The 111,818-nt window shown below is 40.5% G+C and overlaps 2 protein-coding genes across 10 annotated transcripts; one reads left to right on the top strand and one right to left on the bottom strand.

Annotated features, from left to right (window-relative positions):
* Positions 1-4,617: 4,617 nt before the first annotated feature.
* On the top strand, positions 4,618-24,341 carry LOC105928392 (E3 ubiquitin-protein ligase KCMF1). 3 transcript variants are annotated; one of them, XM_012865632.3, is made up of 7 exons: positions 4,618-4,810; positions 8,574-8,741; positions 11,747-11,886; positions 15,079-15,180; positions 16,255-16,435; positions 18,411-18,723; positions 22,575-22,902. In XM_012865632.3, the coding sequence occupies exons 1-7, from the start codon at positions 4,795-4,797 to the stop codon at positions 22,900-22,902; spliced, it is 1,248 nt and encodes a 415-aa protein (XP_012721086.3). In that variant the 5' UTR covers positions 4,618-4,794. The 3 variants fall into 3 exon arrangements, with proteins under 3 accessions (XP_012721086.3, XP_035999899.1, XP_012721087.2); XM_036144006.1 differs by lacking the exon at positions 4,618-4,810 and adding an exon at positions 5,304-5,529 and having other exon boundaries at positions 22,575-24,341; XM_012865633.3 differs by lacking the exon at positions 4,618-4,810 and adding an exon at positions 5,803-5,920 and having other exon boundaries at positions 22,575-24,341.
* An 8,469-nt stretch (positions 24,342-32,810) lies between these two features.
* slc20a2 (solute carrier family 20 member 2) lies at positions 32,811-103,383 on the bottom strand. 7 transcript variants are annotated; one of them, XM_021318066.2, is made up of 12 exons: positions 78,572-78,669; positions 75,716-75,825; positions 62,478-63,023; positions 58,348-58,488; positions 58,081-58,166; positions 57,016-57,112; positions 56,744-56,863; positions 52,997-53,230; positions 50,814-51,444; positions 50,527-50,712; positions 43,746-43,830; positions 32,811-35,958 (listed from the first exon to the last, which is right to left on the bottom strand). In XM_021318066.2, exons 3-12 carry the CDS (start codon positions 62,764-62,766, stop codon positions 35,794-35,796), a joined length of 2,034 nt encoding a protein of 677 aa, XP_021173741.1. In that variant the 5' UTR covers positions 62,767-63,023; positions 75,716-75,825; positions 78,572-78,669; the 3' UTR covers positions 32,811-35,793. The 7 variants fall into 7 exon arrangements, with proteins under 7 accessions (XP_021173741.1, XP_012721048.1, XP_012721043.1 ...); XM_012865594.3 differs by lacking the exons at positions 43,746-43,830; positions 75,716-75,825; positions 78,572-78,669 and adding exons at positions 40,593-40,677; positions 103,062-103,383; XM_012865589.3 differs by lacking the exons at positions 75,716-75,825; positions 78,572-78,669 and adding an exon at positions 103,062-103,382.
* Between the last annotated feature and the right edge of the window lie 8,435 nt (positions 103,384-111,818).

Genomic DNA, 111,818 nt, shown 5'->3' on the forward strand with positions numbered 1-111,818 from the left:
AATAAAAAGGAGACAAAACTAATGATGCGAGACGAAATCCAATCAGATCTAATTCTATTCATCTGTAAAGGCGAAACAAAGCAGACAAATCACCCGTTAGACTTCATCTTCATGCAGAATAGATATCGCTGATTTCTATCATTTGAATGTATTTTTGTTTTTGAAACTTTCACAAAAATAAAATAAAAACAAAACAAAGCATCAAAGATCTGGACGTAAATGCTGTCTCCCGCGATTTAATACAATCAACTAAATTTGCAATAGATTTAAAATGTGCAAGACCACTGATGGCGAAGTTGTGATTAGAATTAAAATACGCATTGGTAAAAAGACAATGACTATAACTAAATCAAAATCAGTAGAAACAAACACTGATGTTCAAGGTTGTTGTGCCAATGGAGATGAATCCCTGCAAGTCTATTGCAGGCTCAGTTATAAACTCTGACCAGCTCTTCAGTCTCAGGTGAAGAAAAGCCCCCCCCCCCCCAAAGCATGATATTTCATGGTGGAAATTATGTGTTCAAGGTGTTGGTCAATGTTTTATATGGTGCATAATGTTTTCTTGTAGGCTAAAAGCTTGAGTCTATGTCCCATGACTGGATGGCTGGCTGGGCGTAAAGCTGGACAGATAGATGACTGGATGCATGGAACTTCTTTGTTTAAGTTTATTTATTATATATTTAATTAGCTTTTGGGATTAATACACAATGTTTGTACTGAATTCAAATAATATGGAGACATTTAACCCTTATCCTATAATGAAAGTATAAAAAGGCTCCTCAGAACTCATAGATGCACGGCCGTTGCTGCATGCCAACACCTAACAGGGTATTTTGCTGACTATCTGATGAATTATTTAACGTTTTTGACAGCCTTAGAGAGACAGTTTGTTCCCATTTCTTTAGTTGAATCTGTGAAAATTTCAAAGAACGACCCAGTTTTAGACAAACGGTATTCAGGCCACACCAAGTTTCTGTCAAAGTGATGTACACGATCAGATGACAGATGATAAAAACCATTTGGGTTGCTGCTAAACTTCGCTTCTCATGACAGACATACTTAATTTGCTGCAGATAGTTTTGCCCGCTTCTTGTTTTGCCCATAAATTTGTCAATTTTGGTATTTTCTAAGCCTCACGCAGCTCACTAGGTGTTCCTGTCAACAGGCTTGTGTCATAATTCACAGGAAATAAAATGAAAAGCTCTCCAGAAAGTTAGCAAAGCATTGATGAGAACCACTTTATTATTACCAAAACCCTGTCTCTAAATCATTCTTTCCCTAAATGCTTGCAAAAAAACCTGTTGTTAAAATGAGATACACATGTGACACGGACGATGTTCTGCATAACCGTATTGCGGTTCCTAGCCTTCAACGACAAAAGATGTCATGGACAAGAAGACGAGGTTATATTCTGAAGCGTGTTCCTACATGAAATACCAACAATAATCACCTTTGCAAACCAAAGATCCGTCCCAATAGTTTCAATCAATTTTCTTTATCAATAGTTGCTTTAAAAGTGATTAATTCTGTGAATGTCCTCTTAAAATGAGGACTGGGACACAGAAATGTCCAAAATAACGTCCTCTATTTTTAGCACCTTGCCTATTATTAGCTGTGGGCTTATAAAGATGCACGATACAGTGTTTCAGGGGGGTCACTGGAGTTCAAGCAGAGACGTCCAAGCCATGTACCCGCGAGAGTATAAATAATTTTCATGACATCACTCTGGCCTCTGAATCGCTGGAAAATCATTTTTGGACAGGACTTCATAAGGGCTCAGTGGAGAGTGAGGAAAGAGGCAGAAATCTGAGTGAATAAGTCTCATCAAATAATTACGCACTTAGTGTAGAGCTCAGGCAGCCTGACTGAAATTATGTACTTTTTTTTTATAATCCTCGCTGGAGCTTTTAATATTTCTTGAAAAAGGAAAGTATTAGAAGGCCTTTTTAAATCCCCTCTGTTGGCCTATTACGGTTGCCAAAATGCTAATAAAACAGCTAATAAAGGAGCGCTAGAGACAGGCGGTGCCGAAACGTTGAATTTTATACAGTTTGGGTGGGTTTTCTACAAATATGTTTCTCTTTAATATGTCTGGTCAAACAAATGATCTTGTCTTGCAACTTGAAAAATATCTGCTCCTCAAAATGAAATCATTGACGGGACATATTATCCCCTAAATCCACTGCTAGCGCAAGATTATGTCTGAGAGGCTTACTTGATTCATACTGGCTTGACAATTGCAAGATTAAACTCACACAGAGAGACACAGTCAGACGTACACGTCTTATTTATTGAAGTGAGAGTTAAAAGATTCATCAATCTTTTTAGCTTTAGTCCGAATGAGGCTGCAGGTCATTCCACTTTATAACAATTAAAAAAAGTCATGAGGAGCATCAAAATCCTGCAAAACCTGTTGAATCCCACAGAAATCTTAGTTTTATTAGTACAAGGAAGCCTCTTTTGTCTGAGATTTGAAACATTCCTAGCAGAACTTAATGCACGGGGGGCTCCAGGGAGGAAGAGGTTGTTACAGTGTTAATCAGAAAGCAGCAGGGACTCTAAAAAGATAGTTTGAGGGTGAACCTGAACCTGAAGACTAATAAACAGTAAGTTTTCCAGAAAGTCTTCTGACGTTATATTTCTGTTTTTTTTTCTGAGCGCGACAACGAGACCAAAGTAAATCCATGGTAGTCCTCAAGAAAGAGCCCCATGTGCTTCCCAGAATCCGTCTGATGTCAGAAACTGGCACTGATGTTCACCCTGAAAGCTGCAGGAGCCTCCGGTGAAGGGGTCCTGTTAGTCTTTCCGTCCACTCAGCAAACTGTCAGGTCTTGGTCGGAGAGCCAGTTCGGTTCTGCACCGCGCCGGCCTGTCCTCGGGTTGGTTTGTGAGGTCTGCGCAGCGAGGAACCGCTGTGCGAAACTTAAACAATCAGACAGAGCTGAGATTGTTGAGGGCAGCAGAAAAAAAAAATCCTGTTTAAACATTTTTCAGGTGTCAGGTGGAGCTTTAATTCATCCCTAAAGCCTTTGTTTAAAACTGCTGCAACAAAACATCAAATCAGAGCAAAGTTTGCGGCGTCTTCAGACAGTTTTAGAAGAGCGAACAATCGACTTGTTTCGGGTGTTTCTAAACCTGAATGAATTATAGATTACTAGCTCTGGTGTTTTAAAGGTGAACTTGAAGTTAAAAGCTTCATTTCAAAGCTAAACTGGATAATCGGAGACAAGGAAGTGATAACACTGTAACACAGAAATGAGAAGGAAAACTGCTATAGTTTTATTTTTACGGAAATACACAGCTGGGTGCTGTGATGTAAAACTCTGTTGTTTCACCTCAGCAAACTGTCTGCTTTGCATATAGGTTCATGCTTTTCTAGATGTTTGCATATTCTCCTCATTACCTGACTGGGATTATTAGAGGTATTCAGTCTTCATAGCATAACCTAAATCACTGCATGTTAGGGTAAATGGTGATCCCTGCAGTGTGTGGGGTTTTCTTCTGTGTCTATGGGATGAACTGGCTATTTTTGCTAATATTTATTCTTGTCTTTCTTCTTCTAAATCCCCCCTGAGCCATGGAAGAATAATTTAATGTAAACAGTATTTTTTTGTAATCTTTTGCTGGGCAAGAAAATCTGGACTGCTTCCTCCAGGTTGGAGGTTAGTCTCTTCAAACAGAGAAGTCCAAGCCTCTTGGTATTTTCTACCAGAGTGATAGACAGATGGAGAGGGAAATTAATTTAATTAAACAGGTTGGGATCTCGTCTGCATTAATGTGAGACGGCAGAGTTTTCCTGGTGAGGTGATTTGTCATCCATGGAAGCTCGGAGTACAACCAGAGCTTCTCTGCGTCTCAAGGAGTCAGCTGAGGTGGTTTAGGCATGACAATGACTGGAAGGGCTCAGCCCCAGAGAGCTACTACTCCTCCACATTAAAAGGTGTATGCTGAGAGGGTTGGAGCATGTGATCAGGATGCCTCAACAGGCTAAGCCTTAGTAACGGGGTGAGAATCTCGACAATAAAAAAGAGAAGGGTACAGAGTAAGGTGTTAAATGAGGAGTGTTGCTGGGGAGTGGAATGACTGCGATTCCCTCCCAATGTTACTCCAATGAACTAATCCCTGTTAAGACAAGTACAATTAAAGTGATAGATTACAATGGTGTTTTTATATTGATATTTATTTTTGTTAAAAAAGTATTTTAATTTAATTTTAGCTTTTTTTTTTCCTTTTTTACAGAATTTTAGCAGCCTTGTAGAATGCCGGATGTATATGTCGATAAACTTTAGCTTGTGTTAATGCAAATTTAGTAATATACGTAATATATATATTATACTGATATATATTTAGTAAATTAAATAAATCAGGCAGTGACAATTTAGAAAAGAACCTAACTATATATATTTAAAATTTGTATATATGTTTATAAAACTATATTTTGAAAATAACTATATATATAAACAATATTTTGAAAATAAATATGGATTTTTCAATATATATATATGTATATGGAATTATATTTTGAAAATTGTCGCTTCATTTAAAAAAAAAAAAAACACCTCAGCACAGGCAACCATGGCACCAAAAGTAAGACGGCAGCGCCCCCGTGTGGTCGGAGCAGCTAGCCAGCGACACAGCAGGAGGCGGAGGGGGGCAGTGAAGCCAAACCGGATCCTTCATGAGGGAAGAGGCCAGGGACAGGCACCCAGCCCCGGCTTCTCTTCTCTTCTCCCATATTATTCTGCATTGCAAGCCTCGGGAGCCCAAGTAAGGGGCCGAGTCAGTGTTCGTAGGATGTCCCGTCATGAAGGTAAGACGCCGCTTCAGCCCAGGCCGGAGGACGGGTCACAATCTGTGCTTAAAAAGGTTGACACAGTGCACCGCCGGCTAACTCCTGCTAGCCGACAAATTCTCAATTTGCAGCTCGTCTTAGCTAACGTCGGCTCGTGTTAGCCGCGTTTGTCCATTGACGTTTTGCGAACGGCGCGTTTTTGTCGCTCTTTAAAACGTCTAAGTGACCGTAACCGCTTTTCTGTTGGCAGTTACTGTTGGAGTAAATATCCAACAAGTCCACTTTATTCTGCGCTGTCACACAGGCGGAAGAGGCTAGTAGAAGTTAGCCGAGTGCTAACTTAGCATGGCAGCTGTGTGGTAATGTAGGTGATCGCTGAGGAGCAAGGGGAGTGCCGAAAATAGGCAACATTAGAGGACAGCGGCTCCCAGATGGCGTTGGGTGGGATGGGAAGCTTGGAAATTATTATTTTTATTTTATTTTTGTGAGTGTGTGTTAGCCGCTTTAGCTTCGCTCCTGGTTAAAGTTGGCCTGCAGATTTCAGCTTCGTTGGCTAACGAGCTGCAAATTAACCACCACCTCGTCCTTGTCGCCAACCTTGTTTGGCTCGGAGTGGTTTGTTGAACCGAAACGTAAACAGACGTATTGATTGCGATATTACTGTCCAGTTTTCTGGAGCACGGTGGGCTGGCTTGTCAGTTAGAGGTTCGGCCAACGGCAGCTGGTCGGTTGCAAAGGTTAGTCCGGCCTGGACGGCCCTCTTGTTTCCATGTTTGTGTTGTTGTGAACTTTGCTGTCAGTTGTCGCCGAGTTATGCGTCTGAGAGATTTAGCCTAGTTGTCCGTGTTAGACTTGGTGATTCCAAGCTCAGGGTTGTCCTTGATTTATTTTTATTTTTTTAAAGCTTCTTGGTTGTGAACGACGTGTTCACATGATTTAAAGGCGGTCTGGTGTCACTCAGGGTTCATACTTTCAGTAGTTTGCATGGGAAGAAAGGAAACAACACGGTACAGTAGTAGCAGTAGTAGTGTTTCCAGGTTTGATTCCCTGCAACTTTTACTCTAAGATGATGATCTGAGCTTCTAAATCTCAGCTGCCTAAACAAGATGTATGACGTTCCAGTTGGAGGTAAAATGCTAACTGTTAAACAATTTATAGACTTGTATAAATGTGCAATTTTATATGTAGACAATTTGTTTCATGTAGCATAAGCCTTTGTAGTATGTGAGGAGGTATTTGGGCAGCCTCGTTGTATGTCAAATCAAGCAATTTCTATTGTTGTAGATTTTATTTTTATAATGGAAAATAATTTTTAAAGTATGGGATTTAAAAAAAAATAGAGATATAAACTATTTGCTTTTTTTTGTTTTTTATAAAACCCAGATCTTGTTGGAGAGAACTGAGAAATGTCCTTGCATATAAAATGAACAGATTGTTTCTCTTATTTAGACACTTAAAAACATTTACTAACAGACTATTTGTTTACAAAATATATGTATATATATCTTCAGGAACATCAAACATTATGTTGATGTACTTGTATGTTATAAATGGAAGTGAAAAAATAATAATAATCGTTCTCTTTATTCTTATAGTCAAACATTGATTTGAAAATTGCAAATAGTCTTTTTTTTTTTTTCTTTTTTTTTTTTGCAGGGGACTGTGAACCTAGTAGCATAATAACCAGTCAGCAGCCATAGACTCACTATGGTAACATGCCTTGTATTAGTGTTTCTGATTTATTTTCTAACTTTTTTCTAACAGTTTGACTTTCTAAATCTCAGCTGCCTGAGCAAACAAACCTCTTTTTATATTTATTATATGTACTTGGTAAAAAAAAAATCCTATTGTGAACATAGTTTTAAAATAGACAATATTTGTTGTTTATGTGCAACTTATCAGTAGGTATGTTAGCTGAGTTGGCTGCAAAAAGCTATTGTATGTCAAACTATTTTCATCTGACAAAGTAATAAGATAACTTACGAATAATACCAAGATCAAGAGATTAGGTTTAAATTAAGACAGTTAAATTTAAAAAAAAAAAATAATTCTGGTCCTATAAACTGTCCTTCAGTTTATATTGAAATGTCAAGGAGCTTGTCACCCAAAAATCACCCAGATATCCTGTTTATTCATTGTTGCAGCTTTTATTTTACACTGAACTGGGGAAAAAAAGTAGAGCTGCAAAATATAAGGAAAACATGCATCACTGATTATTGTTGAAAACCACATTTTTCGGTTTTAACTAAACCATACATTACCCACTCTTCTGTTTATTTAGTTTTTTGTTTCCATCATAGCGATGGATCCTCCGCAACATGAGATTTATCATCTCAGCCACTTCAATGTAAAAGTGACGTATGCATAAAGGACAATATAGGTTTATTGTACTGCCCAAATGTTGTTTTTAATGGTCAAATATTGCATCCATGCGGTCTTTTGTTATTGCCATATCGTACACATTGATTTAGTGGTGACGATTGCTGCTCTGTTTATTGAACTGATCTAATAATAGCTTTACAAAATTAACCTCACAAATGGAAGTTGAGACCTAGTTGACTGATTGCGACTATAAACTTCTTAGAACCACCAGTAGCAGATTTCTTGTCAGAAACGTCCATCCCCGGCATCCATCTTTTCTCTTTTTAAATGAATGAGTTGTTACACATTATAAGTAAAAGTAACCAATTTATGTTAGGAAAGACCTTCCACAATGTCTCTTAATATGTTTAGCAAAAATTGAAAAAAAAAAACAACTAATCTTCTTAGATGTAGCAGTTTTTCAGTTTTTACATGGGATGATTGCATTTACTCACTTAAAGTACCAATAATATTTTTTTAGAGCGACTTCTTTTCTCATTAGTATATGAGGTTTCTTGTTTCAAAAATAAATATCAACATCCAGGAAAAGGAAAAATGAAGAAAATCCTCTTTTTGCAAAACTTTTGTTGTCCTTTATTCTAAAACTTGAAAATAGGAATAAAATGGTGGTTCCTTAAAATTACAACAAAATTCTATATTGTATATTTATCAGTTGTCTTTTTTCCAACAGGTTATGTAACTAAACACATTTTCTTTAACTAGTCAGAGGGGAAAATGGCTTATTGGGTTGTGCCGTTTGCAGACCCCTGGTCTAGACTTTTGGAAATGGGAAATATTTGGTATATTTATCTGGAACACACAAAGGATTCAGGTTTAGCCCTAAAGCACCTTGGAATTGATTTAGATAGAAATCAGATACTTTAATAATCCAATTATAGTCAAAAATAGCTTGGAAAAAGTTAAGCAGATTACAGAAAGATTGATACAGGGTTAGATGGGGTTACACTGATAATTAATAAATAAATAATTAACTCGCTACATTTTTAAATGTTACTTATTCTGAACTGCATCGCTGGTTTATTTTTAGTAAATCGGTGTTCATTCAGGGATGCTAGTTGGAAAAGCCTTCCCCCTCTAATGCATAATGCAGCTTTCAGGTTCAAGAAGTAAGATAATAATGGTTTATGCTTCTTCAACACCATGTTTAAAGCTCGTTATGATGTAGAAAGTGAGCGTCGACTGCGCACATGGTGGGTTTTGACCCAACTGGCGGTGTGGTTTAGATGAGTTATGTGGTGGTATCGGCTGGACAGCATTACGTGACCTTAGCCATTTGTTAAATGAGCGCTGAGCGTTCACGATGCTTATGTTCACTTTGTTCTTCATTTAGTACAAACATAAATGAAAATGAATCAGCGCTGCAGCTAATCTAACCAATATTTCACCTGTTCTCCCTCAGGTGTGAGCTGCGACGCGTGTTTAAAGGGCAACTTCAGAGGACGACGGTACAAGTGCTTAATTTGTTACGACTATGATCTGTGCGCGTCATGCTACGAAAGCGGTGCAACCACGACCAGACACACAACAGAACATCCCATGCAGTGTATATTAACAAGAGTTGACTTTGGTAAGTAAAGCTAATGTTGACTTCAGCCACGTTTTCACAAACTGTATATCAACTATTGCCTAAATACAAAATTGTTAAATTTTAAGCAGCTCATCTGTATTTTTTTTTTTTTTTTAAATAGTAGTTATGTGTTAATGCTGTCCCTTAGGAATAAGGCATTAATATGCATTCATAATCTTCTGTCTCTCTCCTTGAACAAGGATGCGGTCCGTTTTTTTTTTTGGAAAACATTTATTAAGGTGTCAGTGTTGGTCTAGTTGCAGTAATTTTTCTTCTGCCAGGTTCTGAACACAATTCCACGAATAACTGGTATCTGAACCTGGCCTGATTGAGTTTTAGAAGGAACGGACCGCAGCAGAGCGTTGAGGAAAGTCAGGCTAACGGCACCCAATCCTTGGGCTGTCCGGTTCCCTCAAGCTAATAACAGCTAGCGTTAGCTTATGTTGTGCGTAGCTTTACTGTGCCACTGTTGCAGATACAGGAGCTTTACTGACCTTTCTATGTTGCCCTTAAACATCCGTGTCGTACTTTTAGCTTAGCGTGTAGCATCATTAAGCGTTTCGTTTTGCTTGTCTGCCTGGGAAATTTGTCCAAGCAACATTTTTGTGTTTATCGTGTCTATAAAGAGGGTCGCGTGTTTTCTTCTGGCTGTTCTCCACATGTTGGCAGACTTTTAAGACAGCAGCGGCTCATTATTTGGGTCAAGTGTGCAGCTTTATGGAGGAGATAGGCTGAGTGTCTTTGTGCTGCTGCTGGAGGAAGTGGGACAAATTAGGCAGATGAGAATGAGTCGGTTTGTATAGAGTTTAATACAAATCTGCATCTTGGATTAATTATTTTTTTAGTTTCGATTATATCGAAGCATCAATTATTTTGGACAAGCCTGCTCTATACCATCTTTGGTATCACTGTCACTGGCATATAGAAAACACTTATTTAAGATAAATAAACTACGCTTAACCTGGTGGGGCGCTAGTTAAGCCTGGCGGCCACCAGGCCTACAATACAGATGGGAAACCCTGCCATCCATTTATCTGTCCTCTTTCTGTCTGTCCATTTAGCGTAGGTAAATTCTTTGTTCTCCACTTTTTTGTTTTATACTAATTTTGTGTATTTTTTGTGGCAGTTGTGGCCCTTTTATTGAAAGTATGCTGACAGGAAGGGGGCACTGAGAGAGGGGAAGACATGTGGCAAAGGACCGCAGGCCGGAGTAAATCCTGGGTCTGCTCTCCACCGGCACGCCCCGATCAGAATGAAGCTCTAGAATCAGAAACCTGTGTGTGATCCGATATGAAAAGGCAAATTAGACCTGAAATTAACAAATCCAAAATGTTTAATTGACTTGATATGCAGGCTTGCAGCAGTTTTCTCGTCTCTCAGACTCCGGTCCCCGAGGGCCAGTGTCATGTAACTTTTACAAAGCGTTTCCAGCCCAGTGCATCTGAATCAGGCGTTTTAAATGTTCTCCCCAGTATGCAGGCAAAGTCCTGCTAATGACCTAATTACTTGATTGAGGCGTGTTGAAGCAAAATCTAAAAGATGCAGGACGTCAGCCATGAAGAACAGTGCCGTATTCACAGATTCTCAGAGAGCTCCTATCTTGGCCTAAAATTTTTAGGTTAAGAGCAATTCAGATGCTGCTGAGAGCGACTCTGAGGAAGCAGACCACAGACATTTTTATCTTAGTGGGGAGGTGTGGCTGACCCCGTTGCTATGTGTGACGCTGTCTTTTAAGAGCTGTGATTGGTTGATGGTACGAGAAAAAAAACAACACTAATGCAAGGAGAGAAATGAAACTGAATTAACAGATGTCTCTTGTTGATGAAAACTAGTAAAACTTATTGTTTGTCACACAGCATGATAATGTTTTAAGGCATCATATTTAGATCCTCATTATCATTTTTACTCTCCAGTCGTTTTGCTATCTTATCTGTTTGATATTAATGCGCTCTCAGCATTTTACTGGGATTGGCAAAACGACCGGCGTGAAATGGAGAAATAAAATGGAAAACCCAACAGAAGCGCAGCCGTCCAGGTATCTCTGGGTGGAGGAGGAGTGTTGAAAGTTCAATTGGTCCCCGGATCACGGCACAAATAGAGTTTAAAGCGTGTCGCCACAGATCAATGCGCCTTTTACTCTGCTTTTACGCACCAGCCTGGAAAGTGAGCGCTCCCTGCAGCAATCAAAGCGATGAGATGGTAAACTTAGATGACCATTTAGTAAGGTTGCAACTAAGGATTATTTTTGTTGACTAACCTATCGATACATTTTTCGATTAGTCAATTAATCACAATTAGCTTTATGTATGATCTCCATCATCACTTCAGTTGCTTGTAAAAATCTTTTGACTCACCTGTTCTTGTCTGCACACCTTTAAACGCAGATGTATTGCATCTTGTCACTCTCCTTTATTAGCTTTATAATCGATCCTTCGTAAAATATGTTACATTTAACTGAATTAGTTTATTTTTAATATTTCTATCAAAGTGGAATATTTCTTTTACCATAAACATGTTTGTGAAACAAGCTTCTGATGTTCAAGCTTTTAACGTTGCATAATGTTTAAAAAGATTTTAAACTACAGTGTAAAAAGAGGGGAGCATATTAACATGTTTACAGTCAGGCTTGTTCTCTTTAATTGGGCAATATTTCCAGTATCAATATGAAAAACAAGCTACTTATTCATTTCCAAATAAACTCCGGCGCTCTAGTCAGACATTAAAGTTAAATCAAACTAATCTGTCATGTATCTTCACTCTAACCTCAACCATTAATCTTAGTGATAAATGAAACTCTGAAATATATGCTATGCATTTAACCTGGCGGGCCTCTAAAACTAACTAAATTCCCTATATCAGGGTGATAAACATTATGTAATAACTTTGTAACGAAACGATTTTTTTGAATTGTTGAATCACCGATTCACAGATTGTTTTCAGGGACAGACGTAACATGATAATCTCTGACATTCTGGTGTCTGCGGTGTGTCTTTCTTCCCCCTCAGACCTGTACTATGGTGGAGAAGCTTTCTCGGTGGAGCAGCCCCAGGCCTTCACCTGTCCCTACTGCGGCAGGATGGGCTACACAGAGATCTCCCTGCAGGAGCATGTTGCTGCAGAGCACACAGAGACCTCCACAGAAGTGGTGAGTGGGCGCTCAAAGATTACCGCCGTCGTCTATGTGTAACCCTGATTAAATGTCTGGGCCGCGCTTACAGCTGGAAGCGTTTTGTTTTGGGAGCTAGCCTGGCTAAAATAAGTCTGTCGCAGATACATGTTCATTAAGTCTCACTTTTGATTCTAGTTTTGATGCAAACTGTTTACAGGTGGGACCTAAACAAGGGGAAACTCTTTCTGGTTTATTGCTGTGATATAATTATGAGCTTGTTTTTTATTTTAGGGTTTTGAATGCTGGCTCCTATGGGATAAGATGACACTTTAAGTTGTGCATAAATGTGATCGTAAAGCAGGAGAAATAGTCTATTTGTTAGGTCACAATGGAGAAAGGCCTCAGAATGCTGCAACTGTCTGACTTGCAAAGTTTCTTTGTAATTACCTCCTTCTCCCGGTCTCAGGAAGTTTTAGGAAGTAGCCCATGCTGGGAAATGTCTCATACATACAAGCTGGGAAAGAAAAAGTTCTGTATCTGTTGATTATGAGCGATTATTGTCACACATGCAGAGTATTTAGTCATTTTAACATTTACATCTACATGTGGGAAACAGCTGAACTCAGCCAGGGTTAATATACTATCACATTCCTTTATTTCATCATTGTTTTTTTTATCTTCCTTTCCTGGAAACAACAGAACGTTTTTATTATTTTTTTTTTTCACGATGCCTGCATGTGCAGGAGATAGTCATTAAACCATTTACTTGTTTTGTGGTTTTTGCTTAACACGCTAAACAGAGGAACTTATTGTCATGCATGTTGTTAAAGATAGACGGAGACGGAAGATGTGAAAAGCAGAACGCTAGAGACGAGCAAATTAGAAAAACAGTCGCTGGAAATCTTCAGCAGCTTCTTGCGAGTTAAATAAAGAGGTGATGACCTACCTGTTAAAATGGGACAAAACTTTACAATTATCCAGCAATAGCAATGTTTCAACATTGGATTCTTACATTTAGAAGTGCTAACTCTAACACTTCTTATATTGCTGTGGCGGTTTGTCTCAAAGCTGATACAGATTTAAGACAAAATTCCCGTTTGGAGGCTCGTGTTCAGTTTGCCGTTCTTAAAGCAGGTTTTTTAGCAATCCTTCAGAAACTGGCTGGGTTTCTAGAAACAATTTTTCAGTGTTTTATTTTTATTTTTTTTCAAATGTATATATTTCTATGTCTGGACTTTTTTTGCAACTCTGTGGTAACAGAACAGAATTTTAACAAAAAAAAAATACATCTAAAAAAAGTGAACAGCTCAATAACAGCATCCTATTTTTACTCTGATTTTACTCTGAAACTTTTTATTTGATCTGTGGCTGCGTTTTGCACCTTCAGCGCTTTCTCCATGATGTTAGTTCATTCCTGAAATATTGCTCCATCATGATGGCTTGTGTTTGCAAAATGATGAGTAGAAAAGCTGAATGGACCAGGCGATGGCTTGGATGGCATCGGAAGGACTCCCAATACGACACCTTTTTATTAAAGGAGAGCAGATGTGATGTCTTTAATTTACGGCCGTCTAAATAAGCTTTTGTTTTTAAAGACGACTCCCATAATCAGAGCGCGGTGCAGGAAAGCTACAATGAGGTTATAAACGGCCACCAATCACTGCAGTGATGTTCTTTGAGGCCAATTCCTAACCTTTCAAAGATTACAGCAGAAGTTATTTAGGTAGATTTTGTTTTTTAAATTAAAGAAAGGTTTAGAAGTAGTTAATATCTTTGTTGGACGGATTGACAGAGCGTCATCAACATGTGTATTGATTTCTTTTAATAAACATTCAGCGTCGACATGAAGCTTTCCTGAGAGTTTAATTATTGGCTTAAAAGAGTTCTGGTGGGGAGGGAGTCCCAACATGGGGGACCCGTCGCCCTAAAACAGGCACCAGAGATCTCAGGGCGACATGAGGCTTCAAGGCAAAAGACAATATGGATCTATAGAAAGAAAACAAAAAAACTCTAAATGAAACTTTATTTGCACCAAATGCTGCTTTTTATAAACGTAAAGATCTTAATAATGTGTTTCTGAGGTTAAAATGATAAAAGAAGAAAACTTAACTACAATATGTGAACCTTTTTGAGGCGTATTTTTGACTAAAACGGTATTCCTCGCATACATTCACTCTTCGGGTGAATGTATGCGAGGAATGCAGGTGCTCTAAATTAGACACACAGATTTGCAGCATGTTTTGATGGAAGTTAAGTCCTGTTTTCCCATCAGGCGCAGATTATACCGATCAACTCTTTCACTGAGGATGTAGAAAACTGCATTGTTTTCAGGTTGATTTGTGAAGATTTTCTCGCAGGATGTCAGAAACATTTTGGAGTGTCAGCTAGTGTCTCCAGATTCAGGTTGTTTGTATACAACGCTACATTCATGTCAGAAAATTCAGTTTCCATTGACTGAACTGTGACGCGTTGAGGAGGTTTTTGCTGTAGAGGAAAAATAAATGTTTTAACTTTATTGTAGCCAAAGGAACAAGCCTAATTATTTGTTTACTGAAATGCTTGTGCATGTACTGTGTGGACTACAGACGAACAGTTATTTTATCCATGTCAAGATAAAAAAAGTGGTTTAAAATTATTGTTGAACGCAATTTATACAATTTTTAGTTCATAATGTTCCCAAACCCTTGAAACTGAAAGTATTGTCAGGATTGTTTGTCCTGCTTCACAAATTTCATACACAGTTGGTGTTATGAGCGTATCAATAAATCTCAGTTTCATTACACTATATTTGCACTTCATATATTTGGTGTTCAGAAGTTCTATTTTTTTAGAGCAGTATTTTGGTTTGTGAGGCAGTGACGGATGTTTTGTCAAAAGGACTAAAGGTTTTTTAAACTTCTTTTCTTTATCACTTTTATTCAAAGATTCTTTATTGTCACAGCATGTTACTGTGGTGAAATATCTTTTTGGTCACTCTGGCTGAGATTACACATAAGAAAGACAAGCAAACGGGCAAAGAACAAGGGTTACACTTTCTTTTTGTCTTTTTATTGCTTTTGCAATAAATATCACCAAATACGTCCATATCCCTAACTGCTAGCTTGCGTGAGCTTCTTTTTATTAATTTTTTATTTGTCGTGTTCAGAAAAACGTTGCTGAAGTGAATCCAGTTGGTCCTTATGTGTGGTTCGGCTCATATTAGCATGTTTTCCCCTCCCTGTCTTCCAGATATGCCCGATATGTGCAGCGCTGCCAGGTGGCGACCCAAATCATGTGACAGATGACTTTGCTGCTCATCTCACACTTGAACACAGAGCTCCGAGGGACTTGATATCCTTTTTCCATTTAAAGGAAAATGTCCTTTTTAAGAAAGCGAGATGTTTTTGTTTGAACCAGACAATTTACTCTCTAAATCTGACGTTCTTTCTTTTACTTTCTATCACTTTCTAAGCCTCAGGCGGCAGTTTAGCAGCTACCTGTAATATCAGACCCTTTACAGTAAAGCATTGTGACTTGTATCAGATTAAATCAGTGTTCCCTAATATTATTTGGAATTTTAAACTGGTAGCTTTCAAATTTTGGCAGGTGAGTTTTAAATTGCTGAAAATCTGATCATATATGATGATTGTTTAACTACTGGGCCAGAAGGGGACGTGATGCTTAGAAGATAGGACTTGCAGAACATTGGTCTTTATTTTTGCTCATTAGGCATTCATTTTAAAAAGTCACATAACTGCTATGGATATGAATTAACAGTAATTCAACGCTCTCCTATTGGCAAACCATATATTTTCTTGTCCTTTTTGTTCCAAAAGGCCCTTAAAAGAAACTATTTCACCTGCACAATTTTAAGATCCGCGGTCCATATTTTTAAGGAATGATTGTTAAGTGTAAGTGTAATGTTGTTGTGCGGCTTGTAATGAAATCAGTTGGTTTGCTTGTCAGGAAAGAGCTGAAATACTTTGTCTAGAATAGCCTCAGGTCTGACGACATCAGCCTGGTTGTCTATTTATAGGACACTTTGAGCAAGTGCTTCAGAGAAAACAAAAGAGGCAGAAATGCACTGAAATGAAACTCGGAGCCTCAGAAAGCAGAGCGGCTTAGCTTTGGTAGTGCAGCCTAACCGGTGTCCTTTATTTTTTACCTGGTAAGATTAGAGCAGCATTAAAATATGTCTTCAAATCACAGCTTACACAGAAACCCTGACTGCAGGAGACCTTTTTAGTTGTTAAAGTGACAGGTTTAAGGCTGCACTAAGCAAATATATAAGAACTAGCTTCTCAAATGTGAGCATGCTCCTGAATTGAGTTTTTTTTTTTTCTTTGTTTATAATAATGACCATTTAATACGTGTGTCTTTTGTTAAAATAATGAAATATTTTGCTTCCTTAATGGCGAGTGTCACGACGAGTCCAGCGGTGTGCGGCACGTGAGGAGGATGTTTCACCCCGGGCGCGGGTTGGGGGGCCCGCGAGCCCGCAGGTCTAACATGCATTTCACCAGCAGCACCACAGGGGGGCTCTCCACCAGTCAGAGTTCCTCACAGAGCTCTAACTACAGCAGAGAGGCCATGGACCCCATAGCAGGCGAGTGATTTACAGGATGTGCCGGAGACGCGGTACTGCTCAAGCTGCTACGGTCCGAAACGAGACATTTAAAGTTAGACAGGAAATTATTGTAGTTTTTAAACAGATTTTTCAAAAAATGTATTAGGTTCCATCCAGTTTTAAGTAAATGTTTGACATGTAAAGAGCCAACAGGTGATTTTCAATCATATTCCAGTAGGTGCATTTAAGATTGGTACAGAAAGGACCCTCAGATATTAATTTCTTTTTTTTGTTTTTTAAGATTAGTTCATTTTTCTTTCAGATCATCGTGTTATAGAAATGTGAAACAACTAGAGGGAAATATTTGCTTAAACAATAAAACTAGTTTGCTTTGTATAACTTGTTTCTATGTGAAACTCATCAATCCTTAAAGCAGTTTATAAATGGGAGTCTTTTACTGGTCTAAGTTAAAAAAGGTGGCTTTCCTAATATTTATAGGGCTGTGGAAAGTATTTGCCCCTTCTAATGCCAATGTTTTTGTCCTACTGAAATGCTTCAGATCAAACAAGTTCTTCTGTGTGGCAACCTCAGTAAATACAAGCTGCCATTTTTCAAAAGATAATTTCATTTATTTGGGATAATAAAATATCCAAACCAACTCAGCCTTGGTCCAGATGACTGCCATATACTTTAATAAATTGATGTGTTGTCACATAACCTTTTATTAGCTGTTCATGCTCAAAACCCCTTCATTGTGGCTGAATTAAAACAGGTACAGACTAAAACTCAGTTATTGTGGACACTGGATGGCAGCGTTGTCGCCAAGGCTGACCCAACCCTCTATCGGGTTTAGGGGGCAATTACTTTTTCACATAGGCCCAGATTGGTCTGGATAGGTTCCCCCCCCCTCCCCCCTTAATTAAAATAGGTGTTTTAAAAACCGTAATTAATATTTATTCAGGTTATCATTGGCCGATATGAAAAAATCTGCTTTATTTAAAACATTCAAGTGTGCCAAAATGTATAAAACAGAAGAAATCCATGAGGGGAGGCAAATAATTTTTTATTATTTTTTTGTTTCGGCACACAGAAAACTAAATGGACATGATAAATGATTATCATAAATGAGTTTGAGCTCATTTATGATGTGTTAAGGAGAACTAAATCACAGCTTGGTAGTTCAGTGACTTAAAAATAATAGAAAAAAATGCAGCATCATTTAAGCTGAAGAGGAAAGTCCATGTTTGTTTGTCATCACGTCACTGTCGATGGTGAGTAAATGAGCAATTAACACGTCTTTAAAGCCTGATAATTGCTCCGCTTGCATATAAAAAAGACAAAAACAGACATCCTGTTCTTAGTGAAAGATGTGGATTTAGAGTAATAAAATCAAAATGCTGATCCGGACCTTAGCATTTTGACCAATTAATTGGTCCTGTCAACCTCAAGGCAATTACAGAGAATGGGTTCAACAGTAGTAAAAATGTCTCTATTAAAACAGCTTTTTTTTTTATTTGATGAAGGAAAGAAAACAGAGATCTAAAACCCGTTTCAGTGGGCTTTAAAATGTTTGTCCAGAGGGCTGGGAGGAATTGTTGCTGTGGTAATTCCTTGTTTATCCTGTTCCCACTCTTAATTTGCTTCAGCGCTTGGCATTCGCTCCGTCACCCCCAGCTGTGCCATAATGAGCGGCAGTGTTCACTTCCAAACAGAGCCCCAGTGTCCTTTCTAATGACCCGCCGTACCTGCTGAGCTTTGATCCCGCTGCTCTGCCTTTTTAGAGGAAGCAGTCGCTGTATGTTTGTCCGCGCTTTTAGGCACAAACCCTCACAGGCATGTGGTTTCACTTTAGCGCTTTCTTCTTCTGCATGAGTCGCTTAAGGGTCGTGGTGTTTTTTTTTTTGTTTGTTTTTTTTGCAGTCTGGTAATGATCTCTATAGGTCGACAAGGTCTGCTCCTCAAACACAGTCATGTTTTTCTGACTGCGAACCCATTGTGTCTTCGCTTCGTGCAGAGCTCCTGTCCCAGTTGTCGGGGGTGCGGCGCTCGGCGGGCGGCCAGCTGAGCTCGGGTCCGTCGGCCTCGCAGCTCCAGCAGCTTCAGATGCAGCTCCAGTTGGAGCGCCAGCAGGCCCAGGTGGCGCGCCAGCAGCTGGAGACGGCCCGGAACGCCAGCCGAGGGGGAGGCAGAGCCAACGCCATCCTAAACACGAATTCAACCGCTCCCAACCCCACCGCCAACCACGCCAACAACCCCAGCCCCCACCCGGGGCCCACTGAGCCCAACACGCAGCACACCGCACACAGCTCCCAGTTTCTACTCAGCAGGTAGGAGCATCTCTCCGGTGGAGCCTGGAACAGCTTGAAAATGTCATAAACTACTGGGTCCAGGTACTCTCCTGGTTTTAAAGCAGAATACCCATGTTCACGTTTGAGGTTAAACGCCTCAGTCTAAACAGCTGGTGGGCCCACACCAATGATAAGGTGCAGTTAAAGTTGAGCGTTGACATCGTAGGTGGATTTAAAAAAAAAAACACTACAGGCCCAATGACATTCCAGTACTTTGTGTTTTGATCCATTAAAACATTCTTTTTGCAGCTACTGCTGATCTGTAGAATATTTAAAGCAGATTTTAGAGCATCTAAAACATGGATTGAGTGCAATATAGCATTTTATTTTTATACTGTTTCCTCCAAGACGAAATACTTTCTAGGTGAATTTCATCAATATTGACCTCAGGCTTTCAGGTGATCTTTTGAAGTCTTTATTTTTTGGCTGCTTTCTGAAATATTTTTTTTGGTTTATTCTTAGCTCTGATGGTTATTTCTGAGAATGTTATAAATTTGATGAAAGAAAAGGTTTCCTGCCTCAATAAATAAGTAAACCATCTAGAGTCATGTTCTTAAGAAATATTATGAATTTTAACTAAGACGAGACTCTGGACCTGAGATGCATTATCCTTAAGTTGTTTTTCTTTTTTTATCTAATTGCTCTTTGCAAATCACCTTTTAGTGCTAAATGCTTTTGTTTAGCAAACTGTTATCTAATAAATTTAGCAAACAAAGGATAAAATAATGTCATGAGCTGCTGGTAATAAAGTGCCACAGCAACGCCTGAGTAAAATATCCATAAATATCAGAATCAGCTTTATTGACCATGATGCTGTGCACAAAAAATACATTTATCTTCAGTTATAAGCAGTCACACTGTACAGACATTAAATATAATTATATAAACTTTAGAGGAATAAAAAAACGGTAAGTATATTTACAGCCAATTGTTTATTTATAGACACTTTATATACTGTTAAAAGGACAGGTTTATGGGAGTGTACCGTATTTTTTCGGACTGTAAGGTGCACTTAAAATCCTTAACTCTTCTAAAAAACATTGATGGTGCGTCTTATAATCCGGTGCACCTTTATATATGATTACCGTTGTGCTTACTGACTGATTTTATGTGGTACAATGTGCTCAAAAATCAGGTAAAATGTAAGTACAACTTTGGTTAGCAATGAAGCCGCTACGCTCAATGGATATTCGGAGCATTACGGTACACTGTGTCACTACCTGATAGGACCCCTGAGCTGTCTACAAGACTGCCTGACTGTAATGTCTAAACTAGAAGTGCATTCATGTAAAGATACATAGTCTGATGTAGTTCACTCTGCGCGTACTCAGGGCGGACTCTGCACATTCAGGTACGTGTCACACTTTAAAATTTTCAGAGACAAGAAGTCTTTACATTGAACTGTTTTGTATGTGAAAACGAGCTTGATACACTGAGCTTCTCCAAGCAGGCGGTCAGAAGGTAGCCTCGTGAGACCATCCTGATCTCGCGAGGTTTCAAGGTTTCACTCGCAGATCAGTCTGGCTACTCTCCGTTAAAGAAAATTTGGAGCCGTTCACCAAACGAACGTCCAATCAGCGTTGGCTTTGAGGCGGGTTGATGTGTGACGCAACGGGAAGCGCGTCAGTTCAGTCTAAAGAACATGGCGGCTTCAGCCGATGAAACTAGCGTTAGCGTGGCTATCGAGCAAGTTTTATCGGAATTACAGAGTGTTTCTTTGCTGAGCTAACGAGCCTTTACCTGCAGCAGCAAGAGTAGCTTGGCTTGTGGTTGTGTTTGCTCGTAACAGAGCGACGACGAATCTGATTGGTTTATTTGGCCCGTCTATCACCAACATAGGCCAATCAGCTGACCAGTATTTTCGCCCCTTCCCAAAATTACTTCAACGGAAGGTTTCCAGATGGATATGCGGAGCAAATCTATCTGGCGGAGTCAGGTAAGTCAGAAGGACGTGCGTCATCACAGTCCCTCTGTTCTCCCTGACAGGTGGGAGTCTGCTGGAAAAGAAACGGCTCTCGGTGCTCAACTAGCTAATCACACATTTTACCATCTGTTCTGCCGCTTTGTCCCACTGGCAGAAAGTGTGGTAATTGTAGGAATTTGCCACAATAAATGTAGGCAACAGTACGCTCGGCTATGAAGAGTAAAACGTCTGCGGAGAGTCAGTGCGGAGTCCATCAAGCTTACAGTGTGCGCACAATGTGCCCGAGTATGTGGGAGCCTTTAGGCAGACCGCGCCCGGAGTACGCGCTAGCAACAATAAACCTAGTAAGTTAATTCAATATAAAAGTTACGTTTATTTTGGTCTTATGTTAGAAACAGGGCAGTGTAGTCCAACTACTCTGTCCTCCCGGCACAGACAGATAGAGAGCTGTGGACGTGAAGGGGCGGAGTGATATTACACACTTGGGAAGATTATTTAGTGTACCTTTATAATCCGGTGCACCTTTATAGTCCAAAAAATACGGTAAATATGCTTTATTTTGTTTGACACTTAGAATAGCTGACTACTCTGTTCCATGTTTTCATCAGATTGACAGTCTGAAGGGAAGAAACTTCCTCTGGGGGTTGATTTTATCAAATGGTGCGTAAATACGCACATTATGATCGGATTAATTGATTGTGTAAGCATATAAACGGTTCAATCCAATTATTTAATCTGAATAAATTTTGTGCATGTAAACATAACTAGTGTTTAACTCTAGAGGAGCTGCAGAGATCCACCGCTCAGGTGGAAGAATCTCAAATACTGCCTGTCACAAATCTGGCCTTTATTGAGTAGAAAAAAGTTTTTTTATTTTTGTCAAACTTGTTGAACATAGTGCTTTGGTCAGATGAGACCAAAATGAACTTCTTACCCTAAATACAAAGCACTATGTGTCCTTCAAAGCTAACATTGTACGTCACATTTAGCACCCCATCCCCTCTGTGAAATAAGGTGGCGGCAGCATCATGCTGTGGGGAGGATGTTTCATTCCAGGGATGCTGGTCAGACGGCAATCCTGGAGGAAAACCTGTCAGAGGCTGAAAAGACTTTAGACTGGGGACAGATATTTACCTTCCTGCAGGATAACGACCCTAAACATACAGCCAGAGCTACAGTGGAGCGTTTAAAGTGTTGGAATGGCCTAGTCAACACTGTAATTTCGTTAACAGGAGATTTTATTTTTACAGAATTTGAACCAACTGACGCTAAAACTATACCCCTTTAGGAGTTCTGAATAGAGCATATTTACAGATAATTAAGTTTTTTTTTTTATAATAAGTGCAAAATGTAGATATATTTAGGACAGTTTTGGCTTGAACCTTTCTGAGTTGGTGGTTCTTGTAGCAAACGGCATGCTTTAGAGTCTGTATACTCCAGTTAACGATTCAGGTACTAAACAGACTATCTTGATTGATTGTTTCTGCCCTAAAACATGTGATAAATAAATGATAAATTTAGATGTTCACCATACAATCTTACTGAGGTTGAGCCATTTTGCAAATAATGGGTACCTTACCAGGGTCACGCCCCAGCCTGTGGACTTTTGTCTTCCTCTTTTCTCAACCGCATTTCCAGTCAAATACAGGCCACAAGTGACAAAAAAATAAATAAAAATGTTGAGTGAAAGAGCAACCAAAGTAAAACAACAAAAGATCCCGGGAAAGCATGAACATACAGGAAGACTGTAGACTTCTAAAAGATTTTCTGTATTTCAACCAAGCTATCTTCAAAAACCACTCCAGAGTCGTTGCCTAGAAGCTTATGCCTTACGCCTTTTTACTTTGAAGCTTGTTTGAAGACTTTTAAGCGTTTGCTTGATCCGTCGTCTGCTTCCGTCCCGCAGGCTGAGCGAACCCCGGCTGTCTGAGGCCGAGCGGCAGGCGTGCGAGGCCCAGTGGGCCGACAGGAGCCTCTTCGTCACGGAGCTGCTGCTGTCCACGCTGCTGCCCGACGAGGACGCCTCGGCCTCCTCCTCCGAAGACGAGGACGATTGTCACGGCTCGTTGCGGAACTTCGCCGACTTCGAGGCCATGGGCTGCGTCGAGGTCATGACGTTGGACGTGGCGCTGGAGAACCTCAACCTCAAGGAGACGAGCCCCGCCCCGAGGAAGACGAAACCGACGACTAAAACGGCCCCCGCCAAGAAAGAGCCCCCCGCGCCGCCCCTTTGATGACATGGCCCAGTCCCTCCCCACCCTTCAATCACCATTGTGACTAGCTGACTGCTCAGTCGGGCCAACTGCCAATGGATGACAAAAGACTTGCAGTTCTTCTTGGCTTTTTTTTTTTTTTTTTTTTTCGTTTTCGTTTTTGTTTTTCTCAGTGATTGTCATTTCAGCTCTGTCGCTCCCCCAACTCCACCCCATGTTTTACGTTGTGTACATTGAATAAAAGTAGTGACGAGAGAATGTGAAGGCAAGCAAGCAAAGCGTGTCGGGTGCGTGAGAAAAGAAGAGAACTATATAAATATATTATTAAAGAAAAAAAAATTCTATATGAAAGTTGATAATCAGTCCCACATAACCCGCGTTTCCTCTAGCAGAAAGCGTAGTCCGCAGTTTTTTTTTTCCCCAGAGGCAAAAGTCGTCATACACTCACAGAGGGAGAGGAGGCCGACCGTAACCCCCTCCGCTTAATAAAAGAGAAGAAAAAAAAAAGCTGCTGTGTATTTATAGATATAAACTAAAGTGCTTGGATGGTTTACCACAACTTAAGCATGAGCTTAAATCACCATGTGCCCATTTTAAAACTGCACAGTCACCAGACGGGGAGGTCTTTCTCTTGTTGGGACACCTGAGTAACTTTAAACTGTTTCGGTGCCGAGCGCTGCTCCACCACACACACACACACACACACACACTCTCACACACAGACTGTTTGGTTAACCCCTGCGTCAAAAGTCTCAAGCCCCTCCCCTTCGTGTGACGCCACCTGTTTTTTTTTTTTTTTGGGGGGTCATGTGACCTGGCTTTATATCGACTGTGGGCACTTTGGTTTTGAATTTGCATATCCGGTGTCCACTTGTGTACACTACAGATGTTCTGCACAGAAGCGACACAGCTCTGAGGCGAAAAGAGATGAAGCCATCTCTCGGTTGTGACCGTTTTCAGGCCTTTTTCTAACAGAAGGAACACGAGCCCTGGTCTCTTCATACGTTTGTTTTCTCTCTCTCTCTCTCTATCCTCTTTTTGTCTTTTACAGGAGATCAGATGCTTCTTTCTCCAGCTTCCTGTGTTCTGAAATTAATCTCATGAATACAAAGATTTACTCATGCGACTCGGAGGAGAGGATCCTGTAATGCTCTTTCCGTCAACCTCTCCCGAGTCCGTAAAGATCTCTGTATTGCCTCCACTGCTAAACGGAAGAAATGCAATGTATGTTTTTTGGCTTACGGGAAGAGCCAAATGACAGGGTAAACCTTTTTAGTTTGGAGGACAATAAAAATGTTTTTGGATGGAAAAGAACTAACCCAAATCCTGCTGTCTGGTTATTTTGGGGTTGTTTTTATTTTTTTCTCCACTCCCCCCCAGTTGCCAGCTTTCCTGGCGAGCATGTACAGAATAACGGTATTAAAAAAAAAAATAAACACCTACCTTCCAGGTCGAGTTCAGTCTCACGTAGTCTTGTCATCTTCTGATGCACGTCCTCGTTTCCAGCTGCTCTCCCTGCAGTCGCCTCATAAATGATATTAACCATCAATATCTCACCTAATTCAATATGAAAAGTGAAAAATAAAAAGTATTTAACCATCTGTATTTCCTACAAAAAAAAAACAGCAAAGGAGTGCATAAAGAAACTGATGCACTGCACTGCATCCTTTAATGAAAGTAAACAATTTATTTAAATGACTGGAGGCCGGATTGAGTTGAATGAGGAAAATTTGTCTTCTTGCCCTCTGGTTGTTATCCTCTTGATAAGCACAGCTGTGTTATTCCTCACAGGAAGATTCACTGGCAAAGCAAACAAAAGGAGTATTTGGCACGCTTGGTGGGAAATATCAGGAGCGTACACCTCACGAAACGCGGAGCAGCAATCGCCTCATATTTGAACTGGAAAAAAATTCAGCCTGCGGGTAGTGCAGCTCCAAAAAGTTTCTTTCGTAACTCAACTGTGGGAATAAAATACAGTTTTTCTGGTGGCATTTAAATGTTTCAGGATCAAACAAACTTTAATGTCAAAGAGATGCTGAGTAAATATAAGATGCAACATGAAGGAAAGCCGTCTGACAAGACGTAGCCCAAACGAGCTCCAAAAACACATCACTCGCTGATTTAAAGTAACCCAAGAACAGATGAGTTGCTGTCATGGACGTTTTTAAGGCTTTGGCACTCCAGAGAACCACCAACCTATAAAAATTACTCCAAGAGCGCATTGGTTCCACAGCAGGAAGTCGCAAAATAACATCCAAAGAACTGCAGGCCTCAGTTGGGGTCAGTGTTCATGATTCAACAATAAGAAAGAAACTAAACAAAAATGCTTCAAAACCACTGTTGACTGAAAAGAAAATACATGCCCGCCTCACATTTCCCAGAAAAAAACATTTTGATGATCCCTTAGACTTTTGGGAAGACATTTTGTGAGCTGATGAGACAAAGATTAAACTTTTTGAAAGGTGTGTGTTCCCCTCTATATCTGGTGTAAAACTCAGATGCATCCACTCCGGGCTGGGATCTGTACCCGGGACCTTTGTGCTGGAAGGCGCCGGTGCGTACGACACCGTGCGTCCTGTGAAAAGTGCAGGATTTCAGAAGCAACTCCTTACCAGCTGTCAAACATGGAGCTTGTGTGAAGGTCTGCGTCTTCTTCAGCGCCTAGACACCTCGCTGTAGCTGAGAATTCAGACATCTGGCAGAAAAAGAACGTCCGGCTCTCTGTGACCTGAAGATCAACCACGTGGGCAAGTGGTCCACAGCACACCAGCTCGGCTACCTCTAAATGGCTCAAAATAGGGTCACGGGGTGGCCTAACCAAAGTCCAAACATATACAGGACTGTCTCAGAAAATTAGAATATTGTGATAAAGTTCTTTATTTTCTGTAATGCAATTAAAAAACATGAAATGTCATACATTCTGGATTCATTACAAATCAACTGAAATATCGCAAGCCTTTTATTGTTTTAATATCGCTGATTATGGCGTACAGCTGAAGAAAACTCAAAAATCCTATCTCAAAATATTTGAATATTTCCTCAGACCAAGTAAAAAAATAAATAACAGCAAAACAAAATCAAACATTTGAAAATGTCCATTAATGCACTCAGTACTTGGTTGGGAATCCTTTTGCACAGATTACTGCATCAATGCGGTGTGGCATGGAGGCAATCAGCCTGTGGCAGTGCTGAGGTGTTATGGATGCCCAGGATGCTTCAATAGCGGCCTTTAGCTCATTTGCATTGTTGGCTCTGGTGTCTTTCAGCTTCTTCTTCACAATACCCCACAAATTCTCTATGGGGTTCGGGTCAGGGGAATTGGCAGGCCAATCAAGGACAGTAATGCCATGGTCAGTGCACCAGTTACTGTGAGAATCTTATGTCGTCTCTTAACCACTACCATACTTGTGATTTAGTTTACTGAACCAAGCTGAGTGTTTTTCAAGGCTCAGGAAACCCTGCAGTGTTTCGAGTTAATTAGACGATTCAAGTGACTAGTTGAAAAGCCTACTAGTATACTTTTTCACGATATTCTAATATTTTGAGATAGGATATTTGGGTTTCTTAAGCTGTAAGCCATAATCAGCGATATTAAAACAATAAAAGGCTTGCGATATTTCAGTTGATTTGTAATGAATCCAGAATGTATGACATTTCATGTTTTTTAATTGCATTACAGAAATTAAAGAACTTTATCACAATATTCTAATTTTCTGAGACAGTCCTGTATTCAGATGTTGCGCTTTGACCTCAAACACGTCCAGGCTTAAAAAAAGCCTCAATGTGGCTGTAAGTAAAGCAATTCAGCAAAGAAGATTGTGCAAATGTTAAAGACTCATTGTCAGTTTATCACCAACTCTTAATAGCAGTTGTTGCTACCAAGGGTGACAAAACCAGTAATTAGGTTTAGGGACCAATAACCTTTTTCCATAGGCTGCGGTTGGTTTGGATAGATTTTTTTTCCCCCTTTAATAAATGAAATCATTATTTGAAAACTGCAGTTTTTATTTACTCAGGTATTTTTTTAATATTAAAATTAGTTTGCTTTTAAAAAAAATGTGAAGAGGCAAACCCTTCAAACACAGTGATCAGTATTTAGAGCTAACTGGGATTGTAGCATAAACAAAACTCTTTCCCAGCGTATGTTATGGAGAAGACCATGGTCCTGATCGTATTGGTCCACAAAGCAAAGCCAACAAAAAAGTCACTGCTGGCTGTTCACACACTGTCTACAAACATATTAATGGGAAGCTAAGTGGATGGTAAAAAGGTGGCAGAAATTGCCGTACAGGGATAGTTCAACAGCTTTCCCATCCCTGCTAGAAAAAAAAAAAAAAACGGCACCGCCATGTTCCATGCTGGGGGTGGTGTGTTCACCATGATGTTAGACCACGTTCCTGTTTATGTAGCATTTTTCCTCTCATACCAAGATGCTCCAAGTTTGTTGGTTCTCCACGTGACTTGTGGCAACTGCAAGAAACTGCTTCTTTCAATAATTAAAAACTATTGCCCTTCATCTTAAGGCTTGGGATTTGGTTTCATAGCCTAACCCTGCTTTAAACATCTTCTCACCTGTCCAGGAGGCATCCTAACCAGATGCCCGAGCCACCTCAACTGGCTCCTCTCGACGTGGAGGAGCAGTGGCTCTACTCTGAGTCCTCCCCGGATGACTGAGCTCCTCACCCTATCTCTAAGGGAGAGCCCAGACACACTACGGAGAAAACTCATTTCAGCCGCTTGTATCCGGGATCTCGTTCTTTCGGTCACGACCCAAAGCTCGTGACCATAGATGAGGGTAGGAACGTAGATCGACCGGTAAATCGAGAGCTTCGCCTTTTGGCTCAGCTCTCTCTTCACCACAACGGATCGGTACAGCGCCCGCTTCACAGCAGACGCTGCACCAATCCGCCTGTCGATCTCCCGCTCCATCTTCCCCTCATTCGTGAACAAGACCCCAAGATACTTGAACTCCTCCACTAGTAATAGTAATATCATCTTTATTGTCATTGAAACATACATTACAACAAAATTTGTTCTCAGCTTTTAACCCATCACCCTTGGGGAGCAGTGGGCTGCCTATGTGGCGCCCGGGGAGCAATCTGGGGTTAAGGGTCTTGATCAGGGACTCAGAGTGCCGGTACTGGGATCGAACCGGGTACTTGCATCCTTCTCTGAGTGCAAGTGTGCTGCTCTAACCACTCGGCACATCCTCCCCAACCCGGAGGAGGCACTCTACCCTTTTCCGGTTCAAGACCATGGTCTCATATTTGGAGGCACTGATTTTCATCCCGGCCGCTTCGCACTCGACTGCGAACCGCTCCAGTGAGAGCTGTAGATCACGCGCTGGTAAAGCCAATAGGACCACGTCATCCGCGAATAGCAGAGACACAATCCTAAGGCCACCAAAACGGATCCCATCAACACCTTGGCTGTGCCTAGAAATTCTGTCCATAAAAGTCATGGACACAATCGGTGACAAAGGGTAACCTTGGCGGAGTCCAACTCTCACCGGAAACGAGTCCGACTTACTGTCAGCAATGCGGACCAGACTCTGACACCGGTCGTACAGAGACCTGACAGCCCTTATTAAAGGGCCCGGTACTCCATACTCCTGGAGTACCCACCACAGGATCCCTCGGGGGACACGGTCGAATGCCTTCTCCAGATCCACAAAGCACATGTAGACTGGTTGGGCAAACTCCCAAACTTAAGTTTGTTAATAAAGTAAAAAAAAATAAAAAAAATGAGGGGAAAAAAAGTAGTATTAATATGTTTATGAAGCACCAGTGCGTGAAGTCTAACATAAACCGAAAAATTATTTGCTACATGATGGTAAAATGTTTTTACTAAAAAACAAGCCTCTGAGAAAATAGAACCGTCTACAAACATGTTTATCTGGGTTTTAGTTCGTTTTAAGCAGTAATTTAAAATCTTTTGCCACAAACCTCGAGCTCCATAACCGCCTCCCTGATGGGAGCTTTTATATTGTGCAGGAACCACATTTTACAGCCAGCTAAAAGACTTCCCGTTGTCAATTAGGACGACAAACCGCAAATAAATAAATACCTTTTACAAAACAGGAACAGTGTCTTCCACCATTAAGACAGCTTTTCAAAGCCCTGGACAGCAGGGCGGCTGTGGTTTCCATTTTTGTTTTTGGTTACTGATTCAACCCACATAAGTGGGAGCCATTATGTGAGCTGTGTCACTGCTGTGTGCAAGAATTAATCCGCCGTTTTTTTACATTTCTTTCAAGCTTTGTCGGATGGAGAGGAGTCCTAAATTAAACCCAGCAGAGACAGAGACGCTGCTGGGAAAGTAAGAGAACAATCTGTGCCAAGGTCTAAATAAGAGCAGCCTGAAAAGATGTGGCAGATTCATGCAGCCTTTATCCAGGTCGGAGGCTGTAAAACAAAGGCCGATGTCTCAGGTTATGGAAGCATGTTTCCCATGTGCTCAGATTTAAACTGTTTGCTGTTTTCTGACTTCCAGGCAACGAAGTTAGTTACATAATCTTTATTTACTCTTTTTGCCAAGACTAGTGGGCCTTTCAGTGTCTATAGGTGCGCAAAGCTGGTACAGAGACATACCACAAAAAGATCTTGCTGCAAAACTACTGGCTCAAAACCACTGAATGCAAATGTACACAATGTATCGATTGACATTCTGCTAATAAAGCCCACTAAAATGAAGGAAATTTGTGGTTTGTGGTGACGAAATGTGTGAAAAGGTTCAAGGGATACAGGTGATTTTAGGCATTCAATTGAAGTTTTTTTTTTATCTACTCCGCACTTATAGTTTTTGCTGTTCAGACTCATTGGAAACCATATTTTGAGCAAACTAAAGGGTAAAAAAAGAAGAAGCAAAAACAACAAATCTAATCTCTGTATCTCATATAATGTGTAGACCAACCAATTTGACTAATTCATTTTACTTGCACAAGAACCTGGAGAGACAGACACTTGAGTACATCCCTCAGAAAATAAAGACACAACTCTGAAGTTTTTTTTTGTGTATTCTTTGTAATTTTAATTCCCATAATTTAGTTAAAACTTGACATTTTTTTCCACTAAAAATCTTAAATAAAACATTACAGTACGATATATGCAAATCAGAAAAGCTTAAGATTTTCCTTTTTTCTTTTTTTTTTTCGTTGAAGCAGGCTACAGTTTATCCTGAATTTCATTGCATTTTTTTTTCTTCTTCTTCTTAAACCTTTTAAAAAGGACTGGACAGTTGAGAAGCAGTAAACAGTAAGACGACGACACAGAGCTGCAAAGCCTGCAGGCGGGCCAAGGAGCACGTTTTGTGACAAAAACGACCAGAGAAACAGAAGATAGCACGCCATATTCAGATCAAGGTCTGAACTTTTTAACCCCTCTCTTGAATTTATCTGCAAAGACACAGAGAGAGATGGTTCTACACAACCACGAGAGGGCGCTGTTACACCAGTCCAGGGATGAGGTGGCGCCTTCACAACGAACAGCTTGAGTTGCACATTCAGGGAGGAAGAAGAAAATGGCACTTTCTGCGTAGTTTCTGCTTAAAAAACGATTTTAAAGCAACAGAAGCACACTTACTCCCTCAATGGCAATTTAATCAGTTGCTAAAATGATGCCCCTCTTTATGGGGAGGAAAGTGTCAAACTATATAGTCTTAGCGGCTGCATTTATTTAGAAAATGTGTCATTTAAAATGACGGGGCAGCACTGAAAAATCCGTTTTAATTTATAGGATTACATGTTTTTCTGTCTGGCTTTCCAATGTTTTTTTTTTGTTTGTTTTTGTGCACAGATGGGACACCACTGATCATTTGGTTCACAGATTAGATAAATCAATTTATTTGACTTTAGAGTTGCATAAACGACGTGTAATGTTTGCAATGCAAAACTTAAGAACAGTTTTCACTTTTCCTCCCCTAGCTGAGCCATGCGCCCCTTTTGGCCTATCAGGACTAAGAATGCATGAAGAAAGAACCCAAAAGACAGCGAGTTGCACAAGAGGCTTGCACAGCATGGCAATGTTCACTTGAAACACCACAAGATGAGGAACTGTCAGGGTACCGGTGTTGAAGAAAACAGTACATCTTCCACCTTTAAGAACCTTTTGTGCAAAGAGGCGTTATGAACTACGAGCACCCTCCATATTTATTGCCACCCTCAGTTAAAAATGTGTAGAAACTTAAATGGTTTCACTCATTACAGTAGCGTAATACACACTGAAAAATTACATTTCCTAATTTCAGCATATCATCTAGAGTTGGAAAAACACCCAAAAATAAGTAGAAAAAAAAACTAAATTGCCTATGCTTATGTCACATTTCAACATGTAACTAACACATTATTGTTATTTTTTTAGGCTATCTTTGGCCACTTTTCAAAAATGGGAAAGACATGAGACCATGTCATTCAAGAAAAGCAGACATCAGTTGATCTTCACCAGTCTACAGGAAAATAGCTGGCGTTAAGCCATATCTGCAGTCAGAGTAATAATTAAAAATCAAAATTATCTAAACTTTCTTTTTTAAGGTTTAGATCGCTATCGTGTACAGTGGGACTCCAGAAGCTTTCAGTATGAATATATCATACAGCAATAAAAAAAACACATTTGATTGAGGTGCTAATAACTGTAGAGGGCGCTGTAAAAGCAGCTAAGATGAAGGCCAAGCTGGAGACCGAGGAGGGATTTTAATGTCACCTCTGTAAGATAAGAAGCACTCTGTGGGTTGATTACAGTTAGGACTGCTTGTTATTGTCGTTTCCCAGCTAAAAGGTTGTCGGTTCAAATCTCAGCGGAGGCCTTTTATGCGCAGAATGATCGCCACTCAGAATTTCTCAGGCTCTTTTTCGGCGGTCCTAAAACATGCACGCGAGGTAAACTGCCATTAAAAGCAAGCCTTGTACAGGATGCAGTCAATAGATTTAACTTTTAAATCTACCAGCAGTTCTGAAAGGAAGTTAGGATTATTAATACTGACAAAATGTTCCGTTTTGCACAATTATTTTTTTTTGTTTGCACGCGTCAAAGTTACACTGACTTTTTAAAGACAGAGGCAGAGCTTCTTTAAAATGTGCAATTCCCCCACACATGCGTTACACCATGCCAGAAATCAGGAGGAAGTGAACATGCCGGCTCCGTGCAGACCTCTGTGCAGCCCCATCTGCAGCAGGGTCAAAGGTCATGAGCTGCAAGAGAGGTCAGCTGGCCAAAAACGAGGAAATACAGCCTACACACACACCCCCTCACACACACACACGCGCTCATACTTTTTGTTTCAGACCTAATTTCCTTGTGTACAAATATCTAGCTTTCAGCAGAGCGGTCCTCCTTTAGCAGCTCGTTGCCAGAGTCAAAGCGGTAGGGAAACAAAATTACAAAGTGTTTTTCATCTATAGTTCAAAAATAAAAACGGTCATTTCAAACTCTGATCTACTCGCGACCGACACGTCAATCTACCTGTTGGAGGAAGACGCTGGACTCGGAGCGAGAGCGGCACACGAGCACGACTGCGCAAACGGTTCCGCAGCTTTTCCCCCCCCGCTTCAAGCCCACAGCGTCTCCCTCCAAACGTGCGCTGAAGCTCACCCAGGTTAAAACTCAGATATGGTAGAAAAATATATAGTTTTGATGAGATTTCTCTAGTTATTCTTTTTTTCATCACTGAATTGCACTCACACATGTAGTGTTAACACATCGCAGTAGCAGTGTAAAGTGACAGGGATCATGATTAGCACTACTAAAAAAAAAAAAAACACTGGGCTAAAAATGAAAAAATAAAAAGTCATCACGCACACACGTCCTCAACGCTCTCTCTTTCTCTCTAGACACTTCTGGTTATATTCGGTTTTGTTTTACTCGCACTTAAAAATTCATGGTTAATAATAGTTTGTCTTTCATTGGCATCATTAGGCAACAGTTTTCTTTTTTTTCTTTTTTTTTTAAACAGATACTCTACAATAATGGTTACAATGTAAACACCACAGTACAGAATTATTTTTACCGTCTCTGCTCAAAGTAAAACACGTTACAAGGCATGTGGCTACTTAAGCATAGATTTGTTCATGAAGAAAATAAAAAAAAATAAGAACAAGAAACACACCACACACAAAAAAACAAAAAAAAAAACATCCAACAGCTGGCATAGAGTTTGTTCAAACAAAAATAACTTCAGACTTTGTTCATCCGCGGGCCACCGAAGTGACCTCGTTTTAAAAGCTGGTGATGATCAGTTTTATTTATTTTTTTTTCTAAATCGCGTTCGCTTTCCAACAGAATGAGGTCAAAGGGATGGGTCAGGCTTTCTGAAGTGGGGTTCTGTTAACAGATTGCTAGCAGCTAGTATCTTACCTGCAGTAGATGAGTCTCTTGGCATCTTCATTTAAGATAAACGCAAACAAGTCGATCCAGAGGCTGAAGCTTACTGCCCGTTTGACTAAAACCCAATTTAAACCTGACTCCTACCATCTTAAAACCTCAAATGAGATTTTGGCAAACGCAATTATCTAAATAAACGTGAACTGCCGTCATGTTTGGACTTGATGGCTAACTAGTAGAGATGTACTGGGAGAGCTGATACAGGGAGAGGTGGATTTTCAGCTATATTCCTGCCTGGCCTGCTTGGAAACCGGATCTTTCTCCCATCAGCGGACGCGCCGTACTAAGCACTCCCAGGTTGTGCCAACAGAAACACTCTTTAGGGTGTTGAAGTTGTTACTGAGGGAAGTAGACAAAGTTATTGGCTACTTTCAGTATGTTTAAAATGACAGGATGCGCAGAGATTGAGTGAAAATAAAGTGTATGATTGCCTAGAATACATACAATTAAATCAAACTGAGAGTTAAGCCTTTTTTTTTTTGTTGATCCGTTAAAAGAATTCATCAAAGCATTAAAACCTCCCAAGGGTGCATGGGTTCAATGGAAGTAGGGACAAAATTCAAAGTGTTGGCACCAAATATGGGTACGAACTTCCAAGGAAACCTTCTATAGCAGCTAATCTGGATTTATATAAAATGAAGTTTAGAGTTTAAATTTAAAATTGGATTTGCCAATTTCTCAGTCCGCCTTAAAGCAACACTAAAGTTTAGAGGTATCCAAACATCCCCAAGTCTAATCTCCAATATGGCTGCCAGGCATACGAAATGTGACCTGTGCCAGAGTAAAACTGTTCAGCGCTTCTGACAGTTCGCCTCTTATAAACCAGTGGCACACAGCACTGTACAACCACCATTTGTGAAAATGTGCCTTCACTGTTTAAACGGCTTTTATTGCTACTAGTCACCATTGAAACGACGGGCGAATCCTACAGGGTTGTTTTTTTTTTCTTCTGACTTGCTGTAACTTCCAGATCCAAACAGTGACTTCAGAGGCCAGTCGAATGCAGCGGTACGGAAAATTAGGAACCAGAGCGTCATCTCCTGCCGGCTAGAAATCATCACAGCCTCACTTCAGTAGTCCTGGAGCATCTCTTTAAGACGCATGTCTTGTGATATTTAGTGTTATGAGCGGCCTGAAACCCTGCACCAGGCTTTAGGCGGGCCTTCACTCTGACCGTATGGAACCAAACTAAAACCTTTAGCACCTGGCGCGCCGAAGAGGCCTCTGCACTTCCAACACGCTGGGAGGAACTGTGCTGCGTTTTGCTGGAGGCGAGTCCTCTTCCTCCACACTGTTTTTTTTTTCATGTTTTAGTGTTCGATGTGACACAGTTTTATCGTATGAACGCCGGGTTTTGATACGACAGTGACTCAGCTGTATGAAAATAAAGGCATAAGGATAAAGATATGTTTAAGGGGCCTCATCAGTTTGCGCTCCTACGCCTCAGCTCAGCCCGATTCGAGTGTTTTGGCATTTTTCGGCTCTAGAGAGGCATGCTGACTTTGGCATGGACCAACCCATGTTCACCGTGGTTCGTTTCCTCAAACTGAGCTGTTTTCCCAATCAAACCGCAGAAATTATTTATTTTTCCCCCTCTCTCTGACCCACAAGCATGAGGCATACTTTATGATGATGATGATAATGAGATGAAGAGCCTCCCCCCTCCCTCTCTAGAACAATAAAAACAAACCAGGATCCCGCTGCCAAACTTCGTAAAAGGACAGTATTTACAGTACAAATTACATTATAATACATCATTTAAAAAATATGAGATTTATCTCTAAAAACATACAGGAGCTCTCCACCAAAAAAAAAAGAAAATCAAACTCTTTTGTAAATTAGGTTGCTATGGTATCATGTGGAACAAAAAAAAAAAAAAAACCCAAAAAGAAAACAAAGTTGCATGGCCCTCTTTTTTTTTTCTGAGGCGTCCTTTCCTTTTGGCCCCGGTTGTACCTGGCTGGCATGTTTAAAACAGACATGATGGATGGGTTGGTTAACCACACGCACGTCTTTTCTTGTTTTTTTTTTTGTGCCAAAGCAAGCCGAACTACAACAGATCAGACTCGATCAGAACGACAGTATGTACATGTTTTTTTTTTTTTCCTGTTTTCTTTGCTCAGATATTAGATATGTGCTCACTGGTATGTTTTTTTTTTTAATTCTTGATTTTTTTTTTTAATTAAAGGTAAGTTTCCTATTGTATGTACAGCAGACTCAATTGTACATCCCGCCCCCCCCTGGAGAAGAGAATAAATATGAACTGATTGAAACTCAAATGAGTTGAGAGGATTTCTGGACAACAGAGCCAGGCGGCGTGGGAACCAACCCTTCTCACATCCTCCACAGTACAACCAAAGTCCATTTGTAAACCTCTGCAGCTTCCTCCTACTCCTATCCTTCACTTTCCTCGCTCCCGGTCCTGCTCGCCTTCTATTATAAAAGACCCAAGCTACGATTTCTTTCCAAGTATTCCCCCCCTCTCTCTCCGACTCCCCTCTTCCTTTCTCCACCGCTCGCCCACCCGGCCACGTCTCCCTCAGACGTAGGGCAGGATGCCGTAGACGAACAGGGCCATGACGGCGGCGCTGAACAGGCCGGCCACCGGCACCGTGACGAACCAGGCCAGGAAGATGTTCCTGAAGAGGTGCCAGTCCACGGCCCTCTGGGAGCGGATCCAGCCCACGGCTACGACCGAGCCCACCTGGAGGCGGCGACCGGGAGAGAGAGAGGACAGAAAGACAATCAGCAGCAGAACTGAACAACGTCTGAAGGTTTACAGAGGCGGGCGAAGAGCTGCAGGGTGTCTTGGCCGTTCTCAGAGGTTTAGGTGCTCGGGGGTTCGCTGTGTGGTCGGATTGTTTCCCCCCGACTTTTAGACGTCGGCGTCGTTGCTCCGTTTTACTATTACGGATTAGGGCTGAACAATTAATCACATTTTCAATATAATCGTGATTTAAAAAAAATGCAATTTCCAAATCGCAGAGGTCTGCAATCAGTGAATCAGACACGTCCATTAGGTGTCAGTAAAATGTTTGAAGTGGGTTTGCCTCCACATGGAAGGCAAGACAGTTGCAGCAGTGAGATAATCGAATTTTATTACTTATTTTAGAGTTTGTATAATCATACAAAGCATTAAGTACTGGTCAATCAGTTTAATACATAGACTTGCTTGTTGGTTGGACTTTATGTTCAACAAGGATTGATGTCCAATTAAATTAAAAGCTGTTCTCTTGAATAATATTCTGATCAATAGAAACATTAAAAGTTCATATTTAAAATAGTCCTTGTTTACAAACATCTTTATTTAGAGGCCACTTTTGTTGCTTGTGGTTAATTCGGAGATAAGTCAAAATTGCAATTTTGGTTGAAATATATTGTAGGCAGAACGCAATCATTACTGCTCCGAGTTTAGACGCTGTGGGTCTTTTAGCAACTAATCCACATGGAGAGGAAACAAATTGATTTGTTGTTTGTATATATTTTAAAACACATGATAAATTAAACTGGGAAAAAAAAATCGCATTAAATCGCAATATTAAGAAATAAAATCGCAATTAGATTATTTTCCAAAATCGTTCAGCCCTATTACGGATGTGGGGAAATTCATTGGCACCGCTGGTAAAGATCGGTAACAGGCTGCAACATGAATTCATTTTTAGTTCTCGCGCTGGCATCTTTTGAAACATCCAACCTTTTTTGAATATTTATTCGAGAGAAAACAAACAAAATCCTACTGCCAATTACCTTAGTGGCAACTTGCTGTTAATACATACAGAGCGAGGGATCTTAGACCAGTCCTCTTTGCACAATGTCCGTAGGTCCAAATTCACTGTGGTTGTAATGGTAGGACCAAAGCCAACCAAAACAAAACAAAAACTGACTTTTACCTGCCATCACCGTTAAACCACCTGTAAAGTAGATCAGTTCTAGTTGCTGTAAAGTTGACTTGATGAGTCCAAGATGCCAGCAGGCTATGAATTTTTTTTACCTCCCTTTCTGTTCCTTCTACTGTGTGTGGTGGCAAAATAAACCCATTTATTATAGGGGCCATTGCAAAAACAAATGGGCCGTGTCAATTTTTTAAAGGAAGGAAAGGAAATGGCAATTCATGCATTACTGATTAGGAAATACTGGGGTCTGATAACTTTAATAAGGATAAATAAGTGGTTGTTATGTGAAAAAACAATTGTGCCATCAGTGATTAAAATTTAAAAAACAGGATGTACTGAAATTAAAATTTTGAATTTGTTCCAAATTCGTTAGTAAAAGTTGTTTTTTACTATGCCATTTTATTCCTCATAACCATGGATGACAACAAAGTTGTTCGTGTCTGTTCTGTAAATTAACCTTACAGTTACACGTAAAAGAACTGGGTGGTTTACCCTAAAGTAAAAAAGTGCTAAAAGTTGTATTTAGATGTGTGTTTCAGAAACTATTCATATAATCCAATAGTTTATGTATTTTAGTAATTAAAATCAATAAAGTGGAACTCACGGATTCATTACACAAACACATTTTTAAGTATTTTTTCCTGCTTATTTTCAGTATTTTGGTTCAAACTAATGAAAACCTAAAATCCATTTCCCCAGAAACGTAGAATTGCCTAAGCTAATAAGAAATGGGCAACGCTCCCACAGAACGCTGATTAAAGGTTGTTTGTTGCTTGAGATTTATAAATAAATGTCCTCAAACTAAAAGGTTGGATTTCCTAAAGTTCTGAGTGCGAGATTCAGTTTCTGCAGTAAAAAAACAAAAACAATGTTTTAATGCATTTAAACCATTTTTACCAGAGGTGCCAACAAATTTGTTCATGTAGCTATTTTTTTTGCCTCTTTAACAGCTAAACAATTGAAATACTAACAATGACTTCTGGAAGGTCATTATCAGTCAAAAACACAAGAGGTTCCTCTATTATTTCCCAGCAGCAAAAAGAGGACGCTCAAGGTGACCTAATGCATATAAATGTGACTAAACTAAACTCTTTCTAGCACAATGAACCACTTCTGTGCGGCAGGAAATTTAATGAGATTCTGTATTTATTTCACTTTACCTGCAAACCTCTAACAGCTCATACCTCTTTGCAATGGCGTTCAGAGTCAACATGGTAGAAAATAAGGAGCCTGAGTGAAATGACTAATAATATCTTTGCTGATTGCAAAGTGACAGAGGTCAGCTGTAAAGAGGAGAGCCTGTGCAGCCTGCAGCTCTTCACACTCCAGACTCAGATGTGTGTTAGTAACAGCAAGCCTGGGGGGGTTTTAGTGACTAAATCAAAAACAAAGTCTCGTACGAAAGCCTGACACTGGCTTTTATCTTTATTCAAGACCGCTAATGTCAGACTTCCGCTTGTGTGTTTCTTTCTTTACCTTAAATAGCAGGAACCCGAAGCAGTTGGAAAAAAACAACAAAAAAAAAAAGAATAGAGATTTTTCAGACATGTTTGAGAATCATGTGCAGCGACTTGCTGTCAGTCGGAGCGGGAGTTGACGCTGCAGCCGTCTGCTCGTATTCAGACACGTTTAAAAATCGCCCCACATTTGTAGATGAAAGGTCAGGCCGACTGTGAGCAACTCCGAGACCTGGAGTTTCACAAGGGGGATTATCCCCTGCCTGTTGCCATAAACACAAACCAAATCCACAAACACATTTCTCTAACAATCTAAACTTTGTGTTTTTTTTTTGTTTTTTTTTTAAATCATTAGCATGCAGTCACCTCAGGTCTCAGCCTCCGAAACAGTGAAGTCGCTGTACATGATCACTTTATATTGAGTCATACATCAGGACTGGGCATGGATTTAGCCTCTACAAGAAAAGGCCGATCATAGAAGAAGAAAAAAACTATCATTCAGATCTAACACGAGTTAATGAAACCAAATCAATGCCCATCAATCCTCACACTCTCACACAAACTGAACCCTTAGAGATGCACAGAGATGCTGTTGGCTTATTACCAAAGACCCAAAGGACCCTAAGGAATTACAGTTTCTCGCAGCTTAATTACAAAAAACAGCCTTAAATCCCATATCAGTTTACAATATATCATTTTGATTTTTTTTAAAGGTGGTTTCACCAAAAACATCTGCACATCTCCAGACAAAAAACAATTAAAAAAAATTAAGCAATTAACCCAATCATATACCTCTAACCATCATTAGATTTAGCATAGCGGCAAAGCAGCAGATTATCCAAAATTTTAGGGGAGAGAGATGATAGTTTTTTTATGAATGGAGATAAGGAATGGTGCTGGTGGTGATGAGGATAGTGATGTTTAGACAAACTGATCATCAGTAACTGGACACCAGTTTTGAATCTCCTGCAGTTTACCTTCAGAGAACTAAAGGTTATTTTAAGGTTTGTGGAAATCTAAAGGCTCCAAAATTCAATAAGTCAACCATTAAATACCTTAAATTTATCTGCCATTCACCAGAATAGGAAACAACACAGTATTGTCTCAATAACAATATATTTATTTAGAAAATGATTTGTCAATCATTTCACTGTTGTTTCAGTTCGCAGGTCATTTGAAGCTTTTGTCTACGAGATCCAAAAGTGCCATTTAAATCATTAAATAACTAATTATATACAATAAAAACTGAAAATGTACAATATATTGCCTAAAGTGTTTGCTCCCCTGCGTTGACTTGCATATAAACTGAAGTGACATGCCATTCATAATCCACAGGGTTCAATCACTGCAGATAATATTTAATACTATCTGCATCGGACTAGCTTCAAATTGTGCCATACACTTTTTTTTTATTTGTGTATGACAGTTTAGCACTTTTGGGACTCCATATTGATTTTACTTACTGGTCATTATAATACTTTCTATAATAGCTTGATATATTCACATATATTATGATATATTATATTCATTACTAAGTAAGGGCTAACACGAGCCAATGCAATCAAGTTTAAAGCAAAAAAAAAAAAAAAGTTACAAAGCTTAAATATATCTTTTTGGATGCTAAATAGGTTTTAGTCATCTATGCAGGAAAAAAAAAATCCTACAAATTGACATTTTGTAAATTCAAATGATGCCTAAAACTAAAAGTTGATATTTTAAACATTAATTGAGTACATGTATTAGAGAGTTACCCCTAAAAATGTCCAGATGACAATAATGATTAATTAGGTAGGATTAATAATAAATACATTTATGAGCTACAACTTAATGTCTTAATCTGGCTGCTGAAGGAAAACTGCAGGAGAGATCAAAACTTCAACTTCAGCAGTTGTGAGTGATTTCATTGATCGACAGCTAGAGGTGAAGCACCGAAGAAGAGCTCTCAGGGTGGAGGCTCCACACAGCTTCACTACCCAGGACTCCGATACCTTGCAGTGGGTGGAGCTTATTGGGATGCCCACATTGGATGCAACAAGCACTGTTAGCGCACTCATTACTTCAATGCAAAATCCGCTGTGAAGACAAATGAGTGGAGAGACAGAAAGATGGAGAGGGAGAGGTAAAAATAGTGGAAAACAAAGTGTGACAGGTGGGATCGGGTGGGAGGACGCCGGTCGGTGGTGGTGGTGGTGGGGCGGGTGGCGGTGGAAAGGAAGTTGGCTTGAGACCGAGCACAGAAGGGCGGAGGGGACCCACACACCACACCATGCCGTGCCAGTGTTGAGAGGGCAGCATTATGTGAGCTGGTGGAAATGAAACAGAGTAATGTAGGTGTGGAGAGGGGAAGGGGGGTCAGGCAGGACTGGGACTGGAGGGGTCCGCTTGGTCTTCCATTCTGGATCTGGTGTTCCTGAAAAGAACAGGGGAGAGGAGCTGCACACTGGGGCCCAGGGCAACGGCAGGCAGGATGGACATGTAAAACTGTCCGATTGTCTTCTGCTCTAATAGGATTGTAGATTCCTGACTTTAAAAAGGAAAAAAAAATAAAAATAAATCAAAAGGTGCATTTGCAGATTAAATAGCTTTGACAATCATTTCAAATAACAGAGCTGTCGTTATTCTTAGAAAAGTAACTTGTAAGTTTTGGATACAGTGTTTATTGGAAATGCATGACCTATTTATCTTAACAGGAAAATAATCTACATAGAAGGCAAAAATGGCCCCTCTTTCAACAACTACAAGGAAATATTTAATATTTCCTTAAAACTGTTGAGAGAGGAGCCATTTTTGATAAAGAAAATAGTGCATTTCAGGCCAAATCTCCTTCACTCCTGTTCTTCCAACATCTAGTGTTGGTTCATAAATCCCTTTCAAGCCTAATGTGAGCAATGTTTATCTGAAAATTCCACTTTTTAAAATTTCTACTTTCAAGTTTCTTTGGATTAATTAACCAAAACTAAAAACAGGATTGTAATTGTCATTTACAATACTTTTCTCTGGTTTTGGGTCATATTTGATACATTAAGCTTTTAAAATATTGTGATAAGGAAAAAATACCCACTATGTATGCATTATAAAATCCCCAAATCACTTTTACATTTTTCTATAGTATGTGTAAAATATATTTAGCAACACATTAACAGTTTTTTTTTTAGCAAAGTACCAGGTTTTATAAAGACGCACATCAAAGATGATGCATATGGCATTATGCAGATTCATGTGAAGTAAACTATAAGGTGTTTATGAACAGTTCAGCTAGAGCTGGTCCTCATCTCAATAAAACTAGCTAACAAGTCAGTCCAGCACCACATCAATATGTCTCGTTAAGCAAATGTTTGATTATCCGTCTGCTGTTTTCTGAGTTTCTAAAGATGACCACAATGCAGCGAGGCTGTTTAGCTACACAGATCACTGCATTTGTCTTGTTATCCCAGTATAAACATTGAGACTGCACCATCTATAGCAAATATGTTGTTATTGTGATATCTCTGCATCCAATATGCATATTGCTCAGACCTGCCTGGACTGCAATAAGTGTGTTTTTTCCTCATTATTTAATTTAATTCAGCTTTTCTCTGAACGTTGTTTATCTGGTGACACTTGTTTGATGCAGCGGCCCGTTAAAGTTAAAGCCAATAAGAAACTACAACCAAGTTATTTTATTGCCAAAACGGCAGCCGTCTGCCAGAAGCAATATGTTTTTTTTTAATAAAACCTTGCTATTGAGATGGAAATAATGATTCCCCCCCCCCCTCCCCTCCCAGCAGCTGGATTCTTTACTCATTATCTGGGCTCTATAGTTGCTACAAACCCATAGCAGAAAGACATTAACATTGTCTAACGGTTTATGTCAAGTGATATTTTATTGCAACATCCACCAGAATTGTTGCACATTTCATGTTTTCCTAATATTGCACTGCCCTAACATATATGTCTAAATATCCTCAACTTCCTTTAAGAACGTTTTTCAGAACAGTTTTTGTGAACACTGTTTGCAATCCTGGCCAGGATTTCTAATTACTATAAAAGAATAAAACATAATCAGACTGCTGCATCCTAGATGCACAAAGATGCAGATCCTTTCTCCCAGCATGTGTTAAGACTTTTTAACCATCACTGTTCCCAACAGACTGAATTAAAGTTTACATTCCTGCTGCTATTTAGGTTTTCCATTTTCTGTCTGTGTTTTAAGCACCAATATACAGGCCCGTTTTGTATTTTTTTTTCTTAGATTTCCTTAAGTCTGAGTATGCTATTTTTTGAAACTATAGAATTATTTTTCTTATAAATTTGCCATCACTGTACACTTTCTTACACTTATGTTTTAAGATTTATTTCTATGTTTGTGTGCCCCTGCATGGGCTTTCACTTTGCAGCTGGTACACCTGAATTCTCTCACTGAGTGACAACAAAGAATATTTCTATTATATTATAACCTATCATGGGCTGTGAATGAAGCTATGTGCATGCATGCATATTTACTATGCAATGGGTGAAATTTTAACCCACTTCAGGAAGATATGCCTGTTTTACTCCTGTGCTACATGCACCTTTAACCAATGTTACAATTTAAAGTTCTTACAATTTTTGTCTCAAATCACAGTAAAAGTTGCAAATAAAGGTTTCTGAATATTTTGATTGGTTGCTTGGACTTGAGAAAAAGTAACTACAATTGGCCTTTAGAGTGTATCCACCCTTAACCCTAACAACTATTGCTCAGGATTTTATATAAATGACAAAAATTGAAAATCCAACACATCTCTCACTATTAAAAAAAAAACATAGAAGCTTATCAGTGTTTATTCAGCTAATTTACACAACTTAATCTCTAATTCCTGCAATTTGTCTGATCTGATCATTGTGGTCTTCACATGTCCAGAGTATTATTATTATACTTTTAGTAACTCTTCTAAAAACAAAAATGATCGTCAAAGCCATCGAAAAAAAAGATTCACTTAAAAATTTCCTCCATAATAATTACATTGCAAGAATAGAGACTGCTAGAGATTTCTTTTTGGTGTCTCCAGGGACAATCTAAGGCCTGGTGCCCTGGGAGGAGGTGTGAGCACCCCTCTTCCCTGGAGGGACCTGCAGGGGAGTTGAGAGGTCAGTCTGAGGGGGAGAGGGCCACTCAGTCATACCTTGCAGTGTGTTGTACTGACAGGGATTCCGATATTTGAAGCCAACACGACTGTGAGTGCAGAGGCCAGTTCAATAGTGAACCCACTGTGGAAGGAGGGAGGGGAGACGTTCTTCACTGTAATGTCTGGGACGGTGCTGCTGGAAGGCAACAGCCTCCCCAGCATCCACATCTTAAAGCACATTTCAACGGTTCTTACATGTTTACACATCATACAGTCAAACAATAACAGTGAAACTGTAATTACTAAAGCCCTTCATTAGACAGCCACACACAAAGCATAGAGCACTTCTGTGAGGTCCTGGATGTTTGCAAGTAATTTCAGGTACGGTGGCATGTCAGACACAGACGGGTGTGACTCTGTAGTGCCTAATGCTTACAAGAAGACATTCTCCAAAAATCACTCCCTGTTTCCAGGGAGCTTTGGCTTCAGACCAGTGGATGCACTGGAAGAGAAAATCATTAATGCATGCATCGAAAACACACACAGAATTTACATGAAAGCGACAGAAAACTGCAGAATGAATGTCTTCAGAGCAAAAAAAATGTAACGAGACAGATTTCTTTGTACTACTTCTACTATTGACATTTCCTAAATAAAAAGCAGCAACACTGAGGCGCAGTTCTGGGTGGATTTCATTTGGCTTAAGAGATGCAATCGTTAAAATGTCATTCCAGTGGCTGCTCATGAACAGCGGGGCCAATCTGTACCCCAGCAGGGCTCCAACGATTTCCCCGAAGGCAACCTTTAACACAACTTCAATCCCTCTGTAAATGGGAACAACTTCAGGTAAAACTTTAAGGTCTCAGAGGCTTTCTGGATTTCTGATAGCGCTTTAAACCGGATATACTCCTAAATCTTGTGTGTGTGGAGGTTTAAAACTACATAAACTTAATATTTCAGAATGTCACAGAAAATGCTACAGAGGAATCTCTTCCTGAAGTCTAGTTTTCTTTAAACGTTGCAGCAAGCAGAAACATTTTTTAAGTGTGCTTCTGTAGGCCCTTGGCAGAAGTCAGTGTCTTAGCCTGAGTCAGTATGTTCGTAATTCTCTGTAGCTAAATGAACGTAGCTAAAAGTTATTCTCAACAGTTTAACAGAAACAGCTGAAAATAACTAAAATATTTACCTAAAATAACTCTAATTTTGATACAGTTGATTTATATTAGTTCAGTCAAGTTATATCTACTGGACGTGGATGTCCTGATCCAGCTTTATTTCTTAGCCCTATTCTAATCAGAGTTAATTCTGATTTCACATTTGCCAAAATAAAGTCAGAACTTGATGACACATTGAAGTGAACAATAATAAACGGCATCTAGTCCCAGTAAATAAATGAAATTTGTCCCATCCAGAGGTTTTGTAGGTCCGGCTTAAAATGCTGCTTTCACATCAGTGAAATTGGCAAAGAGAGCTGCATGCAATTTTCTAACTTGGTGTCACCTAAAAACAAAGATCTATTCTTTTAAAACATGTCTGATACACAGCCACAACAACATTATCTCCTTGAATCTTGACCCTGCTGTCTTACAAGGGCAGCAGTTTGCTAAGGTGCTATGCTAACATTAGCATGCTTACTCTGTTTTGATATGACTTGTTGATAATTAACCTAAAATTAAGATGGTTGAGTTTGCTTCCTGTTAACACATGCAAAGCAAACATAGAGAAAAGGTTCTTCTGATGCTTCGTGGGCGCGGCACTTCAGAAAGTAATTATAAAAGGCCTCTCTGAATTAAACCTTTATCCCAAATGACTCACAGGCACAAACAGCTGTAGATAAATATAAGAAACAGCTGAAAAATAACCTACTGGAATACATAAAAGTATATTTAAAACGCAACACAGAACAATGTAGTCTCATCTTGTCTGTCTTAAAAAAATCTCTATATTTTTAAAATCTCAATATATCGCCCAGCCCTAGATCGTATTTTGTAATGCATTCACTTTGGGACCCGATTTAAAAAAAAATGATAGTTTATGGTCTCCCAAAACACCATATCAATGTGGATGAACAGCCTAAACAACAAAATACCTTTGCAGATACACCCGATATCGTCTTGATGGGGACGGGAACTGAGACAAACTGGGAGCAGCAGCAGCCAGTACAGTATCTCTTTCAATGTGAGCGTCAATGTAAAAAGGTGAAAAACCCTCAAATTGTTAAGGAAAACCCAGAATCATTAGATCAACAAAACAATGAAGCTAAGCTATAAACAGTATTTTTAAGACATGATTTCTAAGTGTTGGCTCACAATTTAGCCACACAGCTAACTGGGGGTGAGATTCACAGACAGCAGACCAAAAACAAGCTTCAGTTTAATCAGGCTCTGATACTTATTTAAAAAAAGGCTTGATTAGGACATCACGCCCATCAGGAAATCCCTAATTGTAGATTTGTCTCATCTCATCACTGTTGGAAGCTGAAAAGATTTTATAGATAAAATGTGGATTTCCAATTTTTTTTTTCTTTGTTCCTTTTATCGGGATTAGAATAATGAGTCATGGCTTATCAGTAGCCGGAAAAAAAACCCCAAACAAAACAAAACAAAAAAAAAAAAAAAAAACAGTAGAAGCAGTGATGTGTGTTACAATTTAAAGCCCTTTCATTTAAACACCAGAAGGTTTTTGGGTTGATCAACTTCTTGATCGAGGAAGCAATATAGCACTTCCCCATCCCCACCTATTGCTGCCAACTGCAGCTCAGCAGAAGAACGAAGACCCTTACGTTTTCCCCCCTCGCACGCGAGAAAGTCGAATGCGGCACTTTGTAACTTTTTATCTTGCCACCAGGAACACGGTCAGCCATGATGGTGAGACTAAATGGGCACCAGGATAACGCTGATTAAGGTAACTACAGTTTACAGGGCTTGCTACCAAAACAGCTTGCCCAACTAACCAGCTAATATCAGCTTGCCATGCCTGTGGTATTCAATAACAAGCAAAGCGAATATAACAGCTAATAGTCAGCTCATTGAGCAATTTAAAACTACTGGATTTAGCGGGTGTTGTAATTTAGCTCAAAATAATCAATAAATAAATGTGATGCATAGCATTATAATAGAACGTATTAGCAGCATTAGGAACAACTGCTGCTTTTCTGTTTTAAATAAAAGAATATTAGCTAAAATTGCTGTATGACGATTATGAAACGGATTTCTTTCCCCTCATTCTAATCATACCTACTGCAGACATTAGAAATGCTGTGTTGGTTGTGTGTTCAGCTTATATCGTAAAATAAAGCTTCCCTGTGACTGCAGCTGGATGTGATGGGCACTGAAGGCTCAAAACTCATTTTCATGCATAGTGCAAACTAAAAGAAAAACCAAAAAAAACCAACAACACAACAATGCTGTTTTGGTGGCCTTACCAAGCCTCGCCGAAAGTAAGTTTGACTATTGAGATTGAGATTAGTGATTCTGATTCTCTAGCCTGAGACTGCACTGGTTGACATATCTGGTGGTAGGAGGACCTGACTGCTTTAAACCAGCTAACTGCTGAAAACCCGGGCAGAACCAGCAGGATCCGCACCAATCTGTGATCGGGCCGGAGGCTTGGGGGGGGGGATAATGAAAATCCATACCTCAGCTTTGAAAACACCTCACTGTGCAGGGGGATTACTCCGGCTGCCTAAATATATGCCAGCGCATGTACTGTAGGCTACACAAAAGCGCACGCAATGTTCTGCTCTCGCCGCAAAAACAAATTTCTTTGTCAGGCTGATTCATGAAAACGGACTCTGGAGAAAAGCAGGGCTTTTGAACTGTGAACCGGAGCAAATTTGTCTTAGGATTCTGGCAGCCCAGTCGGTGTGGGGATGGAAGGAGAGAGATTAAGTGGAAGAAAAAAAAGGGGGACACACACACAAAGGGAAAGGAGCAAATAAAAAGGTGGAGAAATAAAGAAAGAGGGAAAATAATGAGATGGCGTGAGCGTGGGAAGGACTAAGGGACCTTCGGGAAAAGGGAGAGTGATTTAAAGGAGAAAGATGAATAAAAGACCCGAGAGGGGGGGAGAAGAAAAACGAGGATGAGGAGATAAACAGATATTTACTGAAAGGGGGAACGAGAAAAGACAAAAGGGAGAGGGAAAAAAGAAAAAAAAAAAGGAAAAGTGCAAGAGGAGTCGCCAGGCTGCCGTCCCTCCCTGCGGTTTGAGCGGAGAAGTTCCCACTGTGGTTTGTTCCCTCGCTCCCTCATCCTACTCCGCTTCATCCGGAATGCCAAACAACTTCCTGTAACCCTGTATGATGCTACTGCCAGGCAAAAACAACCCGCGCGCACAAACGCACGCACACCCACACACACACACACACACACACAACTTCATAAGAGCTTGCTGGAACAATTAGACCTTAATAAGCAGCCAGCATGCACGCGGACACGCATACAGTACATTCAACCCGCTGAGCGCGACCCGCAGGCGAAGAGCGGTGCTTTCTAACGCGACAGACATTGCAGAGGTTTGTGCGCAAACATTCTTTAGATATCGCGTGGGAAGACCAGAAGACAGCCAAGAGACAGAGAGACGGAGGCAAAGACGAAGGAGGAGCTGTCAGCGGCGCGGCCTGACTGCCGCCGCCGCGGCGGACGTTGCTGGACAGCGAGCTGCGGGGGTTCATTTGCTGTGGTCTGAAAAACGACCTAATTAGTCGCGTTATGTAACAGGTCAAAGCAAGAAACAGAAAATATACTGTACTGCCTAGAAATGTGGCTTTCTGCACATGTTTCGAGAGGATTCCAACATTTATGCGGGTTCAGATTATAAAGCAATAAGGAGTGAAATAATAAACACTTAACAGAACATTGCATTTATGTTATGGGCTCTTTAATTCTGAATTCATTAAAATGCATTGTCGTACATCTGCATTATTCATTCATTAAAGCAATTTGATCCTGTTCTCTCAAGCTCTAACTTGCACCCATTTCCAGATTTTATAAACAAAAAAAAAGCTGCTTAGAAGCAAACTGAGGAGTTTATCCATCACCAGCATTCAGGCTCCATAGTGCTAACTTAGCTTTGAATATTTTCAGTTTTTCCAAGATTCATATTTATTGTTGCTCTACTTTTTTAACACAATGACTTAATGTTTTATATTGGAAATATGGCATCCTTATAAACATCATAATCTGTCCGTGTAACTAATTAAATATATATATTACCTAACAGTAATTTATGTTATCTAATGTTTTTCTTCAGACATTGACAGCTTTTCCACTCATCTTTTGTCCAGTATCTGACCATTTTTATTACCAGTCCTCTTATTGCTAATCTATAAATCCTTCAGGTATAAATTTCCTTTGGGTCTTTACACAATATCTGTCACAAAGACAGACTGTTCTCGTCTGGCGTTTTTTAATCAATACAGAAAAGGAAAAAAAAAGAAAATAGAAAAAGAGTCTGAAAGATAAAAATAGGATTTTAGCCCCAATTAGGTGACAACTCTTCACACAATAGAGGAACTGGAGGACGAGGGAGAGCTCGGCTCCTCTGCCAGATGTTTGCATGCTTTTTCTAGAATAAATTACACTTCATATATTAGCTTATGGTTTATTAGGCCAGACACTTAATTTGTCCACAGCTCATTTACTTTTGTCTTTTATTAAACAACTATGAAACCGTATCATGTTTAAGGCCTAAGCAGAAAATCAGTGGGGATGTGGCAGTCTAACCCAAAGCATCAGCTTGTTGTCCTGATCAAGGCATATTTGAAATGATCAGGAACGGAGGCCATGACTAAACTTAACGCCTGGTGTCAGTTGTTAGCACTCAGTCTAATTTTATGCCAGTCTCACCCCCAGCAAATAAAAACAAATAAATAAGTAAATCCTGTTTTACAGTCACACTATTTTGTTGATCCAATAAATGTGATTATCCAACCATATTAGAAAAGGTTACAGTGAAAGAGACTGTTTTGGCTGCTGCAGCTTCCTGTTCCGACTGTCTTAATATGACCGTTTCTGCAAGTTGACTTCAGCTTTCCCAGGAGAAGCGTAGAAGTATTTTTAGAGCCAAAATTATCAACAAGTCAAACAAGCCTACTGATCTCAGCGTAGCACAAACACATAGGCTGGTACGACAGGTGAGCTCATTATAGAGCGCAGCTTTTTGTATTGTAAAAAACAGACACGGCAGCTCGGGGAAGCTCATTGGTGATTGAGTTAAACTGGAGAAAATAACATCACTTTAAAGCTACACCGGCAAATTAACGCACTTCAATGATTTGGATTGTATCAGGGATTTTAAAAAAAACATATAGGATCATTAGAAAGCCTGAATTTACAGATCTAGACCACTTCCAGAGATTATATCAAAGTCTGGCTATTTAAAAGTCAAATACAAAGAAATTAGCAGTGCAATGAACATTTTACAAAGTCCTGTACATAAATCGTTGCCCGTGTAGTAAAACTCAACCAGCAACGGGAGTGTTTGAGTGAACTGGAGCGAGCTAATTTTAAACATGAGTCACAGGTAGCTCACCGGGGGACAACACCTGCACGATGCGAGCGACTGTGTCCTTGTGTTTATGCGTCTCCTGCCGTGCCTGTTGTGGATTATTAACCAGCCTCTAAGGGGTCAATTACTCTAAACAACCTTAAGGACCTTGTGCGTGGTAATAAAGCCGCACGCGTTTACTCACCACTGCGTCTGTAGCGTTTTACCGGTTTGTGTCAGCCTCTTTGGGGCGAGCCAACATGATCAGGATATAAATTCTCATCACACGCACACCCGTGTACAAGCAGACACCTTGGCGCGGCCTCTCTCTGTGAGGAGACGGGCTCACCTTGAAGGGGTGATGGGAGTCAGGTCCTTCCCCATGGTCTGGATGACGCGCCGTCCCCACACCCACAGGCCAACACAGATGCCCACGCCGCCGTATAAGAGCAGCCAGATCGGAGTGGCCGCGTCTTGCATGACACCTCCCTGCTCGTAAATCATCCACAGCGCCACCAGGGGCCCAATGGCGTTACTGCAAAAGACGAAAATTAAAAAAGCGGGAAAACGTAACTCCTTCGGCTATTCTAGTATCCCTGCTTGAGCGAGGCGGCTGGAGTGAGTGGCACCGCTCACCTGACGTCGTTGCCTCCGTGGGCGAACGAGCCAAAGCAGGCGGTGAGGATCTGCAGGAAGTGGAAGAGCAGAAACACCTCCGACTTGTCCTTCTCCTCGTGCTCTTCCTCGACCAAGTCTTCAAGAGGCACCGGGCCCGGAGCTCCTTCTTCCTCCACCCCCTCCAGCTCGGTGGCCAGCTTCAGCTCCACGCCTCCCTCCTCGGCTTCGATCTCGGCCTCGGCCACGGCGTTGCAGTACGACGAGTAGCTGTCGTAGCGTATCCGCTTCTTGGAGTAGGACACGCTGTTGCTCCGGCCCCCGCCCTCGCCCACGAGCTTCTCGCTGTCGTCGCGGGATTCGGAGCGCCTGACCGGCTGAACGGGCATGCCGCATATGGCCGCCGTGTAGCAGGTGTAGCTGTTGTTGCGGCGCAGCAGGCGGTAGTTGTTGTCGGGCTGCTGCGCGCCGGACCGGTCGCCGTCGTCCATGCGGCCCAGGTGGATTTTGTGGAGCAAGTCTTTGTAGAGGCCGGAGTCTTTGTGGACCGTGTGGTACACCTGGCCGTCGCTGCGCATGTGGCCGTCGAAGGTGAAGCTCCCGTTGGCGATGGGCGACTTGAGGCAGCCGTTGGTCATAGAGTGGGTTCGACCTTAAAGGTGGAAAACGAGGAGGACGTTTGGTCAAAACCATTTTAACAGTCAGTTTGGTTTATGATTTCTCCATTTCAAATGGTCTTAATACATGCAGAGACCGTATAGATTTGGATTTAGAACTGGCCGTTAACTCGGCCACTCCTATATAAACATGCTTTAAGCTAAACATTTCCATTGCAGCTCTACCTGTGGGTTTGGGGATCTAGTCCAGCTGGAACGCAAAACCTCTATTCTGGTCTCGAGTGTTTTGCAGCCTCTAACTGGATCTGTGTCAGCATAGCCCTGCATGAACTCCATCCATTGCCCCATTAAATCCCCGGCCACACGCAAACGGCACTACGTGTATCTGCAAAGGTACTTTATCATTTAGGCTGTGCGTCCACACAGAACCGGCGTTTTGGGAGACCGTAAACGATCATCTTTTGAAAACGGGTCCCAGGGTGGATAAATCTCGGTTGGCACACCTACTACAGCGTTTTCAGTGGTGCTACGTCCGCTCGTGTGGACCCACATCGTTTATGCAAATTTACCGTGGTCGTCTTCGTGTGGACGGGGCCTAAGTCTCACCAGTTTTTCTGTCCCTGCTGAAGTAAAGCCTTAACACAACGTGATCTTGTTACCCTCTTCTCATGTCTCTTCAAGGGGATCATATGTTCATGGACCTCAGTTCTCCATCACACATAATATTTCGCATGCAGGCCACAGGTTTAATGTTGGTCTTATTGGAGCAGAGGACCGTCTTCCGCATATTTACTGTGCCTCCTACATGGCTTGTATCAAACTGAACTTATGGCATTCTTCCAGTGAACAGACTCTTCCACCTGAGCTGTGGGTCTCTCCAGCTCATCCAGAGTTACCATTGGCCTCTTTGCGGTTTATCTACTTAATGCTCTCCTTGCCAGACCTGTCAGTTTAGCTGGACGGCCATGTCTTGGTAGGTTTTGCATTGGGAAGCTATGGATCTTGTTTCAGAAACCATCACCGATTTATTTATTTTATTTACAGACCTGTGTGCTGAGTTCGGGGATCCTCGTGCATCGGTTTGTTCTACGATGTTCTCTAACTAACCTCTGAGGCCTTCACAGAACAGCTGGATTTATAACAATATCAAACCAGACAAAGATGAACTCTATTTACATTTTAGGTGACTTCTGAAGGGAACTGACTGCACTTTATCATATGTAGGGATATCCAAGTACAACAGACCAAATAAAAATACATTCAAAACTGATTTTTATTAAAGAAAATCTTGAACACTGTTTATTCTTCTCCTGACGCTAGGTATGTGCTAATTTGTGTAACTTTACCACATATTATCCCTATAGAATACACAGAAGGTTGTGATTTATACGTGATAAAGTTGAAAGGGTATTAGTAGTCTTGCGAGGCAATTTGCTAAGAAATGTTTTTTTTTTTCCTCAACTCTGCGACCTTGCACGGATAGGCGGGTTTACACAATGGATGGATGGATGGATGGGTGTTTCTCCGCATTCATGAACAGGTTTAGTTACGCATCTCAAAAAATGGTTGCTAGAGGAATGTTCTTACCGTACACTCTGCCGTTTGGCAGGACGTTGCCTCCATTGGACACGTTGGAGAGCTCCCCGCTAGAGTCTCGGGTGCTCCTCTCAGTGCTGCCTCCTGTGAGCGGCACCACGGCCTCGTCTGTGCCTTTTGCCCCAGGCAGCTCTTTGAAGACGGGGCTCTCTTCTTCCTCCTCGGGGATCTTGTCAAGGCTTTCGTCAGATATCCTGGACAGAGCCTGCTCCTTCTTTAAGCGACCTGACGAAAACCCAGAAAACCATCAGAAGTCATGCAAGACAAAGTGTTTTCTAAATGATTCAGCGTTTAATTGAGTTTCTATTGTAGAAATGAGGTGAGCTTTTACATCCCTGAGAAACCACATACGGTGGGAAACAAAGGTTTCAGTGTCCGTAAATAAGAACTGGAGACCCCGTCAAAAAAACCAATAGGTACCTAGAAGATTTCCAACTTAGATTTGCAAACAGATGAATTTAGGACAGAAGATCAACTCGGTAAGTAAAACCTTCCAATAGACATGTGACCTAAAACTGATCATGCATTAGCTCTTTCAAGCCCAGTAGGACTTTGAAATCTTACTCAAGTAACAACCTAAGCTTTAGAGCAATGGTCCTCAATTCCAGTCCTGTAAGTTCGGTGTCCTGGAACCTATAGATGTGTCCCTGGTCTAACACATCTGAATCAAAAGCCTGAATTAGCTCCTCAGTATGCAGTCCAGTTCTCCATAGTCCAACTAATTACCTTTGACTTTAGTATGTCGAAGCAGAGTAACAAATAAAAGTTGCAGGACGCCGGCCCTCGCGGACTGGAATAGAAGACCACTGATCAAGAGCTTCACTCGCCGATGCTATATAATAATACTGTATAAAATAAATATCTGTGATACTCTTTAGTATAAGAGTCAAGCTCATGTAAGACCTACACCACATATTTTGCATATTCACACTCTAATGCTGTCATATTACAGTAGCTGTGATTCCCTGTAGTTCTCTCCATCAGTATCAACAGTTTTGCTCCATATTATTGCCGCTGCTGTCTGTGTTTTTTCTCCCTCTGTCACCTTTGCCTCTTTGCACACGCTTGTGGTCTTTGTTCCTCCGATTTCCCCATGGGGGGCCAGAGGAGTTATGGTTGTTGGGTTTTGACATTTATATCTAAATATTTTCTTTGCATCTCTGTTCTTTCTCCTCTTCTCTTACCCTAACCCTTTTTGTCCCCTGTCCCCACCGGTTATGTTAGAAATCAGTCTGTACATGACACCTCAACAGTAATAAATCGTCCAGGGTTGGTCGTCAAGGAGGGATGTATAGGTATAAAGCCCCCCTTCGTAAAGCAAATGTGTTCTGCATAACTATGGCACTACAACCCCATCTGCTTGCCACTAAGCTGGACGTGACAAGGGAAAAATAAATAAACATCTGTGATCTTTTTTCCCCCAAAAGTATAGCTTAAAACTGCTTACTGTTTAGCCCTTTTGGTTGTTTTAACTAGAAATATTGAGTTCTACAAAGCATCAAATTAAATTTCAGTTTAATTTTTAGTTTAATCAGCAATTATTTACAACAAAACTATAAAAGCCCTTTATAGCAGCAATAATAGAACAGAAATATTTTTTTATTATGACCCAGTGCGGTTAAATAATCAATATAAGATCAATAAATCGCCACTGGTTGCTATAGTGATTCCCATTTTTCCCAGGTAGCAGACGTCAGAGAGGCTCTTTTTTTTTTTCCAATTCAGTTTCATCTATATAGCGCCAATTCACAACACCTGTCATCTCAATGCACTTTATAAAAGGCAATGCAATTAAATGACACAGACAGGCTGGTCAAAAAGTTTCTTATCTAAGGCAACCCAGCAGATTGCATTGAGTGATTGACTTGCAACATTCACCCCTGAAAGAGCGTAGAGCTACAGTGGACAGTCCTCTGCATTGTCCATGGCTTTGCAGCAATCCCACATACCGAGCATGCACGTAGCCACAGTGGAGAGGAAAACTCCCCTTTAACAGGAGGAAGCCTGTAGCAGAATCAGGCTCAGTGAGAACGGCCCACTGAGGGTTCCCCCCCCCCAAAGATAAACAGAAAAAGACAGGAATTTATCCCAAACAGGTGGTGTCAAAAAACTTCAGGTTTCATCAAAAATTAATTCTTGACACACCTGTGGCAGAAACATCTGGTGGGAACAGACATACCTTTTTATCTGGTAATGTTCTTTTATCATAAAAAGGTCAGGTTTAAAACTTGTTGAATAGGGAGGAAAGTTGAGAGGAGCGTCATGATGGCAGTACAAGGTTAAGTTGCATGTCCATCATCTCTGCTCTGTGGGGATTTTACATTGGTGCTACAGCAGCTGTAGGCATTTTTTGTTCAAAATAGACAAAAAAAATCACGTTTCAATGTACAAATTGTACATGCAATTAAGCAATTTTAAACAACGTTTGTATCAAAACATTTCTGAGTATTTCACAGGATTACATGGAAAGCTGAAACGCTGCAGGCAGCTGTATTTGGACGTTAGCCCAAGTTTCTCTGTACCAGTGATTCAGCTTGACAACATTCAAGGCGATGAAATAAGTAATTAAGGGTTTCGTACCTCTTTGCCGTTACAAAGTGCTAAAATAGAGCTTTGGGTTAGTCCACCTTTCTTTTTCAATAAGCCCCGTAGATTAATAAGAAACACTGAAATTCCCAGAAAGCAGACTCTAGCAATAGCTGGGAGCTTTGATTTGTTCTGGCTCTGTTTTTTTGAAGCTGCGCAGCGGAACATTTTGTGATTATTGCGAGACGGAAACAGAAAAATATAAAAAAAGTTGTAATAAAGAAATGAAAAACAACTAAATGATAATAAAATTACTTCAATGCTTATGCGTTGGCACCCTTTAATGGTAGCATAGAAAAAGCTTGCTGGAACATTTTCATGAACACACACACACATATCCATCAGCTGATCCAAACTAATCCCAGCGCTGATACCCCTGATGACGTGCTCCTGTACTGTAAGTACACAAACACTCTCAATCATTTCATTTTATAGAAATAACCAGCTTAGAACAATGCTATAGTCTGTAATCCTGAACGGCATTTAGAAGTCATGGCATTCTTAGCAACAGGTCAACTCGGCGATAAACCTGTGCAGTTGAAGGACAGAGAGAACCAAACTGAATTTAAATTTCTTTCATAAACAAAGTTGAGTCTTTAAATCCCATCCTTTTTCATACTTATACTAATTTCCTTTGTTTAAGAGCAAAACATTTCATGGCCTGTGAATTTAACCGAGTAGTCCCTATTTATTCAACACTAAGACAAACTAAACAGACAGGCTTCACCCCTCTCCTCCAGCCGGTCTTCCTTCTATTCTTTCCACTATTTTTGTTTTCTGTGTCATGACTTTTATAATTGTTTTGCCATGCTGGGGGCTGCTTCTCCCATCAGAAGAAACAGTTGCTTGCTTTGATGTAAAAAGCTTTCTACACTGCAGGCATTGATCTTAACCTTTTTCATCAGGCCCAGTAGCTATATACAAAGAATATACGCTCCTGCGTGGGGGAATAAATCGCAACATAACAAGAGCACTACAGAGTTCACAGAGTGCTTTCATGGTTTTAGTATCTCTGACCAGGAAAAATGAAGAACCCACAGTAGCTCAAATCTGTTATTTAGCGTCAGAACTTTACTAGAACGGGCCGAAACCTCTTAGGATGTTGACCTGATGCAGAAAAACGACTAAAAGCAAAACAGTGCCGATACTCACTCGCTATTTTTCTTCTCATCCAAGGACAGACAATTATCCAGACCAGCGCTGCGCAGACCAGCGAGCCGGCTAACGTGATGAGGAAGATGGCCCAAACCGGTAGCATCTCCAATCCAAGCACTGCACATTATAAAAGATGCAAACGCACAAAGTTCAGGGAAAAAAAATATTTATCTTGCAAGTTGCCTGCAGTGATCACCTAATTAATTTTCTTCTTATTTGCTACGTTGAATAAAAACATTATTTAGGAAAAACGGTTGGCTGGTACTTACGCGGGGCTCCAGTGTACATGATAGAGAAAGTGTTAATCCCGATGGTGGAGGCATAGAAGACTGGCAGCGCTCGCAGACCATTTGGGACAGAATCCTCCTAAAAAGAGATTAGGCTTTAAAATGATGGTTCCATTATTTTGGTTTCACTCCATTAGTCTGTTCAGTCATAAAAAATAAAATAAAATAAATTACTCCACTGCATGTGTCCATCTGAAATAGTTCTATAGTGTAGTTTGCTTCTTGAAATCCCCTAAAATACCCACAAATTTTAACCAGGAAGACATGCAGTGAATGTATATTTGTATGTAATATATGGAGAATCATATATTACATATAACATATATGGCGCGCCTGTTCCACCAGTGAGTCACAGAGAACCAAACGTGAATGATTTAAAAAAATTTAAAAAAAGGAGATTGCTGCTAAGTCAGTGGCTTTTACCTAATATTATTTGGGATGTACAGGCTCAGTGTTTCCAGCATCAACTCTAATAAACAGCTAATTATGCATTGAAAAAATGTGCCATGTTTTTCATTTTCAGTAAAACTCAAAAAACTACTTTAATAGCATTGATTTACAGATATTGCAAATCAAAACCAGACTTGCAGGAGTTCACCTACAGATTTCGCAAACTGGAAGCAGAGAAGGAAGTTCGACCCATCTTCGCTGCGGCTCCAGTTCATCAGAGTCGCCCTGAGACCATTCTGCAGCAGTGAATTTAAAACGATCTGCAACACTTTGTGTCCTCCCTCCCGGTCCGCCTGTTGCATAACATCGGATTTGCGTGTGTTGCCAAATCAAAATGGGTTTTTATCAGTGCCGAAGTTCTCTGGACAAGTTACGTGTACGTGCGAGCCAGTGTTTGACTTCCAGGGTTTAAACTCGCTCCACGTGAGCAGACTGTGGCACCTTTATGCAATTGTGCCAAAAAAAAAAGAAATAAATAGAAACGCAAGATAATGCCTGCCGTCCACCATCTAGATTTTAAACTGGAGAACTCTACACTCTGAGGCAGAAAGGGTATGAGAATAAGAGCAAGAGTTATTTTGTGAGACAAAAGCCCACCTTGTTGAGGATGAAGTGCCTGATGAGCATGAAGAGGAGGCCAGACATGAGTCCAGAGAGCAAGGGTGAGATGAACCAAGAAGCCACTGGAGGAGGAAGAAAAGCTCATCAAATAAAAAAAAAAATTCAACAAGACACAAAGAAAGTACCAGTCCAGATGTTTTTGTTCCAGTTGATTTTCCTCCAAAAGACCGATTTACATTCCAGTTATGTTTTACTGAGCTTTACAGAAACACAACGAAAAGACTGCTCTCCTGGCATCTTTACCGATCTTGACGAGCTGCATCCACTGCACGCCCCTTGTGCCGATGGCCACCATGGAGAAGCCGATGGTCGCTCCAACGATGCAGTGAGTGCCGGAGATGGGCAGTTTGAGGAAGGAGGCGATGAGCTGCCAAACCGCTGACCCTGGGACCCAAACAGACACACAAATATGTGAACGATATAGAAAAAAAAAAGCGTATGGATAAAATAAAAATCATATGGATCGATATTGATAATTATCAACAAATTCAAAACGTATATTTTAAGTGCAGCCCTGGCCATTTTATGCTGTTGTTTAGCAACATATTTTAGACAGAACACTGAATTCAAACCCAACCCTTTATTCAACCAACGTTTTACAAAAACTGCAAGTTTTTAAAAAAAAAAGGAAAAAGAATGCATGCTCTCTGAACCCTTTGAAGGGGGCGGAGCTTAGTGAAGGAAGGTTCCTTGGTCTGCGTTTGTGATTGGTTGGGTGGATGACATGACTGTAATACTAACCTACATGACTAAAATGTATAAGGAAGGAAAACTGTTGTTCTATTGAATTTTTTATTGACCCTTTTTACTATCGTCGATATACGTCTATCGATCGATATATATCATTATTGAATTATTGTCCAGCCCTAAAACCTTCCACCAATTACATTCAAATCATTCTCTGCACCACTAACCAACACCGCTAATAAACAATAGTTTGTGGCGCATTATCCAGAGACAGTGCAAAAGATACGCATCATATAGGTGGCTCTAATACGAGCTAAATAAAATTCACCTGATTTTAAACCTGTGCCACAGCAGTTTCCCACAACTATAACTAATTTATTATTCAACAAAATAAAGCCTTCCCAGAGGCTGAAACAACAACAGCAAATACTGCACAGTGACGTGACCTCCAGTCGAGCATTGAACGCGGTTGGACACAGAGGAATCTGGACTCTGGATGGGGCCTTTGGCCGATGAAAAGAGTTGGGATGGCATTGTGTGGGGGGACTCATCACATGCAGGGTGTGTTCGCGGGCTTCCAGCAGCTTCAGGCTTTGGATTGGTCAACAGAGATTTTTCTCTTTTTTTTTTTTAGATACCTACAGATTAGACATTTTGTAAGAACTCATTTTGAAAGGTTTGAAAGGGCCACAGCAGATAAACTAGATCTGTGTTTAACCAAAGACTGCATTTATCTCATTTATCTATGATGTTTCACCAGAACTTAGACAAGTGAATATGGACGGTATAAAGAGGGATTGGGAAAGGGAATAACAGAAGATATTTGGGAAACAGGTCCAAAACATATTAGTGTTCCCTTAATGCCAGACACTGTCTGATCCACTTCAAAGCTATTCACAAGGTAAAGTTGCACAAAATCTTCCCAGATGTGAAACTATGTGAAAAATGTAACCGAGCGGATGCAAATTTATTACATAGCTCTGTTCTGTTCCCTAGGCTGCAGGGACTTTTGGACGAATTGTTTTCATTCTTTTCTAAGGTTTTTAAAGTTGATATCAGACCTGATGCAGTTTTCAAAGTTATACCAGATGTTTCAGAACACTGCAGGCAATGTGGCCCAAAATCAGATTGTTTGAGGGTCAAGACACCAGGTCAAACGTTTTAGGACAAGTTGGGGGGGCTCAAATCTGGCCCAAATCTCATCTTTTCAAGTCACATTCAAGCCAATTCAATATGTGGTCCTGAATCCGATTCGTATCTGATCTTTTTGAATGCAACTCCAATGGGAGCCACCAAGGCGGATTTTGATGCGTCTCCGACTTCACTTTTTTATCGACACTTGTCACAATTTTGCAGCAGCGGCAGCAGGAAGTATCAGCAGTTAGCATCAGCGAGACAGACGCCAGGGCAGGCGGCTGCCTTCCACAGCACTGATCAGTGGAGAGACAGCCAGATGTTAGACTTCCACTAATAAACGCAGCGAAACTTCTACTCAGACCAAATTGGACGGCTCGTATCGGAACCGTGTGGATGAGAGACATGGCGCGTGGCCGTGCAAAAAAGGTTTTCACTCATTGCGGTCCGTTGTGTCGCATTTCAACAGGGGGCAGCGTGTCGTAATCTGGTGCCGCTGCAATGCAACACGTGGGATTACAACGAGTGTCCTGCCTTAGGAGTTGAAAGGAGAGGCGCTGACATATGAAAAGTCATTAATGTCGTTCTTCTGTGCATGCAGGTCAGTTTGGAGCCACAAACGGTTCCCACTGGAGTCAGATGTAAGCAGGGTTTTAAAGTAAAGGGAACGATTTCACGAGAAAAAAAAAAAAAAAAAAGCTTTAAGCATCTACTGGGATGGGACCGTCAGTGGGGAGGGCAGTTGTGTTATTCTGTTAATGTCCCTCTCTCACTACTTGTGTTTTGTCTCGTGTATGTCTGTGGAATATAAAAAGGCATTAATTTCATGTTTTTATTGTTAATGTCTTACAATAAAAATATCTGAAATAAAGAGTCTTTGTAATGAACACAAAGGACTTTTCCTCCTATTGTCTCATTAAAGAAGTTTAGACATTTTCTACATCTGTATAAACAATCCAGCAGCAAAAACAAAAGAAAATATTCACCGTTTCATAAACATTATTTTATGGCAGACTGCCCGGTCAGATTGTTTTCTTGTGTTTTTATTTTTTTATTTTTTATTTTTTTAGGTGATGTGGGAATCCCCTGTAAATCGCACTGTCTTTGATTTTAAGATCTCAGTTTTCTAAATTCACAGCCCTCTGATGAAGTTTGTGTTTTTTAAACTGAAGTATTGCTGCTGGTCTAGATCAAATTAACTAAACAGCTTTGTGCCATAAAACTGAGACGATAAAACTACCTTAACTAATAAAAATCGATTGGAGATGAATTTGTTTGTTTAATAAATATCACCTGTTGTTAATTGTCGATTTTTGGAAACCCCCTGATGACACTGGGTTAAAAACTGCTCTGGCTTCTTCTTGCATTTGTGATTTCTATGCTTTTAAAATAAATATTTATGGCTCTGCAAGATTAACAATATTTAAAATAGTTTGTTTCAAAATAAGATTTTGTGGTTTAAAAAGTGCGCTTGCAGTTAAAACCAAATACCTGCACTGTAGAAAAGACATTATCTTTTGTCTGATGTTGTATTGGAGTGAGAATTTTTTTCCCCCTGTTTGAGGTCAGTTAGGATAACCAAAGTTATTTCTATTCACTAAATCCCCCAGTGTTTTTAATCCAGAATACATCTCAGTCATTAGCTCAGAGGTAGAGGTTGGGAACCAGCTGTGGGTGTGGAGAGATGATCTTTACAAATAAAACTAGATTTTAAAACCACAGTGAAAGGCATGGGTGTCAATATAGTTTAGAAGATTTAATTCACGGTTAGAAACTAATGAAACAAATTGCTTAAAAACAGTGCAATACTTTTTACTCTGTTTTCACTGCATACTGGCTTAATTTTTTAGCAATGCGTCCAATTCCCAACCACAAACAGGGTGTCTGCTGTGGTTATGTTGCAAGTGAAGAGCTAAAAAGCTTGGGAACTGTTGTTCTTCAGCTTAACTAGGACACTTTAGAAAGTTTTATGTTGTTTGAGCAGCTTTATATACATAAAAAAACTAATCCAAAAAGATTTAAAGCAGATAAATACAAAATGTCCATGAGGGCTCATCTGCTCTGTACATAAATGAAATTGTAGAACTTCCGTATTAAATTGCCGTATGACACTTTTATATTAAATAAATTTAAAGCCTATGGAATATCATATCTGATTTGAAAAACACAGGACTTTGCAACTATATAAAATGTAAAGTAATGTTTGATTACATTTAAAATAAAATTCATATAAATGAGAAAATGGAAACACAATTTTGAAATAACATAAATGCAGTTTTATTTAAATTAGACTGCCATCAAATAAAACCTAAAAACACACTCTCTGCCATGGCTTTAACTTTCTAATAAAACAATACAAAACCGATTTAATTACAAAAAACTTTATTCACAAAATATATAAATGTAAAAATACAATTTAAAAAAGTTTTACTTACTACCATAGAACTGGCTGCTGCACTATATCGTTGATTTGAGGCAGTATAGTCCTGACTTTGCATTTAAAACAAATTTCAAACAAACTAGAGCGTGACAAAATAAAACGGCGTACTTACCGACCATGGCGCTGACCTCCCCCGCCATCAGGACGGGCACCGTCTCGTTATAGAGGTTAACATCTATGATGCCCTTACGAATGGTCTCGCCCACCTTGGCCCCGAGCAGCATGGAGCCCAGCGTCTCAAAGATGGACGCCAGGATGCAGGCCTGCTTCAGAGTGACCACACCGGACCCCACCGCTGTGCCGAACGAGTTGGCCACGTCGTTGGCCCCCACGGAGAAGGCCAGAACGAAGGCGATGATGAAGCCAATAATCACCATCCATAGGTACGGCTCCAGATCCATCTTGATATGATTTTATCAGATTCAAGCAGGGAAAAAAATTTAAGATAGCAAAATTATCCCAAAAGCAAAAAAGGCGGAGGACTTTGTAAGCCCGCTCCTTTTCTTCGTCCCCCTGGTTGAGAAAGAGTTCGAGGGGAGAAGCACAGCTGCTAACTGAGCGTTTGGATCTCAGTCCAAAGATTGGAGACTAGTGATGCCGGGAGCAGGGAGCATTCCATAGTTTAGTGTGAGGCAGCCTGTCTGCTTTGCTCTTTCACCTGCCGGAGACAAGAGAGGAGACATAGAAACAGATTAGCGTCATAAGCCATGATTACTCAGCTACCATCTGACAACACCTCCATGTGACTTCCCCAGTAAACCTAAAACAAAAGGAGGGGAGGGCGGACAAAGCGAGAGACGGGCACAAAAGGCGGACAAAAGCCAAACGCGGGGAAAATTGGTTTTGATAAAAACAGGGAGAGCTCTCTAGCAGGGAAAGCCGGGGACATCGCAAATGCTGTTACGGGAAATTACAGACTGCGCTCCAAATAAATCAGCCCAGATTGTTCAGGGCTGTGGCTGTCAGCACTGACTTTATGAAAAGGCCCCGGTGTCCACAGACAGAAACAAGAGCAATGCTCCCAACAACAACAACGATGGTGCGGACCCATAGTTCTCACCTATGACAACCAAATTCTATGCTTTGGATAAAGGACACCCTATGGATAGACAGGCGGAAAGGGGGCAAACCGACAGGTGGGTGGATAGATGGATAAATGATGGAAAACCAATCAATACATGGATGGACCATGGAAGGTGGATGGATGGCTGTATGCTTTTGACCATCCAACCGATGCACAAATGGATAATGGACAAACCATCAGATGGATGGAAAGAGAGACATAAGAATGATAGGTGGATGGAAAGACAAGTGACAAATGGTTGGAATGGTCATGGCCGGACAAATGGAGGGGATCAAGGAAGAACAGATGGATGGATGAATGGATGCATGCATGGATGGATGGATGGATGGATGAATGGATGGATGGTTGATTGATAAACTAATGGAGATATGGACAAATCGATGGATGTACAGACAGATAGATGGATGGATGTACAGACAGATGGTTGGATGGATGGATGGATGGTTGATTGATAAACTAATGGAGATATGGACAAATTGATGGATGCACAGACAGATGGATGGATGCATGCATGGATGGATGGTTGATTGAAAAACTAATGGAGATACGGACAAATCGATGAATGTACAGACAGATGGATGGATGGATGGATGCATGGAAGGATGGTTGGATGGATGGATGGTTGATTGATAAACTAATGGAGATATGGACAAATCGATGGATGCACAGACAGTTGGATGGATGGATGGATGGATGGATGGTTGATTGATAAACTAATGGAGATATGGACAAATCGATGGATGTACAGACAGATGGATGGATGGATGGTTGGATGGATGGTTGATTGATAAACTAATGGAGATATGGACAAATCGATGGATGTACAGACAGATGGATGGATGGATGGATGGATGGTTGATTGATAAACTAATGGAGATATGGACAAATCGATGGATGTACAGACAGATGGATGGATGGATGGATGGATGGATGGATGGTTGGATGGATGGTTGATTGATAAACTAATGGAGATATGGACAAATCGATGGATGCACAGACAGATGGATGGATGGATGGATGGATGGTTAATTGATAAACTAATGGAGATATGGACAAATTGATGGATGCACAGACAGATGGATGGATGGATGGATGGATGGTTGATTGATAAACTAATGGAGATATGGACAAATCGATGGATGTACAGACAGATGGATGGATGGATGCATGGATGGATGGTTGGATGGATGGTTGATTGATAAACTAATGGAGATATGGACAAATCGATGGATGCACAGACAGATGGATGGATGGATGGATGGATGGTTAATTGATAAACTAATGGAGATATGGACAAATCGATGGATGCACAGACAGATGGATGGATGGATGGATGGATGGATGGTTGATTGATAAACTAATGGAGATATGGACAAATCGATGGATGCACAGACAGATGGATGGATGGATGGATGGATGGTTAATTGATAAACTAATGGAGATATGGACAAATTGATGGATGCACAGACAGTTGGATGGATGGATGGATGGATGGATGGTTGATTGATAAACTAATGGAGATACGGACAAATCGATGGATGTACAGATGGATGGATGGATCAATGGATGGACTGAACAACAGAACAGAGAAACAAATCTTGATCTCTAACCATTTTTCCATACTATAAAATGATTCGATCAAATTCCAAACTTTTCCAGATTGTGAGGGAGCTCAGTGGAAACACTTATAGAGGAGCAGGAACGTAGAAAAAGCGCCTCATCACATGATTTCTCTTTGTAAGATTCAGAAAACACCCAAGACACAAAATCCAAACTTATTGACTTGTGGTATAGTGCAACAAATCCTCCGCCTCTTTTCATTCAGCACAGGGGTGCTACGGTAACGGGCTCACCAAGGAGAATGAATTAAACTAATAGATTAAGTTTCAAAAGGTCATCTATCCGAATGTCTACAAGCAGCCCGATCAAGCAAATCTCACATTCGCCGACCGACGTGGATGCTTGTGTGTCTGGCTCCCCTCTCTTGTTCTCACTCCTTCACCCCCAGCACTGCTGCAGCAGAGCTCCCAGAATGACAAAAAGTTACACAACAGCTTTAGTAACGAGCTTCGGAGCAAGAGTTCAAACAGAATCGAAGGCTTTGGAGTAGTTACAAAAAAAGGAGGAAGGAAGGAGGAAAAAAAAAAACTGGTGCATTAATTTAAGACTGCAATGCAGCAGGAGCATCAGCAGAGATGGGGTTTTTTTTGTTGTTGTTGCTTCTCACAAAAAAAAAAAAACCTTGCACTTTAGTGGGTTGAAAAATGTTGCAGAAGGACAATCACCAAACTGCTTTTTGTGCTTTTTCAGGTGGACAGCATGCCTCCAGAACATGCTGACATATGATCTCCGATGATAAATGTAAACAGCAGTACATATTTACACTTATGCCGTGCTTAGATAAGGCTTGACATATCTAATTGTTTAAATTTCCCCATTTTGCCTCCCAAAAATGCTGGAATTCTCTATAATTTGTCCCCGTTTTTAGGGAGAATAAAAACAACAAAACCGTCATAAAGTTTGTTTTTAATGGACCGACGTAAGCGGGTGTTAGCGAAGTTCGAGCTGAGGTTATCTCCCACCTGATCGCTTCACATTCACTGGAAACGACTCGCAAAAGATGTTCCCATGCAGGCTGTTTTCATCATAACAAAATCAACATGCTTTAAACACACAAGGCCACCAACACCGAAGCATCTGGTTCCCCGAGGAGCCACCGCGCCGCAAGTCTCCTCTTTTCTTGCTTCGTCTTTGCAGCCTAATTAGAGCAATTTCGGGACGAGTTGATGGCAGCACATTTCCTTCCATAGTTAAGCCAGTCGTTAACACGAGGCATTAAATATAACCAGCTTGAAGGCCGAACTAGTACATTCTCTCGGCATGGAGCGACTGCGTGCTCCGCGTCGCATGGGGGGGCAGGCCGCTCGTTCCTAAACAACCCCCAGCCGGTCAGGACTCCCTCCTCCCGACAGCATTCTCCATCTGGAACAGTTGAGGTCATTCACAGCTCTCCTTTATCCTTTGTTGAACCACAACAGACACAGAATGTGTCTCTACATCACATCTGCAGTGCAGCGCCACACAAAAGGCAGGATCATGATGCAGGCGAGACTAAAGGGTCTCGCCTATTTATTTAAAAATAAATAAATAAACTCCGACCCCATTAAAATGAAAAAGAGGCAAGTTACTGGCGTAAAGACAACTTCTTGTTGCTCATAAAACTGAAACCAGCCTCGTGTAGAAATCACCACACACGGAGGATTCTGGTAGCAGCGTTTCTAAATGGTTATTATTAAAACATTCACAGAGTTAATAATGCATCATTGTGCATCGCAGCTGCACAATCTATTTAAAATCCATAGACACCACTGTGTCAGTGTGCACAAAATCAAACTGGCTGAAGAGCTACCAACTTAAATACAGATATACTGTCAATATTTAATTTCAATAATTCAATTATAAAAAGGAAACTCCTTCATTGTATGGATTTATTACAAAGAAGTATAACTCAAGAGTTTATTTCCATTCATTTTAATGATTATAGCATAGAGCCTACAAAATTCCCCTTTGCAGAAATTTGAAATAATGCATATCATTTTAAACACAAGTGTAATGTTATGCGCTACAAAATAATGAGGACAGCTGCTGACTTTACAGTTGTCCAGCAGACAGACTCTAACGGCCTTTACGAAAGCGGTAAGCCACAAAAATCATTGCCCGAGAAGCTGGCTGTTCACAGTGCTGGAAACCCTGGAAAGTTGTGTGGAAGGACAAAATATGGTAGAAGCAACAGAGATGTTCGCCGCCTTCAGATGACTGAAGCAAGGCCCATTCAAGGAGAGAAAGAATGAGACTTGTTCAGTGGTCCAAATTCCTCTTTACAGATGAAACTCAAATTTTCATTTCATTTAAAAAAAATCTAAACTCATAAAGGAACAGAACCCATGCTGCTTTAGGTGACGTCTGCTGGTGTTTTCATCAAATACCAAGTCGGTGCAGCCGTCTTGGGATTTTAGCGCTCTTCATGCTTCCCTCTGCTGACAAACTTTACGGAGGTGCTGTTTTCATTTTCCAGGAGACTTGCTTCAGCCCAAGCTGCCAAACGTATTAATACCCGCTTTAATGGCCAAACATCTAAGCCTGGTTTACCTGCAAACGCTACAGAGAGTCTACGGGCTGTTGTCAAGACCACAATGAGAGGCGCCAGACTAAACAATACAGAAGAGCTACAGGCCGCCATTAAAGAAATCTGGGCGACCTTAACACATCAACAGGTCACCTCCATTTTGCATTAATGATACTGACACTGACTGACCCTCATTTACATAATTCTCCTTTCTTTTGCATCAGGAATGTGTCTCTGCCCCTCAGTGATCTTAACATCCCAATTACCAAAACCTAAATCAGTTTTTTTTTTTTAGATTAAATTAAATTCAACTTTATTGTCATTACACAGGTACAGGTACAGGTACAAGGCAACGAAATGCAGTTTAGGTCTAACCAGAAGTGCAATAGCAGCAAGTGCAGGATAAACAATGGTTCCATATGTACATGGGTTATTACTGAATAAATATAAAGATGAATACTATTATAAACAGAATTTTACTGATAGATTTGTCCTATGAATTATAATATATAGATAACTAGTATTGTGAACTTAATTTACAGCTGGATATGTACCGAATATAATATACAGGTGGATATTACTATAGCGTTTTACAGATATGTACAATAGCATACTATACAGATGATTGTTATTATAACAGAGTTTACATGTACTATGAATATATGTACAGATGGTTATTACTATAGGCAGAATTGTGAGCATGATATAATGATAGCTATTACTATAAAATGAATAAATAAAGTTTGGACAGAAACTATTTAAATTAAAGTGCAGTGGAAGGTAATTTGGGCACCAAAGGCAGTAAAATCCATCCAGCTGGACGCACTGGGCTGCAGGGCACCTATCAAATATTTCATCCAAGCAGGTCTTTAACATTTAGATGTTGAAAACAAATCCATATTATTGTGCAGCTCTGCACACAGCATTCCTAGCTAGGATTTCATAACTGTCTGAAGATAGACTGTTTTGTGTCACGAACTAAAGCCTTAAACAAAATGAGAATATATTTAAAAAAAACATGCCTTTTAAAATAGTAGCAAAAGGTGTTAACTCCTAAATCCACAATTTCTTCTTTAAATTGTTCAGTTTTTAAAGCATGTAGCCTATGGTTATTTTCAGAATGGACTTTGTCCCCACTTTGTTTCAGTCAATTTGCTGATGGGGAAAAGGTTTTGAAAGACTGATGAGGTGCTGTGTAAATGTTTAATCCAGCGGACGGAGCCGCCTCGGGAGGACCAGACCAAACATGACTCTCCACAGAGGACGTCCACACACTCCACGCAGCAGATTGCTGTGGAAGGTTCAAACAGAGGGAGCAGACAGAGCACCCGGCAACTGTGTGTCCAACACACTCGCTGGAGGGAGACGGAAAAGGGCACGAGGGAGAGAGAGAGAGAGAGAGTGGTTTGTAAAAGCCGGGTGTGGCTGTAAGCACCGGCTTTTTTATAGCCCCCCATTTTATTTCCTAAACGGGGAAACTCTACATGACAGCTGCACCAGACACCTTCTGGAGACCATGAGGACCAGACTGTATTCCAGCTCTCCCAGTTGTGAGCATGAAATCCTCCAGACGTGAAACTACCAGCCAGGGAAATACTCAACACACTCCAGGACCCATTGAGCCATTTTTGAATTGTGCACTGTCAATATTTTTGAAAATGGCCAAAAAAAATAATAAAAATAAATCACTTCTTGTCTACATATCAAACACAATTCTGTCAGTAATTATACAACTGCTGTGCATCAAGTTGCCAGTGGTAATTGGTTGACAAAATGTGTGATAAATCCTGTATCTAAAGGTTTCTTGACAACAAGGGAACACAGATTTTACACAAATTAAGACATGAAGCTAAACATTTTTTTAATGTTTCTTAAGCTCCTGCTTGGTAGGAAATACTTCAGGTGTTAGATTATTTAATTTCCTTTAGTAAAATGTTCCCCGTTGAGTTTTATGCCCAATAAATAAATAAAAAAAATAAAAGTAATGCGACTAGCAGGTCATGAATTTTCTGGTAGTGTTGCTCAGTTATTTAATTATGGACAAATCTTCCCTCTGTGTCCCCGGCATGCTGCCTATTGAGGGATGTTGTTGGATCGCTATCTGAATCTATTTTAAACCATCATAATGTATTTAGTATTTGTAACAAATGGGTCTAACGGATATAGAACTGCCTTCTGGGATTAACGAAGTTTTCTGAATAACAGTGTTCAACGGAGCTCTCCCTGTTTAAAACCTTCTCATTGTGACAGCACCAGAAGGACATAACAGATATTGCGATTGGCTGATTCTGCAACCGCACTAACGAGGACCGACGTTTAGTACACCAATAAATTGATGTAGATTCCCCATTAACTCACTGGAGAGAGCACAAGCTAACGTCTGCAGCTGAGCAAATAAAATGGACTATAGAAGAACAGGACAGTACCGAAACACGACCCTCAGAGTCTAGCCTCATCACCTTCGTTGTCTAATACGTTGGTACACAGGTTTAATATTATGGAATGAAGCATGAATGAGGCTATTTTTAAAATCAATTTTGTAACACAGTCTGCAGAAGAGAAAAATCAAAAAATGCGAGCATACCATTTAGGTTCATTATCAGTGATTGCAACAATTTTCTGCTGCCGGAGTAGAATTGCTATAAATGATTGTCAGCTTATTTTCCCCTAGCTTTTCATTGCAGAAACATTTATCTGAATAAGAGGGTAACAGTCTGAATATAAACTGAAAATGGGAAGCGGGTGTCATTTGGCCAATTAGGAAGAAATGTTACACCTCTTCAATCAAATGAGCATCCTGGAAGTCACACTGACCTCTTGGAACCAAGATGCTTGAAGTTTTTATTTTATTTTTATTATTTTTTTGTTCCACGGCCAGGACGAAAACCACTGGAACACTGGACCAGCTCTACACCCTCAGCAGGATTCTGGAGGGGGCATGGGAGTTTGCCCAACCAGTCTACATGTGCTTTGTGGATCTGGAGAAGGCATTCGACCGTGTCCCCCGAGGGATCCTGTGGGGGGATACTCCGGAAGTATGGAGTACCGGGCCCTTTAATAAGGGCTGTCAGGTCTCTGTACGACCGGTGTCAGAGTCTGGTCCGCATTGCCGGCTGTAAGTCGGGCTCGTTTCCGGTGAGAGTTGAACTCCGCCAAGGTTGCCCTTTGTCACCGATTCTGTTCATAACTTTTATGGACAGAATTTCTAGGCGCAGCCAAGGTGTTGAGGGGATCCGTTTTGGTGGCCTTAGGATTGCGTCTCTGCTATTCGCGGATGACGTGGTCCTATTGGCTTCATCAGGGCGTGATCTACAGCTCTCACTGGAGCGGTTCGCAGCCGAGTGCGAAGCGGCCGGGATGAAAATCAGTGCCTCCAAATCCGAGACCATGGTCTTGAACCGGAAAAGGGAAGAGTGCCTTCTCCGGGTTGGGGAGGATGTGCTGCCCCTAGTGGAGAAGTTCAAGTATCTTGGGGTCTTGTTCACGAATGAGGGGAAGATGGAGCGGGAGATCGACAGGCGGATTGGTGCAGCGTCTGCTGTGAAGCGGGCGCTGTACCGATCCGTTGTGGTGAAGAGAGAGCTGAGCCAAAAGGCGAAGCTCTCGATTTACCGGTCGATCTACGTTCCTACCCTCATCTATGGTCACGAGCTTTGGGTCGTGACCGAAAGAACGAGATCCCGGATACAAGCGGAAATGAGTTTTCTCCGTAGTGTGTCTGGGCTCTCCCTTAGAGATAGGGTGAGGAGCTCAGTCATCCGGGGAGGACTCAGAGTAGAGCCGCTGCTCCTCCACATAGAGAGGAGCCAGTTGAGGTGGCTCGGGCATCTGGTCAGGATGCCTCCTGGACGCCTCCCTGGTGAGGTGTTCCGGGCACGTCCCACTGGGAGGAGGCTCAGGGGAAGACCCAGGACACGCTGGAGGGACTATGTCTCCCGGCTGGCCTGGGAACGCCTTGGGATTCCTCCTGAGGAGCTGGCCCAAGTGGCTGGGGAGAGGGACGTCTGGGCCTCCCTACTGAAGCTGCTACCCCCGCGACCCGACCCCGGATAAGCGGAAGACAACGGACGGACGGACGGATTATTTTTTTGTATTTCAATTGGCAACTTTGCAGATTAACCACGAAATGTAATCTAAATGTTTCAGAATCACAAACTTTTAATTCCCTATAACTTGCCACAAAGGAGTTAGACAGATGCTTTTTTTAATGTTTAATAGTCTTTGGTAAAATTACTTTGCACAGAACTTTCTTTTTTCGCTTGTTTGTGTTGGCTAAATTGTACAAGAAGCACATGAAATATCCCTCCAACAAGTATAAGTTAAATGTATAAAATAACCCAAACATGCATTTAGTAACATGAGAATAATATTCCCTTCAGCAGAAAAGAAAAAAGACAATCACTCTTGTTGGGCTGTTTACGATGGGAGAATGAATGTTTTTTAAATACTCAGATACTTTATAAGTCATTTTACCCATTATTTCTATCTGCTTTCAGTACTTTGAAAAGAATTTTGTGGCAATCCCCAAAACCACATTTCGCATTTCAGAGCAATTTGAACATCTGGCTCATAAATCCATTGTGATCCACTCCTGCTACGATGTCAATGTGTCCTCAAACGAGACCCACGGTTTCCCCCACAATAAGGAGGCGAGAGCATTGGGCACGTGCAGATTTTAAGGGTTACACAGAAAGCTCCTATAGTGAGAAAACTTGAGTGACACATTCTGTGAAGTGCCCCGCTCGTCGACTTATTTCTGGCAGACCCAGTTTCTTCCAGGGAGCGTCAGGTGGCAAACGGTTCCCATAATGAGAGCTGTGACGCACGCACAACCCCGACGTTGACAGGACTAAATTGGGGCTGTATGGCTGTGTTGTTGAAAACTGTTTAAGAAAGAAGCAGAGGTGACAGACGGGTGTTTAGGAGCATCGATGGCTTCACAGACATGCCTCAGAGGCTGTGAGGCAAGCCGGTCAGGGGAAATGTGTTATAAGACATTTTTGTCATATTGCAGTCGTCCCCCCCCCCCACACCCCCTTACAGTTCTTACTTTCCTTTTTTTTATCTTTATAGAAAATGTAGGTGCAATGAGTAATTAGAGGTGCACCATATATGGAATTGCAGAAGTCACCACAACATCAGTGTGAGCATTATCTAATATAGGACATGTAGGATATTATATTTAAGTGAATCTTGATAATATTTTCCTTACCTGCCCTTAATGCCCACAGCTGGTACCTAATTTTACTGGCTGAGATGCAGAAACCTACCAAGAGTGGAGTTGTATTATCTACAGGTAATTTTTCTTTTCTTTTTTGGGGGTGGGGGGTGGGGGTATTCATATTTAAACCCCTAATGGCAGTTTACAGTGATACTATACTGGTAAAAAAATGTTAAGATGTTTCAAGAAATCATTTTGAATGATTTCTTGAAACATCTATAAGAAAAGATACTGTGATTTACAAAAGCAGTACGAAACGAAATTTCGTTCTGTACGCACTTTGTGCATACCGAATGACAAAAAAAGTTGTCCAAGTCTAAGTCTAAGTCTAAGTCTAAAATGTAATAAGTCAACACTTAGAAGTGGTTAACAAAGAAATCGTCTGGTAAAAGGACTCACAAGACTTTCAGTTCAACTGGTCCCATGACAAGCTGGTTGGAAACTCAAAAATCCAATCAGGGAACATATCATACCACCAACTGCAAATTCACTCTGATTAAAACACTCTTTGTTGTCGAGGTTGTTACTGAGTGAAGAACACATTCAAAAATTGACAATTTTCAGGAGCAGTGATGCGTCTAAAATGAAGGTCCAGGAAGCACAGAGATGTAATAAACTATAAAACTGTGTTCATGATATTCTGATAAACGTATGTGGTTAATTCATGCCATTAGTGACACAAACTTTGACAACAGGAAGGCTGAATGCATCACAGTCATGTTCTATGATGGACAGAGGGCAAAGTCTTTTGGAAATTTTAATGTAAGGGTTCACAATAAGAAGCAAACAGAAATAACGGATTCTGTAACACGACCTGAGCTAATGGCACTAATTAAAGGCAGCTTAAATTTTTAAGTCTGCAACAATTTGTTATTTGTTAAAAAAATATATAAAAATATTTTACTTCATGTTATAATACAGTTGCTAAAGAGGAATCAAAATCTGGTAATATCAACATCGACAGGAAATGTCTTTTGCAAAAGCCATAAATCTGAAACAAGCCATAAAATTGAGAATTGCAAATCTTTAGTTTTTAACTTAAAAGTTTATTCATTAAGTATCAGGCAAGTAAGGGACAAAAAAAAAAGAGTTTAAAACCCCGCACCACTTTGCTAATTACAACAACGTGACTGACTGCTTCATCAGGTTCTAAGATGACCTGCAGAGGCCCGTGAAGGACATCTTGTCTGATAAACTGAGTTACCAAACACACACCGTAGAATCAAGAAGACTACCCAATCTACCACAGACTCAATGAAAGGTGCGTAGTGCAAGTTTTGAAGTACAATATTTATTTTGTTTCTCATACATGCTCTTACAATTGTCCGGTGTGTAAAATGACTTATCCTCTATTTACCACAGTTGTCTCTATAGGCAGGATATTCGGTTCATGGTAGTGATTCGGGCCAAATCCTCTGGGCGATGCAATAGCAAGAGAACGCATGCTAACTTCAACATTTTTAACTTTCTTACCTCAGAAGACATTGCGCCTCTAAACAAGAGAGCTGTGCAGTCGCTGTGGCAAAATGCTTTTCTTTATCTCCCATGACGTGCACAATGCTGGTGTCATTTCAACTCGTCACCAGAGGGGGCAGACGTCTGCAAAAACCCTGGAACTTAAGGGCTCCTTTAAGTATACTATCTAATAAATCACCCCCAAAAAGCAAATCCATACCAACACTTTCTAAACATTTTTAGTTATTTTATTCCAATGTTGCTCTCATGTATACATAACCCACTCAAGACTGTGGAGATGATGGTGGTGGACTTTAGGGGAACACCTCCTCACACCGCCTTCCCTCACCATCCTCAACAACACCGTGAGGCTGTGGATCACTTCCAGATCCCAGAAACCACCCTTTCCCCAGGACATGAGCTGGTCCTCACAAACAAACGCTACTCAGAAGGAGGCCCAGCAGAGACGGTACTCCCTGCAGCAACTCATGAATTTCAACCTTCTACAGGAGCTGCTGGTCATCTTCTACTCAGCCATTATTCAGTCTGTCCGGTGTTCATCCATCAATGTGTGGCTTAAGTTCATCTACGAAACAGGACAGTCCGAACTACAGCTAGGTCAGAGTGGATCATCGGGGCTGACCTTCCCTCCATCCAGGACTTCTACAGGTCTGGGATCAAGCTAACATCTCTGCAGACCCCACACATCCTGAACACAAACTATTTAGACTTTTACCTTCAGGTCATCGCTGCAGGACACTATTTGCTAAATCCAACCCAACCAGGTCTTACTCTTTTGTTGAAAATGCATATGTTTATATTTACAAAAATAAATTTTCTGTTCACCTTTTTTTGTATACTGCACGTAAAATGTCTTAATCAGAGCGCAAAGTGGAACCAAAGTTAAATTCCTTGACGTATGAAGCAACTTCGGATTGCTTTAGCTTTACGTTGACTGTCTAGCGTCAACCAGCCCGCGGCGTCTCGCGTCAGCCGTCGAGAGAAACCTGTGTGCAGACTGCTTAGTCAGATTATTGTCCGAAACGTTTGCCTGTCGCTGCTGTTTGACGCTCATTAATCTGCCCGGGATGCCACTGCACCACAGCTGGTGCAAAACAGTGTCACGAGCTGGAGTCTGCATTGACACGCAGCTACGCTTTCCACATGCTGATTCAACCCCGCTCCTCTCAGCAAGCCGACTCATCTTTCAACACAACTACAATGAACACACACACACACACACACACACATACATGCACGCTGTCACATGATGACTCACAACAGCATTGTTGCACCTGAAGCATTAAAAAAAAAAACCTGAAGTCTATGCCTCCAAGGACACAGGGTGGCTGCAGCTAACAGATGGCGTACCAAGTTTAAAAGAAAGACGGATAATTAAGGACGACGAGGACGAACCGGCAAGCGTGAACGAAACCTCAGAGGCTGTAAATACAGACCACTCACCTTGGCGTCTCTTCACCTGAATAGAAGATGGTGAAGCGGTGGAGATGAATGAACGCTTAAAAGACAAAATGACAGAAACACGGAGAGAGAAAGAGAGAGAGAGAGAGAGTCTGGGGGAGAAAAAAAACAGGTTGAGCATAAATTTAAGATGTGAGAATAGCTGATGACAGGACGATCGGAGCAGCGAGGAGAAGCATGAGAAATCAGCAGGTTGTGGTGGTGTTGCAGGACAGAAGAGGAGGAGGAGAGCACGAGCTAACAAACTGGATCGGTGAGGGAGGGGGGGGTGGACAGCGGAGCCAGCTGAGCCGAGACTGCCTCTTAAAGGAGCGTATCTGCACTCAGAACACACCGGGGAATAAATGTCTGAGGGGCTGAGGTGTTCTGCTTGTCTGTGCCTGCGAAGGATCCCCGCTAGATGAAGAGGAGGCAAACCTTTGGGACAGGCGAGCGTGCAGTTTGATCAAGGAGCACTTTCATTTAGTTTTGCCACAACAAAAAACAGAGGCAGCAGATTAATCTAAAGGGCCTCGTTGGCACGCAAGAGCTGGAGTGTATTATTAGAGAGCAACAGTTTAACAGCAAGTGAAAGGAATGGGCTCAGAGTTTAATCTTCATCTAAGGTGCTTTTTACCGAACTCAGAAGGGACCACCTTTTCTCGCTGCCACAAAAAGGTCGCTCCACCAGAACTAGGACTCTATCTCAACAGTAATATTTGGTTACAGTCCTCCATTTACTTTCTCTGCCTTTCTCTCGTCGCCACAAAGCGTCTCTTTCGACGACAGGCTGAACAGTGTGTCTTTATGTCGCTGGGGCTCTGGCGGGCAGGAATGGGAGCACTCACTCGCTGACACAACGAAAGTAGCAGACCAGACTCGCTGTAGGCGACAAAGCACAAAGCAGGACCAAGACTCCGCTGCTCAAGTGCCATAATTCCCCGAGACACGGCAGAGAAACGCGCCGCGGACAGCGAGAAAAGTCACAAGGAGGATAAAATGATTATCAATTTTAATATCCCACCGTCGGTATAACAAGTTTAAAAAAGAATTACAATTAAACCCATGTTTGGCTGCAGGGCTTTTAAAAACCCTGCTGCTCCATCAGACAAGAGCGCCTCATATATGCCCCAGAGTGTAAACGAAGTTAAGATATTTCCACCACCTAAATTTCAACAGGTGTTAAGTTGTTGCTCTATTTGGACTTTAAAACTGCAAGGAAGATGTTTGAAGATGTGTTATACTTCAACTCAAGCAGAAGGACACAACATGAGTAGTACTTGGGGCTCCAGCAGCCAATAGCAGCGAACGCCTATAACGTAACTAAGGCAGATGTTTGCATTGTTATGCATGGTCTTGTTTGTCTAACTCGTTTAACAGCCAGTCGGATGTTTTGGACTAATCTGTGTTCAAACTGCTGGTTATTGTTGGCAGGACCACAAAAATAATAATAATAATAATAATACAACAAAACTCTATGGTTCAACAGGTGTCTATGCTGTTCAAACCTAATCAAACCCTCTTACAGTATCCACACCATTATAAAACAGCAGTGTGATGGCTGGCTGTGTCACAGCATGTAATAAAAGAACAGTTTTTTAGACTTCTTAACTTACTGACTCGCTACGGGAATTACTTTAACGCTGGTTACAGTATGCGTTATGCTTGGCACTTTTAGGGACTGAACTCTATCCTGTAAGAAGGCACAGAACGGGGTTTAATAGATACTACCTCAAATGAAATGGATGGAATATCCTGGCTGCAGTCTTGACCTCAACCTCACTGAACACTTGTGGGATTACTTCGGGTTTGCTGTTCCTGCCACAACAACCATCTCTTCCTAAATTATAAACTTGCTGGTTAGGGGGGATTGGATCGTATCCCACAGCAGTGTGTGACCAAGCTGGTGACCAGCAGGACAAGGCGCCAGGCTGCTGTTGCAAATGCAGTTTTCTTGCAAATGTGGGACCCTTTAAATGAAAATAAACTGGTTTTCCAACAGCTTTCATATTTATCCCCAAGAGGCATTAGAACAAATACATCAGTTAGACAAATCAATTTACTTTATGCACCAAGCTAAGTTAAACACTGACAATTTCTAATCTAGTCTGACTCCTGCTAAACATCTCCACATAATCCCGCTATGTAATTAGCCTGAGCTAAACGCTAGTTGTTAGCAAACGAACATGGCGTAGTTGCCGCCGTTCTCGTGTCACATGTGCGAGTGTTTGTGTATGTGCGCGTTTGTTGTCATACGAGCTGACAGCAGAGAAACCTAAAGAAGCATCCACCCAAATGATTTATTTGGTACAAACATTTACTCGCCAAGTGGCAGCTAGCCCTCTGAAATTTACTCGCCAAATGAAAGAATTTGCTCGCAATTGCCATCTGGCGAGTGTTAATTTCGGATCCTGCTTGTGTGTTGAGCACTTTCAATTTATTGATACAGATAATCAGAGAGCTATGACGTCTTACTATTAAAAGGTAAAAAAAAATTAAAACAGGCATAATGAATAGAGAAAACACTTTGTGACAGTGAAATGGTGAAAACTACTCCTACTACTGGAGGAAAACAGATGAATACCATGATTGCCACTCCTGCTATACTATCATCAGCTTGCAAGAACATTGTTTGCACAAATCTAAACCATTTTCAAAAAATAGTGACAAGAATGATAAGGTGATGAATTTCAGATAAAATAGACAAGTGAGCTAAGGTCAAGCTCTACACACTACACAAACTTCACATAGCTAAAAACAACCAAAGGCCTTATAAAAAAGTTTTTTTTATAAATTTAAATATGATCATTTACTTAAACAAAATAAAAGCAGACATAAGGAAAAGTCAACCACATTTACCTTCATCCTCACATCATATCCATGAACCGAAAAAAGCACCAGTTAATTGATCAAGAGGTCTTGTACTTGTTGAGTTCCCGTAGCTTTGTCCTCCAAGGTCGCTCACTTCTCATGTCCCTTTCTGTCCCCCCCAATCTGGCCCTGCCTGCAAAAAAGCCAATCTGCGTCAGCTGCACCTGCCCCCACCAACTCGTCACTTCACAGCAGGGAGGCGCTGTCTCTCCGAACCCAAACACACAACAACACACGCACACTTTAAAATGCTAAGATCAGTCGGCTTAGACGAGGAAGGAGGGGGGTCTCTTAAGAATGACAACAAACGGATAATGTTGCTTCTCCACACCATCTTCAAAGGTTTCGTCTGCACTTACATTTCCATAAAGCCTCATTTCTCCCTTTCCTCTGCAGTGTAGAATCAAGACAATAAGTACAGTAAATAAGGAATTGGCAATACAGAACAGACTTATCTGTCAGACTTATTTGTGATATAAAACTAAACAAATACTAAAATCTATTTCCTGAATATTGTTGCTTTTTCTTTTTTAGACCTAATGCAACAGGGACAACAATCATCCTGGAAAATCAAACTGTGTTGAAAGTGGTTTTGCCTTAGAGATGAAAGCTAAGCTTCCTGCCTATATAAAATGCAAAAAAATAATTTCCAGGGTTGCACTCTGTAGATGGTCCATGCACCCTCAAATTGCGGTTATCATTTGTTTCTTAACTTGTAATTGTTGCAAGAAGAATCATTTGCATGTGAAAGTTGAGCACAGTCCTATCAGAGTTCATGATTCAGGGAGAAAAGGCGTCGTTTCACACATACAACTCTATCTTGGACTGCTGAGTTTCCCAAATCAAGTTGAGGCTGGAATCTAATCTTCGCTCTAATGTATTTTTCCTAGGTGTGATAAAGGAAGCATAAACTAATTGTGAGACCTAACCTTATCAAAAAGCTCTGCAGAAGGCGTATAGCCTGATCGTAGAGATGGTTGCAGGGATGGGCTTTCGCTCTTTATGTGGTAGGTGCACAATCTGGAATGGATCTAAAAAGTACCAGGCCCAATAGGAAATGGGATGCGCTGAAGTTGACCCTATAGTGTTATGTCCCAGAGAGATGGACAAAAAGCACAGTTGCGCTTCGACAGCAGTAGTCCATGACACTCAATCTCACTGCTGTCACTCATTCGTTCTACAATGCCCGCTTGTTTAAGCCGACATGTTGACCAATCAAAATAAACTCAGGCGAGACAGGAAATGTGAGGGCTGAGCACCAAGAGAAGCGCTAATCTGCGGTAGCTAGCAGCTCGGTCGATACTAGGCTGCTCGCTACTTTCTTTTCTGGTAAATGTCCCCACACCTTTAAAACTTTACATCTCTTTCTCTGCGCTGCTTTTTGCCTGTTATGTTCCGTCTCCATAGGGGATAACAACACTTGGCATCCATGTATTAGCGGGCTAGGCTATCATTAGCGTTAGCTGCCTGACCGGAATATAGCGCGCTGAATAAATTAATGTAACGAAACTTCAAGGCAGGTCATTTTGCCTCGATTCATTTTATGAATCGATGTCCTCGAATCATTCCATGAATCGTGACAGCCCTACACCTCTTTGACAGCTTTCCTTTTCTACTCCACTATGGCCGAGTCTATAAGAATGACTGGGACGGCAGAGCCGTGATGTGCCGGACCTTAATCTCTCTCTTTTCATGTACACATGCAGGCTCTAAGACGGGAGTTTTTAGAATCTATCGTTTTAAGGGATGTATAACTCCCTTTATGTGAGGATGAGAGGCATAACCACATAAAAATTTATAATTTTCCCCAGACATCCTGCTATGTGTGGACTAGGCCTAGGACTATGATAAACAGTATTAATGTTGTAAGGTGACACATCATTTCTACCTCATCTTTTCCACTTCCTTAACAGTTTTACATGTTTAACATTTTCCCCCCAAACTGCTGTGTGTGAAGAGAATCCTCTGCAGCCTGTGTTTGTGTCGATTTCTGCTCCAGTCATTGACCGTCTCCTTCTTCACCCTCCAAGAACAAACAAGCCAGATAAAGCGTTTGATTACTCCCTAATGAGCAGCGTTATAAAAGTTTATCAAAGTTTTCAGAAGCTTAAGTGGTCTAACGCATGAAAGTATTTCAGTTTAGGTGATGATAAACAGACAGGACACTGGCGTCGTTACAACCCGCAGCTGCAAAAGTGGCCTGTAGGAGCAGCTGAAAAGATAGACCCAGGGGCTGCTGTTGAGCCAAACTAAAATAATTTTAAAATACAGTTTTACGTTGCTGAATGCTCTCTAAGGTTGGACAATTTGCTCATGTGCTACATTTCCCATTTTTCTTATACATTTGACTGATTAGTTGTCTGTGCCTGTTTCACTAAGCGGAATTAAATTGTGCATTTTAACCCCTTAATCTATTGTGCAGGTAAACTTAATATCTAAAACGAAGGAAACTGGAAAAAGGCTAATTCCTAAATAATACATACATTATTAAATAAGGGTCTTTTTAAAGCTGCAGTCTCTATTACATTTTATCTAAAAGGTGTAACAGAAAGAGACCTTTTTCTTTGGGGATGGACTGTGTGAACGGAGATCCACTTTTCGCTCTAATTCAGTCTGATATCTGACATTGAATACTTTCATTTTTTAATTGTAAACACATAATAAGGGCTTCTTTTTAATTGTTTTATGTCAGTTTCCATGCAGTTTTAATTTTAAAGTGCAAAAATGTGTATACATTTCATTTTGTGGCATTGCAAAAATAAAAAGCTTTGTAAAAAAGAAAAAAGAAAAAAAAAAGAACAGCATTTGGACAAAAATTATTTCCTTCGAATAAAGCCTGGTATACTTCATACTGATATACACCTCATGTTTATAAGTGGGCAAGTCTCAGAACATATGTCGACACCCTAAAGGTCACAGTAGTATCTATTGACCAATATTACTGCTACAGTTCTTGTTAAGGCCAAAAAAAGGATTCAATTCATTTATTTTACAAGGCTTTGACTGATGTAGCAAAGGATTTTTTTTTTTTTTTGTTATCCCATTTCAAAATGAGCCATTGCAGTTCTTTTCAACTTATTTCATAGAGCACCAAAATCCCATACCAGTCTCATCGTCCTTACACCGAAAAACACTGACCAAGCTTTAAAAGAAAATTAATTATCCCGTTCGGATTTAAAAGTTGCGTAGTCCTTAAGTTGAGCTACACTGGAGGTCAGCTTTCTCTGGTTTCAGTGGACACAGATTTGACTCCCTCACCCAGAAATGGCAAAGTGGCAGTGGCAGCTCCTCCCTGTTTGAGGCTCTGTATGGCTGTTTTAAGTAACTGAGATAGACACACTGCACTGTTCTCACTGTTTGTACCCATGGTTGTTTCCAAGAAATCTAAAAAAAGAACAGTGGCTAAGAACAAAACAATACAAATAGATATTTTGTGTGTCGCAAATAATGGATTTTCTATTATTTTAGAGCTGGCAGAGCACAGACATAAAGACCATTGCAAGCCACAAACAGCTGCAACACAAAAGGACAGAGCGCTCTTAATAATGCTTTTAGGCTCATAGTCACGATTAGTCACCTCTTAGAATAAACTCCTGCTCACAACAAGATCCGAATAGAACAATCAAAATGTGTCATCAAAGCAAATATAAAGCCGGGAATCCAACTGTTAGAGCTGCTATTGTTGGCTAGCTTTCACATCATCTGACCGTCACAATGAGGATCAGGACCTACCAATAACCGGAGATTTTTGAGGTTGCAATCTGGCCGTCTTCTCTTTCCACCATCTGTGTCCATGTTGCTAAAGGTAGGAGTCCTCTTACATTTGACCCTCTCTTCCAGTTTTCCACTGCTTGCTCCCCCACCCACCCCCTCCTCCTACAATCTGCTTTAGCCGGGCAGCTCCGGTTCTTTTCCACAAAACCAGCTCTGGTACCCGACCGCTCAGCAAGTCTCCGTCACATCTCTCCTCTCTTTTTTGAACTCTTCCGCCTTCTCTTCCAAGATCACCTCCTCGCAAATATGCAATGTGGAGCTGTGCTCACAAAACGCTAACGGGATCTTCAACATTCCCACCTCTGTCTCAGCTGCTAAGACTGGTAATCTAGCGTTGGCATGCTCTGAAGTTTTAAACTGTGTTACTGGGGCAAAGTGGGTGCAGGTATTAGCGAGTACAGAATAAAACTAGCGCAAACAGGCTGTGAGACTGTAGAAGAAAGGCACAAATGTCACACTAATGAGCAATATCACATGTCATTACCTTGTTTTGGGTCTTCCTTCAACACTTATCTCCTTACTGACCCATGAAGCCTTAATGTGACTGTTAAAGTCTAAACTTCTCTGCATTTCTGTCATGTGATTTTATATAGCCCAGGATCAAGATGACCATGTTGAATGCCATTAACACATCTTGCCAGAATGAGACAATGTCCAAACTGAAGACAGTCAATTTAGACTTTAGATAACAACCTAAATGCCATTAAAGGTCTTCGAAAAGCCAGTTTTCAGCTATCAATTACTTATTTACATTTTGTTTGCAATCAGGCAAACTTTGTAATGAACTTGTGTCAGTGACCTTAAATTCATATTTTTGGGAGAATTCGCTTGCCTCATGTCCCGAGGGAGATTGGGGACATGAAATGTGGCTTACAGGAGCTGTACCCTGAAGGTTATCAGTGCCTGTTTGTGGTGGCAAACAGAGGACCCACTGGTGGACAGCAGGAGTGGTGGAAGCCGTCAGGCTGAAGAAGAAGGCCTTTAAGGCTTGGTTGCAGCTTTGGGAGCGGAACCGCTGACATCATTGAGTGTTGGAAGGAGGATCTCCTCAATCAAGTCACAATGTCCTCCGCAGATAAGGCAGAGCCTGTAGGCTTGGGAGGATACCATTCTATTACCATGGCAGAGGTTGCTGAGGTAGTTAAAAAGCTCCCCAGGGGCAGTGAGCTAGGTGTGGATGAGATTCAACCTGAGTTTCTGAAGGCTCTGGACATTGTTGGATTGTCATGGTTGACACATCTGTTCAATGTCACATGGAGGACAGGGACAACACTGTTAGAGCAACAGACTGAGATGGTGGTTCCAATTTTTGAAAAAGAGGACCAGAAAGCTTGTTCCAATTATGAAGGGATGAAAGCTCTTGGCATCCCTGGGAAAGTTTAATCTGGGACACTAGAGAAGAGGCTCTGGCTAAAAGTTAAAACTCAGATCTGGGAGGAGATCCCAGAGAAGACCCAGAACTTACTGGAGGGACCATATATCCCATTTGTCCTGGGAATTTATTGGTATCCCCCAGGATAGTGCTGGGATCAGGGATGTCTGTGGTTTCCTCCTGGACTTGACCTCGCCCCTGCGACTTCATCGCTGATAAGCAGACGTGGGTGTGTTGGCTGGATGGATGGTTGGATGGATTGAAGGATGGATGGATGGATGGAAAGTGGTAACTAGATAAAACTTTTACTGTGCTTTTGGACCAAACACCTTAAAGCATTTTTTACTTTTTGATCAGTGGACATATAATTTAATCGTTAAAAAGTAGAAAAACAAGTCTGACAAAGATAATTGTCAAAAAAAAACAGACCTTGGTCTTCAATTGATAATCAGCTCAAGGATGATGCATCTCTAAGCCACTGCGTGTGATCTATGCCAATTTCTTTTTCTGTTTGTGAAAGATAACTTTTATAGTGTTCTGAAAAGTATTTGACCCTTAGCCTTTTCAAGAAGTAATATAACGCCCCGATCTTAAGGAATTAAAGAACAGAAAATAAACACAGTATTAAGGCAAAAACTGCTCTTGGGTTATGCAGCAGGACAATACTGCAAAGTACACTTACAAGTAAGCTTTTGACTTACAAAAATGTTTTTTATGAGACTTTGACTATGGCCTAGTCAAAGTCTGGATTTAAATCTGATTTACCCTCTCATCTAACTAAATATAAATAAACTGTAAAAAGAAAAGTTGGACGAATTCCTCCAGAGGGATGTAAAGCACAAATCATTAACAGGTGTCCAAAATGTCAATGATGTCACAACAGTTTATTTAGGGCCCCAGACACACACACACACACACACACACACACACACACACACACACACACACACACACAAATCATCATTTGAAAACTTAGTTTTTTTGAAGATCCGAAGCATGCAACAAAAAAGCAAAAAATAAATCTGCAATGTTCACGACACTGCAGATACAGTTCATCGGCTGTAGCTGTTTTTTCCGTTTATAACTCTGTTTTTTTTTTCCTTCTGTACTTTCCACATTTTTAATCGTTGACTGCACAGCTTGCTCTCACGGTCAACTCAGAAAAACAGTAGAAATACTAATAAATACAAGTATATAAGACTGCACGACAGGCTGGTTCGTTGGGGGGGGGGGGGGAAGTATAAAGCAGTTTTGGACAGTATTTTGAATTAATAGCACTTCTAATATTTCCGTTTTAAAAACAAAGACATAGTTTCACGTATTAGGTTTGTTTTGAATGTAGCCTTTAGTAGTACAAGCTGTCTGGGAAAATGCTGCAGGGTGCCCGTGTCCTGCAAGTAGACCAGTGTGTGGTGAAAGGTTAAACAAACACAAAAAGCACGCACATGAACAACTGAGGACTGTTAATATTGTGTGTGTAGCATTTCTAAACCGTCCAAACAGAGCATACAGCAGAATCTTTGTTTACAATAACTGTCCCCTCCTGTAACTCCACCATGGCCAGAAATTGGATTCCTACGCCCAGCACATGTGACTTTAGAAGATGAGCAGAAAGTGGAGGGGAAAGCGGTACAGTGAGAGCGTGATCGGACCTTGGCAAAGCTGATCTAGTGGCCTGTGCCCTCCTGCTCTTAATCCGGGCTTCCAGCACATGACCCAGCTAACAGCATTACAGAGCGCTTTGATTCGACCTGCTGCTGAGCGCATGTAGTGAAAGACACAGCAGAGGCAGGAGGGACACGGGGGTCCTGTGTGCTCCCACGTCATCAAAGGAATGCCAGGCGTTCGAACACACACACACACGTGTGAACCAGCAGAGCTTGGATGGCGCTTTTAAACTTCAACGTACACGGTGGTAGCAAACACGCGAGGCCGGTCAGATTAGGCTCGCAAGTCAGTGAGTCAGCGGATTACCCAGGCACAGTTTTCCGGGAGAAAGCTAAGAGCAAAGAGCAGAAATGGACTGCAAACGCTACCGGCGGCTGCAGGTCAAGTTGCAGGAGCGACACTTTCACACGATGTATGCTGTGGCAGGATTTAAATACATTTGCTCATTTTATGGTAGTATTTAAAAGATACAACTTAAGAAAAAAAAAAAAAACAGAGTTGTATTAAAAGCTTCTACTCCAAGTAAAAAAAAAAAAAGTTTAGAATCAAGCCCAGCAAAAGTTAATTCTAGCAAAATTTAGTCATGACAGAATAACAAAAAAACCTGACCATGACTAACCTGACTAAAAGACCTGTTTCAACATTTTACTATTACATATTTACAAAATATATGATATAGATTTTTAAGAGCTCCGTTTCAGCAGACCCTGAGTTTGGCTGCTGATGCGTGGTGCTTGAGCTTCAGCTGTTTGTAACAAAACCTTACAAACATCTGTTTACCTTCACCCAACTTTCTGTACTTATGTGCTTTAAATCCAATCAGCCTTTGAAAACTTTTAAAATCTTTTGTTACCTGGCTCATTAGGTAGCAATCAGATGCTCCTATCCACCATATTTGCTATGAAATGGAAGCTCAGACAGAGCCAGCATATGACTGGAGCTGATCTTGGCCCACATTCACACTTCGACACATGCTCACTGCTGCAGACAGCACGGAGGGGCCCTAATGTACACATTAGTAATATAGATGAAATGTGTTCTTAACATTTCAAGATATTTAACAAAATAAAAAAGATATTACAAAAATAATGTGTTGACAAAAGAGATTGATGCCAACGCTATATTTTATTCAACAATTAACTCAATGAAGCCTTTTTTTATTTATGGGTTTGCACACGGTTGGTCCAAAGGCAGCACAATTTTTTAGTTTCAATACCTGTGCTTTGGGAGTCAATGCAAAAAGGAGTGGTTTTAGGCCGGCACAGGCTTCATTTTGCACTGCAACTGGGGTTGGATACATCTGCCTGTTTTTGTAGTGCAAACATCCATTTTCATCCCTAGTGACTGATGACGAAAGAACAGCTGCTAAGAGCAAAAACCAGCACCCACAAACTTAAGAAACTAACATCTAGACCGTTCACAGAATACGCCTATTTCATGGCAGGAGACAAATCGAACTGTTTTGAATGATTACGAAATGAAAACCTAACTGTGAAAATCAACACTTTCTTTCCGACGTTGTCATGTCTGCAGGTGGACTATTCATACTTCAAGGACTGGTTTTTATTTTTCCATTAACTAAGCATGTAAATCAGAATAAAACCAGACACTATACCAGAATAACTCTGCTGCTGCTGCCACCATCTCCTCAGAATGAACTGCAGTAAAAACAAGAATAATATCCAAAGTCATAAACCCAGCAAACTCTACATGAATTCCCCTACACTCTGAACTCTGATCTTGTTTTGAACCGCTTACCGTGGTACTGTGTCCAGAGGGTTAGCTTATTATAATGCTATGTGTAGAAGGTGCCAGATTTTTATGCACCTAAATGCTGCCACATCAAGCTGGATTCTTAGGCGAACTCAATGTGACAAGCGGTCTGCTGCTGTTCTGGTGACGGACGCTTTATTTGTCCGGATCACTTCTGACCCCACTGTAATCACCCATTTAAAGCTGTAATAAGCTTAAAAACTACCGGGTCTTTGTTTGGAAATTACTAACATTTGCAATGCGTTGGAGATTTTCACCCTTTACATTAAGACTAATGTAAAGGGTGAAAAACACATAATTGTCTGAGAAAACCTTCAACAACAAAATAATGTGCACAATAGAAAATAGCCTGGCAAGCTATAGACAATCAAAATAGGCAAAAACAGGGGGAAAAAAACACTATTATGTATTTTTTAAGTACTGTTTATGGATTAACATAATTGGTTTGTTGACTATAGTTCATGCTAAAGCTCGTCAATCTCTCTCTGCATTACTTGTGAGCTTGTTCTTGTCAAGCCACCACGGCTGAACGTAAACATTACAAAAACGTCCTCACTTAAAACGGCACAGGGAACCATGGAGATCTTCGAAAACATTTCATCCTAATCTCCCATCGTTTTTCTTGCTGACATTATCGTGGGAAAAACAGTTGTTGCTCAAGAAGCTGCATCCGTTTATTCTGTGAATGGAGCACTTTCGGCGGTTTCCCAGGGGAACCCTAGCAGGTGAGAAGCATTTTTCTACCAGTGGACATTTCAAGCTGCTTTCTAAAGAGAAGAAGTTAGTATTACCCCCACGTCAGATATAAAACACACCAATTTTTTTAAGTGCTTTTTTTAAACTCAAGGTCAGCTAGACTTCTATTGGACTATTCATCATATTCCCCCGTCATTTCAAGTTCTTCGTATAAAAAAAGGAATGACCCCGCCCAACCATCCGTAAGAAGGTATTGTTTCAGACAAAGTTTAAAAATCATTCAGATTACAAGCGATATGTGAATAACTGACAAAATGTGTGTTTTCTTTTAAAACGTCAAGGCCAAAAGGGGCCAATGACACAAATGAGTTCATTTGTAGAGTTGATTTTTTTTGCCAGACTGATTATTTTAAAAGGAACAAGAGCTTAAATTATTGTTCACTTGTACCAGCAATGCCCTGCGATAGACTGGCGACCTGTCCAGGGTGTACCCCGCCTCTCGCCCATTGACAGCTGGAGATAGAGACCAGCACCCCTCACGATGCCATAAGGGATAGACGTGTTAGAAAATGGATGGATGGATGTATCAGCAATGGCATCCTTCAAACAACAGCATGCAGACATTATTGTTTTGCATCAAAGAACAGATTTCTGAGGGAGCACAGAATCCTGGTTCCCACCAGTGTAGAGCTTCCTTAAATTTGGAAGACGGTGAATGCAACTGTATCTGAACTATGGAAGTTTGTTGAAATAAGGGCAGCAAAGGAGCCGCTTTATTCCAAGAAAAAACTGAGAAATTTAAGTTCTGCTGGGAACTTCTTTTTCCGAGGATCGTTTAAGAATTCTGGAAGATAATTTTTCGGATAAAAAAATAAAAAAGGTAAGCTCAACCATCAGTTCTGTATCATTGCACCAACAATGACCCTTCTTGATTTATCTAAAATGTAAGGTTGCTCTTCGCCCATGGAGAATGGGCTACTCACAATTCTGCCCAGGAACAAGGCCCTGAATAAACAGTGTGATCACAACACCCCTCTGACCACTCCAAGCACAAATGTATTTTCCAGCATGACGGAACACCATCTCATGCAACAAAGTGCCTCATTTATGAATAGAACGTTTTAGACGGCCAACAGACTCTCCAGGCGTTTCCCCATGAGGAATCTGTGGTCAGATCTGTAAATGTTGGGAAATGTGCAGAAAGAAAGTGTGATCAAATCCAAGACTAGATCACCATGAACCACAAATGTAATATCCAGCATTTCAGAGAGAATTACAGAAGTCAGGAAGAAGAATCTATCCTGTAAATAATGACTCTTTAAATAATTCTGAATTGCTAGCAAAAGAAAAAAGCCTTTCAAACTTAGGATATTATTTCAAAAATTGTTCTTCAGGAAACCATCAAAAACGCAAAGAAAATCTATGGCCATTAAAATCACCAAACAAAACATTGTGTCACTGTATGAAAGTTTCTCCAACAGTGATGCGTGTTTGGACAGCTGTGATGTTGACCACCTCTGGGACTATCTTCTGGTGTTCTTGAATATTTTCATAGCTGTCCATCATAACATTTGAATTCTGAATTAGGGATTAACCTCTTTATAGGTTCAAAATATTAAATCACAACAGAATGACCTCTCAAGTCAGTAAAATGAAGGACATGGTTCAGTTCATTTTTTTTGTCCACAAGGATTTGTTTGTAAGAAAGCAATGATTTACATGAATCTTTACAAGCAGTGGTGCTTACCCAAACTTTTTTAGAAATACATTTGCCTAAACAGCAGCCCGAGAACTCAGCTGGTGTCAGAAATCAGCTAATTTCAACTTTATTGGGTGACCAGATAGTCAAAACCCCAAACATCCGATCTTTTTCTAATCTGTAAACACAAGATACCAACCGCTATCAGGTCACACAACACTCTTTGGTGTAAATTTAGCGAAAACATGTCAACTTTAGTAAGCAAAGTGTTTAAAATAAAGTTAGACGAAGCATAAAAATGCAAAATCTATTGTTATAGAACACGTCAAAAGTATGTCAGTCGTGCAATAGAGTGAGAGAGAGCAAGACTTTCAGCAGAAAACAGGAAGGCTGAACAGAGAATGAAATAAAATAATTGTTGCTCTGGTATTCTTGTGAGCACTCAACCTCTTAAATACATGTAGGCCCTGGAAAGGTTGGCAATCTTTTGGAAATCTCAGAGATATGGTATGGATCTACAATCTCAACAAAATATACATGGAGACTGCTGTTAACTATGCAAATGGTGCCGACTGCCAATAAGAAATGATAAACCCAGTTTAGAAACATTTAGTTTTCATTTTTAAATATTAGTAAAATCCTGTGTAACAGCAATAGGCTCTCCATCTAATACAAATAATTACCAACTAGTGACGAACGGATAAAAAAAACAATAGTTCAACATTGAATTGGCATTTAAAGACTTTTTTAAAAAAAACAATGAAGTTAATCAATTAATAGGCACACAGGCTTGGGCAGTCCTTGTAAGATGTACTGCTCAAACAAAATGTGCAAAACCATCACACAAAGCTGGAAAAAAAAAAGTGCTGCCAGTGAATAGATTCTTTTCCCTTTTATCTTTAACAGATTGATTGAATTGTAATTGCCTGGGGTAGCCTTGCCAAAACCAGTTACGTCCAATTACACAAGGTGGTGTCTGGGGAACAAACAAAAAAAGAAAGACAAAAAAAAAAAAAAAAAAAAAAAAAAAAGAGACATACCACCGGTCACTGACAAATGCCCGCACCGACCAGCCTCGTCGCTCTGAGGTGTCACATATCCACCGCTCACTCGTGTTGCTAAAGGCAGAAGGGAGGAGGAATGATTTGGCTAGAAATAGCATTGTCACATGAGCGAGCGCAGTGGCCAGTCAGCCAGCTGCTCATCCTTACATGGAGCATTGCCCCGTCCATCCATTCGTACCGTACAATGCAAACAGCCGACAACCTTATCAACATAACAGCCTTTGTCTCTTTTGTAGCCGGTGAAGCGCCGAGAACATTCCTTGAAAAATGCTGGTAATTTGTAAGCGGTGGAGGCGTGGATTTGTATCCTGACAGCACAAACACGGCACGGTTCGCTATTTTAGGAGCTGATTTATTATTTTTTTCCCCCATGCATTTGTCTGCATATTCTGCAACGCTTTTGCCATCCAACATTTTCCTAAACCTCACCGACCTCAGGCATTAGTGGCGGAGTTCTGACTCACCGAAGCTAAGAGCTCAAAGAGCGGACCTATGAATGAACATGAGGACGAAGAAAAAGATAATGACATCTATTGTGATTTCAGGGACAAAACCACAATGCCTCGCAGTTTAGCAGTAAGCCTCGCTATTAGCATAGTTAACATGAGGCCAGCACCCAAACAAGAGACGCTCTGTGTGACAGTGCAGTGATACACAGGAGGCTACCAGTAAGACCACAAAACAACTCTCAGGGGCCGAGTGGAGTGCACAAACGAGGCAAACAACCACAATGGATCAAGGAGGGGGTACAGATCACTTCGCCCCTTTGCCAATTCATACCTCCATTTTGTACCTATGCAAAAAAATAAAGAATAGATCATTTATAAATCATAACTAACCCCTCATTACAATTTTCAGTAGTATTACAATTACCCATTTCCCTGCTAAGATTCAGCCTTATTTTAATGGATTATTGAGATAAATGGTTATTGAGGGATCAAATCTCACATGTAATTTATACATTTTTTTTATATTATTTGACTTTTTCTTTCACTATGTTCCAGATTATTGCATTTTGTTCTTTCCTTCTTCCATTTCGTACCTGTTATCAACATCCCAACAGCAAACAGGCTTACATCGGAGGCAACCGCACTTTGATTCAATTGTTTCTGAAAGCGTTTCAACACCTATCCAGGAGTCTTTGTCAGTTCTAGCTTGTCACACTTGAGCAACCTGCAGTTGAAGTGCTGCTGTTTTTAAGGACATGGAGGTGGCAGTGCCAGCAGCGCACCAACCACAGGTGTCTCAGTGTGAGCCATGACAATTGACAAAGAGTCCTGGATAGGTGTTGAAACGTTTTCAGATGGAACTGAATGAAAGTCCGGTTGCATCCGATTTAAGCCTGTTTGCTGTTGCGATGACCCAGATAACTATAATTTGCACAGGCGTATCAACATCCCAGAGATCTGACTTCTTTTTGCAACAGTTTTATGTTTTTATTTTAAACATTGAAAAATGTTAATAAAACAGCTTTTTTTAAATGACATAAAAAATTCCTAGAATAGGTATTTAATGAAAATTAGAAGTTGTCCTTTTTCAAAAGCTAATGTAACAATTACAACTCTAAATAAGTTTTATTTAGCTGGACTTAGGGCTAATGTGACTTCTTGGATTGTAAAGGTTGCAGACCCCTGCTCTGAACACAGCATTTAATATTTATTCAAAACAATGGAAAAACTGACTTTCTTTTGTCTACAATGCAGTTGCTGCATAAAAATAATACATTGCCATTCAGTGCGTGCAATGTCACAATACAAAAGACGCTGTGTGGTAGGATATCATATTTCTGGTATCTGATATTCATGCTTTGCATTTTGATGATATATTTGGCCAACCGGCGGTCCCAACTGCCCTTAAAACCCACACCTGGTGTGTAATTTTAGTGGCCGAGATGTCAAAGTTTACAGAGAATTGTGAAATAGTTAATGCTAAGGAGAGAAACGAGTCTAACTCTGTCTAACCAAGAGTATATCTAATCCCTCATTGCAATTTTCAGTAGTATTACAATTACACATTCCCTGCTAAGATTTAGTCTTTTGTATTTTAATGGATTATCGAGATAAATGGTTATTGAGGAATCAAATCTCACTTGTGATTCATTATTTTTTAATATTATTTGATTTTGTCTTTCACTATGATCCAGATTATTGTAGTTCTGATCCCCATTTACTCCATTTGACTCCTATGAAATATGACAAATTGTAGCCCTTGAGCAAACCAAAATACCTCTAAGCAACCTCATGATGGTGGAGAGTATTTACTGGACTTTGAGTAGAACAAAAATGTCTTTAAATCACTGGTTGTCACAGAAAGCATGAAGTATGCACCCAGTGGGTGTGAATTGACATATACGGTCGTTACGAAATGTCCTGTGGCAGCCTGGCAGGTGGCTCCATTTTGTCCCTGGAAAGGTTGGGTAAAAACAGCCAAAACTGTGAAAGTACAAAATGTCAAAGAAGCAAACTAAAATAATAATAAAATAATAATAATAATAATAATAATAATAATAATAATAATAATAATAATAATAATAATAATAAACACATTACACAAAGGGGATGGTAAGTCATGCTCTGATTTTTTAGAAGAAAATGTCCATGTAATTTCTTCCTACTTCCATTCCTACCAGCAAGCAAACCATTTTGTAATGTTTGTTTCTCTTTATAGACAAGTATTTTCATGTATTATTGGTATAAATAATCAAATCTAATCAAATCTCAAAGTATAATTTAATTTAAAAACGTTATATCTAAAGTTTTCTGAATTTCTGGATTATGGCCCATATCCACTAATTTTGATTATGGTATTCCATATTTGGGTCTGTTGACTTTTTTTTTTATAAATATGAAAGATGCAATCTCTGATCAAACAAACATTATTTGCAGTAACTTCCTGTTAGTGTGGGCCCTTTCGGTCAGTCCCTTATTTCGGGAGTCATTACAACTTGCACACAGACTTGGCAGCGTTTTTCCACCAGATGCCCTTCCTGACACAACTGGGATTTTAACACAGGTCCTCAATGTCAAAGACTTAACCTGCTACACCACAGAGGGACTCCTGCAGTGACCTGCTGTTGGAAGATGTTATTTTCTGGAGTCATACAACCACACTTCCTTACAACAGATTACGAGTAGATTTAGGAAAAATACATGAAATCATCAGCTGTCAAGACGGGTATGAAACAGCCCCCTCAGAGGTACAAACAGACCAAGGTACCTCTACCAGATGCAGACGGCTTCTTTTTTAGCTGAAAAATGTAGGTAAGAAATGACTAAGACTCCAAAAGTCTGCAATGGCAAAGGGGCAAAAAGACCAGCACCTCACTAAACATGGGGATGAAGCAACAAATAATAAAATGCCATAAATACATTGACCAGATTGTTCATAAAGAGCATGGTGTATTTCTGATCTTTGTTTTTTAAGAAGCAATAAATACAATTCACTTCCAGTTACCTCTCATTAAAAGATTAAACAAGGGGCTTCTTGCTGCAAAGAGAGCAGGAACACTAAAAAGGAAGCCGATGGCCAGGAATATAATGTAATTACAAAATGAGATCTCGCTGTAAATGCCAGCATTTTTAGAGAAACCGCAATCATTTCACGCAGGACATGTCAGCAGCACATCACAGCATGATTGAGGTTCACCTCTGGGTCAGAGGATGCAATTCTAGGTGACAACAACACCATGATTGCACCGCACAAACATTATTGACGGTTATATGCTTGGAACTGAACAGGAGCTCCCTGAAAGCAGTAGCCTGCATGTTCACAAGAGAAGAAACCACAAATAGTTAAGTGTCTGAACCCAACTTTAAGATGTTTTTGCATCCAAACTATGTGGATTTGGCAACAGAGGCAGAGTTTAGGATCTCATTTGGTTTAATTCAAATCAGAAATGTTTTTTATGACACCCCCCCTCCCCTCCTTTCACTTTTTATGACTGACTCTTGAAGCATGACTCACCTTATAAAGTCTACAATCTTATTACGGAACTACCAACTTGGTCCAACACACAAGGTGCTTCTCTAATACCCGATATCTGTATTAATTAAACACACATTGTTTGTGCCATGCAATCAATTATTGCAACCAGGTTTTATTGCAACATGGATTAGTATAATTAATACAAGCACAACCACGCACACGCAGCATGAACATCCACACTCATCATGTGACACTGCCGCGGCAAAACAGGGCTCTGACATAACTGAGTCATTGTGTTCTCAGGGTGAGGTGGGCTGATCCGACAGGCAGACTGTTCTCCGACTGTGACACTCCTGATCCCAGTTCCAACTGCCCTGCCGCCTACAGACACTGACACACCCACTGGCAGAAGGGCCAGCCAGCACGGAGCCACGCCATCATGGAAACTAACCCTAAACCATTTACAATGCTTTTTGCTTTGGTTTTTTTTTTCCCCCCTCCCTTGCACCTTGGCTGTCAGGGTCAAAATATTTTATTGTTATACGATGGGAAGTTAACAGAGCTTATCTGCAATGTTAAATACCTTCTGTTCTTACTATAGAAGGTATTGTTAAAAAACAAGGCTAAAAATAGTCCCCTCTCTTACACATTATGTCACATCGCAACCACAACCTTCGGTCTCAGTTTGGGGGATTTTATGTGGTAGATCAACACAAAGCGAATAAGGGTGATGTAGAACAAGAATAATACATGGTTTTCAACATTTTGAGGAATAAAACTCTGAGAAGTGTGTCATAAGTATTCACGCCCCCCCCCCAACCACTTTTGCTTCTATTCCAGCAGCCAGTATTTTATGTAGTGTTGCACCGATGCCATTTTTTTGGCCCCGATACCAATACCCGATACCTGGCTGTGCAGTATCGGCCGATACCGATACCATACCGATACCATTACTTTGAAATTTATGTGTGTGTGTCGGGAGAGAGAAGGCTGCGTTCAAGTAACATACAAACATCAAAATGGTATCTGTGACCTATTTGTTGGTACTCACCGATACCACCATTTTAGCGCGGTATCGGCGCCCCGGCCGATACTGGTATCGGTATCAGTGCAACTCTAATTTTATGTGTAGGTCTTTGCCAGCTTTCAACAAATGGAGATTGACATTTTTGCCCATTCTTCCTTGCAAAACGACTATAGATCAAATTTCCAAGCCTGGACCCAGGTTCTTATCTGGCTTTAGGTCTGGACTTGGACTTTACAAACCACTTCATTGTAGCTCTGGTTGTATGAAGAGTGGCGGTCCAGCAAAGAAGGTGAACCTCCACCCCAGTCTGAAGTCTTTTGCTTCATACAACAGTTTTTCTTCCAGAACTTCCCTTTATTTACCTCCAGGCATCCTGCTATTAGCTCTGACCATCTTCCCTGTCCCAGGGATGTTCTCCAATATTGTCCAATAAGCTTCTAAGTCTATCTTTGCAGGATAGCCGCATTTATACTGACATTCAATTACACACATGTGGACTCTATTTCCTAATTAGGCAAGGAATGCTGGCAATTTGAATTTAATTAGGGATATCAGAATAAAGGGGGCTGAATACAAATGAATTGAGATTTTAGGAAATTTTAGTGGTGTCCCGAATCCGATAATGGTATCGGTATCGGGCCCGATAGCAGTGTCAAGTACTAATACTCGTACTTGTAAAAGCAACCCGATACTCCGAACCAATACCAATGTTCCTCCTGGGCTGGGCTACGCTGCAACTCAAAGGCTAGACATGACTCTATACCAGGTAGTGGTGCTATACACCAGGAGGTTGTTTGCTGACCCTTTAAAAGAAAAAGGAGAGAAGATAACTGAAGCTCTAACCGAATTCATCATTCTTGATGGTCAGTCGTTTTCAGTGGTCAATGATATTGTTGAGTTATTTGTGATCTATCAGTACCAATTTATTAAGTACTCGGTATCGGTACTTGGAATCGGCAAGTATCTAAACTGAAGCACTCGTACTCGGTCTGGAAAAAACTGCTTTCGGGACACCCCTAAAAAATGCTTAATTTCCCTTTAATTTATGTTATGCACTACTTCATTTCTGTCTGCCACATACAATTGTAATAACAATAATCAAAGTATCTGGTTGTAAAGTGACAAAATGCCAAAAAAGTTGTACCAATATTTTTGCAAAGACTGATATATTATTTTACTCATGGGTGTACGCCGTCTCTTGCCAAATGACGCCGTCTCTTGCCAAATGACATTTTGAATGTGAAAATGATCAAATCAAGGGGACATTCTGTTGTTTTAAATCTATTTATGTATATACTAATTGGTATCAACAATGTCTAACTTTTGAACTGACCACAGTATGCATGCTCTTGGAGAGCTTTGAACTAGAAAACTACAAATATGCATCAAGTTTTTGTATTAACCCTACCTGTGGCATGACCGGATAAACAGATAAATGGCCTTTTAGAGAAATGAACCCTGCATAGAAGAATGCTAGAAGGTAATGTAGCATGACCTGCCCCTATTACCCATATGAAGGACATGATTAAATATTAACATTATTAGTCATCTTTATTTGTCATTGCAACATACGTTCTAATGAAATTTGTCCTCTGCATTTAAAACCATTTCTTTTAGGGGGCAGCGGGCTGCCCGGGGAGCAATCTGGGGCTAAAGGTCTGTGGAAGTGAAAGTCTGTGGGATTTGAAGCCGAGAAATTGCGACCCCTCCGGGGAACAGGCGCCCTTCTCTCACCACAAGGCCACCACTTCCTCTGCTGCAGACAACAGCCTTAAGGTGAAATTCCCACTGACCTAAAATAAAGTGTCAACTCATTAACAGCAAATGGTTCTTGGAAAACGAAAACTTCCAAACAACACGTGTACTGAATAAGCGTACCCTCATGAAAACCAGTCAACTCTATTTAAGATTCTGTTTATCATGAAAACAGAGCAGTACCACGGCGGCGCATGTAAACACAAACTTCTTTTGACGCTCCGCTTCGAAACTTGACAAAACAAAAAAAAAACACAAACTCTGGATACCAAAGTTATCTTCACATTAAACATGGCGCTGTTTGTGTAATGAGGTTTTTGGTTTTATGGGCAGCATTGCCTCCTTTGACCACGGGGACTAAGGCTGTGGCTGCACACCGTCGCCACAGAACCAGCAATTTAGTGTGAATCGCTCTTTTCAATTCTTTCTTTCTTTCTTTCTTTCTTTCTTTCTTTCTTTCTTTCTTTCTTTCTTTTTCAAAAGAAAAGCACAAAAGGCAGGTCAAAGTACAGTCAATGTATGCGTTTTCTGAACCCGCCTTAATTCCTCAAGACGACAATAAAAGTTCTTAAGCCCGTTCACAATGAAAAACCGTACGCCAACAGCCATAATCATGTTTGAGCGCAGCTAAAGCAGTCTGCAGAAACAGAAGAAAACTCTGCTTCCTAAAAAGTTCTACTGTCAACATGTGAGCGGAACATTTTGATAGATATCCATGCATTACACTTGTTTTCACAAAACAGGCAGGTCCGCTTCAAGAAAGGAAAGTAGGCGATGCATTTAAAAAGGCATAAACAAAGACGTAAAGAAACAGATACCAGCACCTCTTTCCTGTTTGTCCTTACTTTGATTTTTTTTTTTAAGGTAAGATTACATAATCACAGTCCAAAAAAGGGTTTGCATGTTTTCAAACACTGCCGGGATCATGAGGGAGGGACCAACAAAATGTTCCTAAGACACTTGTCAACAAATCTCCACGGTCCATTCCTATGTTCACACAGAGTGTGTGTGTAAAAAGAGGGAAGTCATTAATTTATCTTATCACATTGCAGTTTCATATCTGTCTTACAGCCCTTAACGCGAGCCAAGATACGGCAATCAGCGTCTGGCTCTCCCAGCAGGAGCGTATAACGACTGACGCTCATATTTTTTTAAAGAAAAGCATTTCATGTGGAAAAAAAAATAACTAAAAGAAAACATAAGGCCAAGGCAGAGACAAACATTCTTCTTCTTTCACAAACTTCCTTATCTCTATAGTCAAATGAATCATTAACTCGCAGACCCTCATTCTGACTGCAATCTGCTGCCACAGTATAAAGTTAGAAAATAGCTCAAGAAATATTTAGCATCCTTATCAGCGCTAAAAACAAAAAGAAATATGAAGACAGCTTTTGAATAACATGACACTAGTATCTAAATAAACTACCATATACTTTGTAAAGCCCTTTTTTAAATTTCAAAACTATTTTTAGTGAGTGACATTGTCGTGAAATGATCCGCTGGTGAAAATATTTTTATAATCTGAAAATGGAAAAGACTTTTAGTTTATTCGAGACCTACAAATCTAAAGAACATGTTTTTTTTTTTGTTTTTTTTTTATTTCCTTTATTTAACCAGGTAAACCCCGTTGAGATCTGGATCTCATTTTCAAGGGGGACCTGGGCAGAAATCTGCAAAAACACTACAACCTGGTTACAAAAATAAAACCAATTAATACATATGCACAAATATAAAACAATAAAAACAATTTAAAAGCAGTGACACTGTTTCATACAAGCTTGTTGTCTATCTTTAAGAACCTCTCAAAATAAGTCCAATGAAATATTTTTTCATGTTTGGTTTATGCGACTCTGTGTATTTTTTAAAAACCAGAATTTTAAAAAGGTAAGCGCCCATCGTCTTCCGCTTATCTGAGATTGGGTCACAGGGGTGCAACAGCTTTAGGTGAGAAACCCAGCATCTCTCTCCCCAGCAACATCCTCCAGCTCATTCTGGAGGATCGCTAGGCGTTCCCAGGCCAGACGGGATTAACAGTCCCTCCGCAGAGTTCTGGGTCTTCCCCGGGGTCTCCTCATAGTGGGACGTGCCCTGAAAACCCTCAAAGGGAGGCGCCCAGGAGACACCCTGATCAGATGCCCAAAACCACATGCTTTTAATGTCTTTCGGTCATCATCCATACCTCATGACCATAAGTGAGGGTTTGAACCTAGAGAGACAGGTAGATCAGGAGTTTCGCTTTTTGACTCAGCTCTTTTTTTACCCACCACAAGAGACTGGAGCACGGCCTGCATTGCTGCAGAAGAAGACCCGATCCATCGGTCAATCCTTCATTCCGTCCTACCATAACTGACGAGCAAGGCATCAAGATACTTGACATATGACCCAGAGGGGGTAATCCACCTTTTTCAACAGGAACACAACATTATTCGCTGTTCCGAGACATATTTCATAAACGCAACCAAAAAAAATTAATTTTCGTTATCAAATTTCAAGTCCCTTTAGGACCCATTTTTAATGAATGACCAGGTGGTTTTAGGGAAGGACCGATGGTTAAATGGCTTCCGTTTTGCTGTGGTGGTTGGTGACCTTAACCATGCAACCACACCCCACCACCATAATAGCAGTGTTTTTGCAAAAGCAATACTCAATTTCCCTTAACACCCCCAACCAAATTTACCAGGGGGGCCAAGGTGGGGCCAGTGTTTTTTTCACAGGGGCACAGAACATAAAAATTTAAAAACAATAAAATGGCAATATTTAACTGTGTAATAATATTAAGTGAGCCACTTGTGGCTATGGAACTGCAGGTTTCAGACCCCTGATCTAGCAGTTGAAAACTTTGCCCCCTGCTCAATACGGCTAAAGCTAAACATGAAACATCTTAAGTTTTAAATTCTTTTTAGAGTAAAGCTGTATAGGTAAAAAATAATATTGTTCAAAGTGACCAATCAGTTATGGTTTCTTTGCCATTGCAAATAATTGTGAGAAGTTTATTTAACATCATGCTTTTAGTACAGGGGCCATAACAGGGGCCAGGGCCATTTCTACAGGGGCATGGGCCCCTGTTGGCCCCTGTCTAGAACCGCCCCTGACGCACGCCAAATAGTTGAGCAATCCACCTTTTCTCTGTTGTAGACTAGTTGGAGAATCACTCCAGTGGGCACCGAACGTCATGACAAGATTCCAACAATGTCACATTGTCTCAAAACAAAAAGGTCAAAGCCTGACGTTCCCAAACCAAAGATCCTTTCCTTCACAACTACACCTTAAAGATCTTATCCAAGAACACCACAAATAGGATTGTGACAAGGGTCAGCCAAGGTAGAGCGCAGCCAGCTTTAACAAGTACTTCTTTTTACAGAGCGCTCTTGCTTTGGTAATGCAAGGCCCCAAATAGCCATTAAAAGCATCTCCACCACCCACAGCACGACTGACAATAATCCCTCAAACGGGCACGGTCAAAAGCCTTTTCCAGATCCACACAAAACATCCAAATTAAACAAGAAAACCCCCAGGAATGCCTGACCAACTCCATGAGGGTGTAGATCTGGTCCACTGTTCCACCACCAGGATATTAGCCTAGTGAGCCTCCTTTCCACGACCCCTAAGGTAACGTAAGCATGATCCTTTGATAGTTGGAACACTCCCGTTTCAGCGTTTAACATTGTAGGAAATGGGAAAAATAAATCAAATCTGGTAAGCAGATATTTTGCCTTCTCGTTTGGATAGCAAAAATAGTTGAAGCAAAATTGAAACTTTTTCCAGACTTTAAAGACCCTGATTAAAATCTGAAATTCAACTTCCAACTCAAACCTCAAGTAATAACAGCGTAACACCTTACAGGTGGCTCTTAACGTCCATTATCCACCTTTAACACAAATAAATATGTGTCTTTTTTTTTTACGTCGGCATCGTTGTCAACCAATGTAGCCAACAAAGGGCAGCTTGGACTTAGTTTACTAATCCTAACCCTAAATCCAAATGAAACGTTCGGACAACAGCAAACATGGCGACAGAAGAGGAAATCTTGATAATGTACAGGCATTCTCAGACAGAGACCTAAAAACGAGGCACCACAGTAGATGGAGATCTGTGGTCGTTTGATATACGGCAGCATGTGGATGGAGATGTGCGGCCACCTCTATCATTATCTTCACCTTCTTCTTTGTTTCTTCTGCTGACCACAAGCAAGCTATCCTTCACCATACTCCTCCAATGATCATCGGCAGTATTGCTCTGTTTGTCGGATTTTGGTATACGTCTGCTCTGTAAGTTGCCTGGGGACATACTAACATACAGCAGAGAATAAATGCAGAAAAAGGGACAGAATGCTCTAAGCACATATAAACATTTTCTGTCAATGTGGCCAACAGATGCTTAGCCGTTTTCGCCGTTTTGTATCATAGTAGGTTTAATCAATTTGTAAGGTAAAACAGCTTTCTCCCCCAAGACACTGCATATTAACTAGGCATCAATTCACATCCACCAGGCGTAGTAGCTTCACACACCTGCTCTGACTAGTGATAATTTAATACTCTGTTTTAAGCCTACTGTGGAAAAATTGGGGTATGCAATCCTAATGATTAACAGTTAACACTATTTTGGTTTGATCAGGGGTCAAAATACGCCATGGTTTATAAAAGTCAACTGGCCAAAACAGGAATTACAACCAATATAAATTGATGCCATCACCGATACAAACTATCCAGACCATAATAGACAACAAAGTTAAATACAAGATTTGGTCATTTTCTGACTTGTTCATAATATTGATATTGATATGATAATTCATGAAAACACAACATAATGTCTCTTTGCTCTTTAAAAGGACTTCAAACCATTGGAGTGGTATTACAGAAAATGTTAGCAGTTTAGAACCTGCGACCTTATAAAATATCGGTATACCTTGATACAGGTGGACCATGCCTATTCTCCACACAATCTTCAGTGTGAGTATGCTTGAAAAAAAAAAAAAAAAGACCTGACACAATTTAAAAAAAACACCAAGGCAGTAACAGGCCAGTTCTGGAGAAAGTAAAGATCAGAGAAAGTATCGTGATGCACTTCTGGCGTTTTAAGTCTTCTCTTATGTCACTACTACGATTATTGGGCAATGGAGGGGGAGAAAAAAAAAACATTGGCGTCGCTTAGTGCGCATGCTCAGAACAAACGTTACTCTGAAAAGCTCAACGGAGGGATATAAACTCGAGTGATAAACAACCAAATGACTTGATAGGCGGCGAAAGCGTCTGCCGGAGGCGAGCTTTCGCCTTTACTCGGCCGCTGCAGTTTCTCCTGATCGTCAAATCGCAGCGATCAGGCTGCAAACCCACGAAAAGGAGTTGCTGCTATTGTCAGCTGTGGAGTTGCCACACGTGGAAGTCCATTCACTCGCATTTGGAAACAACACGAATTACCCGGAGATTTAAAAAAAAAAAGAAGAAGAAGGAAAAAAAGGCTGTCACTAAATTTAAACACGCAAAATGGCGAGGAGTTTAAAAATAGCAACAGGATGATAAAATGTGATATGGCCTGTGTGGTTATTGTGATCAACTAATTTAAGTACATGTGCATTTTCTTACGCTGTATTCACAGACAGAAGGCCCGTTTCCTTCTCAAAAACGTAGACGCAAGGAAAGCCGCTAATCGGGACAGAGATCCCGTAGAAAGGACAAATCCACATGGCTGTCGGGGGGATTTTCTTCTGCTAAACAAAATGTACTTACCAACGAAACAAGCCACCGCAAAGCGGAGAAAAATGTGCCACCCTTTCCTCTTTGCGCCCTAGTCCTCCACGCCTGTCTGTCTCCTGCGCGTATTGCTCTCGGAACCGCGTCTGCGTGGGCTCCGTCGAAAACGTCCAGATTCCAGCAGTGGCTGACGGTGCTGCCGTCCGTCGCTCCAGTCCGATCCGGCGATAGTTGGCCAAATCATGCGACCATGGTGCCTTGAATGTCGCCTGCTGCTGGTGGTGGTGCTGCTGCTGCTCTCATCCGGGCGCTTGCGTGAGGAGGAGGAGGGGGAAGAACCGTCCGTTTCCAGCGCTGCTCTGGATGTCAGATTTGAGATGAAGGAGGGAGGAGGGGGAAAGGGGGGTCGTGTAGGGGGAGTCAATCTGGACACTGCAAGGTGACACCATGGGAATGAGCGAAGCATTTTAATATCTTTTGGATCTGTGCATTAACATGTGCATTTGACCGGTGTGCATATTTTATTCTATTATGATGGTACGGTCCACACAGACCTAGTTCATTTGCAACGTCTAAACACTACTGTGCTGAACACTAATTCGTTGTATTAAGAGATAATTTCCCCCCGTTATTCTCATTTACCGACGCATATAAGACGAGTTGATATTTTTTCTTAAACCATTGAAAAACTATTGGGAAACCAAGATGGGGATTTAAAGTAACGGTTATTATTTTTCTGTATGCGTCAGGCTGTTGCGTGCTGGTCACTTTGCCCACATCGTATGCCTCTGAAGTCTCCTAAAGAGTGGTTCCCTGGGTGTTTCGTACCGATCCATTTGCCAAACGCTTTTGACGTCAGCCGTTTCGTACCTTTGTATTGTGGTTGTTTCGTTTCGCTGGCGGTGGTGCCGTCTGCCGCTGCGCGTTTCGTACGGATCATCTTGTTTCTATAAATACAAACCTGCTAAGGCGCTTCGTACCCGCGTTGACAGCCATTAATTTGAAGAAAATGTCTGTCTATCATCCATAAAATTCAAGTAAATGTTATCTATCAGAAGGAGTTGGTCGTATATTATCGTTTGATCTAGGCTCTTATCCCGTATGATCATTATAATCAGCAGGTGTGTGGTAGGTAAAAGCCAAGCATGACACGAAATGACCAGCACCCAGAAAACCATTTAATGTTACCCGTGTATATAGTGTTGGGGTTTATAAATATTGTGTTCTCATTTATATTTAATTTGTTCATTTTATTTTATTTTGGAACCAAGCAATCATATTGCAGAGTGTATGTCATGTGACCTAATTAGTGACTGAATGAATGCACATGTGTCTGTTTAAATAAAATGTGCCAGTCAGAAATAAACTGGTTGATGTTAAACAGTATCCCCTGTTGTACGTTACTCTGCTAACATATAGAGAAGAGGAATAAGATTACATGCAATGGTTTAAACAGATATTTGCTGAGTTGTGTAAATGAATATTCAAATGATCAAATCTCGTGTTTAATTAAATTCAGTTTAGCTCCATATCTGAAAACCTAGTCAATCTCAATGTTTTGGTTCTTATGCCTGTCTGGGTACCTTGACTACGACCAAATATGACAGTTAATGATTGAACCTAATCAAAATAAGTCATCCAAGCGACACGTTGCTGGTGGATATCATTTAGTTTGTGTCGATGACCCGCGTTTCATTACAAACGATGGGCAGATTACAGATAATCGCAAACCCGGGGCCGGGATGCTCAAAAGTGGTACGAATGTGCGTATTAACGCACGATTGGTACAAAATGTCCCGCTGCAGATTATTCAGGTAGCTACGAAACGACCAGATCTGTAGCGGAACAGAATGTATGATTTATTTATTTATTTAAGTTTAAAAAAAAGGTTCGTAGAACACTTCCTAATTTTGTGAAAATAAATGCATAATTCTGCCCTGCTATGGTTTGCTTTCAGGTAATTTTGTTTTGGTTCGGGTGAGAATAATCAGTGACGTTTAGTATTTATATATATATATATTTTTATAAAGGATAATATCAATCTAATTGGTGTATTGGAAAGAAAAATGCTGTACGTGTGTGATCATCACCAAGCAAACGGGTGATGTTTAATCCGGCATCTAATATACTGGTGGCCACGTGTCCAAAGCAGGAATGTTACGTAAGCGCGCGCGCGCACCCGCCCGTCAACAACACTGGGTGGGAGAGATGACGGAGGAGGGTGATTTTAGGGCAATTAAATGAGCTTAAACTTCAACGAGATTTCTCCGTTTAATCAGAACGCTTAGTAACCGAAACAAAAAACAAACAGTAATCCATTTGTGCCAATTCTTGTTTGATTTTGTTCTGTACCAAGAAGGGATTCAAAACCCCCCATAAGACTTGATATGACACAAACGGGTCAGACGTACAAAATATGGTTGCCTTTAATTTACTGAAACTAGTAGAGGCACGAGTGCTCCAGTAAGTTAGTGGTATAAGGTGGAACAACTCCATCCCCCTGACTGTTGTGTTCAGGTCCACACAATAATCCATGAGCTAGTTACTGAGCGATGTTCCTTTTTTGCTCCAACTGTTCTCCAGTTTGCATTGCTTGATTATTTCATCATTTACCTTTTTGTCCTGATTTTTTTCTTCATAGTAGGTACACCTGGTCTGGTGTTCTGTTAGCTGCGACATCATCCAGAGACAGATCACCCACTATCACCATCTAATGTAGAACAGATTACTGGATCAATGTGTGCTTCTGTGCTTGTTTGTCTCTCTTGTTGTGTCTCTGCTCTGTCTTCTCTAACCCCCAGTCGGTCGAGGCAGATGGCCGTTCATACTGAGCCTGGTTCTGCTGGAGGTTTTTCCTTCCTGTTAAAGGGGAGTTTTCCTCTCCACTGTCGCTTCATGCTTGCTCAGTATTAGGGATTGCTGCAAAGCCGTCAACAATGCAGACGACTGTCCCTGTGGCTCTGCGCTCTTTCAGGAGGAGTGAATGCTGCTTGTCAAGACTTGATGCAACCTGCTGGGTTTCCTTAGATCGGAAAATATTTGACCAATCTGTATGATTTGACTTTGTAAAGTGCTTTCGGAGATTACATGTATCATGAATTGGCGCTATATGAATAAAATTGAATCTCGGATCTAATAGTACAATATACATCTGGCTTCAGTAAGGTTCCGTAACCTTGATCTACATTTTCTAGCAAGACTTTTGGAATCCCTACCACTGCATTTAGCCAGTTGTTTCCCTGCAGCAAAGTAAGATAAATTAAAACAACTCTTAGATAAAACCAGACAGCATATTAGTTGACGGATACTGAACATTCTGGCTTTGTGAAACTTTTTCTAAGGTCAAAAAGAGGAAAAACAAAAAGAATCACCTAGTAATTCAATTCTCTAAGCAAATACATGCACAGGTCTAATTATGCAAATCTCTGACCAGTTAAAGCTGCTGCCTCATGGTTTCTTTTGCCATATGCAGCGCAGTGAGAAAGCGTTCTTCCCATTTCAGATTTCCTCTGTTTTTGCTTATGTTGGTCACCTGTTTCAGAGCATAAAACACATTTTTTATATTTGCCAAATACAAAAAGAAGATCAAAATAATTTGATAAGGGGGAAAAAGTAAACGCAAAGCAAGAGATCCAAATGTTTCAGACACAACTTCACCAGCTTCCCAAGGTGCATGAAGAGGAACAAAGATCTGGTGAAATAAAAAACTCCAGCTACACTTGAAATACCTGGGAACATCTTCATTAGCTGAACAATGGGTTTCCTGGACAAATTAAAGCAGGAATTGAACCTAAAACAGCCATTTGTGCCACTCTTGCCGACAACAAGACAGTTGAGATAGCGGGTAATGAGTCTTTAACATCGCTGTGGAGGAGCTATGTTCGACTATTTTTTTGTATAAATGTTTCAATTCAACCACATGGAGGATTTATCGCACTGAATGACCTGTTTAAGCTCCTGTCTTAGGATCTCAATTGGATTTAAGTCAAGACATTGAGTAGGCCTCTCCAAAACCTAAATTATTTTTTAAGATGTTTAGAGACTGTACTTGGTGTGCTCTGAATAACTCAAGTGGGGTTGAGATTAAGTTTACATTGTGATGGCCAAATGTCTTGGGGATCATTGAGATGTTTTTTATTAATCAATATGAGAAGGTCTTTGGTGTTCATAAGCAGAGACTATAACCATTAAACTCTTCCATGGAAAGTCAGGGCGTGATGAGGTCTTTGTGACTTCATGTTGTCACAAAGGTTCTAATTATCCGATGTATTGATTGTACAGGTATGACTGCAATTGGGCCTGGTTGTGGCGAGTGCAATTGAGCTCAGCTCTGCATAAATGGGGTTTATTGCAGTTAATTCATGATTTAAAAAAGAGGTGCAATTACTTTGTTTCATAAACAAAATGAGTTTTTTTTGTGAGTAAATATAAATTAGCAATTTGAAAATGGCTTGTTGTGGTTATTCCACTTTGACCCATACTAAAATTAGCCTGATGAGCTGAAATGTTTGAGCGTGACAGAGATTTAAGTAGTGTGTGGATTGCTTTGCTGTGGTGCATGTGTGCATGCTGAGGAGAATTTGAACCTGTCTTAAAAAGAATAAATCCCCACTGGTCTGAGCAGATTGGATATGCTACAGCATCAAATGTGGCTCAATACTCAGGGGTCAGCATCCTGCGGCTCAGATGTACAGTCAGCAATCTAACACTTACACAACAAATATCACATCTACATCACAGCTACAGGAACCTGATAGACTTTGCCTTTACTTTCCCGGAGTCCTCTCCTTTCTTCATGGCTATTGTGATATTTCCAACGCAGTTTGTCTACTACAGCAAAATCTATTAAAATGTGTAATTTTGAGGTTGATTTATTCGACCTATGGATCTGTCTACCGGCGATGTATTTCATGGAGACTGCAGATTACTTTCTATGTACTCTTTAGCTTCATGTCCAGGCAGGCCTGGATTGGGTGCGGTGTTTACCACATTTCTCCCACCACTCCCACCACTCAAACAAACCTTTACTCCAAATGTGTCATGTGCCGCACAATCCTCATGGCTTCATAACGTCAATAACTTGCTTTCACCCAGAGGTAAGTGATATGAACTGCTCAAAACAAACATGAGTCCAAATCTTGACACCAAGTGTTACTCAAACATGAGTAATTCCTGGTGTCTTATAGTTGATAATATAAGACACATTTGTTTACGACAGTTGTACAATTTATTATGCTCCTTTAACCTTTCTCCTTTTTTATATATTTTTTATTTTTTAACACAAGCATGGAAGTCTGCTTATGTTCTTCCCATTTTCTTTGCTCTCATGGCCCCAGTCAGGTAATTGTGCTCTTAAAGTGGTGAATGACATTATACACACCCTAGACAGCCAGAAATATTGTGCAGCTCCTTTTGTTAACTAAACTAAAGCGTATGACACAGCAGATCATATCATCTTGATGAATCGACTCTATTAGATGGAGTTAGCTGTTCATGCTGTGAACTGGTTCTCCAACTATTTATCTAGTAGATCTCAGTGTTTCCAAACTGCTGGGTCTTGTTCCTCCCTCCTTCCTGCTTTAAAGGGAGTGCCTTACTCCTTACTGGGGCCTCTGCTGTTTACAATTTATGTTAACAACCTATGTGATAACTTGCTTGATGTTGAACCTCATCCTTATGCTGATGATATGGTTATTTATTGTTCATCTTCTTCACTTTTACAATCATTTACACTTCTGCAAACTGCTTTTTCAAAGGTTATGCTATTGTCAAATGGTAAGCAGCTCCCACATCTCCTTCCCGACTTGTTAACTGTTCAAGGGGTTGAAATCGAAGTTTCCACAAATACTTAGGTATTCTGATTGATGAGAATATCTACTTTAAAACTCATTTTGACAATCTGGCTTCTAAGCTAAAACTTAATTTAGGATTCCTTATTTTAGAAACAAAAACTGTTTCTCACACCAAGTCAGAAGGCACCTGATTACTTCGACCATTCTCCCCCTGATGGATTAATGAGATCTGCTATTTAACGCCTCAGCTCAGTATTTGAAAAAATCGAATGCTGTATATAATTGTGCCCTGCGTTTCATGACTAACTGTAACTATCACTGCACTTTGTACACTATAGCAAAAAATCTGTCTGACTCTCACACTAGTTAGTTTTTATCTGTAACTGTATTCTTGGGCATTGTCCCATATACTTATGCTCTATTCTGTCTAGAACTGTTACCCATCATGGCCTGCGCTCTCAGGACATAATGTTGATGAAGGTCCAAAAGTTCCAAACTGAAATCTTTAAAAAGTCTTTTGAATTTTTTGCCATGATACCTAGAAAGACACAAAAGAATTTAAAGTTATCATCTCTTTCTACTTAAAGGATCAGACACTAGACCATTTGGCTTCTGTAACTGCCCTAATATTTAGTTATGTAATGCTTCTTGGTTATGTCTTATGTATCTGGTTTTGTATTTGTTGTATGTTTTATCCTGCCCTCTTCGCCAAGTCACTCTCGAAAACGAGTTTTTAATCTCAATGAGTTATTTTCCTGGTTAAATAAAGGATACATACATACATACATACATACATACATACATACATACATACATACATACATACATACATACATACATACATACATACATACACACATCTGTGAGAGTGGTAGTTAGGTTACTGCTTAAACTGCTAGCTTTGTGTTGCTTTATATAGCTGACTAACTGCTACATGTTAGTTTTACCAGCTGTGAACATTGATTGATTTGTTCTTTGGTTATAGGGAGCATCACAATAAAATTTAAACTTAACAGTGACATGATATTACTATATATATATATATATATATATATATATATATATATATATATATATATATATATATATATATATATATATATATATATATATATATATGTCTGTATATATATATATTATATACAGCAAAATATTGGGAAATTAATGTCAGCAAGGCCTCTTGATGAATGTTTACGAGGTGGCCAGGGGTTCTATTAATGTTTATACAGTAGCATTTGTTAATTGGTAGGATAATAAAAGAATGTTGTTTTTTATTTCAGTATTTGCACACCTTAATGTATGACTGTTAAAGTATCTGTGCTTTGAGATCCTTGAAGGTGTTATGAAGGTAAATATTTATCATTTATTTATTACAAGATATAAAACCGTACCAGAGTTGTTATGGATATTGTCTGCCTTGCTCCCAAAAGGCACCGGTGAGCAAATTTTGTTGAAGCTGTAAATCATCGTGACTTTTTTTGTGTTCTGTAATTTATAATCCCATTTTTAATCAAACTCTAATGTTTCCTTTTTATCCCGATAAATCATTGTCATAACATGTATTTTCAGAAAACTTTGCTTGTTGGTGTAAACAGTGTTTGTATACTCAAATTACAATACAGTATATTTATTTAATCAGTTTCATGTGGTCTATATTTTACACAGATGCAACCTTAAATCTGAGGGAGAACAGAGATTAATTTTCTGCTTCATAAAAAAAAAACCTCAACTGCAGCATGAATAAAAACAAGTATGTGCTGCCATCTTGTGGCAAATTATTGTAGCAATCCTCATATGAGTCTACTTTTCTTGCGTGCAAAATCTACAGGCTATATTAAAATCAAAGCTCTCTGGACAGGAAGAAAAATGCTATAAAACGAACTACCTTTTAAAAAGGAAGCAGTATCCTTATTTATTTCTGTCAAAGCAGATGTGAGCACCATGCCTTTGTTCCTTGTTTACTTTGCAGGGTTTCCTTTCACCCTCTTTTTCTAGGTTAGTCCACAATTAAGGGGCACATTTTCTTTCCACCCATACATCAAACTCAAATGCATAGATCTTCTTCTTCTTCTTTTGGCCTTTCACAAATAAATAAATGTAACTTCTTAAATTAATATGTCTTGGTGATTGAGTCATTATAGAATCTCAGTTCAAAAACTGTTAATCTTTTATTTTGTGGCCCAATGTATTCCTTTAATTTTCCAGTTTGTATTTATTGAAAACAAAAGATGTTAATGGTCATTTTACTTTTATTTTATCTGAAGCTCGATAATAACTTGATCACTCTCAGTTGAGGATTTTACAGAAAATATATAGTTACATATTTTTGATTTATTCCAGGCTGCACAGTGCCTTGCAGAGAGAGGGTCTTGGGTTAAAATCCCACTCTGGGGTCTTTCAGCATGGAGCTTGCATGTTCTCCCTTGGTGGGTGTGGGTTCTCTCCAGGTACTCCAGATTCCACCCACAGGCCAAAAAAGATGACTGTTAGGTAAACTGTCTCTCAGAGCACTCAGGTGTGGCTCTGTGTTCATGCTTGTTAGTCCTGTAGTGTCTCTGTGTTGCCCCATGATGGGCTGGTGACCTATCCAAGGCGTACCTCACCCAATGACTGCTGTGACCATGCACAGGTAAGTGGGTATAGACAGTGGATGTATTTATTATGCTCCTGGTCCTGTCATCATATTTTCAAAACCTTTTTCCTCCATTAAACCACAAAAAATGTAACTTTCATAATAAGGCATAATGAATGTGTGCTGCCTTGTTCTCAAATGAATAACAGTTAACTGGTGAGCCATATAAATTTAGGGATATGTTTTAGTATTTGTTTTGAGCATTAATCTGTGGTCCTTTTTCAGATTTTGTGGTATGGTGACCTTTATTTGATATCAGCTGAACAAGAAGTAAAGGAGAGAGAGAAGGGGAAAACTTGCAGTAATTGGCCAGTAATGCACATTTGGTATTATTTTTGTTATGTATCCCTGTTCCAGTTTGAACAAGTC

The sequence above is a fragment of the Fundulus heteroclitus genome, chromosome 12 (genome assembly GCF_011125445.2).
Source record: "Fundulus heteroclitus isolate FHET01 chromosome 12, MU-UCD_Fhet_4.1, whole genome shotgun sequence".
Lineage (NCBI taxonomy): Eukaryota > Metazoa > Chordata > Actinopteri > Cyprinodontiformes > Fundulidae > Fundulus > Fundulus heteroclitus.

What these genes read in the sequence shown, in the direction of transcription:
- slc20a2 (XM_012865594.3), bottom strand. Translation starts at nt 62,766, where the DNA reads ATGGATCTGGAGCCGTACCTATGGATGGTGATTATTGGCTTCATCATC. An exon ending in GATGAGAAGAAAAATAGCGA is followed by an intron (nt 53,231 to 56,743) that starts GTGAGTATCGGC and finishes GGTTTTCGTCAG; the next exon opens with GTCGCTTAAAGAAGGAGCAG. An exon ending in CACGGAGGCAACGACGTCAG is followed by an intron (nt 50,713 to 50,813) that starts GTGAGCGGTGCC and finishes CGTCTTTTGCAG; the next exon opens with TAACGCCATTGGGCCCCTGG.
- LOC105928392 (XM_012865633.3), top strand. Translation starts at nt 5,899, where the DNA reads ATGTATGACGTTCCAGTTGGAG. An exon ending in ACAGAGCTCCGAGGGACTTG is followed by an intron (nt 15,181 to 16,254) that starts ATATCCTTTTTC and finishes GGCGAGTGTCAC; the next exon opens with GACGAGTCCAGCGGTGTGCG. An exon ending in TCCCAGTTTCTACTCAGCAG is followed by an intron (nt 18,724 to 22,574) that starts GTAGGAGCATCT and finishes TCCGTCCCGCAG; the next exon opens with GCTGAGCGAACCCCGGCTGT.